Below are 131,867 nucleotides of genomic sequence, written 5' to 3'. Positions count from 1 at the left end.
GGAATTGAGTGAAAAGCATAAAAAAAATAATCATAGGGATTTCAACTGCCCTGATGTTACATCTACAAAAAAATTAGATAAAGGTGGTAAAGGAATGGAATTACCGCAATTTGTGCAGAACTCCTTCCTAACTCAATATGTAAAAAGCCCACCAAGGGAAGATTTGCTATTGGATCCAGTGAAAGGGAATGAACCAGGGCAGACAAGAGACAAGAGAAGCATAAGTAAAGCAACATCTAGCACTTAGTGACCAAAATATAATACACTGTAAGTTGATAATAGAGACAGGCATAAATATGACTAAAAAAGTTAAAAGATTGGAGAAAAGCTGATTTTGAGGGGCTGAGAACAAAACTTGTGATAATAAAATGGGCAATTATATTGACAAACAACTACATAGAAGAACAGGAAACATTTAAAATGTTGTTCAACAGAGTGCAGGAAAATATATTCCACTAAAAGGAAAAAAACAAAGTAAACATCAGTGGGACTCCATGGATGAATAAAGAACATAAGGGAACAATTCAGGGTTAAAAAAGACAAATACAGAAAATACATAAACAGCAAGGGAATGCATGATAAGGAGGAATGTGAAGAAATTAGGAGAGGAGTCAAAAAAATTAGGAAGGCAAAGATGGAGTATGAAATTATTGAGGAACATTAAACAAAACAGTAAAATGTGTTACAGGAAGATCAATAAAAAGTAGGCTGTGGTGGGAATAAGGCCATTAAGGGATGGACAAGATAATACAACAGGTAATGGTAGAGAGATGGCAGAAGTATTATATAATTGCTTTGCTTTGGTATTAGCCAGGGAGATAGACCAGGTAGACCTGATATTGAATGGTGAGATGAGTAATGAGATAAATACATTTAAACTAAGAAAAAAGAGAATGTATTGAATTAACTTAACAAACTGAAAGGATAAAGCCTCCAGTCTGATTCAGTTGCATCCATGCATTTTTAGATAATCTAGGGAAGAGATAGGAGAGGCATTATGACTCATAATTAATAATTAATTTGAAAAAGATGTAGTGCCTGGCAGATAACTAATGTAATACCTATACTTAAGAAGGATATAATATGTCTGGGGAATTATAGAGCAATCAGCTTAATGGTAAGAAAATTAATGGAGCCCTTACTAAAGCAGAGAATAGAATAATGCCTAGAAATGAGAAATATAATAATGACCAGTCAGCCTGGATTTCAAAAGAGAAAATCTTGCTTGATCAACCGCAGCTATAAGTCAGGAAATGGAAGGTAGGGAGGAGCTTGGGAAAATTACAATCACCAGAGAAGTGGTATTGAGTAAATTGTTCGAGCTGTGGGCTGACAAATGCCTGGGTCCTGATGGACTTCATCCTAGAGTCTTAAAAGAAGTGGCTAGTGAGATAGTTGTGCATTGGTTTTAATTTTCCGAAACTCCCTTGATTCAGGGAAGGTCCCATTAGATTGGAAGATAGCAAATGTACCTCCATTATTCAAAAAGGAAGGGAGACAGAAAGCAGAAAACTACAGGCCAGTTAGTTTAGTATCTGTCATAAGGAAAATGTTAGAAGCTATTATTAAAGAAGCTATAGCAGGGGACTTGGATAAGTTCAAGATAATCAGGCAGAGTCAACATGGTTTTGTGAAAGGGAAATCATGTTTAATTAACTTATTGGAGTTCTTTGAGGAAGTAATATGTGCTGTGGATAAAGGGGGTCTGGTACTTAGATTTCCAGAAGGCATTTGATAAAGTGCCATATTAAATGTTATTGCATAAAATAAAAGTTCATGGAATAGGGGGTAACATATTGGCATGGATTGAAGATTGGCTGCCTAACAAGAAGCAGAGAGTATGCATAAATGGGTCTTTTTCAGGTTGGCAAGATGTAACAAGTGATGTGCCACTGAAATCAGTGCTGGGACCTCAACTGTTTACAATTTATATAAATGACTTGGATGATGAAGGGGTGGATGGGATGGTTGTCAAATTTGTTGATGACACAAAGATAGGTAAGAAAGTAAGTTGCGAAGAAGACAAAAAGAGGCTACAAAAATATATAGACAGGTTAAATGAGTGAGCAAAGACCTGGCAAATGGTGTATAATGTAGGAAATATGAAATTGTCCATTTTGGCAGGAAGAATAAAAGAGAAGCATATTATTTAAATGGTGAGACATTGCAGAGCTCTGAGATTCAGAGGAATCTGGCTGTCCTAGTGCATGAATCACAAAAGGCTAGTATGCAGGTACAGCAGGTAATTAGGAAAGCTAATAGAATGTTATCATTTATTGTGAAGGGCATTGAATACAAAATAGGGAGGTTATGCTTCAGTTATACAGAGCACTAGTAAGACCACATCTGGAATACTGTGTACACTAATGGTCACCTTATTTAAGGAAGGATGTAAATGTGTTGGAAGCAGTTCAGAGAAGTTTCACTAGACTAATACCTGGAATGGGCAGATTGTCTTATGAGGAAAGGTTGGACAGGCTAGGCTTGTATCCACTGGAGTTTCGAAGAGTAAGAGGTGACTTGATTGAAACATATAAGGTCATGAGGGGTCTTGACAAGGTGGATGTGAAGGGGATGTTTCCTCTTGTGGGAGAATCTAGAACTAGGTGTCACTGTTTAAAAATAAGGTGTTGCCCATTTAAAATGGAGATGAGGTAAAAAAAATTCTCTCTGAAGGTCATGAGTCTTTGGAACTCTCTTCCTGAAAAGGCAGTGGAAGCAGAGTCTTTGAATATTTTTAAGGCAGAGGTGGATAGATTCTTGGTAAGCAAGGGGGTGATAGATTATCGGGGGTAGGTGGGATGCAGATTTGAGGTAACTATCAGATCAGCCATGATCTTATTAAATGGCAGAGCAGGCTTGAGGGGCCAAATGGCCTACTCCTGCTCCTTGTTCGTATGCCCATATTGAATTTTTTGATGAGGTGACAAAGAGAGTAGACAACGGTCATGCAGTCGATGTAAATTATCTGGATCTTTGAAAGGCCTTCATAAGGGGCCCCATTAAAGACAAATGAATAGGGTCATAACTTGTGGAATCAGGAGACAAGTACCACAATGGATTGTTATTTCAAGACAGAAAGCTAAGAGTAGGAGTAAAGGGTAGTTATTCAAAGTGGCAAAAGGTGGGAAGTGGTTTTCCACAAGGATTGGTGCTGGGACCACTGTTGTTCATAATTTACATTAATGGTAATTACTTTAGAATGAAAAACGCAATTTCTAAATTTGCAAATGGCTCCAAATTGCCAAGGTTGGGTTGGGGGTGTGGGGGAAGGCAAGGTGGAGTGGGGGGAGGCAGAGGAGGGATACTCAATATTGAAAAGGACTGCAACAAATTACAGCAGGACATTAATAAACTTGTAGAATGGGCAAATAATTGGCAAATGAAGTTCAACAAAGATAAATATGAGGTAGTACATTTTGGTAGGAGGAATTAGGAAGCTACATAATACTTGGGATGTGCAAGTCTAGGTAGGGTGTACCATTAACACTGGAGACTGTCTGTGTGTGCTTGTAATACTGGAGACTGTGTACATCTGTAACACAGTGTATACCTCTAATACTGGAGTCTGTACCTATAACACCAAAAATTATCTAAAGTATACTTGTAAAGCTGGAGACAGCTAAGTGTACCTGTAACATTGCAGAATGTCTGTATACCTGTAAGACTGAAGACTGCAAGTATATACCTGCAATATTGGAGACTGCCTGAGTATCTGTAATCTGTATCTGTATCTAATAGCAGAGACTGAATATGTCGGTAATAGTGGGGACTGTATCTCTTTACAACATGTAATACCGAAAATTGCCTGAGTACACCAGTGGTACTGGGGATTGTCTGTGTATACCTGTAACATTGAATCTGTCTGAATGTACTTACTATCAGAGTAAATCTGGAGACTTGCAATACCTAAAACTAATTGGTGGGAATACTGCCGGTTCCCCTCTTGTCTCATACATTTTAGTTAATATATTAAAGTTCACTCGAGGACGTAAACTCAGACAAACCAGCTGGGGTTAGAAACTCGCTTATTCCACATATGTTACGTGTTTCTTGAATGCCGGTCAAAAGTATAATCTTCTGTAATTACTGTTAGTAATAATGACCCTCGCTAACTGTACTGAACAATTAGATGTTTAATATTTCATAAAAAGAAACACTTAAATAATTGCATCGGTAATTACATGCCCACGTTGCAAATTCTGTAAGATAAAGAGTTGATAATAATACTTTCTGGCCGTCCTGAGCTTTTTTTAAAATTAACTGGGACGGAGAAACGTGAATGTTCAGTGTAACAAAAGGAAACAAAACTGGTGAAATATCCCTGTTTAAACGTTTTCGTGATTGTTAATATTTAATATTCCAAGAACATGAGTATTAAAGGAACAAAACTGCATTGGTAAAACCGATATAAGCACCCAATTAGTGTTGTAAATAAAATCTCCTGATTACGATGGAAATTCATTAGCCGAGCCGCTTTCTAATGCTTCAGTCTCTCTCTATGATGTATTCCTTCTCATCAATCGAGAGATTCCGTTTACACTGATATAGGAAGCGTTTGTGTCCTTACAGGAACGTTTCCCATTAACTGCGTTCGTCACCGATCAAAGATGTAACGACCCTGTTGATCTGAGTGTTCCCATGAACCGACAAATGGGAAAATGCAGTTTTCCGCGGGGAATAAATTGGCGACCACTGTAAAAGGCTCTGCAATCAAAAATAAAGAATCGGAAGCACTATCGATAATTAGTTATTGTATCTGCAAACATAAGCATGGATTGGGCTTTCGAAGTTTGTTTCATTTGTAAAATACTAATTGGTGGAGCATGGGAAGTTAGAGCCCATCGCTGTAAAAAAAGAAACTCGGTTGAATTCACGAAGAGTATTCTAAAACACATTTGTGGCATGTTTGTCTTGTAAATAATCTCTTTGATTCAGTTGTAGACTGATGAAAGTGTAACCCGTGTATGGTTTGGAATTGAAAACACGCGAGAAAGTGCATGAAGAAAGGATCTGTTAGTCCGATTTATGCATTTCTGATGTTGGTCCAGAACACGGTGTATGTCCGAGCAGGCATCTTTAGAAAAGATTCCTTAATGATTTTATTCCTAGAGTCAGATGCCGTATCACAATTCCTGAGTTGAGGATGCAGCCAGGGTCTGTAAGGATTACCCCAATGTGATATACGGCGACGCAAATCCTAACCAGTTATGCCGCGCATTCACTTTGAAACTCTGCCTGTGCATATACTAAGTATCTCGGGTCGATATTGGATCAAGATCGAGGTTCCTATTCAACCTGAGGTGAAGTTGTTTCAGCCAAAGAAAGCCTGATTTTTTTTTTTCTCTGAATGAAGGACCTCTGACTTCCTGGCATATTTCTTTAACCCGGGGCTAGAAATATCTACATGTTCAGTGTGGCCTGAGCTTTAGCAAGGCGAAGATTTCGTGGCCCAGCTACTACCCAGACAGGGGGGAAACACTGCAGTTAGTTTCATTCAGTTCCAAATAAACCTGCTGAAACTCTGGTCATTTTGACCTGAGGCAGGACACTTTAAACCCCTTGATCTGATAGGACAGACTACATAACCAGGCCAAAAGAAAAAAACCCTGCACAACTCTTGGTTTCATCGATTCCACTTTTTTTTAACCCCCCTGAAAGCCTAAATTATAAGAGCAATCGTTCACTCACGGTTCTTCACAAGTTTTGAACTTCAATCAGGCGGGTAGCTTCACTCTCCCGCTGCTCCGCGTTAAAGGCGACCAACAGAAAGAGAAATCAGAGCTGTGTCTGCTAGGGCCGGCGTTTCAACAGACCCGCAGCTGCAATAAACCATTTATGAACTTACAACAGGAAAACACGCGACCAGGAAGCGATTATTAGAAAACGCCGGGAAGAGGTGACTTTTATATGGGATGCATTTTGATTGACGTCTTCAAGGGCCTAGGAAAACTGGCATCTTGGCCATTGTTGATGTTCGGCAAGTAGATTTGACAGAAATGCAGTTGAAATTTGTTCTGCTAATGCTTCTTTCAGTTACTAAAGTTGGACTGCAGCTTCACTCCCGAATTCTTAAATGCTGATTTGACAATCTCCTTCCTAAGATTAGAAGTACCCAGCGCGTAGAATAAAAGGCTTCTGAGAGAAAAAAAAGGTTTTAAGGCTGGAGTCGGACTCAAGGTTCCTAACGTCAGAATAATAAGGGAGCAGAGCTGAAACTCTCCTTGGTGCAGGGCCTCAGTAACATTGGGTTGGTTTAGAGCTCAAGAGAAATTTTTAAGCTCTTGGTAACTTGTTTAGATTGTATGAACAGAGATAACTGGGTAACTGGCAGGATTCGAAGGGTACATAGTTCTCCAAGGGTCCAGGCCAACATTGCCCCTTCAACCAACAGCAACAAAAACGAGTTGGTTGGATCGTGCACTGTTTGGATGAGCCCTTCTGTGCCCAAATTAACGGAGCCGTTTACAATGTAGCAGTGACTACAAAAAGTGCTGGTGAAGGTCTTTGGGACGTCCCTAGGCATTACACAGACGTAGATTCTTTCTTTATCTTTCTTTATAGATACAAGTAGAATGTGATAAAATATTTCACCAAAGCATTGAGTACCAGGCAGAGCTGGTTGAAAGCTGACATGATGCTGTGGGCACGGCAGAGCCCCTGTATCATACCTTCAGCGATGGCACTTTTGATTCAACTTTGCCCGGGGCCCAACACTACGCTCGGTAATCGCCCTTGTGCCCAGTGCCACACCATGTCAATGGCACACCTGTGAATATGAATTTCCTGTAGCTCTGTCTGGTGAAAGCGAGGGACCTAGATGCATGCTAGATCATTAATAACTGGCATCGTCAGATGTGACGCCACCATCACAGAAAACGTCTCCACTTGTATTTTAAATGTATATTTTAAGATGACGACAATCGCAATATTTTTGAAATTAAACAAAGTCAGGAGACCGTGGGAACGAGAATTACCCAACGACTGTCAGGTCATTATGAACCCTGCCGACAATTTCATCGTTCTTGAATTCTGTGGCATTTTCACTATTTTCACTACCCCATAATTTCCGGACCATTATCTACTCTGTAGTGTTTAGACACGAAGAGAACTGGTATTGACTTGACGTCAGTGAAAATAAAACGTCCTATAAAACTTCTGTATTAAAGATCGTAATGTCATAGCACCGAAAGCGAGTAACCACCAACCTGTAAAATAAAATTACATGTCTTAGGGACAGACAGATATCGGATCTCACCCGCCACCAAACTTTATCCAAATTCTGCTCTTTGTGATAAGATTCTGGAATTCTTTAGACATGCTTATGGGTGATTTTCTCTCTGATAACGGCTAACAACGAAAATAGAGCTAATTCTTATTACAACTATACAACAATAAAAGGATAGTTAACTACATACGCATTAATATGCATGTATTAATAGAGCAATACATTAAGAATACATCTATCGCTGCTTATAGTGTGCACATATCGAGCCGCACATATAGAATCCAGTTTTATACAGCATGTCTATATATTAGATATAAACACTTATACATTCCCTCAGCCTCGGAATGTGAAGCGCTGAATTGTAAAACTATCTGAAACATTTCCAATGATTTAATGAAAAGAATTTTCAGATCTAGGCACTAACGCACTCATGTAACCATAACATCAGACATAACACAACCCTGGCGCAGACCACTGTAATCACGGCTGCTGTGTTTTTACAATAACTAATCTCACACCTTCAGATCCTTGGGCTGTGCTGTATTTCTGTTCGGATTACTTGCCCATGTGAATACTGTCAGATATGTTTGTCTCTTATAGATGCATTTCATACGAAATTTCGCAGAGCTTGTGAACTTTATCAGAATTCTAATTCCTGAATTAGACTCAGGAATTAATTCTCATTTTTAGGCGCGCCTGTGTTTGTGTGTGTGTGTGTGTGTGCGCGCGCGCGCGCGCGCGCGCTGGTGCGTGCGTGAGAAAGGATCATTTTTGGAATTGTTTAGTCTCCTGGTCTGTACAATTATTCTAAAGACACACTCAAAGAAAGAGAGGCAAAACAGCATGTTTATGAACTCTTCTGGCTATCGATGCAGCTCTTCAATTGCAAGAAATTCAAGCATAGTTGGCTCTCTTAGCCCTTGAACTCAATTTTAAAACAAAAAAAAATGAAAAAATAAACAAATATTTTCACGTTTGTAGGCCATTTGGCAAAGCGTAACGTCGGTTGAAATGCAGTATATTGAAGTATGAAAGTTAGTGGTATTGGAAGTAGATTTCGGGGCACTTTATATATTTATATATGCATCCTCCCTATCCTGAGGATTTTAATTCCCTTCCGTTGCTTCTGGACTTTGTCTTTTTCTTTATCTTTACTGCCCGGTAAGATTTTTAACAGAGTGACACCAACGTTTTCCGGCGGAGTGGGGAGGGAAGAGCCCTGGTAAGGTGTTTGATGAGAGACCAGTAAAACATTAATGGAACAATCTAACCTGCTGGTGAAGAGTAGAATAAGATTATGGGTTAGACAAATATTTATTAAGTGGAATTCGAAACGTGCTAAACATTAATTGTAATTTACAAAAAGGTAACGGACAGAGCTGAAATAAATTGTCCCTGTTGCATACTAATATTTTCTGTTGGGCTTTATTCAATGGTTTATTATTACACGATATGTACATATATGCAACATATGCATACGTCTGTTACACATACTGATGTTACATACGATATTCGCTATCGGTATTTATTAGTTCCCCTCTAGTCTTGATTTAAATTGCTGTTTTGAATGATGAAGAACTTGGTTTATGAGCTTATTCAGGATTATTTCCGAATTAAAGTGGTCTAATTAAATAACAGCAGAAGTGAATATGATTTATTGATTAATTTATGAAGACATCAATAATATTACAAAAGGCAAGAGGCCATATTACGCTTCACTCTCAGGAGCAGGTCTTCAAAAAAAATGCAAGTTTGAAAACAAACAGAAAATTCAGTAAATACACAGTGTGTGTATATATGTGTGTGTGAGTGCGTGTGCGCAGGGTGGGAAGGGTAATAAATAAAGGTTTACACCCGAACCGTTAACCTGGCAATGTACGGATTCTGATGGAGCTGGCGCGTATTTCCAGCCTTTCTCATTTCATTTCGCTTTTTTTCTCGGTGTCAAGATCAGCCAGCGATTTGTGAGCTGATTTGTACACCTTGCAAAGCATCCCTAGCGAGGATTAGTTTGAAACGGTTTTCTTTTTGTTGCTGTTTACAGATTTTTGAATCAGAATATTTGTTTCAAATTCATTCTCGTTAGCGCGTGGAGCCAGCAGCATGGTGCTAAACGCACGGGTTTTAAATCCCGCTAGACTCACATTGATATATATTTAAACACCCACCCCGTGTCCCAAAAGCAAATTTAATTTCATTAATGCGATATACATTCATAATGCTGAATAGTAAAATAACCACGACACACAGCATCCAACAATAGTTTCCCTGAAGAAAATCTAAATTGCAAATTTCCAACAGGGTGCAATGCTCAAGGGAGCCATGAAAGAGTGGCACATATCGATGTGATTGTTTCACGCTCTGTTAATCTGCTAAGATTAATATTTAATGTTGTTTGATATATATATAATACAGGAATCTGAAGCTAGAGTAGTGCTTCAATACTTCTGGAACTTTAAAGCGTTCCTGCTTTATTTCTGAAACAGTATTTTGCAGTGGTTGTCTCTAGTTCGCTCTCCTGTTCCATCGCAATACGGCGAGGGAAAGTGAACCAGAGTTGGAAGTTAACCACTTAGTAGCTGGAAGAGAATGATCGAATCTGCAGAAAATTCGTGTTTCTTCAACTGTTGCGCTGGCATGAAATCGCTCCTAAGGTATTCATTATCACGAGGCACCGGGGTCAGAGCTACACGAGGAAATTTAAGAAAACGCGCTCTAATTTTGTTGGTAATAGAATTTACAGCACCCAACATAACGGGTTCAGCAGCCGCCAAATGGTTAATCCTAAATACCTCTTATCCATTTTAAAACAGTACACTGAGCATGTGGGAGGAAAATAGCAGCGTTTCTAAAGCAGTTGGCCACAAACGTGGTAGAAGGGGCGCCTTACGGTCCCCAAACGGTTAAAGCTGAGCACTTTCTCAGTGGCTGCGAACATCAAGGTGTCTGGTGGGGACGAAGTGTCCAAATTTGCGGTTGGGATTCTGCTGGCGCGTCATTGGATAACTGGCTGCTGGCTGTGTATCTATTGGACGAGAGAGTTTGACAGGCATTGAAACCTCTCCCCTGCAGTAAAATGCAGCAGAAGTTTGCATCAATCAGCCAGGGGGGGAGATGACAGAGTAGAGGCAGAAAGTGGACTAAGTTCAATTACTGCTCTCACTCAGTCAGCAACATGCTAACTGGGACTGTGAGAGATGTGATCAGCTCTGGACTGCTGTAGTTCTTGCCTGCATGAAGTCCTGAGCTTGCAGCCGTTATTTTGATTCTGTTTCTAAAATTTGGAATCTGCTGCTGTTTACGCTGCCGGCTTGCAACTTCTCACATTGGTGTGTTTGAAGGAAGGTTTGGTATTCGCTCATTCTTGGACGATCCTTGTGCGGGCGATGAGTGAGAGGAGGAGGTCTGCAGCTGCCCTCAGTTCAAGGGCTCACGCATTCTCCGTAGAATCACTGATCGGGACAAATAAAAAGAGGAAAATCCAGGAATGGGGCGAGAAGACCATGGAACTGAGTGTGGACAGTATAAGCCCGGAGTCGGAGCTTGCAGACAACGTGGATTCAAGCCAGTGCATGGAGGTCAACTCCGGTTAGTCTAAAAAAGCACACCCGGTTTTGTCCAGCACATCTTCCTGACTGCAACTTCACTTTGCAGGCGGTAGAGGTGAAAAAAAGGAAGACTGGCGGTCGATCATTTCTTGAGAAAATCATCTTTCCTTTTTGTTTCCCTTTGTTTAAAAAAACCCCCTCTTCGATTTACTTTTCCGGAACCCTTTTGCAAACTTCCCCTCTCCCGTTTTAAGGATCGCATGCTAATTCCTGGTAGAAGGATCAAATCCCGCGTGTGCCCCAATCAACAAAAAACAATTTTTTACTTATTATTTTATCGCTTCAAAAGCAAACTCAACTCATTCGCTGGTCCGCAGTGCACGTGTTGCCCGCCTTTTGCTTTTTTTAATAAGCGGCATGAGTGCCGTTTAGCGGAGTCTCTCTGCCCGGTAACACTGGCCCACTAATCGGCCCGTGAAGTTTGTTTGCCGTTTTATTGGGTCGCGTTAAGTTTTTTTTAATGAGAAAGTTAAGATCTTAAACTCGCAATAAGAGGTTGCTCACTTTCCCCTATGTCTGACTTTAATATGAGTGAAGTTGCGCCTTTCTGCCCAGCACCATGAGCACATGCCCCGCTGTTTGACAGATTGTTCAGCGAGTCACCCAGGGCTGGCTGACTGATATGTCCTCTGTTGCTTTTGGTCCGTGTGGATGAACCCAAGTATTCCTTCACTGCCCGGTCCTGAGTCATCGGCACAAACATTGTAACAGCTCAGAGTGATATTTAAACAGAATAATCAAAATAAATAGCAGGGCGCTGTTTACATCACAATTATCGCGCAATTTATTCCTAATCCTGGTGACAGATTTTGTTCTGTTACGTGATAGTGCCACACTGCCAAAAAACTTCCACTTCGCAATCCGCAGTGATAGTTGCTCACTAACTCCAACACGTTTAAAACGTGACATTTATTTTTGAGAAGTTACCAATTTCATTTGATTCTATTTGTTGTGTTTAGCCTACACCCTGGAAAACTGATTTCTAGTTTATGCTGTATCATTAAGCTATCTTTGTAGTCTTCAATAGCTGTAAAGGATGATAAAATAGTCTTGGTGTAACTCATTTCAATTTAGGGGAATTTAAAGTTCACACAAGCCCTGACAATCTGCTTAATGTAATTGTGAGACTGTTCAAGGTCTGCCTGTGCCCTGAGTTTAGTCGCCCACTCCACACACCTTTCATTCAACACCGGCTCCCGTTTAACTTTTCAGTGCGAGAAGCACTTCACAATTCCCCAAAATAAGATTTGCTTGTCTTGCCTTAAACGCGAGAGTTAGAAACGGGCTGACATTAGAAGATGTAGGGCTTCGATAAAAAAAAAGTCGCGTGGCTCCAATCGTGTTGGTAAGAGGAAGAAGAGTTAGTGCGGCGGGCGTGCACATAAAATGCCACTGCAGCTCTTTCACTCATTCCCGGTGCCCACTTTTTAAATTGGATTTGAATACGAATTGGAAAAAGGGTTTATTTTTACAATTATACTTGGTGATACGCAGGCCCGTTCAAAACAGTAATGGTTCTGTCAGCTCATGTGTAACTCTCGGTCCTTCTCCTTGGATAAGGGAGAAAATGGGAAGCTGTAGTGTAGAGGGAACGCGTGTTTCCAGGTAGTTTGTAATGTGCAGGATGAACATAATGCCAATGGATTATTTAAGTGACAGGTGCCTATAGGAGCGGCTGCTTCAGTCGGCTCTTGTTTGCGTTTGCGGTGGACACTTGGACGTTTCCTCTGGGCTGCTCATTGCAGGGGAATGAAAAAAACAGGCGCTAGTATTTTCATATATTCGAGATATAGTATGGAAACAAATCAAACCTCGCACAACACTCCTCTATTGTGGAAGGAAGACAAATAGAGCTGAGTTCGTCTCCCCAGCACCAACCGGCTGGGTTCTTACCCCTTTCACCTGGTGGTTGAGGAATCTCCAACACGCACTCGGCGCATTTGGTCAGCACTTCGTGTTAACTTCAATATGAACCGGGCTTTCTTTCAAAGCCATGTTAATATTCTCTGGTTCATCCTTTATTGAGGGGAATTCAATCTGTGCGTTTTGACAATCGCTTGTGTTTTTTTTAAATTAAAACTAAATCCCACTGCAGCCCCAAAATAGAGGTCCCATTGCAGAGTATTCCAGTAAATGGGGAAAAAAGGCCGTCATCTGCAATTAGCGGGTGGGGGAATGTTAGCTTTTTTTAGCTCGAGTCCCTGTTGAGAGTTTATATTTCAATGTTGCGGCATTGATTATCAGGAGAGAAGCTCAAATCCTTTCAGTTCCAGCCTGGAAAGTGAAATCAGAAAGGGTTCGTTTTTAAACTGCAATGGTGTATATTATTCAGATTCTCTCTATTATTCACCCCACCACATTTACCCCACGCTCCCCATAACTGCAAATAGGAAATTGTGGTTGGATCAAATGATTTCGGTCCGTTTTCCAAACGTGATTCCAGAAAGGTTATTTGCCAGTCCTGGAACAGACTCTGCGAAAGAAACGCAGATGTGCACACGAGCGAACCTCTCTTATTTATCGCCCATCAGTTTCCTGTATTTGAAATCATTTATTCATTAGTTTCTACTTATGGACCGTTTGTTTTGTCTGTTTAATCCAGATACAGTTTTTGAAGTTTTGCACAAAGCATAAGGTTAAAAAACAGGATTAAAAAAAAAGATCTGGCGTCGTTGCTCACTGTTTCCATTCCGAATGATGCTGAAACAACATTGCCCGAGTTCTGTAAATGACCGGGCTCTGTCCCACTTGCACAGCAACTGAGTCCTTTGCTAGGCTGCGTTTCTCTTTCAGGACATCCGCATTAGTTCTGAAGAAGCCAACAGCTGATCTGGAGCTGGGCGAATGATTTATTAGTTACATCAGGGAAGCTTGTACAAGGGAAGCTGACATCTCGCAGCTTCTTTAGCACGGGCAAATAAATAAAAAAAAAGATAAAAGCACAGGGGTAGAAACATTCGAAAAGCCTGCGGAGGTTATTTAAAATTTACTTTAGAACAGATAGTGTTCGGCATTCTGCCGATTGTTCTAGAAGGGGCTGTGTTGGGCGGCGGTAATCTTTTGGAAGGTGCATTCTGCACTCCGCCAAGTGTACTGAAAGGCGAGTCGTTGCAGCGCGTGGAATACTTTGAAGATGCATTCTGTGTTTTGCCTTTAATTCTAGAAGGGACGGCGTCGGATGCTGTTTAATACTTCAGTAGACAGAAAATTGGAATTTTGATTCGACGCGTGAGTTCAGGCAATTGCAAAACTTAAGTTTAATGATTTTTGGATGCCCTGTTCCCCACCCCTAATTACATAAAGGATAATTTCGGTTAATGCTTCAGCCCTGCTGCAATTTAAATTTAATGATTCAAAAGCAGAATTTGTTTTTTTAATACTTTAACAAGCACAGAATTTCTATGTAATATTTCTATATGGAAGCAATGTAGACATAAGCTTTATAATGCGTTCAATCTGCTAGTATTTGGATCGCATCTTTGTTTAATACCTTAGAACAGCCAATGCCATGTTCTTTAAAAAAAATTCGGGTCTTGTAGTTCGGACGAGAAAAAACTGTTATAAGCTCTGACAGAATATTTGTGAAGAAAACATTCTGGAATTGCAGTGCAATATTTTTAGAAAAGCAAGTTGGCCATTTCAGAATGGTTCTTTAGTAGAAGGGTTGGCGTATTTTCTGGATAATACTTTCTGTGTAAAAACAGAACTGCGAATTCAATGCGATATTTTAGAAGAGGCAACACTATTTCAGCACAACTGAATGGAGCACTTCAGAAGACGGAGTGTTGTTATTTGAATGTGACAGAAAAAGACCGTGTTGTCCTTTCAGTGTAGTTCTGCAGAAAAGGCATTGTTTTAATTTGGCTGCTGCGTTTCAGCTGCGGAAAAGATGTAGTTTCAGTGTAATATTTAAAGTTATTATTATGTACTTAGAATGGTATTTTAGCAGATATACTGTGATTTCAGTGTAATATTTTAGAGATTGAAGTCCTATAATTTGGCAGTAATACTTCAGAAGTATTTCAGTGCAATAATTTTGACGCGGCAGTGGTGTAATTTCAGTGTCCTATGAATGGATGAATGTTGTAATTTGGGTGAAGTTTTTTACACGATGCAGGTTTGTAATTTTTAAACAATATACTAGAAATATATATTTAATATATTGGAAGAGTGTTGTATTTTGGTTGCAATGTTTTTAAAGTTTTGTAGTTTCACTATATCATCAGAGAGGTGTAAGTGCAAAATTAGAAGCAGCCGTGATGTCGTTGTAATTTAATACATTTGAAAAGGCAGTGTGGTAATTGCAATGTAATGTCACGGAACAAGCAGCTTTGTAATCTGAATTCAATAGTTTGGATGAAACACTTTTGTAATCTCAGTGTAATATTTTGAAAGTGACAATGTTATAATGTATGTTAAATATTTTCAATGGAACAGTACTGTAAATATAATGACAAGTTAGAAGAGGAACAGTTGTAATTTAAGTGTAATGTGTTGGAGTAGGTAATGTTTTAATTTCACTGCAATATTTTAAAAGTGACTGTAATGTACCTCCAGTGTGATAATCTAGAAAATATATTATAGTAATTTAACTGGAATGGATCTGCTGTGATTCAGTAAAAGTGTTTTACAAGAGGTTAAGTTTCACTGTGGTTTGTTAAAAGACAGAGTGTTGGAAGTTAAGTTTAATATTTTAGAACTGGTAGTATCTTAATTGTGGTGAAGAATTTTTGAAGATTCAGTGTTGCAACATCAGTGCAATATTTAAGCCGTGATGGTGTTCTAATATCAGTGCAACATTTTAGAAAAGTCTGTATGGAGAAGGTTGGTTCCAGGAAAGAGAAGAACAACAGTCATGCAATTACTGGGATTGAATCTCATGGAATTTTAGGAACCAGAACTTCTCTCTCTCTCCATTTATGCCTCAGCTTAATACACTTTCTGAAGTTTATGGAAAGCACAAAACTAAACTACAATATTGTGCAATCAGTATTTTCCCTCTCACACTTTATCACTGCCCCCAACACACACAGACAGCTTCTCTTTTTTTTTAAAAAAAGTATCAATTTTATCCCAATAAAGCTTTTGAAAATTGTCTTCCTACTTTTTGAAATTATTATTTGAACCTACTGAGTGGATAGAATCCGAAGAAAAATGTTCCATTGACTGATGCTTATGCTCCCTAAGAAATTTTACACACATGTTCAGATTGCAGAGTCCAAATTCAGCTTAGAGAATCATAGCTATAGGCAAAACTATTGTGTCAAAACACAGGCTTTGGTAAGAGTGTCGCCTTCAAATAAAAGTTTTGCTGCAGGCATTAAAAGACACAAGAGAAAATATAAAAGCTAATATTACCAATTTTATATTTAGTTTTTAAAAAATCTTCATATTTGTATTTAAACCTTACTTAGGACATTAGGAATTTCAGTTACTGAGAAAAGAAATCACCAAAAATATTAGAAAGCCTTTTGATCAATTTGTGTGGACCTAATTGCACAATCAAATGTGATGTAAATCCTTACTATAAGATAGCAGCTATTGTGTTGTGCAGGTACTTTAACATCAAAAAGGCACATTGCAGAATCACCAATAGGAGTAACTAGGAACTTTTAACCAAATGTATGTCCATGTACTGAATTTACTATATTAGAGATTTTAAATGTTGCCGTATTGAAATTTCATTTTAACAGTCAAGAAGACACAGTGTTGCTATTTTAGTGTAGCATCTAAGAAACAGAAATGCTGTAATTGCATGAATTATCAATACTTTGGAACTGGCAGTTTTGTATTTAGTATTGCACAAAATAATAGAAATGCTGGTATCATAGTTTTGGTGTAATATTTTTGAAGTGTTGTAAATTCTGTATGATGCTCGAATGATGGAAATGTTGTCATTTCAGTGCAATGTTCTAGGAAAAGAAGTGTTGCTTGATAAAAGTACTTAAACAAAGGTTTTGTTGTCATTTTAGTGTAATATTTTGGCAGATGCATTGTTATACTTTGTTGCAATATTTTACAAGAGGCAGTGGTGTACTTTAAGTACAATACTTTAAGAAATGGCCGTCCAACAAATCCAAAAAAACCCAACAACTATCGATTTCCCAGATCTTCTATAATCTATCTGATTCTTCCTTAAACCTTTCTATAAAATCTGTCTCATGGGCTCCCTGAGCAATTTGTTAGACATATTCACCACCGTCTGTGTGGTTGCATTTAAATTGTGCACCTTCCCTTTTCTAAGCAGGAACACGTGATTTGTTCTAGAGTGGAAAACATGAACATAATATCAAATCCAATCTATACACAGCCTTTGAATTTTTAACACTTGAACACTTTTCTCCATTGTATGCAATTCAGGATTTGCATATCTCATATGCTTTAAGGTAAGTGTGAGTTTTGTATCCCTTTTCTCCACGATCTCCAATGCTCAGATATCCTTGCTGTAGTAGTGACCAGAATTATCTAGTGTATCAAAAGAAAGAGATTACATTTAGTGCCTGTCATCGCATTAGGATGTCCCAAAATGCTTTACAGCCAATGACTTAGTCTTAAAGTAGAATCACTGTTGCAATTCATGAACGCCAAGCAGCAATAAGACCAGATAATCTGTTATTAGATGTTGGTTGTGGGAATAACATTAACTAGGACACTGGGTGATTGGGGGAGATGGAGAGGGTGTCTGCTTCAAACCATGTCATTAGATCTTTTACATCTGCCCGAGAGGGCAGACAGGGCCTGAGTTTAATGCCTTCAACAACGCAGCATTCCCTTAGCATTGCACAGGAGTGTCAGCTTTGATTTTCTGCTCTGACGTGGGAATTGAACCCACAGCTCTCCAACTCAAGGCTGTGCCAAATAAGCCATGGCTTACATAAGGTTCCTTTTGCAGGCTTATTGTCAACTCTGGGCTCTGTGCTTTATCCCTCTTCTATGTATCTCAAGATTTGGATAATCTTCTCCACCACTTCCACGCACTGTGCTGCAGGTTTCATTTCATTTCCATCAATACTCCCAGGCAAATCCCTGTGCTGCATCCTGTAGCCTAATTCAATTCAGTTATTATTTAATTCCTGTCCCTGGAATTATTATTGTGCATTTGTCCATGATGAATGGCATTTTCCGCTCATCATCTCAACTTTTCAAACTAATCAGACCTTTTGAATTTAGTCTACTTATTCTGTATTGTTTGAATGCCCACCATCACTCAAATGCCTTTGCAAATTCCTAAATGCAAATCATATATATGCACTGAATACATCAGTCACTTCAGCACTTAGGGGCATCCTGCCAGTGATCCCTTGCCATATTGGCACACCTCTATTCAGAACAACACCACCTTCCCTCACCCTAGTTTGTTTTATCTAACTTTGCCAAATTCCTATCCAGCTCACGAGCATTTTTCCTATTCCATGCTATCCTACTTGTGGTGAATCATTTAGTTTATTGTTTAATTCCCTTCCCTATAATCATTATCCAGCATTTGTCCATGATGAATGGACAGCTGTGGAATATAAATTCAGCTGATTAAATAAAATTTGGAATAAAGAGGTAATAGCAGTTATGGTGACCATGAAACTATCAAGCTGTTGTAAAAACCCATCTGGTTCCCTGATGCCCTTAAAGGAAGTATGGCCCATACATGATGCCAGACTGTCAGCAACGTGTTTGATTTTTAGTTGGTCTCTGAAACAGCCTAGCAAGCCATCAGCTGTATAGCAGTGGTCTTGCCAGCAGAGCCCACATCACATGAACAAATGAAAGAAAACATTTGTATCATACAAAGTATCAAAGGTTTTCATGAAATCTGAACATAAAACAGAATTTCTGTTGCCATTTTCTCTGAGAACTCCATTAAATTTTGGCAGACCTCCCATCACATAAATCGATGCTCACACTCACTTACCATGTCATCACCATCTATGTATTTAGCTATCCTCTCTTTCAGGATGCCTTCTAACACTTCACCCACAATGAATGTTAGTTTCATGAGCCTTTAGCTTCCTGACTTACCCTTGACAAAAAACATTCATATTTTTTGTAAAAATTATGCATCTATAACTTAGCTTGGTATAAGCTTTTTTAATTCTGGCAGTGTGTAATGAGTTAAAAACCAGCTTCACTCACAGAAGAGTACTCCAGTTCATTTTTGATACATTTATTGTAGTTCTTTGTTTTCTTTATCGAAAGGAAGGTGTCCAGGAGAGGGGCCAAGTCACTTAACTCAGAAAGCATTCTTAGTGGTTTGTTGAAGGACATTTTTGAACCATTAGTTAAATTCTGTTAAGTTTTAACCAGAAGTTATTTATTAGCTTGTCTTTTTGAAATGGATTATTCTGCCTAGAGTCTCTGAAGAAAGATTGTCTGGAGCTTTCAAAGGGAGTTAATGAGGACTATCTGCTTCTGCAACTGATAAGAAAAAGAATTGCTCTGTAAAACTAAAATGTATAACTTAGGTTCACATAGTATTTGTAAACAATATATTGTTTTCTATTATGAAGAAGAACCAACTAAGATTATGGAAATGCTGGGAGGGAAAAACTTGGCAAGAACTGTTTATGCCATTTCTATGACATTTTTTCAGCTCTTCCACCAAAGTTACTGCAAGTTGGGAACCATGACAGGAATTCACCATCATTCTCTGTTTTTATCGGTATTTGCTACATTAGTTCTGTTATTGCTTAAATTGATCTTTACCCTCAGTTACCTAATAATACACATCCTATCTCTATTTTACTAAACAATGATCTAATTCATTTTCATTCTAACAGTGCCCTTAATTCCTTTCTCAGCCCCTCAGAATCTGCCTAATTTACTAACTGTCAAATTGTTATCAGTAGAGATCAGTCATCAAATCCAACAGAAGAGTATTTCTATTGCACCTATTTTCTTTTCTTAACTTTAAAATTCACCTTGCTGTAATCAATGTTCTCAAAGTGTTTGCTGACCTGACTTTGTTCCCAGCTCTTGGATTTAGTTCAAGAGTCAGTCCAAACTTTGTGACTTTCTCAACCAACTGTTCCATGTGACTATCCAATATTGTACCAAGGATTTTGATTTCAACCCTATTGTACCTTTCATAGATTTCCCAAACTATCCCTGTTAAATTAAAATCACTCCTAACAACTGCATCTGTTCATGTGCATTGTTCTTTCTTATATAAAAAGTCCTTGGTCCAATCCTTCCCAGTAGTGGTCTACATCTGATGACCATTTTTAATTTCCAATCCTTTTATGTCTCTCATCACTATGCACAGTGTTTGCAGATTATCCACATGCAGGCTAGATAGTTATGTTTACATTATAATACAGTTTTCTTTCATATAATGATACATGACATCCTATGAGATTATGTTCGTGTTAAACAATCCTTTTGCATACTCCTTGACCCATCTACAGCCTTTGACACAGTTAACTGCACCACCAACATGTTTTCTCCATTGTCCAGCTGAGTGGTACTGTCTTGTTTGATTCCATTCCTATCTATCCAGTCGTATTCAGAGAATCAGCTGCAATCAACTTTACTTCACTTTTGCACCATTATCTCCAAGATCCCGCAAGGATCTATCTTTGTTTTTTTTTGTCTACGTGTTGTCATTTGGAAACACAGCATAGTGTTCCACATGTACGCTGGTGATACCTGGCTCTATCCCACATCACCTCTATTGAATCCTCCATTGGTGCTGATTTGTCATGCTGCTTAGTGAACATCCAGTATTGGATGAGCAGAAATGTCCTCAGTAAAATATTGTCCCAGACTCCAGCATAAACTCTGTTTCCGAGCCATCAACTCCATCCCTCTTCCTGACTACTGTCTGAAGTTCAACCAGACTTTTTGCAACTTTGGAGTCCTATTTGTCCACAGCTGAGCTTCAGGGCCCATATTCTCTCCATGCTTGCCCATTTCCACATCCATAACAGACCCACCTCTGCCTTTGCCTCAGTTTATTCGTGCCTTTGTTACATTTAGACTTGACTATTCCAATGCTCTTCTGGCTGACCTCCCACCTGGCACATTCCATAAACTTAAGCTCATCTAAAATTCTCTTAACTTGCACCAAGTCCTATTCACCCATCACCTTCAGCAACACATCAATTTTAAGACTCTCATCCTTATTTTCAAAAACCATCATGGCCTTATCCCTCCCTATCCCTGTAACCTCTTCCACCCTTTCAACCTTCTAAGACCTCTGTGCTCTTCCAATTCTGGCCTCCTGCATGTCTCCAATTTTAATCGCTCCATTGTCAGCCATGCCTTCAGCTGTTAAGAACCTAAGTTCTGGGATTTCTCCTCGTCCCCCACCCAACAATCCCAGACCTTTCTACCGTTCTCTCCTCCTTTAAAACGCACCTTAAAACTTACCCCACTACTTGTACTAATATCTCATTATGTGGTTTGTGGCAAAGTTTCTTTGAACTAGCTCTTGTGAAGCACTCTGGGACTTTTTACTACATTAGCAGCAGTGTAGCTGTAGTCATAGGACCCATCCATGCTGGTTTGGCATCTGTAACCCTGTAAAGTCATTTATATCTGTGCACATCTACTTATCCGTTGCAATTTTAAAAAATATTATTTTTGATGTGGACAACATTCATAAGGCAATATTTATTGTCCATTCTTGGCTGCTCAGAGATCATTACAAGTCAACAATAAAGTATGGGACTGGAGTCCGATGTAGGTCTGGGGTGACAGGTTCCCTTGACAAGGACATTAGTGAACCCATGGGTTTTTATAGCACTCAACAGTTTCTATTGTATTTTTTGGGGAGAGGTTAGCAAACAAATTTATCAGATTTATTGAATTCAGTTTTTGAACTTGCCCACAAAGCCCAAGGTCAGCATTGACATGGGTTGAGTGAACATACAACCCAGTAACACAGCTTCCTTCACACAGTATATTGAGATATAAAACCAAGGTGGGTGTTATAACTTCATAGTAACATTTTAAAAGTCCTAGTTATGTCATTTGGATGAAGTACGTTTGAAGAGATACAGTTGAAATTGCGATGTAATATGGGATAGCCTAAAAGCAGATCTAGCAGCACAAGGCTGAGCATCCATTTGGAGCCTTGGGCCATTAAAGCAGCAGTATTGTATTCCACCATAATCTGTAACCTTATAGCCCAGCACACCCCTAACTCCTCCATTAGCTTCAAGCCAGGTGAACTACCCCATGAAAGAACATAAAATACTCAGCACTGTGCATTTTATAAGATGATGTATGAACCTAGTGAAGCTAGTACATTGGGTTACCTGCATGCTGAACAACAAACATGTCAAACTATAGACACAGCCAAGTAACCCCACAAAAGAAAACAGATCAGAGCAAAGATTTCTAGCCTTATCACATCCATTTAATAATGATGATGGAAAATCAGGAAACTAACTGGCCTCAAAGTTTTCATGAACATTCCTGTCCAGAATCATGGTAGAGCATGGAACTAGAGTAAAGTTCTAAAAGTGCAGAGTATACCTATATCACTTCCTGAGACCTTCAACACTATATAACCCAACCTTATCCCAATCATCAATAAAGTGGTGAAAGGCCCATCAACAGTATCATCAACTGATACTTTCACTCTTGCTTTCTTCAGCGGGCTAGTCTGCCCGAATTATAGAATTAGCATATTATAATGCAAATAGATGAATGTTCATTCTCGTTTTGAAAAAAAAAGTTAAAATGAAGCAGAAACGTTTTATGTGACATGAACGTGGCTATTAGAAGCATTGTGTGGTGAAGAGAGAGGGGCACTCACCGTTTAGCCAAAAAAAAAGGTTCCCTTTCTAAACACAGTTTGAAGAAATCTCCAAGGCATCCTACTTTATCTAAAAATGAGTATTTTTTAAAAAAATGTATTAAGTTTAGTATTTCCGAGAAACCCTTTACAATATCTGTATTAGGCTTTGATCATCCTCGCAATAAACAGACAGTACTGTCTTTATTTTAGCGGCCGGTAATGAGACCCAGGGTATTGAAAATTTTTAAGCTTAGCGCAACTGGAAAATGAATGAGGTAATACCGGGTAGAAATATTAGAACATGTCTCGTTTCTATGAATAAATTTGAAAGGTGACCTGGAGGCCTCTGCCTGGTCTGGAAGATCATACAAATTCTTTGTCGTAAGAATAACGTAGACTTCCCTAATCCGGAGATACGTTTAACCCCGACGATTCCTCTCTGTCTCTCCTTACATTTCATTTCAGACCGAGTGAAATCCAGTTTTAAAAATGATAAATGCAGCGAAAACGAGGATAGAGATCTAATAGGTGCTGCAGGGTTGCAGGAGGATGGTTAGACCCAGATGGTTCGAGTGTTGTAATCTTGTAGGGTTGCCTAGAAATTGGGTGAAAATAATTATTAAATTAGTGTTGGTTTTGTTTTTTTTTGTTAGCGGCTTGGTGAAATCTGCAGGTGACAAGATTTCTTTAATGTCCGAAACGAATTAAATCGCCAGTCCGATTCTTTCGCATGAGAAATGTGTTTATATTGAATCCTCTGAATCCTCCCAGGAACGCTCCTCATGCCGTTTTCATCAATAAGGACCCTGCACTAAGCCAAAGTAATTTTAAACTATTTAGATGGGTGTGTTATTTATTAGAAAGAAAGGAAACGACACAAAGCGAGTCGAGGTTTAGCAAGTGGGTAGATTTTAGCAGTACCGAAGCTTGTTCATGTTTTTTTCTTCCAAAGTTGAATAATTATTTCAAGAAACCCATTAACTAAACAGGAGAGATTCCAGGCACAATATTAAAGATAAATGATCAGTTTAAGACAATAACAGCCTTCACAATAAATAATCTTTCCGTTCAACAGTACTGTATATCGAATGAAAGTTGCACTTTTATTATTCAGCCGAACAGACTGGAACAATATAGCAGTTGTATGGACTATTTGCGCAGTTAGAGATTTTTGTTGATCTCAGAATATTGCAGTTGTTAGGTATAGTTACGGTACACTGGTGTAAATATCCTCCAATCCTGGCACACTATTGAGTCATTGTAAAGGGAACCATTTGTTTAATGCTTTATTTCAAACATCTTGCTTGCTACATCGACTATTAGAACGAACTAACAAACCAAAAAAATCATTCAACCGCATCGCCCTACCAGAGAGAAAAAGTCAATGTTTCGATTCCCTAAAGCATTAGACGCCGGAATTGAGTTAATAGTCATGTAACTAACCCGAAATGAGGAAAAAGAATCCTTGAAACGACAGCACGAATGAATATACCTGTATTATAACATCTAGTTTGAAAAATTAAACAGCATCGAAAGGGATCAACTTCAACAGGAGTCTCCAAAGTTATCAATACTTCAGTAGTCATCCAACACTGTTACACACCTTACAGTATTTCTATATTTTGTTTTCTACAGCCCAATAGTATCTCATTAAACAGAAGGCAGCATTCCGACAACCTGTTTGGTTAAAAAAAATGGACAAAATGGGTAGGTGATAGAATTCACAGCAACTTGCAGGGCCCCATCAGGGCAAAGATCCAAGACTGTTGGGTAGGCTATGTGCCCAGTACACTCCCGATGCACTGAGTTTACATGAACAGTATTAAAGGGTAACGGCTGTACATGGGTGGAAGTCCTCCCCTTGTGTGTTGAGCAAGCCTTGTGAATACAGTTTGTCCACTTGGAGCCCTGGGTTTGGTCGGTCGCCTGGTTTCTTTGCTCTGCTTCACTGAGTGCTACTGACTTACTGCACCGAATTTCAGATCGCGAAGAGTATTCAGAAACATTTTTTTAAATTACGCTAAACCTATTTACATATCTGTATTCTGCTTTTAGAAGACGCCGTTTAGTGATATTTATATCCAAACCCAAGGCGGATATGTGGAAGAGATATTACCGTATACTTGGAAAAACATACTCGTTTCCTCATGCCTGATTATTCTGATAGCCTTCAAACCTGAACAGAATCATAGAATAATGCAATGCAGGAGGCCATTTGGCTAAGGGGGTTTAGGCCGGCTTTTTTTAATGGGTTGTGGGCATCGCCGGCTAGGCCCATATTTGTTGCCCATCCCTAATTGCCCTTGAGAAGGTGGTGGTGTGCCATGTTCTTGAATCACTGCAGTTCATGTGGTATGTACCCCCGCAGTGCTGTTGGGAAGGGATTTCCAGGATTTTGACCCAATAATGTATTTCCAAGTCAGGATGGTGAGCGACTTGGAGGGAAGCTTCCAGGTGGTGGTGTTCCCATATATCTGATGTCCTTGTCCTTCTAGGTGGTAGAGATTGTGGGTTTGGTAGGTGCTGTTGAAGGAGCCTTGATGAGTTGCTGCAGTGCATCTTGCATGTGGTGCTCACTGCTGCTACTGTGCGTCGGTGGTGGAGGGAGTGAATGTGGATGTGATGCCAATCAAGCAGGCTACTTTGTCCTGGATGGTGTTCAGCTTCTTGAGCGTCGTGGGAGCTGCACTCATCCAGGCAAGTGGAGAATATTCCAACACACTCTTGACTTGGCCCTTGTAGATTAGGGACAGGCTTTAGGCGGTCAGGAGGTGAATTACTCACCTCAGAATTCCCAGTCTCTGACCTGCTCCTGTAGGCACAGGGCAGAATCTTCATGTCGGTGTGTGGGGCCTGGGTGAAATGACGCGCGGTGATATCGGGTATGCGTCCTGACGTCACTGCGCACCATTCCGATCTTCAGATCGGTGGGCATGCACTGGAGTCGGCTGCACACCCACCAAACTGTCAAGGGCCTGTTAAGGCCATTTATCAACTGGTTGAAGTACTTGTCAGGGCTGCCTGTCCAACCTTAATGTTGATGGGCAGGCGAAGAGCCCAGGCGACCTTCACATTTTTCATGGAACCTCATCCATGGGCAGGATGAGATTTCAAGAAGGGTTTATAATTTTAATTAAAAATTTTATTAAAATTCATAGATATGTCCCAGCTCATATGATACTGTCACATGAGGGGGCATGTCTGATAATTTTTTCCCTTTTTAAAACATTTTTCACAAACAAATTAATCTCCCTGAGGCATGGAGCTGCCTCAGGGAGGTTTCTGCGCTCTTTCGTGCACATGCGCGAAAGAGCCCAGGCCCCGGCTTTCCCTCCTCCCCCGCCCACATAGATAGCGCTGAGCACTTCTGGCTGCAAGTCACACTGGGCGACCTTAATTAGCCTGCCCACTTAAAATGGCAGCACACAGCCAATTGCGGGCAGCGATCGGCCACGTGTCCGCTCGCATGCAATCCTACCCAGCCCGCCCGACAGGGAGAAAATTCTCCCTACAGTATTTATATGCCTGGTCCAGTTCTGTTTCTGGTCAATGGTAACCCCCAGGATGTTGATACTGAGGGGGGAGGGGGGGCGTTGTTGTTTCAGCAATAGTAATGCCATTGGATGTCAAGAGGAGATGGTTAGATTCTCTCTTGCTGGAGATGGTCATTGCCTGGCAGCTGTGTGGTGCAAATGTCATTTGTCACTTATCAGCCCAAGCCTGAGTGCTTTCCAGGTATTTCTGCATATGGATACCAACTGTTTCAGTATCTGAGGAGTCGCAAATAGTACTGCACACTGCGCAATTATCAGCATATACCCCTACTTCTGACCTGATGATGGAAAGAAGGGTGAGGCAGCTGAAGATAGTCAGGCCTAGAACACTACCCTGAGGATATCCTGGGAATGAGATGATTGCCCCCCAACATTCCTCTGCAGTCATTTTGACTCCAATCAGTGGAGAGTTTTTCCCCCTGATTCCCATTAACTTCAGTTTCACTAAGGTTCTTTAATGCCATATTTGCTCAAATGCTGCCTGGATGTCAAGGACACTCATTCCTTCCTCACCCCTTGAGCTCAGCTCTTTTGTCCATGTTTGAACCAAGGTTGTAATAAGCTCAGGAGCGAGTGACCCAGCTGGAACCCAAACTGAGCATCAATGAGCAGGATATTGCTGAGTAAGTACCCCTTGATAGCATTGTCAAAGACACCCTCCATCGCTTCACTGACGATTGAGAATAGAATATGGCGCAGTAATTGGTTGGATTGGATTCTCCTGGTTTTTGTGGACAGGGCATACCTGCGCATTTTCCACATTGTCGGTTAGGTGGCAGTGTTGTAGCTGTACTGGAAAATCGTAGTTGGGGGCACAGGTAGATCTGGATAACAAATCTTCAGTACTATTGCCTGGATGGTGTGTGAGCCCATAGCTTTTGCAGTATCCAGTGCCTTTAGCCATTTCTTGATATTACTGGGAGTGAATCTAATTAGCTGAAAATTGGCATCTGTGATGCTGGGGACTTCAGACGGCAGCCAATATGGATGATCCACTTAATACTTCTCGCTAAAAATGGTTGCAAACGTTTCAGCCTTGCCTTTGCACTGATATGCTGGGCTCCCCCATTATTGAGGATGGGGATATATGTGGACTTTACAAGACCAATCCAGAGTCCCTCCCACCCCTCTCCTCCCCTAGATTCCTGCATCTTTTTTCCTTCAAATATTTTAGAACAAAGAACCAAAGAAAAGTACAGCACAGGAACTGGCCCTTCGGCCCTTCAAGTCTGCACTGATCATATTGCCCGTCAACTAAAACATTTTGCACTTCCGGGGTCTGTATTGCTCTATTCCCATCCTATTCATGTATTTGTCAAGCTGCCTCTTAAACATCACTATCGTACCTGTTTCCACCACCTTCTCTGGCAGCGAATTCCAGACACTCACTACCCTCTGCATAAAAAACTTGCCTCGCACATCTCCTCTATAGTTTTCTCCTCTCACCTTAAATCTATGTCCCCTAGTAATTAAAATATTTTAGATTCAACATACAATATTTATATACCACTTTGTCTGATTATGATGAATTAGAGTTATATTGAAGACTTTTAGATTAAGAATACAAGTATATTGGCACTTTGCTTCACTGCAAAGTGCAAAAGATGACCTAAAAGTCATCCAACTCTGGAATCAGATACTGATCAGACTCCAGAATAGTGTTTGGGCTTTTTCCCACTCTGACTTATATTGAATTTGACATCAGCTGGGGTATAACTCAATCACACAATCAGGACAAGTTTACAAAGCAATTAGACTTCCTCAACCTTTTCTAAACTTAAACAGAGGTTCGGTGAAATATTTTGGAAAAACGGGTATAAGACTGGTGCTGTCTAGTAGCTGTTAGAACATGACTGACAACCTGCAGCATAACTCTGTTGCTGGCAGTTGCAAATCACGCTTTGCCGATACCTCAGACCAGCCCACTAAAGCACTAGTATAATAGTATAAATTGAAGTATAATAAGTATTCAACCCACACACACACACACACACACATACACACACACACTCTCACTCTGAGTCAAATTTCAATTTTTATTAACTACTGAAAAAATATAACTCAAAGGTGTTATCACTTATTCCCTATATCAAATATACAGCAAGCAAGGATTAGAAGGAGTCTTTATGCTATTATCAGTTATATTTAATAGATTGTTATGTTATTATTGGCAAAGCCAATGGTCCCACTGTAGGCGGACATTAGAGAGACTTGGCTTGATCTGTAATTCCATACTGAACACTGATTAGACTTGTGTTTGATAGATGGATAAAAGTCAATGAAGTATGAAACCATATATACAATTCTAATTGTCTGGACAAGAAAAAGGTTGTAATTCACTGCAATTTTCTTTAGGAATCAGAGAACACTTAAATCGCAATGAAAACAGGTTCCCTTATGAAATATTATGAATTCTAGATTAGAATGGAATCTTGTCCTCGTAGTTTACCATATGGATTTTTTTTATTCCCTAGACTGCATTGTCAGAAAGATTTAAACAGTGAAAGTAGGTCTCAATTTACTTCGAGACTTATAAAATCAGTTGCAAAATATTATCATATAACTCAAGGACAAACATAATAAACAGATAATTTGTTGTTCTACAGACGAATTATTATGTATTAACTGGAGGATAACTTCTTCAGGTAATTACTATCAATGATATTCACAGAGCACCTCACTAGTTTTAGTTTTATTTAAATTACATTTTAGTCTTTTGAATATTCCTATTTATACAGCTCCTCATTGATCTCAATATGTACACATATAAACATTTGGGGCAATACCAAACAATTTAAAAATATTAATAGAAAACTGAAAAAACAATTGTCAGTCCACAACCATTAAAGAGCTGAGGACAGTGGTGGTAAACATCCTCTGCAGACTTGTTGCATTTCCCTAACAGGCCCACTTGCTTAAAAAATTGTACCTAGGACACTATTAAAGAGATTTGTAAATTGAGCTATTTAAATCTGTGAAGTGCTCTCTCCATGATCTCTTGTTGGTCATACCTATCTCACTCCACAAAGAGTCTGGTTAATGTAATATAATGGATAGTGCACAATGGTTGTGGCAGCAGCGAGGTCCAAAGATGGAAGAGTGATGTCTGAGAGACTTACGAATCTCAAAAGTAGCTCAGTAGTGTCTTAAACAATTTGGCGGCTATCTATTATTATTTTTGGACTGCAGCTTTGAGTAAGGGAATAATCTGCTTTTTCTTTTTTAGATTGTTATCAAATCAATGTGCAAAGACTCAAGGTTCAAAGAATTTCAGTAATATTTATGCTTAGCATCTCTGTGAAGCAGCTTCTGCTTCAAAGTGGCATAATAGTGCTAGTGTGCCTGGATAGCAATCGGAGATCATCTGGAGGGGGCTATCTCATAAGTGTCGTGTCAAGGTCATTTAAAAATGTGCTCAGTTCCATTGAACCTGCTCTTTGATAGTAAAGCTGAATTTATTGCTCATCCTTGGTTGCCTCAAGGGTATTAAATGTCAACTATGTAGTGCAGAATGATAGGCCAGTCCAGGAAGAAATGGAAACTTTCCCTCCCTGAAGTACATTAATGATGCAGTTAGGTTTTTACAACAGCCCAGCAGCTTGCAATCTCAGTTGACGGGCATAGTTTACCAAATTTACTGAATTCAATGCCACAACTGACCATGGTGGGATAGGAACTCACAAGCTCTGGATTATTGGTCCACTACCATACCATATCCATTATAAACTGAAATCAAACTAATTTTACTAACTTGAGTTTGAGAACACTCTGCCTTTTGCCTCAATACATTCAACATTTTCTGGTTAAGAGCAGAGGTCCGCATGTGTCAGGACACACTTATGCACAGAGATCTATCCTGGGTCTTTCAAAATTACCCTGGCTGACAGCATCAAATTTGCAGTCAGATGGTATAAACAGGGAGGTGCTGGCTGCGAATGGATACCATATGTATCAATCTGAGATCATCACTACAATATAATTACAGTTTAAGAGTGAAAACAGTACTGGCAAAGAACCAGGATGTGCGTAGCGGAACATGATAGGTGCTATAGAACAACTTAGGTTTTGATCTGGCAGTGGACTATGAGAATTTAATCTACAATGCATGATATTGTACAGAATAGTTTTGTTGTCAGCTACACCTTGAGACTAGATTCCAGATTCTAAATCATTCCCTGATGTCATAAATTTATTACAACACATATATTTATAAATTCTTATATTGTAGATTAGTAGCATCTTTGTTAGGTTGTAGTGTCATCATTTGTAAGATTTTCCCTTGGCTTAGCTGATCTCCTGTGAGTAAACTGGGGACCATAATGTTCAACTGCTAGCCTGGTTTGCCCCTGTAAGACCATGTGTCAGGCACTTTCTCTGGGGAATGTACTCTAAGTAGTCCCTAAGGTCAATTAGAAGCTAATTACTGTTGTTGTTGGAAGTTTTTGTAAAACAGCAGCCGCTTGGAGCAGAAAATAACTAGATTTCTTTTCCATTTTGTATACCTTCTTAAGATTACTCTTTTGTGATTTTGTTCATATATGTTAATTCTAGAGTATTAAATTAGAAAAAAAGACTGTCTCAAAACCTTTATATAAAATTTGATAGATTTGAAGAAGGAACTGAGCGGCAGATACGGAAGAGCCTTGGGGAGGTCTTATATGAATGAGTCAGTGGATAAAATAATAGAAAAAGATCAGAGAAGTCTAGTATCTCACTGCAGTGATAGAAAATGTTCACTCGCATATCATTGGATCAGTACACTGTTGGGGAATGTTCCTTGTAGAAATCAGAGCAGCTGCACAATTCTTGTTTGCTGCAACCTCATTAAGCATAAAGCTTCTGTGTGAAGTTTTTTTAAAATGGATGACTTGACGTCCATTATGTAGCTGTTGTGTCAACATCTGGTGTACTGGATCTTCAGCAAAAATCATTTACTTATTTTCAATGGCAGTAACAAATACAGAAATCTGAGTTATTTAAATAATCAGTCAGGCTTCCAACTCTTGTTGTGCAGCACACAGATATGGATGTGAAGTGAAGCTCGAAAGGGGCATGTTAAGTGCCTTTCATCATTGTATAGGCAACTAATACAGATATATTCAAAGTGGTTTTCCTGATCACTACTCCCTTATGAAAGTATTTGGTATATACTTTCTATTTCCTAACTGTAAGCTCTTTTTAAATGTTTCCTTGTGACAAGAGGAAGCAAGTTTTTATTGTGTCAGTGTTTGTACGAATGAATTTGGCCAATTACTTCCTGTGCTGGACCAGTAGATGACCCTGCAACTATAGGCACTGTGGGTACTGATGCAACGGCTGCCTGTGTCAATATGTTAGCTGATATTTATAGTTATTTTAGTGGGGCAACTGGGTATGATGGACATGGCTCCATCATGAGAAACATCCCCATAATCTTTGCAAGTCCCACAATTCACCTGAAACTGGATACTTCCTCAGAGATCTGTGTGAGATTTATGGGGTTGTTGAAGACACATGTTATGACCATCACAACTTGATTGCTAAATATGTTGAAATTGGAATCAAAGGTCTGTAGATCCTCATTCATAGTATTCAGTAAGGAACCTATGGCTGCACTTGGAAGATCAGGCAAATGTGCTATGGTCAGAGTGGTCACATTTTCCATAGGTGTTGCACAACTTTGTTACTTGGAGATACATCACTGTATGGAGGCAAGTTCTGCATTCCTCAATGGATGGTCTCAAATTGTACTGGTTTCTTGTTCACTCTCAAATAGCTACACTTGTCAGCTGCAGTCCTTGGTCCTTCAGCCAGCATGTTGCAATTCTTCCAAGTGTACCTGTACTTTCTTTGTGTTTTGTGCTTCCCCAAGTGCTCCCTGCTGAAACCACCATAGCATGAAAATATCTGGATATATTGCCATTGAAAGAGTTAGTGCTGAGAAATGCTTGGTTAAGACTGCATGTTGTATTCTGACACTTTCTAGATGAACAGAAGAATATATTTTGGAATGCTGGCAGTAAGACGCCCTCTGGAACAGAGTTTGAAGTGGCCTTTATAATGTGGCTGTGTAGGAGTGAATGAGTGAATAAATCAGGAGACAAAACATGATATTCCATGAATGATATCCATGGTTATCCATGGTTTGGGGATGGCTTGCAAACGCTTCCTACCATTTTCTAGCTATTGTCAAAATTTCAGCATCTGCAGTGTGCTCTCCTATGAGTAATCAATGGTGGCAGTATCAGTGACCTTCTTCCCATCTGTTTTTCGTAATGCCAAAAATGTATTGGAAAAAGCAATATGAGAGATATGTGTGATCTAAGGGCCCAAATGAGAAGTATCCTTAAGCAATTGCAGCAGCTTTGTGGCTACATGCTTGGTCTTTATTGTTTGCCACATTTCTTGGGCTATATCTTCCTGGCTGCAAAGTGAAATGATTTGGTTTAACATGAGTTTTCTTGTACATTTGGAAAGTACATGAACTACATAGAGCTGTACATTGGACATTACAACAGCGACTTCAAAAGTGCACTCCAAAATCTGGTTGTGAAGTGCTTTGGGATGTCCTGAGGTGGTAAAATATAAATACAAACCTTTTATTTTTAAATATTTGGTACTGCAGTAGACTTACTTTACTGTGTTGTTATGATACATTGTAAGAAAAAACTATTGAACCTTGTAAACCATGAGAAAACTTACCTTGACAATTTGGAATAGACCAGTACATTTATCCTTCTCCTGCTCTTAAGCCTTGAACACAGATGAGGCAGGATTCACTCTACCTATCACATCTAGAGTCTTTTGGCAGTATCCTTGACTGCAGTGTGCCCTTCCATTTCAAAATATTCACCCTTCTCTGCAACACTTCCTACAGGAACACCTCCAAAGTTGTCTCTTGGAATGGTGCTGCTTAGTGTTTGTGCCTTGCTTCAGCATTTTATTACCTTTTCAATTAGTTCTATTTTAAGACCTGGTCTTGGAAAATAACACACACTCACAGTCAAACTTCCAGTACCTCATGTTCTATATCTAAAAATGTATTTAAATGAAGCCGCCTTGCATTAGAACCTGATAACAGCTCAGCAGAGGTGGACTCTGTGCATGGAGAGCAGCAATTCCTGTACTGTTGCAACCTGATCACATAATCATCCCATGGTATCAGCCTGTTTGATAACTTTAAGCATGAAGAAGCTATTCCTTAAAATTGTATTTAACTTGTGACTTCTCTAGCCTTAAATGTTCTGTTTTTGGTCCCTGATCACAGTTTACACAGTACATCTCTCTGCAACCAACTTATGAATTTTCTTCATTATCATCAAAATAAGATTTTGTACGGTTCCATAGTTTTTTCTTCAGTGTGTATATTGCTATTCTGGCATGATAGCCCTGACGGCTTGGGGAGTCCCTCCTAATTGGGCATGCTATGGCTTGGTGTCAATGGCCTTCCCAGTGGCAACACCCCATCCTGCCCTCACCAACCAAACCACCCCTCTCGCCAGGGCCTGCCCAACTGGCCCTGTTGACCACCAACCCCACTCACTCTGCTGGGAGGGTGACATTCATTGGGTGTACTCCCATCTGTGGCTTCCGTTCTTAGTGGGGCTGCTGGGAATGAAGTGCTGCTGTACCTCTGATAGTCAGCAGCTCTTGAAGGCAGGCTTTCACCCCTTAAATGGATGGGAGCCCCAACAGCAGCTCATTAGCATAGAATTGACATAGAATCCAGCTTGGGCTCCCCCTAAAGGCTGAGGTGTGATTGCCCCCAGTTTTGTAGCCCATTGATGGGGCCACCACCACCCTGACAAAATTCAATCTCATGGGTGCAAATTCCACAGAGCAGTTTGAAATCTTTTATTTAGTTTTTAAAAATTTATCAAGCCGTCAGATTGTTATAAAAACCCCAATGATTCACTAATGTTCTTTAGGGATGGAAACCTTGTTCTTACCTTGCCTAGTCCAGTTGACTCCTAATTCCCTTCTCAAGTGACCTAGCAAGTAATTTATAGCAAATCACTACCAGCAGTTCAAAAATGTGGCCCACCATGAGCATTTCAGGGAAATAGGGATCTGCAAAAACAGGTAACCTTAGGAACATCACAACCAGACCCATTTCTGCCCTAACTTCATGTCTCAGCGCAAGTAACTGGATAACAATTAGGAGTGAATCTTTCATTGGTTCTTTTCACCTCTTTAGCCCAGGAGTAAAAGTATTGCTTCCTGCGCCAGTTTAGGTTACATTAGTTAATATCTTGTGGTGCAGGAATTAAACCTGAGACCATCCCTATCTATTGAACTCAATACTACAGGAACCAGTGCTCTTATTCACTGTGCTTTTAATGTGCAGGCACATTGATTTTAAAAAATGCATATTCTTGAAGATAGACTTTCAATATTTTTGTGATACTGTGCTGCAGCATGTGATACATGGACTCTATATAATTTATTTTAATGTTACAATCCAGTTAGGGGCTTTTAATATCTAAAGAAAAATCCAAACACCCTGTGAGTAACCAACAGAACTACACCACATTTGTAAACAAAACCAAACTTTATTGTATATAAAGAGAAGTTAAACAAAGCAAGCACAGTAACAACATTATAGTTTATAAAGACTTAAGCCATAAACTCAGTTCTACTTTTTACTTTCCCCAAGATTTTTGTTATCTTACAAAATCTTAAAGGTGTATTCACTTTTCCCAGACCTTTGGAATTCAATTTAATTCTCCTCAGTGTCCAGCTATGCTCTGAGGTAAGATTCTACAGAGTCCTTCCATTAGTTGTGTGGCTACATGGCCCTTTACGTTTTGTTTACCGAGCTCAGGACTGTCGATGCCTCAGCTCCTTGATCAAGTTGCCAGCACATACTCAGATGCCTTCCCAAGCTAACTCTGCTGATTGCTTTCTGCCTCAATGCTCTATGAGGACCTCTGTAGGTTTCTTCCACTAGCTACAAGCTAGAGCAAAAATCATCCAGCTGCTTTTCCCTCACGCAATCCAACCTGAGATATAGCCTACCCACACTCCACTCGGTGAACAACAAAGTTAGTATTTTCTCTACTTAAGGGTTGGCCTGGCTAACATTAATTTCCTTCATCTCTCCCCACTTAGTGAATTGCAGCCTACACATGACCAAATCTGAAACTGCCCCTGTATGTTCTCAAACTGAACTATTTGCTTCTGTCAGCAAAAACACAGATAAATTAAACAAAAGAACCTTCTAACCAAAGCTCCACCCTGAATCACTATCTCTATGGCAACGTGGCATGTTTTGGAATAATTCAAACTAAAACGCAAATGAATCATATTACCTGCAACACAGCTCTTGATTCTGCAACCCATATGAGCTTTTAACTTTTTTCATGAAGGTAACAATAAACAAACTGGCTCTACCAAGAAATCCAGAAATGGGTCACCTATTGTTTAAATTTTTTTTCACAATCAACTCTGACCCCAAGAGATAAACCTTTTAAGTATAATTAACTCCAAGCTTGTTTGAATTGCATTTATTTCAGGGTTGCTTATCAGTTTCTTAACCAGGCTTTTCCATTTATATTACATCGAACATTTTAATCTCCAACCTACAAGTTATGTTGCTAAAACCAGAAGTTATATTCTAAAACATATGATTCATGAACCAGATTTTTGCAACATTAGCAATACATACTTATAATATACATTGTAATTGTAAATACACATCTATTAACTTTCTTGACATTTAAGATTCTGATGAAGTATACAACACATAATTTTACAACACACATACGATTTATTTGAGTTTTATTTACAAAGAATCATAAATATAACAAAGACTTTAGATGTTTTGTTTTGCAAAGCTTTTGGACTGGACAACTGCATTTTTTAAGCACAAGATCTCGTAAAATTAGAATATATATGAAAGAGCTGGAAATAAGGCAGAATTCAGGTGGTAGTGCAATTAAAAAACACCCTTACCCTCTAAGATTAAAATGAAGAATAATAAAACAGGAATTTTTATTAAAATCACATTTCTGATTTTTTTCCTATTTTTTCCATTCAAATGTTACTTCTGCCAGATGGAATTTCCAGTGTAAGTGTTCACACATGTCGTTCTGAATGACAAGCAGGAATCAAAATGTGAGCAATGCCTTTAACGTATACTGCTACCATTGAGTTTGAAAGTAAAATAATTTAAAAATAAACATTTTTTTCTCTAAGCTGTATAGCCAACTGATTTTCAGATGTTACTGAATTTATTTCATAAATCACTTTTTAATTGCAGGTAATGAATTCTCACAACCTGATTATACATTATAAAATGGCTATACCAACTATGAGGAGAAATTATCATTGATATGTATAGCACATGCAAACCTCTTTGTACTATTGAATATTTGCTGTATATTGAACTAATAACTTGATGCTAGAATAATTCATTCGGAGGAGAGTAAACATCACATGAACTGATTGCTTAGCAATTACTAATGTCCATTGACCCTGGGCTGATAAAAGGAAAATCAGCAGTGGTTTTTGCCCCCAATCATTATCCAATGGTTCCCACTGAAAGGACCATATTTGTGGATGTCAAGGGCACACAAGGCTTAGATGCAATGCCCCCTCCCCGCCTATGCCACAGTTATTAAACAGCCTGTTGCCATTCACTAATTAGATTCACCCATGAAAATGTCCACTCTAACAAGGTACTAGAGAGCAGTAGAACTATTCCAAGACTGACTTGTTACATTCAGGAAAGGGTGAGAAAAATGCTAGAAAATTGCAGGAAAAGTTCATAATAGAAACATTAAGCTTGTTTGCTCATCAAAAGGTCTCCAAGCAAATTTCTGACATCTTAACATTTTAGAAGACACTTTAAAGTAGTTATCTTCATTTTAATCTCTTGGTTCCCTTGCGTGTATTATAAAATGGATTAACCGATGCCTCTAAATTCTATAACAGGTACAGAATATAGAGAATGTATATTCAAAATGGAGGCAGATACAATCAACTAATCTCACAAGTTAAATGTGGCTTGCTAAGTCTGGTTAATTTAGTTTTCTTTTGCTCAATGTCCTTAGGCAAAATATTGTTCACATTGGAAATTGCTTCCATTACATCCTGGGGTCACACTGTTGTTCAGCCTAAAGATGATTGTTAAGTATATGAAATGTGAACAGAACTTCCATCAGTTTTTTTTTACCCTTAAGGCAAGCTTCTTTGCTTCCCACCTGGCAGCTGGAATGAGAACTGATGAAATTGCAAAAGTATTTTTCAGTATCAGAGGGATTTGGGCTGAAAAGCCATATGTCGCAGAAATCTGTGACTTAAACCACTCAACTTGAAACGCCTTTTCCATCTATTCAAATTATTATGTAGTTTAAGAAAGCTAATGTAGTTGCATGATTTTATATATTGCATGACTTTTTAGTTGTAACATTTGATTAATTTATCCATATCAAGGGAAATCACAGATGTAGAGTGAGAACTTTAATGTTGGCACCAGTACTTTGAATCTACTTCTTTGTGTTGTGTTTTCCTTTTACTCAATTGGACATTCATACCCCATGAGCATTTCACAACCAAAAAGCCTTACAAGAAAATGCTGCATCAACCCAGAGGGACAAAAGAGTGGCTGGCTTAGAAACCTGTTCCACTTTAATTTTCCCTGCCTCCTTCCCTGTGAGGGAACTACTGGCCTCTATTCTATACTTCACACAGTGATGTGGATAAACATTTCAACTTCATGGTGGAGGAGATCGTTGAAATTAATACACATCCCACTCTTTTGTGGCAACACAAAATTTTTGTCACTCCACAGTGCCTTATCTTGAATCTACATCTAAACTCAAGTGATTTAATATCTTTTAAGATATGTACTTTTAAAGTGGAAAGTTACATGTATTGACAACATACATGGAGGGATCAGATGCATGTGGAGCAATAGACAAATGACAATGAGTTATAAGATTGTAATTCAATTGAGTATTTCTGAGAACCTGATTAACAATGAGAGAGCCCCAGGCATTTTACATATCCCAGTAGGATTGTAATTCTTAATTAATACTTTTCGATCCACCAGATGTTTGATATTCTATACATAATGTAGTCTGTAATTTTTTTTTCAAGTTACATTTCTCCACCATTAAATGATTGCTGCATTGCCTATAGTTAAAGCAACATGTTAAGGTGAATGTGTAACAAGAGTAATAATGACTCGGATCTAAATGCATAAGTAATGTATTTTCAGCTCCTACATCACAACATCATATAACAAGGAAGGGAGGTCAGCAGTGAATTAATGGGAAATGCACTGCACACTATAAGGGAATAATTCAAGATAATGTAATGTACTTCCTCTAAATTGCTGTGTTTGTATATTGACATTATTCAATACCTTAGATACAATATTTCTAAATATTGTATTGCTCAGTAATGTAAAATGCCCTGCTTCTAATCTATCAATTATACTTTGTGTGCCATTGTGGCTGGCCTTATGAGCTGCTAAATTTAGATTGTTTGAGAGCTGCTGCTTAAATTACTAATTCTGGTAAGAATGGTGACTGCATATAAACTAAAGCAGCTTTCTGAGCAAGAAATGTTAAACGCTGGTGCTTTGCAACATCAAAATTTTATTGCTTAGCAAATTATTTTTATAATTTTTTTATAGGATTGGGAAACCCTATGACATGTACAAGCAATATTTCAAGTCTGGAGCTGTGACATTGTAGTATATATTAAACTTATCTTGTGTTAAAATGTTTCTTTTTAATTTTCAACAACATAATCTGTAAAATTCTTCCCGCCTTTACCTATATTATTTCATCAAAATCAAGGTAAATAGAAAGCAACTTCAAATACAATTCTAGTACAGCACAGAATCCTATTGTGCCTATCCACATCTTGTTTAGTCCCATCTTATTCAACTCCAATGTACCATTTCACTTCGCCTTCACACCCATCATACCAAATTTCTGTACTTATTCCATATATCCATTATCCCGTGGTGGAACATTGTTTGAATCTCACATCTTGCTTGTATCATATGCATTCTTTTGTTCATATTCTCTATTTCTGCAATCATAAACTAAGCTAAATTACACACCTACATATGTATTATTCATTCCCCTCAGTATTTTAAAATATTCCAATATTCACGTTCATGTTCAACCTTTTTTTTAATAGTAAAAACAAATCAACTTCTGTAAGTTTCATGTCATAACTTGAAGCCACAATTCTTTGCATTATTCTCACTGCTATTCTCAGTATGTTCACCAATGAACAATGTTGCTTTGCAGATGGGAGCCTGAAATTTCCATTGAGCTTTTCTTGAATCTCCTGTTATAACTTTGGTAAAAGATCAATAGAATGGCCATTTCTGCCATTCCTCCCAATTTTCTAATAATTTTCCATGAAAGCTGTGACAGTAGGAGAACCTGATGTTGAACGTAGTGTGGACAGCCTGGGGGGAATTTCTGAAGGGTTTTTCAGATCGCCTGCCCTAACTTTGGTATAAAATCAGCAGAGAAGCCATTTCTGCTATTCCTTCCCCAGAGTGTCCAAAACGACGTACAATATTCTAATTCTAGCCTTACTGGTGAGTCATTGTAAACAGGTCAAATTATAATCAAATGTTTATGAGACGTACCTCAGTATTTGACAACTGTGTTGATAACACAGTTTTGACTTAAGTGAATGCTACACCAACCTAAAGTGAACCTATGTAATATACTCTCTATTTTATGGCTTTAATGATGTTCTGTGAGCTGTATATAAGATTCTTGCTGTTGTCTATCTAATGTTTTGTACAAATATGACTTTGCACTATGCCCTATTTATGAAGCAATTGTATTACCCAATCCCAATGGCAATAGTTCCAAAAAGCATTGAGAACTGCTGTTACCCAGCATTTGAAATTGAGGAACTTTATTTAGAATTCTTACAAAATGTAGTCTACTCTAGATATGAATTGCTACTCCATGCAGGGAATTCACACTGACAAAATCATTGGTGGTCATTCCTATTATATAAGAGTCCTCATTGAAGCCATCAATGGCTGATACCTGGTGGCACTCTTGCCTCTGACTCAGAGAGTTGGGGTTTACAGCCCTGACCCAGAGACTTAAGCACAAAAATCTACACCAGGGGTGACATTTTTTAGATGAGACATTAAGCCAAGGTCCCATCTGCTCTCTTAGATGGGCTTTAAAGATCTTATGATACTATTTTGAAGAACAAATGGGAAGTTAACCTTGTTGTCCCGGCCAATAGTTATCCCTTAATCAACATCACTAATGGCAGGTTATCTGGTCATTATAACTTTGCTGTTTGAGGCATCTTGCAGTGCACAGGTCAATATTTCCTACACAGTGGCTACATTTTGGAAGTATTTGTTGGCTGTTAAACACTTTGGGACATCCTGAAGTCATGAAAGTTGCTATATAAATGCAAGTCTTCCTTTCACTATGTTTAGCAACAAAGCTCTCCTTTGAGTCTTGCCCATAATCTGGAATCAAATTCAAATTCATTAATTATAGTTATAACTATATTATTGTTACAGACATGCACATAATCATAAGTGCAGACGTTTCATTGAAAGATATCAACATGCTTCAGAAATACAATTACTTTAATGCAAAATACATATTTTTGTTAAGTATTTTTTGTTGGTGTTGTTTAGATTGAATTATTTATTAGGCTGTGGTGCAAACAGCCTGCCAACTGGCTACATTTAACCTTTAATTTACAAAAATCCTTATCCAAGCATAACTTTCATCCAAGCATAAATGTTCTTGGCAGTCCAATGATACATTAATCAGGATTCAGCTGTACATTCACCATTCCCTCCGAACTAGAATTTTCAGTTTTCCTGGATGTGAAATTATTTTGGCTAAAAAATGATTAACTTAAGCTAAATGCAGCTTAAAAACAGTGGCCTACTGTTAACCATATCAGAGTCACTGATATGAGGTAACTGATCAGCATTGCCCTTCAAGAATCCAGAGCACCACTGTGAGTGGCATCAAGCCTCCTCTCACAGTCAATGTTGGATATGGTGGATTTTGTACTTAGTATATTTTCATTAGGTAAATTTAACCCAGAAGCATATTCTTTCTGATTTTGTACGTTTTTTTTTCCCCTATCTAAATAAACTTAAGATATGGTAACTATTAATGTCACGTTTTGGGGTTTTCAGACTATTTTTCCACAAACTTTTTTTGGAAGACAAGTTACTTTTCAAGCCCAATATTTCAAAGCATTATTTATTTGCACAAGTTTAAAAAGGCACTGAGTAGTAGGTGGTTAACATGATAACAGAAGTTATTTTTATTCCCCAAAGAGTATAAACAAAAGCAATTTGTTGATAAAAGCAAAATACTGCAGATGCTGGAAATCTGAAACAAAAACAGAAAACGCTGGAAAAACTCAGCAGGTCTAACAGCATCTGTGGAAGGAAAAAAAGTTAATGGCCAGAATTTTGACATTGGAGTGTAGGGGTGCTTGGTCTCTTCACCTGCCCGCCAACCTTAAGGTTGGACGGGCAGCGTTGATAACTACTTTGATTGGATTTTTAATGGCCTTAATAGGCCGTTGACGGTTTGGTGGGTGCACAGCTGTCACCGGCGCATGCCCACCGAACGTAATATCTAAATGACGCGTGCTGATGTCGGGATGCACGCCCGACATCACCACATGTGATGTTGGCATGCCGGGCTCGGCCCCGCATGCTGATGTCAAAATTCTGGCCATAGAATAGAATCATAGAATAGTTAGAGCACAGGAGACCATTTGGCCCATTATGTCCATGTCAGCTCTCTGCAAGAGCAACTCACCTAGTTCCATTCCCCCATCTTTCCCCATAGGCCTGCAAATGTTTTCTCTCCAATTAAGTATCCAACTGTCTTTTGAAGACCTCTATTAAATCCACCTTCACCACACTGTCAGGCAGTCCATTCCAGGCCCTAACCACTCACTGCATAAAAATGTTTCTCCTCATGTTGCCATTGCTTCTTTTGCCAATTCGCTTATTATTAATTACATTGGATGTAACTGTATTAAAATGCAATAAATGTTTATGATATAGTATTGCTGTAATATCTGTTGTGTTAACAGATGGTTCATTAATTGCTTGAATCTGATGTTTATCTACTATGTTTGCATTTATCTTGAGATAAATATTTATTGAGCTCAAATCATTTTATGTACTCAGCAGAGGTAATAGCAACACAAATCACCAGCAAAATGGGACCTGTTATGTTCACAGAGGAGAAAAAATAATTCATGTTAAGCATAACATACAAATTGGGCAGAGGGGTTTATACTGCTGTTAATTTGCTCATTGTGTTGAGATTTAAACTAGTACAGAACCAGGATCCAGATGAGCCACCTTTTTAGATCTTACACTGGAACTAGCTTAACAAGAGTTTACACTAAAGCCTTGAGAACTGGCAATGGACCTGTACAAGTGTCTTGTAATAAATAGGCTAAATTGTAATTAAAAAATACCAATGTCCCCAATTCACTTCTCTGCAGATCTGTTTCAACAACTTTGTAAATAGTTTGGCAATACTACCAGTTTAAACTGAGTAGCATGCTATAAAATTTCACAGGGTTCTGAGACGAATAGACTAGATTAGGCTGAATAATTTATCTGACAATTAATACAGAAAATGTAATTGTGATTCACAGGGTTAGCCGTGTTAATATAGTGCAAGTATGCTATCAATAGTGGTGTAAATTTCCAGCCTATCAGTAGAGTATGGCAAAGCTCAAGTCAAACCTGTTATTTGTCTAATGCACAGTTATATGTACAAGAATAGAACAATACGTGGATGCTGAGATAAATAAATTGCGTAAGCAGATCAATAATAAATGCCTCAAAAGACAAAAAGAGTCTTTACACTAGGACTCACATTTATTGACACCTTTAACTTCGCTAAACATATTAAAGCATTTTACATTTGGACGTGAGAAGTCAGCAAGAGTAGGAGGGGACTTATGGGAGGTAACTGAAGGTGCATTCAAAGAAGTATTTCAAGGTGGAGAATGATGCAACAAAGCAATGCAGCATTGTTAGTTCTAGACTTTGGAGATAAGATGGTTGAGGGCTCTCCCAGTGATGGTAAAGTGAAGAGCATGATCTTTAAAAATTATTAAATTAAGTGTTAGTAGGTGATCCTATTGTGGATAAGACTGAAATCTAATTCTAACACTTAATAATTATCAAGAACCATTAGATAGATAATTGGTTTATTGAAAAATCATCATGGTGGCAGGTACCAAATTGTCAAGATGATACAAATAAAACAAGTAATCATAACTCATAACATAAGCCTGAATTTTTTAGGCGGCAGGCGGGCTTGGTGGGAGTGGGCAGGGACGGTCGCATCTGCGGTTGGCTCCGCGCCGCCATTTTACGCAGGCGAGCCAATTAAGGCCAGCATAAGACGTATACATGCAAAAGAGCGCTTCAAACTCCCTGAGGCATGGACCTGCTTCAGGGAGATTGAAGGGCTTTTCAAATTATTAAATGAAAGGTTTAAAAATTTATTTAAACATTCCCCTCATGTGACTGTGTCTCATGGATGAGATTTCCTAAAAAACGCAAAGGCCGCTTGGGCTTTTCACCTGTCCACCAACCTTAAAGTTGGACAGGTAGTGCTAACAATTACAATAATTACTTTGTTAAAGCCTTAATAGGTCGTTTACATTTCGGCGGATGTGCAGCTGACTCCGGTGCGCGCCCGCCAAATGAAATATCACGGGACAGCACGATGATGTCAGGACAGACGCCCAACGTCATCATGTGTCATTTTAAGCATCAGTGTGCCCACACACATCAAATGAAAAATCCTACCCATTGTTGCAGACATAAGAATAAAGTAGAAAATAATAAAAGGATTGCACAATTATGAACATTTGAGTATACAAATAATTACAATGCGTTTCAAAATGCAGGTCTCCTTAATTTACAGAATAATGTCACCCCCTTGACCTCAATGGCATTACCATCGCTGAATTCCCCCACTATCAATGTCCTGGGGGTTACCATTGACCAGAAATTGAACTGGATGAGCCATATAAATACTGTGTCTACAAGAGCAGGTCAGAGGCAAGGAATCATGCGGTGAGTAACTCACCTGCTGACTACCCAAAGGCTGTCCACCATCTACAAGGAACAAGTCAGGAGTGTGATGGAATACTCTCCACTCGCCTGGATGAGTACAGCTCCAACAACACTCAAGGAGCTTGACACCATCCAGGACGAAGCATTCCACTTGATTTGCACCCCTTCCATAAACATTCACTCCCTCCACCACCAATGAACAGTGGCGGCAGTGTGTACCATCTACAAGATACACTGCAGAAAATCTCCAAGGCTCTTTATAGAGCACCTTCTAAACCCACAACCATGACCACCTGGAAGGACAAGGGCAACAGACAAATGGGAACCCCACCATCTGGAAATTCCCGTCCAAGCCGCTCGCCATCCTGACTTGGGATTATATCGCTGATCCTTCACTGCATCAAAATCCCTCCCTAACCTCTTTGGCAGAATTTTAGATTCGGCGTGCAGGGGCAGGCCTGACACATCTGAATGTAAAATGACACGCGATGATATTGGGTGTGCGCCCCGATGTCATCATGCTGTCTCGCGATATTTCATTCAGCGGGCACGCACTGGAGTCGGCTGCATGCCCACCAATAATTGATAGGCTTATTAAGGCCATTAAATAGGTAATTAACATGAGTTTTACACTGCCCAACCAACCTAATGGTTGGCGGGCAGGCGAAAAGGCCAAGCAGTCTTTTTGTTTTTTAGGAAACCTCATCCACGAGCGGGATGAAGTTTCCTAAAACTATTACAAATGAAATAAAAACGTTCTTTGAAAAAAAAATGTACCATTTCATGTGACACAATCACATGAGGGGACATGTTTCATTAAATTTCTCATGTCTTTATTTTTTTTTTATAAAGCACTTCAGTCTCCGTGAGGCAGCTCCATACCTCAGGGAGATTGAAGCGCTCTTTCACACGCATGCGTGAAAGAGCACTGGACCTGACTCTCCCTTCTCCTCCCCGCCCGCATGTGGGCCTTAATTGGTCTGCCCACGTGAAATCGTGGTGCCGAGCCAACCACGGGTGGCAGACAACTTCGCGACTGGCCACACCCGCTCCCGCTGAGCTTGCCCCTGCCGAGCCCGCCCGACGAATGGAAAATCCTGGCCCTTATGTTCCTATGTTCTAACAGCACTGTGGGTGTACCTGCACCACAGGGACTGCAGTGGTTCAAGAAGGCAGCTCACCACCACTTTCTCAAGGGAAGTTAGGGATGGGCAATAAACGCTGGCCCAGCCAGCGACGTTCACGTCCCATAAATTAATTTTTAAAAATTAAAGATCCACTACATTCTGCATTTCCTATTAACATCCATAAATCATATGTTATCAGATTGAGTTAATTAAATTCTCAATCATCTACATGCTACTTCTGAGATTTATATAGCTGGGCTATCTTCTAGTCTATTCGCTCTATATCTTAGGATGGTGGAATGGTGTCTTTTTCCTTAATTCCATTTCTCATTTACTTTTACGTGGTTGTGGCAAGAAATATTGGCAATGGGAAATGGGATTCAAGAGTTTTCTTGCCAACTCTCTTTTGGTAAGGGAACATACATTCAGTTGTTTAATTGTGTCAGAGTAGCTTTATAAGCATTTAAGATAATAAAGGAGACAATGATACGTAGGGTTTCTATTCTCTGTGTGGGGGGATAATGGCTTGCACTAGATGTCTGGTATCCTCTATTAACATTTTCTTTCTGCCTATATGGGTGGTAATGAAGCAACGCACATGAAGTGCTAACCTATCTGTCCCTTTCTGGTGCTGATTGACTTTATCTAATTTCCAAACTTGTATATTTTTACATCCTATTTTTTGTGTTCTTAGATTCTTTTATCCCTACCGTCTAATGAAATTTCTTATGTTGTGTTTACAGAGTCCCAGCTGAGCTCAGATCAGGAGCAGAGCCCGGGGGAAGAAGGCGAAAGCCCAACCCAACATACAGCCTGTTCATACAGCTCTCCCGCAGAACTCACTCCCAACTCCACCACATCTCTCCCAACTTCCTCCATGGATGAGATTCAGATGGAATTGCAATGTGTTGATCTTTGGAAAAGATTTCACGATATTGGCACCGAAATGATTATTACCAAAGCTGGAAGGTATCAGACAAGATTTCTTTTTGATCATTTGAATCTGTGCCATTTTAGTAGAACTCAGCCTGAAGCACTATTTAAAGGCTTATTTCTTTCCAATGATATTCATGCTAAACTACCAGTTCCTACAGTTTTTCTAGAATTGTCACTCAAAGCTTGCTATCATCACTAGCTCCCCAACCCACAGAGCATTGGTGCTAAAATTTTTTTTTTAATTAGTCCCTTCTTCATCATTCTTCACCAAGCTTTGCAGCCTTATCTTCTAACTTGCAGCCTTCGTTCTTCTGACTCTGGGCTGTTCTTTGTGCACCCCACCCCTCCACCTGCCTTCTTCTATTCCACTGTCAGTAGCAGAATCTTTGGTCACCATATCTCTACACTCTGAAATTCAGTCCCTAAACTCCTCCTAGTAACTTGTTTCTCTCCTTTCAAAAATCACCATTAAGTGTATCCTTTTGACTGTTCTTTTGATTAGTTCCTATAATTTCCGGTTGCTGAACCCCAATTTCCTGTAAAGTAATTTGGAATGTTGGTAGAAGTGCTACATAAATGTGCACTGTTGTTGAAACAAATAGCTTCAGCATCCCATGTAAGGGAGCTACAGTTCCCAACTATCCAGTCAGCCCTGTTGTAATTTCACATGTCTGGAAATAGGAAGTGAGGTTAGTATTAGGCTGGATTGCAATCTGCTCAACAATGGAATCACATACTAACACTGAATGTAAATGATGTTTATTGGGCAGGGTCACAGAAGGGTCCCAGTGCCTTTTGGGCTGAATCCCAGCAAAGAAACATTCTCATCAGAGCAGAAGGGAAGAAGAGAAAATTGATCAGAAAAAAAAAATCAAAGGCAAACAGTTAAAAATGTTCACCACTCGTTACACTTATTACATTTTTAAATTTATAGTAAATTATATATTTTTCAAGAAACACCCTTAATTCTCCGCACCCACTCTACATGGAAGATTTTGCAACATAGCCAAGAATTAACAAAACTTGGATTCATGAAACTTGAAGCTGCCAACAGCTGGCTTGGAATACAGGAATTGAAAAGGAAACTATTCAAATCACTGTTCCCATGAATTAAAAAGTTGAAATAATTTACTTAACCTTTTCCCTCAATATTTACATTTTTGGAGATGATTTATTAACAGAAATGTTGATTTGAGCTTTATGGATTTTTTTTGGCTTAAGCCTTTTAGAAGCTGTGATTTAAAAATACACAGTCTGAAATTCTGACTGTTATGCAGGGATGGCGCCTGCCTGTGCCCACCAACACTGATAGCACCATTGTTGGCAGGGTCTGCAGCAGCAAGTTTCATTTGAATTAGGTCAGTGGGTGTCCATGGCACAACGGGTGAAGCTTCAGTGCCCATGTGCACCTGAAAAATTATCTCTCCTGCCTTCCATTGGATGACAGGCCAAGTTTCCTTTCAGCTCTGCCCCAACAACCCGTGCAAGCTTTTGATACAGATTATTGGCAAAAAAATAGCAATTCTGGAGTTCAGTCTGTTTCCCTTGCCTAAACTGACAACCTCACCCTGCTGGGGCTACTTGCACTAATACCAAGTTCTTTGTGTCTCACTCAGCATACAGGTGTTCAGTACTAATTCCAACTAAGCTGCGGATGTGGGAACTTCAAGGGTAGGTAAGATCCTACCACAACACAGCACCCTTGTAAAGGGTGGGTGGAGGTTCTAACCCTTACAAGGCTAGCTGGAAAATTATAGAATTGGCAGGGGCCAAAGCACAACTGGGTGCCTTCCATTTTCTGGTAGGTTCTGCCAGAGTGATGCCAGCCAGGAATCTGGTGGAAATCCAGAGTCCGGGTGTATTTATTGTGGATTAGTTATAAGAATCTCCCAAGTATTGCCCTTTTCAGTATTTTCCTCAGCAAAACTTATACGATTAAACCTAGTCCAAACAAGGCATTGTACTGATTTAACAAGTGTGCACTGTAGTACACGTATCTGCATTCTGATATAAACCTGTTGCCTATTTGAACCCGTTCACCATTTCCATTGATTATATATCATTTTATTTTTCATTCTAGAACTTGTTTTTTCATAAAGTGAACTCCCTCTCTCAAGCCACACTCTGTCCTTCTCCTCTATAGAATGTCATCTTCACCAACATGATGCACTGTTCCAAAACAGAAACATTTGTTTATGGCGCACTTCATGCAGCTGCTAAGAAAAGTATCAGGGAACTTTGAGTTGACTTGGCCCATGATTTTACTGCCCTGTCCAGAGTGTTAACTGAAATTAGGAATAAATAAGGAATCATTGATACAAGACTGATACCATTCTGTATAATATCATAGTGCTGCTGCTCCAAAAAAAATCTCTGAACCTGATGAAACTTTCATCTTGCAAGTAAACAGCTTGAGCAGGGCATTACTCTGAAAATGTTTTCAAATGAGTCATTGAAAATATAATGTGAATAGGATTGGGAAATAACCACACAGATACTGCTGACTATTTCAAGGAATTGTTTTCAGAATCTTACCCTGCACTGATTTCATTCAGAACTAAATATAAGTGTATAACATTGAAAAGTTTAAAGAGGAAGGAAATCCCTGAGGCAGTCAAAGTTAATAAAAATAGGCCTTTAATTCCCTTCTCTAAAATGTTTCTGCCATACAATTTCACTTTCAGTTATTCCCTTGTTGAAATTTTTTTGAGTGAGGGCAAAGGCGAAAATGCAAAGTGGCATTAAATTTCATTGCAATGAATTCTGAGCACACAACTCTCTTGCATTATGCATACATGTCACCACTTATTCTGTGCTCAACAGGCCATATGTAAAATGACTGGTACTCAAAATCCCTTTGAAAAGTAAATTTGAATCTGTACAAGAATGGGCAGCTTGCAAATCAGGTTCAAATAGAATTAACCCTTCTTGGACTCGCCAACTTTCAATTATGTGGAAACAAGTTTCCCTTTGTTTACTTTCCTAGGGTGCAGAAATTGGCTATTATGGAATACAATGAAATTCCAAATAATTCTGACTTTCCTATTATATGATCTGGAGCAAATTAAAATTTGCTCTTCATTTTTGATGTTGTTTTATCCCTGATTCCTGCCCATTCTTTCTCTCCCAGGATCTGTTGTCACATATAGCTTCCTTCATCCAGAATACACTGTGTTTATGTTGTTGATTATGTTGTTACTTACAGAGGTCAAATGGGGTAATAAAAGGGATGCATACTAAAACACTGGGGCCATTTTCAACTTTCCAAGGCCCTGGTGTCAAGTCGGAACAAATCAAAACAAAACGTTCAGAACCAAGACAAGTTGACTCATTGAAGTGGAAATATTAATTTTTCTTAGGAATAATTAGCAAAGTTGACTGCCTCCTATTTTGATCAAGCATCATAAAACTTCAAAATGTGCTGTTCCAATGGTGTGGAACTGATCAAGAATTTATTAATAGAATTCAAACCTTTATGGTGTTCAGAGCTTTGAATAACAGCTGATGAGCATTGACTAAACATCATCATTTTATTTTTTATTCTGAAACTTGCTTTTTCATAAGGTGAACTCCCTCTCTCAATCCACACTCTGTCTTTCTCCTAGAATGTCATCCTAACCAACTTGATGCACTATTCCAGGACAGAAACATTTGTTCACTGTTTATGGAGCTCTTCGTCCAGCTGCTAGGAAAAGTATCAGGGAACTTTGAGTTGCCTTGGCCTGTGATTTTACTGCCCTGTCCTGACTGCTAACTGAAGTTAGGAATAAATAAGGAATCATTGACACAAGACTGATATATACATTCTGTATAATATCAAAGTGGTGCTTCTCCAAAAAAAATCTCAGTGACCCTGATGAAAGAACTTTGAAATTGTGTGGTGATGGCATGTAATTTTGATGTTTACTGAATGTTCCACCTCAGGTTATGTATAATAGCCAAACTCCATAAATTATAAACTAGAGGATGAGCTAACATTTAAAATGTTCCCATGTTTTAAAATCTAAGAATGTGATGAAGGAAACTAAAAGATATTTCTCTCCTGCCAGAGAGGAAACTATGTGTGAAGGTTTGGCGGGGACATTGAGCATTTTTAAGATTTGAGTAGGGGAAGAGGGAAATATAATATATACCAAAAAATGATGTTTCCTCTCAGCAGAATGTTGAGGCCTAAAGAAAAGAAGGAAAACTGGAGGGGGAATCAATTCCCAGACTGCTCTTCAGCACTCACTGCTCTGCTAGTTAACAATCTGTTTGTACTCTGTCAGGGAATGATAATGGCTTGTGGAGTGGAGGGAAATATAAAACCTATGAACTAACTCATTATAATTAGAAAACATGGTTAATTTTATTCACAGGCGAATGTTTCCGGCAATTAGAGTGAAGATCACAGGGCTGGATCCTCATCAGCAATATTACATAGCAATGGATATCATCCCTGTGGACAACAAGAGATACCGGTATGTTCCACAGCAATTGGGCCACTTTTGTTTAGCTGTGTGTATATATTTAATTTCAGCCCAAAAATATGAGCTCCAATCTGATTATTCCATTATCATTTAATAACATAGATACCAACTTTGCGAGAGAAGGTGTACTTTGGAAGAAGAACTACAACAAGATCATTATCTAAGTCAAATTAACATCCACATATCTTAATGAAGCATTTCTGTTTGATAGGGTTGTTTCTCTTTGTTTGCTTCTCAAAGATGTTTCCAAATGATCGTCAAATTAAAATATGTCTAATATGTGCATAGTCATTGAATAATTCATTGTAACAGTTAAAATGAAGCATCACATCAAATGTATCTGATCTGCTGTAAATTTTCAATTGATTTTGTTATTAGTTTAACATTTTTTATATAACTAACTTTAGCTTGGCTTATTTAACTAAGTTTAGCTCGGTTTCTTATGGGGTAGGATTTTCCACTCTGTGTAGGCACGCGCCCAACTCGCCCAAGCGTGAAATAGTACACGATGATGTCAGGCAAGCATCCCGACGTCATTGCGCACTCGTGCTATATTTTGGTTGGCAGGCATGCACGGGAGTTAGCAGCATGTCTGCCGACAATTAAAAGACCTATTAAGGCCATTAAAGTATTAATTAAGTGCTATTTTTCACTGTCCGTCAACCTTACGGTTGGTGGATGGGTGAATCTGCCAGCCGGCCTTTGGATTTTTTAGGAAACCTCATCCACAGGTGGGGTGATGTTTCTGTAGTTAAATTTTAAAAAAATCTTGGTGTGGAATTTTTCAAATATGCATGTAAAAGTGAGTGAATCAGCTGTGTGTACATTTTTTCCGTATTTTTGAAAACCTTATTCAGTGGTTTAAAAACATTCAGTTCCCTGAGGCAGCTTGCTGCCTTCAGGGAACTTTCTGCGAGTGCTCCCCTGTGCATGCACAGACTTTTGTGCTCGCATTCCTCCTGCCCCCACCCTGGCAGTGCTGATCTTCTCTGGCCGTTAATTGGCCAGCCAGAGTGAAATCACGGTCAGGGGCCGATCGCGGGAAGTGGGCCATTCCCAGCCGCTCCCAGGCCCGCCCAACGACCTGAAAATCCTGCCCATGATGTACTTGAGGTTTACTATCACACACATAGTTAACAAAGAATATTGCTCAGCAGCTCTGACTTTTGGCCAGGGAGATCCTATTTATATTGTCTAGCTGAAACCTCTCTATTGTTCTTCGCATTAGGGTCTGCATATATGTGCACTGCTCCTCTTCTAGCAATGTAAGGTGAAATATTTATAATATGTGTTCAGCAGCATCAGCATTTTTTAAATACTTAAGCTAATTCAAATGCCCATGAAAACATTTTACACATGGTTCAACAACTTACAGTTCAGCCCCAATTTTACAAGCTGTCAATGGCAGCCAGAGCCTTGCTTCTGGATTGCGCAAGTTGTAACATCATGCACCTGATCAGCTCTGCACTGTATTTTATGACTGGGAAGTTTTGGGGTAGAAAGAAGTCAGCACAGCAAACAAGCACAGACTCCATTTAAATCAGAAAAGTGGTCAGCTGAAGTCCCAATCTGAATTTTACAGCAGTCGACGAGGCACTGCCTTAGCTTGCATCTTGTCCGTATAAAATAGGTACCTATCTGCATGACCTACTTCAGCATAATGCTTAGAGCAAGACTTCTAGTCTTTTGGTTAATGTGGAGTATAGCTTTCTTCAGTAGTGAACGTTTATTTACTTTTACGTTTGGAGTTCTTGCTGCCTTTATTCTCCTTATGCATTTGTGTCTTTTTATTGAAGGCATCAGCTTGCTAAGTAAAATTTTCCTGAAGTACTGACAATTGCAATACAAATTACGTACAACAAACCTGAAAGAATGGAAACAACTTTGGCTATTTTCATACTGCTGCATGATTGGATGGAAACAATTCACAAGGAAAAAATATTCAACATCAACATTGGCTGTTGCTAATACCCAATGGCCATCTTTATGGACAGTATGACTCCTATTCAGTGTATCAAAGGAGACCTGTTTTCACCACCTGCATGTTTCAGCCATGAAACTTTTGTTATGCAATAGTCCATAATCTCAACCTTACTTGAAGGTCCATAGGAATGAATGGATGCTGTTTGGAGAATCAGGGCTGTCCAGTGACTCATGACCCTAATTAGAAACCCCCATTATGCAGATGAGCTCAGTAAATTGAGGCTCATGCTATCACCCAAATTACTGTCAAGTGAACGAGAGGAATTTCAAGCAACAATCATAAAATTTTAAATGTTCACCCTTGCCTTCAAGTTTTTCCAGTATCACACCCCTCCCAATCCCTGTAAACTCCTCCATCTCTATAACACAGTGTGAACTCTGTGTTCCTTAGTCTCTAGCCTCTTTATGCATGGCCCACTCCCTTGACTGCACCATTAGTGGATTTATCTTAAGTAGTCTAGACAATAAGCTTTGGAATTCCTCTCATAGACCTCGCCACCTCGCTGTCATCCTTTAACAGCCTTCTTGAATTCTACCTCCTTGACAAAGTCACCCTTCCTAATATCTCTCTCTTTGGCTCAGTGTCAAATGTTGATAGATTATGCTTCTGTGAAACACCTTGGGACATCTTCATACATTAAAGGCACTATAAAAATGCAAGTTTTTGTTGCTGAGAGGAGTGTAAAAGTGAAAAAATAATAAATGGAGAATATTTATTAGACAGTGGCACCATGTCTCCAAACTCACTCTTGCCAAACCTTTCCATGACTCAAAGGGTCATCTCCTTATCATGGGTGAACCGTGCCAGCATACTTTGTTCTTTGTCTGTTCTGGTCATTTTTTTGTGTTCCAGCCTGATTGGTAAGCAAAGCACATTTAGGAAGAAATTAGCAACTGTGTGATCACTCCAAACAGCATTCCAAACTATCTGCTTACCTATCCTAGACTGTTGCTCAATGGTGTTGCTGCTGTGACTCTTTGCAAGCTAAATGTCAATGTGCATCCCTGTCCCCAGGATCATTATGCATTCATCCTGCCATAATCAATGGTCAACCCATGTTGCTAACTTCAATCACTGAGCATTCAGCAGTGCCATGGCTGCTGGGACACTAATGATGACCTCAGTGCTGGGCTAATATACCTGCCCGTGGCGCCCCAGCCTCACCGCCACTGGTGGACCTTGGTGCATGGCACCTCTCCGGATCGAGGGCCTCCTTCTCGAACCAGCTAATGATGGCCAGCTGGGCTGGCCCTCTGCCAGTCCTCAACCACTTGGCAGCATTATGAGCATTCTGCTCCTGAAAAGGAGAAAAGAGCATTGATTAGTGCAACTTGTGCCTGGAATCTCTTTGCTGCTGCCCCACTTCAGCCAGAGTGGAACATTGCAGGGCTCCAGTGCCTCCTCACCCCACAGCTGCTGCACACTCACACAAAGATGCCAGGCCTGTTCCCTCCCGCCACTTGGCCAAATGCAGCCTACATCACATTTGGCACCACACGGTCCAACCTTGCAAAGCAAGGAGGCGCAAGCATGTGGAACACAAAGTCCAGCAGATGGATTGGTGCCCTGCCACCTGGAAGCTCCCCTCCCAGCATGTCAGCACCCTGACTTTGACATGTTTCGCAGTTGCAGTACTGCACCTCGGTGCAGATCCCCCAGGTTGCCCCCAAAACAGTAATGTGGGTCTCAGTGTACTACTTGCTGCAGGTGCAGAACCCATCTCCTCACCAGCCTCTCAGGGTGACCTTAGCATGGGCAATACCTGCTGGCCCACCCAGTGAAGGACACATGCCATCAAAGATTCAATGTGGTTACCACACTCAGAGTTGTAGGGGGTACGCCCAGGGGGAAAGCCTACCCGTTGGGTTAAGTGACCAATGCCAACATGGTACTCACCCTTCCAGAGTGCAGAAGGTCACTGAAGCGCTTGCGGCACTGGATCCAGGTGCGCCGCACCATGTCACGGGAGCTCACCACCTCCGCCACCTCCTCCCAGGCACGTTTTGTCATGTGGGGGGCCTCCTCCTCCTGACCCTCGGAATGAGGACCTCCCGCCACGCTGCCACCTCCTCGAGGAGGACAGCAAGGCAATCATCTGAGAAACGAGGGGCACAGTGCCCCCTGCCCTACCCTCCTGCCTGGCCTGCTCACCACCAGCCCTCTGGGGAGCCCTTCCACTGGCCATGTTTGATAGCATTTGAAAGGCTGCAGGAGCACTTTTAAACAGGCCACAGGGTCACCATTGGACCCGGCGGTCATAGCAGTCCCGCCGCTGCCCACCCACTCTCGCTCTCCTTGGGAGCCACGTTTCACGCTGAACCTAATTGGTCCACCCGTGTAAAATGGCAGTGCGGACCCGATTGTGGGTGGCGATTGGGTCCGCGCCCACCTGCGCCTGCTCCCGCATGGCCCACCCAACAGGCAGAAAATTCTGCCCCAAGTGTTTGTAAGTAAAGGTGATTGCACTTACCGTGGCACTTCCTCTGATGTCACTGAAAATTTTTCACATTTTATCCTTGACATGCCAATCTCCAAAATTACATTCCCTCATTTCTCCAGCCTTGCATCTTGTTCTTCAAATTCAATATCTGGATGACGTTTGGTACCAAAGAATGCCACCATTCTTTCCTGTTTGTCCTATACAAGATCTCCAATGTGGGAGTCTTAAACATAACCTCCTTGGCAAAAGAAGTCTCCCCAAAGCTGTACTTTACACCTCCTTTCAATGCAAGGCAAAATAAATAAAACAATCTTCCCCTCAATGGCAAGTAGCAGCCTTTCTGAGGTGGTGGCCTGCTCTATATTGAGACCGACAGGTTTAGACAAATGCAGGCCTGTCTTTCTACACATTGAAATAAATGAAAAATAGATGGAGGATGAGTCTTTTGAAGTTGCTTCTTAATTAAATTTATTCATTCATTGTGCATGTTTGAAGTGCAGGAGAGTAGGACGACTTGAGGTAAAAAAAGAACAAATCAAAAAAATAGGGCATGTTGCTAATATGAGAATGTCACAATAAGTTTATTTCATATTGTACTACTGTATTTACTTTAATAGCCATAGAAGATTCTGATTATGAGTTTTTACATATATGACGAGTGAAAACCAACTATCAGAAACAATTTAACATGTAAATTACATAAATTTAAACCTCTTAGTTTGAATGTTCAACAAATAAAAAGTTGTCCACATTCTGACCTAGCTTTTAGTTTGTGCTCACTATCAAGTCACCACCAGTCACAGAGATCTTATTACTCTTTTGAGTTTCAGTTACTATTCCAATAACCCAAAAGTAAACGGGAGCAAGCTATTTTAGGAGGGTTTGCTGATTTTGTGATTTGTTTTCTTTCTGACTGCAGATATGTTTATCACAGTTCAAAATGGATGGTGGCTGGGAATGCCGATTCGCCGGTGCCTCCTCGGGTTTACATCCATCCAGATTCTCTAGCTTCTGGGGACACATGGATGCGACAAGTCATCAGCTTTGATAAACTCAAGCTTACAAACAATGAGCTGGATGATCAAGGACATGTATGTAGATAAAAATTTATATTTTAATGACTGGTCCTGAAATATCTCATTTCATATTAATGTTACAAACCTGCACAATGTTCAGCCATTGAGCAAATTTCCTCAGACTAATTGCCACTGCAATTAAGTAATGAGTTAATGAGCAGGTGCACAGCACCAAACTCTTTAGTGGATTACTTTTGTAATCGTGTACCTCTGAATTTAAAGTTCACTTATATTTTGACATTTTTGCATTTCAATTCCATGGTTCTCATCACTTTAGGATGGATGTCAAGGCTGTAAAGAGGGTGCAGAAAAGATTTATGAAATTGATTCCAAGAATGAAGAACTTAGTTATGTGGATAGATTGGAGAAGCTGAGGTTCTCCTTAGAAAAGTGAAGGCTGAGAGGAGATTTGATAGAGGTGCCTAGACAGAGGAGGTAGAGAGAAATTGTTTCTACAGGTGGAAAAGTCAAGAACCAGAGGATAGAAACAGAGGACACATGTTTAAGGACATGGGTAAGTAAAACAGAAAATGCTGGAAAAACTCAGCAAGCCTGACAGCATCTGTTGAGAGAGAAACAGAGCTAATGTTTAGACTTAGTATGCCTCTTTTTCAGAGAAATAGAAATGTGATGGAATTCATACTGTTTAAGGTGGGGTGGAGCAGGTAGAGCAGGATAAAAGTGATAGGTGGGGGCTAGGGAGAGATTGACCAAGATGACATGGGCACAAGACAAAGGGAGTGCTAATGGTAATGGTAAAGACTAAAGAAGGTGCTGATGGTGGCATAAAGGTGAGAAAGCAGAATGTGTTAATAGCAGAACAAGAGTCAAAGCTCTGTGAAAGAACAACATGGAACAAGTAACAGATGGCCCTTTTGAGGGGGTCTTGGGGGGGGCTGGGGAAAAAGGATTAAAAAAGGATAAAATAATGAATAAATTAATAAAAATGAAAACAATTAAATAAAAAATAAAAATAAATTTTTAAAAAGGGATTTAAAATGGGGTGAAGATAGAGGAGACAGCTCATGGTCTGAAGTTGCTGAACTCAATATTAATCCCAGAAGGCTGTAAAGTGCCTAATCGGAAGATGAGGTGCTGTTCTTCCAGTTTGCGGGAACATTGCAGCAGGCCAAGGGACGGATATGTGGGCGTTGAGAGCAGGATCATGTGTTTAAATGGCAAGACAGAAATGTCTGGTCATGCTTTAGGACAGACCAAAGGTGTTCTGCAAAGTGGTCACCCAGTCTGCATTTGTTCTCCCCAATGTAGAGGAGACCGCATTAGGAGCAGCAAATGCAGTAGACCAAGTTGAGGAAGTGCAAGTGAAGTGCTGCTTTATCTGAAAGGAGTGTTTGGGCCATTGGACAGTGAGAAGGGAGGAGGTAAAGGGGCAGGTGTTGCACCTTGAGTGATTGTATGGGAAGGTGCCATGGGAAGGGGATGAGGCGTGACAGGTGATGGAAGAGTGGACCAGGGGTCCCTACAGAATGCTGACAGGAGCGGGTGGTGAAGAAAAGATGTGTTTGGTGATGGCATCATGCTGGAGTTGGCAGAAATGGCGGAGGATGATCCTTTGAAGGCGGAGGCTGATGAGGTGAAAAGTGAGGACAAGGAGTACCCTATCATGGTTCTGGTTGGCAGGGGAAGGGGTAAGGGCAGATGGGTCGGACACGGCTGATGGCCCAGTCAACCACAGTGTGGGGGTGGGGAAGCTTTGGTTCAAGAAGAAGGAAGACATGTCAGAAGTGCCATTTTGGAAGGTGGCACCATTAGAACAGATGCAACAGAGGTGAAGGAACTGAGAGAATGTGATGGAGTCCTTTCAGGAAGCAGGGCCTGAGGAGCTGTAGTCGAGGTAGCTGCGTTAGTCGGTGGGCTTGTAATGAATGTTGGTGGACAGTCTATCACCAGAAACGGAGACAGAGAGGTCAAGGAAAGGAAGGGAAGTATCGGAGATGGACCATAAAAGTGATAGGGGGTGGACACTGGAAGCAAAACTTTTTCCAGGCCCCGATGAGAGCATGAAGTGGCACTAATACAGTCATTGATGTACCAAAAAAAGAGTTATGGAAGTGTTCCTGAGTAGGACTGAAACAAGGAATGTTCACCATACCCCGTAAAGAGGCAGGCATAACTGGGGCCCATGCTGGTACCCATTGCCACACCTTTTATGTGGAGGAAGTGAGATAAGTTTAAGGAGAAATTGTTCAGGGAGAGAACATGAGGAAGGACTCTTTTTATGCAGTGAGTGGTTAGGATCAGGAAGGTACTGCTGAGAGGGTGGTGGAGAAAGATTCAGTTGTGGCTTTCAAAGGGGAATTGAATAAGCAACTGAAGAGAAAAAAATCTGCAGTGCTATGGGAGAAAGGATGGGGAAGCAGGACCAGCTAAGATGTCCTTGCAGGGAGCCATTATGAACACTACAGGCTGAATGATCCCCTTCAGTGCTGTAATCATTCTATGATTCTGTTATCATCAGGTAATTCTGGACAGAATATCATTTTACAGATTTATTTTCCAGATATTGTCCTTTCTTACCTGATTTCGGATCAAAGTTTTCAAATCAGATTGTGAAAAATTAGACTTTAACTAAGAGACTAATAAATAGATTCAAACCTGAATCAGTGCAAACCTGACACAATGGGCAGCATTTTGTCCTTGGTGGGGGTGCTCGGCGGGGACAGACGGGGTGGTTGGGAGGCCATCTGCCGTCCGCTGCCCACGATTGGCAACACACCATGATTTCATGTTTGGCCCGCCCAGCGTGGAATGCGAGAGACAGCGCTCAGTGCTGCCTGTGTGGGTGGGGGGAGGAGGGCGAGCAGGCCTAGTACGAACTTCGCGCATGCGTGCGAAAGAGCGCTTCAATCTTCCTGAGGCCCAGAGCTGCCTCAGGGAGATGAAGCGCAGTTTAAAAAAACAATGAACAAAATAAAAATGTCATAAAGCATGACTCTGTCACATAAGCAGGGACATGTTTTTTAATCCAAGTGTAAAACTTTTATTTTATTTTTATTTGCTTTAGGAAACCTCATCCCAACGGTGGATGAGAGTTCCTAAAAAGTGTAATGGCCGCTTGGTGTTTTTGCCTCCCTGCCAACCCTGAGGTTGGATGGGCAACGTAAATTTGATTTTATTTCTATTGGCCTTATTAAGGCCTATTAAGCCTTTCAGTTGTCAGCGGGCGTGCTGCCAACTCTGGCATGCATCTGCCAAACGAAATATCACAGGACTATGTGATGACATTGGGACGCTTGCCCGACATCAGTGTGTCATTTTACGCTCGCCAGGTCGGGCACGTGTCCGCCTGCCAAGCTTAATATTCTGCCCAATATATATAAAAATCCTGCTCATTTGCATAATTTGTCCAAGATCTAATTGCTCCTAACTTGATAAATATATGTACAGCCAATCCTACGTTTTGCAAGTCTAGTTGCAAGAAACTTTTGGAAATGTCTGATTATTGCATAGGACTAAATTTCAGCAAATTACTTGGATGCAGTGTTTGATATTTGTGATTCAACTAATAGGAATAGTTTTCATGAAGCATAAATCAGTAATGATAAAATGTATGGGATATATTAATTTCAAAAACAGATGCACTGTTAATTGTTTTAGCATAAAACTATTTTTAAAATTAAAACTGACGGTCAAGGGATAATTGCAAACTTAAACTGCTCTGCACTCTATGATGGCATCATGCCCTCTAAGGTCAAAAGTAGCACAGACCAGATGTAATCCAAATCTTTCACTCCGAATCTGTGCCACAACTCCACTTCTGAAGAACACTCTGTACTGCTTCAGTGGTGCTTTCCATTCACCATACTTTCCATTCTTGTGTACTCCAAATTGGGGCTAACTCAATGAGAACTTGCATGCTGTGGATTTATGTCCAATAGGAACTGGATTGGCAGTCAAACCTCATTCCCTAGCAGTTTTTATAAAAAAGCCGCTACACCATGTGTGTCAGGTGCATTCCAATTCAACTTCCAGAAGTCAAAGGACAATGTCTAGCCTTCTGCACTGCCCAATCCACACATAATGTTTTTATTTAGCTTTTTTTTTAAAGCTACAGATTAACATGCTTGTGCGTGATATGCATGGTGATATACTGTTCTAGACCTTTGTTTATGTTAAGGAAAGGTATTCTTTGTAGTATGAATTAAAGTGTGCCCCTTCTTGTTCCTACTTTTTTGTCCGACAGTTACAATTCAAAGTAAAATTAGTTGTCATATCTTATTTGTAGAACACAAAGCACAGTTGGCAGATTCAGATTACACTGCTAGTTCAGCATTGTTGAAGTTTGTACAGAGCTTCTTGACAGCAGAGGTCTATGTTTGAGTGTTTGAGCACTTGCATAGATTCTACTCCTGGGTCTTGTTTAACAGAATGTTATGATAGCACATTCAGGATATCTCTCATTACATTAAAAATAATCAATGCAAGTTTATGAAGTTCCTAGGATAGCCATGCAATTTTAAAACATGGCTTTGCACTAGAATAGATTACACACTTGAGTGTCTGAATCTTTAAAATTAATTTTATTTCAGCTACAGCTATGTTAACATCAATGTGAGGTTAAAGTGGTAGTCTTATTACAGTTGCAAAAATCCAATTTTCACCATAGTTGTGCTATACATTTCACAATGACTCAAAAATAAAACCTGTTTGCATAAACACAAAATATATAACATACTATAGCTGCTTTACCAGTACTAAATGTGAGTATTACTTTGGACATGTGCCAACTTGGAGTTGGACTGTGACGTACCAATCTCAGTTCACAGGACTTTGATAAAACTCTTCGGAGTAATTTGTTTGTTTTTCCTTCAGAGAAAGGAAACCTTCATTCTCCCTTCAGTTTGGGCTGGACTGCATCCCCAGTTCTGAAGTCATGGAGGTTGTAGTTTTTTTTCAATGGTACCATCACTCCCTTCATGGTAGAAACTGTGTATTTGTCCACCTGGCATGATTTGACCTGAAATTGTGCCCCAGAGAACAGTGTTCCAATAAATCATACTGCCAGGTCCTTTGCACTGTCATACGGAGGAGAGCTTCACAATTTTTGGGCTGTACTAAATGTAGGTTCCTTAAGTGAAAGGATCATATTCCAATCAACTGTACACTAGATCCCTCAAGAAAAGTGAACAAACCTAATTTCTGTCTGGATTGAATTACAAACCAACTCATAGAGGTGGAACAGTAATGTTTTAAGGCACTTTGCCACCAAGCCATAAGAATAAATATTTACAGGGTCACTTAATAAATGAAATGAAATTCAAATATAAACTTCATGGTAGTTAAGTATGTCAGTACAATAATTTTGGCCAGACATTAGGTCATTATTTTGACACTCTGCAAATTATTTTAATAATTAACTGCATATGGACATATGCTTAATTTTCTCTGTTTATGTACAACAAGCTACAGATGGTCGCCATTTTCAACTAATTATGTTGTCCAATTAGAATATAACATTTTTCCTGATTCAAAATCTACTTTCAACTGATGATTGAGAATTATTTATTTGTATTTAATGATGGTTGCAATAGCCTCCACTGCTAATACATTGGCCTGAAAACAATATAATACCAACAACTGCTACAGCCAATGCCAGCCTGGCTTATTGCTGAATTGATAAGCCTCCGAGTTGAGTCTCAGTCCGAGCTCATTGGAAACGCTTCTCGTTTTCTGTTCTGCCGCAATGCTGCCTATTCAGGCGGCGTTTCTCCTTCTGATTTTAGTAGTGGTACTGATAGGAGGGTGGAAGAGGAAACACATTTTCAAGAGTCGCTGTTAAAAATAGAAAAACAAACATAAGAGGCAACAAGAATGACCTAAAAGAGGGACTGTGCCTTTTTTAAAAAAAAATTAAGTTGACTGTCATTTAATACTTGGACTCGCTACTAAATTGTTCGGTAATGAGCCATATGGTTTGTCAAGTAAACGAGTCTGCTCTTTGTTCTAAGAAAAAATGCAACGTGAATTTGGAACCTCAAGTTTTTTAGGCTAGTATTTATCAGTGAAACGAGTTAACTACAATTAAATAATAATTTCCAAAGGCATTTACAAGCACGTTTCATTTTGAATTCATACGAACATATATGGGAACATAACAAGATGACTAATTGGAAAAGAGCAGCTGGTAGAGTCTGCCACATACTCCCATGGCCCAACATCCACTAGCAGCCACGTATTCAACTAGTTATTCCAGGTCCTGTTAACTCAATGGAAATAATATCATGGCAGAGAAATGTTATTTTTACATCCAAATCAGTTTCATTGAATCACAGTCTAGCTGGGAACAAAGTTTATAACGTTATGATCTAACCAATTCACTAATATTCAGAGGTCCGAAGACCGAGAGTTATGGCTGTGCTCCGAATTGACCCTGTAAGTTTTTTTTCAGTCTGATTAAAAAAGATCGTTAATAACCTGGTACCGAATTTTTTGACCATTCGTTGAATAGACTCTGCTTAAACGCCGAATTGAGCAAATAACCGTTGAATTCAGGTAGCACTTGCTCAGTGATAAGGGGCTCGCCAGAACAGTAACAGATGTAAAATCAGGTCAAATTGGTTACTATCGGTTGCATCAATTAAAGTTTAGCAACTCATTAATTTCACATTCCGCCTTGTCCCCATTATATAAAGCATGGATGAGATTTGAGCGTCCCCGACCCACCAGATCCGCCGAGAAAGCGCATTTTATCTTGCTGTGTAATTTATATTGGTGCCCAGTTCAGTGAAGGAACTGGCAACCATAGGTACTAGTAAAAAACTGAACTGTTCCTGTTTACCCAAATTGAACCATATGGTTACCTAGATCCTGAGAGTTCTGATAAAAATATAGACCTTGACTTCATCCCTCTTCCTCCTCACGCTTTTAATAATAATCTATTTTGTTAGATTATCCTATTAATTTAATGGGAGAAAATGACTTTGTGAATTGCAGCCAAATGGTCGATATGCTATTTGCCCGTCGGTGAGAGATTTAATTTGAAACGGTAACACAGGTCTTGCTGTGATGTTTCAACGATCTTTCCCATGTTATGGTTTTTGTTGGCTGCACTTCTATCCCATTACAGTACAACTTAAACCATTTTTGTTTTTATTTTTATTTGGCTCGCCTATAACAAAATGGTTGTCTTTATTCTTTCTCACCCCTAATCCCAACCCCTAATTCCTACAGATAATTCTTCATTCTATGCACAAGTACCAGCCACGGGTACATGTGATCCGGAAAGACTTCAGCAGCGAGCTTTGCCCAACCAAACCAGTACCCGGGGGAGAGGGTGTGAAAACGTTCACTTTCCCGGAGACCGTCTTCACCACAGTAACAGCATATCAGAACCAGCAGGTAGGCTTCTTCTTATCAACTGCGGCGCAAAAAAATGTCTCATTTTAAATATTCGCTGCAAAAAATATTTATAGAAATCTATCGTTTGAAGTGCAGTGAAGCCGAATCGAAACCGACAGGTATGCATCCTGTCTGGTACTGAATTCTTTCGAAAAAGGAGAATGTGTGCGATTAATTTTTAACATATGTCTATCCTCAAAGTAAATGGCTGCAATTAATCATAACTGAACAATGGGGTGTGTTTCGTGTTTATATCAAAATAGGAAAATGATGATAGTTCGTCTCTATTTTTAAGGGTTTTTATTGGTAAACGCCCGTCTAGAAACAGCATGAAATTATCCAATTACTCAAACAAACAAACAAAGTCAACTATTAATGCTGTGGAATCATTGACTTTTTGGTGCATTGTTCTCACTGTAAGCAGGTTTAAATGTGTCTGAAAAGCGATTTTTCTTATGAGCATTTCGGTATTTTCACAATATACAAGGTTTACTCTATAGTAAATTTATAACTCTATAGCCATTTAATTCTTACAATTTAAGCTCTGAAATAATGGGAATAAATACGTTTCATAATCGACACAACCTTCATCACAGAGAGGGCTTTGACTGATAATCCAGACCAACTGGAACGTTACAAATGTAGCTGGAAAATGCTGTCTAGAAATCTTCAAATATTCCATTAGACTTAACTGGAACTGCAGGCTCTTTAAATAAATGACAGAGCGAGTAAACAAGTTTATACGTAAATATTTCCATGACGTATTTTTTAAACAAAAGATGTTTCTGCACGCCGTTCCATATCAAAATAAAACGTGTCATGGTAGATTTAGAAACAAAAACAGAATTATTTTGCATAATGTAAAAAAGATAACGGCTCCAATCTAGTTTCGCTTGCAGCAGCTTTACAGAGGCGCAATTCTCTCCAATCTCATTAGTTCTTTCACTGCGCAACTGGATTCCTTTCCCAATCCTTTGCAACTGTTTGTTATAGGCGAGATTTTTCTCGTCATTCTTGGTTTGCCTGTATCAGATAGCTGAACAAAGCTTAATATGACAGACCAACAAGTATCACGCCTTTATATCACCAACAGGTCTACGTTTAAGCAAACACAACATAGCTTGCCGCTAGAAAGGAAAGAATCTCTTTAATACCGAGAGCAGTAATTTCAAATTATTTCCCCAACCAATTAAGTCAATAGTGAAAACACACTTAGTGGCTCTGATAGAAGGGACAGGAGCCAGCGAGACCAAGTCTTTATTAGAAGGCCATTTCTAATGTCTGAAAATAAGCAAAATTCTTCATTATTTTGCTCGCTACATGAATAAGGAAAGCGTGTGGAAGTCAGTGTGTCAGATTTATACTGTTTCAGTATATTGGGAACTCCGCTATTGTAGATGGAAAGTCTTGATGCTCGCTTTGCAGTTCCAGCTTTAGAATAACCACCCGATTTTTAATTAATTCAAACATTTAATTTCTTCTTGGGGGGAAACCCGTTGGTAAAACATTTAAACTGAAAAGATGATTTCAAGCATTTTGAGTGATGTAAGGTTATTTACTTGGCATGGAATCGAGAAACTCCACAGGCTTTGCCGTTTCGATTACAGCTCTAACATCTGTAATATAGTTCCTGGCTTCGAAAGGATTTTTAAAAATATTCCCTTTAAAACAACATCGACAAGGATCATGAAACGGCGTAAATCCGTGTTCTCTGGATCGGTGAACGTTAGGAGTGATGGTAAAACAACGGATTGACCGGCGTCACTAATTTATTTAAGACCAACAGTGATTGCTATTTTGTTACGCTGTTTTTAGACTGCATTCATGCCAACTTGGCTAAACTCCCCTATAATTCCGGTATTCAAAACTAGCAGGAAGGTCCAATACCGAGGTCTTTTCATCTCCCCGTAAATGGCTTATATCTTTTAGCAGTAACCACTGGGGTGTTAGGTTCACAATATGTTAATATTGGAGGTCGAAGGGCGCTCTGGGCACTACTGAAAGCAAGTCTGACACCAGACTTCAATTATAGGTTGAACCGAATGGTGTGAGCTGCTTCTTCCAGGCTTCGCTTACATTGCTGGCCTCTGGGCCAGAATTAGGAGTTACTTTATTACTTATATGAAAACTTGCCACCCAGCAATGCAAACATGGCGATTTCTACAACAGAACATCCTGTGCGATCCTGGGTTGCAATAAATGACTATTTTACTATCCATAGCGCCCGTATTATTTCCCCGACACAGAGGCTCCATCTGACAGGAAGGCTCGGGCGCCCACGCTAGCCCAGCAATGTTGCTGAATGTGATGCGCTGCACTGGATGGTAGCGTTCATCTCCACAGTTTTGGAAAACTCTTAAAGCTGATAGACGGACTTTCTGTACAGTTTTATTTAATGTAAAGCAAAGTCCACAAAAGGTATCAATGTAACCATTAAAAATCTATTACGAAGACTTTAAGGACATATTTTTCAGACCACATCCTTTTCTTCAATGCGGCAGATCAGCCGCCGACCTGTGGAGAAGCTGAAACATTTCTGCGAGACTATTTCGAATCGTTTACGCGGGATAAGTGAAACAGAGAATGCTATTACTGCTATTAAGAAGAATAGTTTGATTGATGCGTATGAGTAAACTATTTTAACTATAATCACTTCCCAAAAAATCCCCTTTCTCTAAATTCACGTTCATTGTTGGGCTTTACTTAAACAAATTATTGACGGCGATTAATCCGTTGGCTTCGGCATTATTTTAATAAATGCATCATTTGTAACACACAACATCCTCATTTCCTTTGCTCCACTTGTGAATTGATGGGTTTTTGACTTTGTGAACTTATTTCATTTCCAAACCAGGTTCCAGTATAAAGGCGGTGTAAATACACTCACGCCGTGTCCCGATGTGTTCTAACACGGAGACCAATATTTTCCTCCACCTGCTCCCCAAACGTTTCTCATCTCGCCGCGCTTTTAAAAGGTGAATTCGTTTCTTTATTTCCCAGATTACCCGGCTGAAGATCGACAGAAATCCGTTCGCAAAAGGGTTCCGGGACTCGGGCAGAAACAGGTGAGGAGTCACCGCCTAAAAATCTTTCAAAAGCTGAATAATCCAAAATGTAACCGACGGGGCAAGCGCGTTGTGCTTGTAATCCGAACTATAAACGGCCTGTGCCGATGAGGGATGTCCATTTAGATATGGTCAGACATCTTTAATATTTAATCGTCAGCAGCTTGTTCAGTTTTGAAATAATCAGAATCAAAGTTTCTTTTTTCCACTGACTGAATGAGTCCAATTATCAATCCTCCCCAGTAATCGTCTCCTCCCAAATCGGAGCGGCGGTGTCTGCGGCTGACCATTCCTAGCACATCCTACCAGACTGTAATCACAGGGGGTTTGCAGAGGCACTGAGGAGAATTGAATGCGTGCAAAATAATTGCGAAAATAAAACATATAAAGTTACTTTTAAAACAACGTTGCAATATCTTTACCGATTTACCTGTAATACTGTAGTGATACTAGTTCCATTGGAGGTCAGTTTTAACAGCCCTATTTCAGGCTGCAGTTACATTGTCACATCCACATCAGGTGCACACAAAGGTGGAAATGGCAGCATAAATCCGGAGTCAAATCCTTGTCTAACAACACTCACCTTAATAAACTGAACCATCACTACGACAGGTATAGTATCAGCCCTGCTGTGATGTCACATTGAATCAGCAATCTCGCACCTCGAGAGAGATGCCGGACATTTTAATGTTAGAAGAAAGTTGCCTTTCCCCACCCCGCGCTGCTAACTGGGGCCGGGGATAAACACCGCTGCTATTCAGGCGCCGCACACGCACAAGAGCTCCTTTGTCACTGACTTCGGCGCAATCTCAGCAACTGGCAGCGAGCAATTTAAGCAGTAGCTGCGGAGTTGCAAAGCTCCATCAGTCGAGAGGAGTTGTTAGCTGCTGCACCGCGTGAATCGCCGTGAGGTCAGTCACAAATTCCATGTGTGCTTGCACACACACTCAGAGCTCTCTTCTTGGGCGGCTAATGTTTGGAGAGTGCAGATGGGAGCATTTACCGTCTAGGAAAATTATTTAAAAAATGGAAAGTGATCGTTTAAAAGACAACTTTGCACCAGTTTGGAGTTATACAGCAGCCAATCCAATTACAAACCAAAAAAAAACAGACTGCTGGCGAACTTGGTTTCAATACATTCGATCATCTACATTAGGCTTGTTCAACCTTTTCGCTGGAGGATGGTGGGAGGGGGAGCTGGGGAGGGGGGTGGGGGGGCACATTTCCATTTCCTTCTCATCGAAGGGGCCGATGTGCAAACTTAAGATAAGGCACAACACTAAATGTGAATTTCAAAATAAAGCTATGGCATGAACAACAGAAGCAACTTGCTGAGTAAAAATGGAGCAAAGTCAAAGCAATACATTGATGATTAAAGAGTGATTAATAAAGGTCACCATTAGATAGTGAGGGGGACAGAGTCTGTTCGTCTGGTTCAAGCCCAATCTCACAATGCTCACTCACTCACCCTCACCCACTGTACATGGTTGTAGGTATGTGGGGGTGAGGATGCATGGGAATCCTGCAAGTGAGCCACTGTTCCCAGACTGACTGACTCACTCTCCCCCAAACACTCACTGCCCCTCCCCCCATACACGCACACTCTCTCTTAATCTCTCCCATGGCTCGCGCACTCTCACCCACACATGCGCACTCACTCACTCTCTCTCCCACACATGCGCACTCACTCACTCTCTCTCCCACAAGCGTGCACTCACTCACTCTCTCTCTCCCACATGCACGCACTCACTCACTCTCTTTCCCACAAGCGCGCACTCACTCACTCTCTCCCACACGTGTGCACTCACTCTCTCTCTCTCTCCCACAAGCGCACACTCACTCACTGTCTCTCTCCCACATGAGCGCACGCACTCTCTCTCGCTCCCGCGTACGCACTCACTCTCTCTCTCCCGCGCACGCCCTCTCTCTCTCTCTCTCCTGTACACGCACTCCCTCTCTCTCTCTCCCGCACACGCACTCCCTCTCTCTCTCCCCCACACATGCATTCCCTCTCTCTCTCTCACCTGCACACGCACTCCCTCTCTCTCCCGCACACGCACTCCCTCTCTCTCCCGCACACGCACTCCCTCTCCCTCTCTCTCCCGCACATGCACTCCCTCTCTCTCTCTCCCGCACACACACTCCCTCTCCCTCTCTTTCCCGCACACGCACTGCCTCTCCCTCTCTCTCTCACACACGCACTGCCTCTCTCTCTCTCTTCCACACACGCACTCCCTCTCTCTCTCTCCCGCACACACACTCCCTCTCTCTCCCGCACACGTATTCCCTCTCCCTCTCTCTCCCGCACACACACTCCCTCTCCCTCTCCCGCACACGCACTCCCTCTCCCTCTCTCTCCCTCACACGCACTCCCTCTCCCTCTCCCACACACGCACTCCCTCTCCCTCTCTCTCCCGCACACGCACTCCCTCTCCCTCTCTCTCCCACACATGCACTCCCTCTCCCTCTCTCCCGCACACGCACTCCCTCTCTCTCTCATGCACACGCACTCCCTCTCTCTCTCTCCCGCACATACACTCACTCTGTCTCTGTCTCCCGTACACACACTCCCTCTCCCTCTCCCTCTCTCCCACAAATGCACTCCCTCTCTCCCGCACACGCACTCCCTCTCCCTCTCTCTCCCACACACGCACTCCCTCTCCCTCTCTCTCCTGCACACGCACTCCCTCTCTCTCTCTCTCTCCCGCACATGCACTCATTCTCTCTCTCTCCCGCACATGCACTCACTCTCTCTCTCCCGCACACGCACTCACTCTCTCTCTCTCCCGCACACATGCTCACTCTCTCTCTCCCGCACACATGCACTCAGTCTCTCTCTCTCTCCCGCACACGCACTCAGTCTCTCTCTCTCTCCCGCACACGCACTCACTCTCTCTCTCTCCCGCACACGCACTCACTCTCTCTCTCTCTCCCGCACACGCACTCACTCTCTCTCTCTCTCCTGCACACACACTCACTCTCTCTCTCTCCCGCACACGCACTCACTCTCTCCCTCTCTCCCGCACACGCACTCACTCTCTCTCTCCCGCACACGCACTCACTCTCTCTCTCCTGCACACGCACTCACTCTCTCTCTCCCGCACACGCACTCACTCATTTACTCATTCTAGACTTGTCGATCCCAGTGCACTCCTGGATGGCTTCAAATCTTCCACAATCTATAAACTTAAGCTCATCCAAAACTCTGCTGCCCTTTTCCTAACTCACACCAGTTCCTTTCATGCATCACCTTTGTGCTCACTGAATTATGCTGGTTCCTGGTTAAGCAACACCACAATTTTAAAATTTCCATCCTTGTTTTCAAATCCCTTCTTGGCCTTGCCCCTGCCTAGTTCTGTAACCTCATCTGGCACTACACTCCATCTGAGATATCTGCTCTCATCGAATTCTGGCCTCTTGTGCACCCCTATTTTAATTTTTCCAACACTGATGGCTGTTCCTTCAGCTCACAAAACTCTTCGATATAGAATTTCCCTCCTAAACCTGTCTCTCCATCTCTTTCTTCTTTTAAGATGCTCCTTAAAACCTACCTCTTTGACTAAGCTTTTGGTCATCTATCCTAATAAGGCTCAGTGTCAAATTTTGTTTGATAACGCTCCTCAGAAATGCCTTGAGACATTTTCCTACATTTAAAGCATGATATGAATACACGTCTTTAAAGTTATCCTCCTTCTTTGAAAGAATGCTCATCCAGAAATACTTTGCATTGACCTGAATGTGGCACCATAAACTTCTGGAACAGATTGCTAATTTGAGTTTGTTGCCTTTTTATAGCAACAATATTATAATTTTATTGACATTTTGCCTCTCAATCTATATTTTACATTAAATTGAAATCGAATATCATAAAGTCCTTAATTTCTCACAATAGGTCCAATTTTGCAGTCAGTGGTGATGCTACCCACCTCAGTGATAGCTGCCTACAAAGTTTGGAATGTTCTTAGAGGCACAGTCTACCTCAAATCAGTTGTTCCAGAGCAACGTCCTCTACAGGGCATTTGTAACATGTGTGTGCAGAAAAAGAAACACTGAAGCAAATCAGATTGACAAATCCCCACTGAGGCATGAGAGTCCAAACCTGGAAATATAAAGCAGAAAATATTTATTAGATTTCAATGATGTGCAGAAAGGGAAATGAAGTTTTGGAAATACAGATGGAACTGAAGGAAAGAACGAAAGAAACAGACAGAAAATTAAAACAAAATTAATTTTATATTTAATTTATTCATTCATGGGATGTGGGCTTTGCTGGCTGAGCCAACATTTATTGCCCATCCCTACTTGCCCTTGAGAAGGTGGTGGTGTTGAACTGCTGCAGCCACAGTGCTGTTAGGGAGGGAGTTCCAGGATTTTGACCCAGCATCAGTGAAGGATCGGCAATATGTTTGCAAGTCAGGGTGGTGAGTGATTTGGAGAGGAACTTCCAGATGCTGGTGTTCCCATCTATCTGCTCCCCAATATTAATTTTTTGATGGAATGAAACTCCCCATTTACAAAACAATTTTTTGAGGGTCAGGAAGGTTGGTCATCAGTCATTATGACTTATCACATTTTTAAAGTCTCAATTACCACTGAATGCTTTCAGACACTTTTAGTGCTGAACTTGTGGACAAGGACAGGGTGTTCACACCATTGTAGATAAGGACTGCAACAGCGCACCCTGCCAAGGAGCAGGGTATCTCTGACAGCAACTTCTGGATTTCTGCTTTTAACTGCACGTGTGGATGCCAGAAGTTGTTATCTAATTCACTGCATAATATCAGTGAGCACTGATGGGCTGGTTGTCATTATTACCACAAAATCTGGGGATTTTTTTGTTGCTTTCAGTGGACAGACTTTGAAGATGTTAGGTTGACTGAATTATCTTTCTGTAATGTTGAGAATTGATGAGTATGTGTTGATCCAGAGCCGACAAATAATTCAAGCTTCCTTCACTAACAAATCAATCTGAATAAGGACAGCTGGACCATCAAGCTCCACTTCCACTCAACTTTGCTCTGAGTCAGTTTGGATCCTGGTTCCACTTTTATACTGTCAGTTGAGTGTTGTTACAAAGCTGAAATTGTTTAGAAGGTATTGGATTTGCAGACAGTTAAAGTGAAGAACAGGGATCACCTGGAATCTCTATCTCAAATATTGAGAAGACGTGAAGATATTGTTTTTTGTCCCCTTTCCAAAATCTGGTCCCTAATTACTGACTCCATCCCTTTCCTTGGCAACAAGTCTGAGACAAAGCCAGTCTGTTCACAACCTTGGTATCATATTTGACCTCAAGATGAAATTCTGATCACATATTCACACTATCAGTAAGACCGCCTATTTCCACGTCCGCCACTTCACCCAACTATGTCCCAGTCTCAGCTCATCTGCTGCTGAAACCTTCATTCATGCCTTCGTTATTTGTAGTCAACTATTCCAACACACTCGTGACTGGTTTACCACAATCAACCCTCCATAAACTTGAGATCATCCAAAACTTTGCTACCTGTGTATTAACTTGCCAATTCACTAAACTCCCCTGTGCTCATTGACCTACTTTGGCTCCCGGTCAAGCAACGTCTTGATTTTTAAAATCTCATCCTTGTTTTCAAATCTTTCCATGGCCTCGAGTCTCTGTGATATCCTCAAGCCTCACAAACCTCTGAAATATCTGCACCCCTTCATCTCTGGCCTCTTGCACGTTCCGAATTGCCTAGGCCCTAAACTTTGGAATTCACCCCCTAAACCTCTCTGTCTCTCCACCTCATTTTCCTCCTTTAAGGCACCCCTTAAAACCTAACTATTCAACTACGCTTTTGGTCATTTGACCCAACATCATCTTACGTAGCTTGGTTTCATACTTTGTTTTATAATGCTCCTGTGTGATGCTTTGGGCATTTTATTATGTCAAATGTGCTGTATAAATATGTTATTGTTGTTAACTTTATAATGTTTTTAAATAGATGTCTGCACAACGGTTTCATTTATACTGCAACCAGTGTGAAACTAGGCAGTGTGAGAGCAGTTCCTCTAGGTGATTATACAAGCTCATCCAGAATTTGATGGCATCAGATTAACAGCTTTATTGCCTAGTTACATGGAAGATTTTTGCATGCAATGGGACAAAAGTTCTATGTTAACAGCAACTTCAGGGCCGTGTATGTTTGTACACATAAAGTTTCTGATTAAACATGGAATGGTAATGATATCAGCAAGGAAATGGCTTAGAGAAGTTAATGAACTCAATGGTATGGCAAAACAAAGAGTGGAATGAAACACAAAAAATGTAAAAGTTGGTCCCAGTTGACCTTAATTAGTTCATTTTTAAATCTTGGTGGTAATATTGCTTCTTCTAAGCACTACAATAACTGGGCTTTAAAAGTGAATCAATAGTTCCCTGCGGAAATTTTATTCTTTACGACTAGCTAAAAGTAACCCCCATCTTTTTAGCATTAATGGCATATTGAAAACACTATTAGATTTGTGCTTGTCCATAGCTAGTTGCTAACAACTGAGTTACAGTTACGAAATATAGGTCCAGATGTTCTACAGAACTCTACATGCATTTGAAGACTGTACAGATGCAGTTAAAAGAAAACTGTACAGCAGTTTTTAATAACTTTTTGAATTTGGAAACTTTCTGCTTATATAGTTCTGTCATAATAGATTGTGATAGAAACCTTTTTCTAATCTACTGTTCAGGGATGGATTCTAATGTGCTGAAAGCTATTTGAAATAACCAGCACCGAATGTACTGAAGTGTATTTCTAATGATATAGGGACATCTGAAAGAATGATTTAACAGTTTCATATCTTTAAATACCCAGTAATTGATGTGCAGTATACAGAATATTTCTGCAACACACAAGCTGGTTTTAATTTAGCACCGATTGGATGATGCCTATACCAGATAGTGCACTATGTTGCAAAGTGCGCTATGTTGCAAATTACAATGTGTCCACATCTTAAAAAGGGTAGGATTTCTCAAAACAGTTTGCAACTGAAATGAAACCTTAGAATTATTTTACTGTCATTGTGAGCTTCATGAATTGTTGGCTAGACTGCTGGATGGAATACAATTAGTCAACACTATCCCATTTCACTGGGTGGGGTGAGGCGGGGGGGGGGGGGGGGGCAGTTGTGAGTACTACTCTCTCCTCAAATATACATGGCTGTACTCTCAGACATGTTTGGATCCAGATTGATTATATGGGCACAACTACCCATTTTCCACCTCAGCCAGAAATTATAGTGACAGAAAGTAAATGGTGGATATTCAATAGGGTGAAACTGTGGGAGGAAATGCTCCCAATTAAAAAGGGCATGATAAATATCATTCATGGCAATTTGCTTTGAGCAGCCAAGTCAACAGTTGAGGTATTTAAGTCATGTCCAATACCTATAGTATTAATATGGAAAAATTCCATGAGATCTCTCTTTTTCAATTTTCTGCCCAGGAAAGAACAAATTTTGACTTTTATGTGCACATAATCGATAAACTTTGATTTACATTTGGGGAACCAGTGCTTTTGTGCATTCATTACTGTTGTCAGCCAGCATTTCATTATTGTATTCATTTAGAATTTCTATGTAGTGACATCATAGCATTGCTCTCTGCTACTTTATCCGGTTTCTTCAGTCCTTGGAAAACATTTGTTGATTGCACATTTTACTGATTGAAATATTGGGCAGCATCATATACTCAACTAAACCAGGAAGCTTTAAGCATAAAAAGTATCGCATAAAAGGGGAAAGCAACAATTTATGAAATATTTGAAATTTATTTGGTTCAAAAGTAAAAAGCAATTAATTTTCAAAATGTTACCCTGCCCACTCTGACAAACAAGTGGCTTAAAGATCTTTTAAAAATACGTTGCTTCCTAAATTTAGTCATCATTTTTTAAATAAAAAGTGTCTGTCTTCTTTTCAACTAAGCTGTCAGCGACAGTCAAGCAAGTGGCACTTATTCACCAGTAATGGGCTCCCAATGCTCAGTTTGGATTCTGCCACGACCACTCGCTCCTGACCTCATTACTGCTTTGGTCCAAACATAGACAAAGGAGCTGAATTCTAAAGTTGAGGTGAGACTGACTGCCATTGACTTCAAGGCAGCATTTGACCAAGTGTGGCATCGAGTAGCCCTTCTAAAATTGAAGCCAATGGGAGTCGGGGGAAAATTGTTCACTGGCTGAAGTTATGCCTAGCACAAAGTGAGATAGTTGGTTGTTGGAGGCTAATCGCCTGCTCTGCTCCATCATTAGCTCTTGTGTCCAAGAGGAAATCAGGGCTGTCACAAGGTCTGAAGCTGAATAGTTTTGGTGGAACCTGAACTGAGCATTGGTGAGCAGGCTATGGATGATTAGGTGCCACATATTGGCACTATTGACCATTCCTTCCATAGGTTCACTGCTGATAGGGCGGTAATTGGGTGGATCACAGTAAATCTACCAAACTATTTTATTCAAAAACTAAGAACAGACTTTCCAAAAGATAAAGGACTGGAGATGACCACATTTTTCTAATCACAAATATTGAAGAAAGGTGGGAAGAATTAAGGAAAAGTAAACCAGAATAAAATAAATCCTACAAGCTCATAGTAAACTCATGGATTATGATACTGCCAAAACATTTCATAAAATCATTTAAGAACCAAATAAAAAGAAAACGATATGTGGATTAACATCAAACAATAAGTTATGAAAGGATTTTACTTTTGTAATTTTATTTGGATATTTATTCTGGCTTTGCCCACTGGAACCACCATGCAACTTACCTCAGCCATGAATTTCATCAATATTGTTTGCAAATTCTTTAGTCTGAATTAATTGTGCTGTTGTGCAGTCTTGTAAAAGATGCAACAGGACCTTTACTTTCCATTCAGAGGGCTGAAGTGCAGTCTGAAGGCTGTTTTCTGTTAAGAATGAATTCCATTAGCTGTTAGTTAGTTTGGGCTGTTTTTGGTATACGGGTCTTCATTTCATTGGAAGGGAGCTGGTTCAATCATACAAGTCCACTTACTCTCAGCTGAATGAAATGGTATTGATGAAATTTACAACTGAGGTAAGTTGTAACTCTTTCGAGTACAAACACGTTTCCATCTGTTCCTATTCAGATGAAATTACATTGTTTCATAATTTGCCATGGTGAGATTTGAACTCTTGATCTTGGGATTACAAGCCCAGTACCATAACCACTTGGCTATTTAGGCCAAGCCCTGAGGTAAGTTGTATGTTGATTTACTGTGATCCACTCAATTATCAGCCCAATCAACAGTAAACCTATGGAACAAATCATCAATAGTGCCATCAAGAGGCACCGATTCACCCATAACCTGCTCACTGATGCTCAATTCGGGTTCCATTAGAACTGTTCAGCTTCAGACCTTATGACAACCATGATTCAGACATGGACACGAGCTAATGACAGAGGAGAGCAGGTGATTGGCCTCCAACCAACTATCTTCCTTTGTGCTAGGCATTAGTTCAACCAGTGGACAGTTTTCCCTGACTCCCATTGGCTTCAATTTTAGTAGGGCTACTCAATGCCACACGTGGTAAAATGCCACCTTGGAGCCAAGGCCAGTCACTCTCACCTCATCTCTAGAATTCAGCTCCTTTGTCTATATTTGGACCAAGTCACTAATAAGGTCGGGAGTGAGTGGTCATGGCAGAACCCAAACTGAGCATTGGGAGCACATTATTTGTGAAGAAGTGCCACTTGCTTGACTGCCGCTGACAGTTTCCAAGACTTTGCTGATGATTGAGAGTAGATTGATAGGACAGTAATTGGCTGGATTCGATTTGCCCTGCTTTTTGTGGACAGGACATACCAGACAATTTTCCACAATGCTGGTTAAATGCCAGTGTTAGCAGCATTCATGACTGGAGACAGGACTGCAGAGCTTTGACCTTATCCGTTGGTGTGTGAAATCACTGGTGGAACAGGACAATGGCAGTGCTGGTGGTGGAGGAGTCTAGGACTTTGGTTGTACAGTATGATGCAGTATAACTATGTCAGGCTATTGTTTGACTGGTCTGTGGGCCAACTTTCCCAATTTTTGCACAAGTTCCCAATTAGTGAGGAGGATTTTACAGGGTCAGCAGGGCAATGTCCTCATTGATGCTGGGTGATCCATCCAATTTTATTCCTTTCTACTATTCCGTAACAGTTTGGTATGAGTGGGTGGCTTGCTACGCCATTTCAGAGGGCAGTTAAGATTCAACCTTAGTGCTGCAGATCTGGAGTCACATGTAGGCCAGACTTGGTAAGAATGGCAGATTTCCTTCCATGAAAGACATTTTTATGACAATCTGATCATCATTGCTGAAATGAGTTTTTTATTCCAGATTTATTAATTAAATTTAAATCCCCCCAGCTACCATGGTGAGATTTGAACTCATGACTCTGGATCACTAGTCTAGTAACATTACCACTGTGCTACCACCACCTTGGTCAAATCACCTCTACTTCATTGATGCTGGGGCAAAATCAAGGGATTGCTTGCCTAACAGCATTTTGGGAGCAGCCTCTGACAAGAACGGTAGCACTTAAAGAGAACCCACCTTCTCATGTCAACTATGGATGGCAATGTGTGTTGTTATGATCTCTGTAGAGACCATTAGTATTGTAAAAGAGACTAATTTCCCATTGATCACCAAAAGTAACTGAAAGATAAGATTTCATGTTTTAAGACTTTTAACATAACAAACAAACTAAAATCAAAGTAAATTAAACATTACTTGACAGGGAACTAATAAACCAAACTAAATAAAGGATACTTTCGCATTAACTAACACAACTGAGAAGGTCCTGCAGCCCTTTAAACTGTGCACTGCACTTCTGGCATATCTATAGCATTACAAGGACTATAAGAACAAAGTTACTCCTGGCTCTCCAGGAGGTTCACTTCTCTCCGCTGTGCTAGGTCAAAACTTCCTTCCAGTGTCCTTCAAAAGTCATTCCAGTCTCCCAGATCTGACTTACACCAGCAAGCTTGTTCCTTAAATCACCAAAGTCCTGTCGGTTCTGCCCCCTTCCTTTTGAACAGAAAACTAACTCCCACAAGCATCCTACTTGGTTGTTAACACAAAACAGTCCTTCAGTGTTCTTCACAGCAGTAGCAGCTTTGCTTCTCCACTCAGCAGTGTGTTATCTGTGTCTCAAAAAGCAGTTGTCCACTTTCTGTGTGTTATTCCACAGGCATGAAAACTGTTACTTGATTGCAATAGGTTTTGGTCTAAGTTTCACTGCCATGGCAACTAGACCACATAGGCATGTCTCTGAGCTAGGATGCTCCCAAAATTCCCAATTTTGCCTTAAGTTAAAGGAGACATTTAAAACATAACTGTCTTGTAAAGTCCAGCATTTCTAACAATGTGACCTTATCAGCAACATCACAGGGCTGAATTTTACATGCCCCCAGTGGGCGTGTTTCCCATGGGGGGATATGTAAAATGGGGTGGGCACCCATCCCACCACCTTCCTGCCCACCCTCAAGCTCTCCTCTGTAATACGTGTGGTGGGTGGCCACCGAAATCAGCAGCCCGCCTGCCATTTATAAATGAATAACTAAGGGTCAATTAGGCTTCATTTCATGCCAATTAACCCTGATAAAAAGCTGCCCACGCCATACACCATTTGGTGTGGGCAGCAGGGTGGGAGTGGGAAGCCTGCTTTTTAAACTTAAATGTTTAAAGGGCAGAAAGGAAGGGGGCTGGGGTTGATCTAAGGGAGCTGCCTTTGGCCAATCGTTGGATGACCCGCCCTCAGGTCGAACATCCCTTTCCTTCCTACCTGCTCCCTCCGCCCCTCTACCTATCCTACCCAAACCCTCCCAGCCCAAGATCCATGGACATCGATCTTCCTCTTTTCTTGGCAACTGTTGCTGATGCCTTCCTGGTGCTGCTGGCCATTCAGATTAGCCAGCAGCACCCAAGGATGGGACGTCTGCCCCATTGAAGGGTGGAAGTCCCACTCGTCCCTTGTTAATTAATTCCAAAGCCCTTTATGGCTGCAGATCAGGTCAACATGGAGCATGTCGGCTGCATGCCAATGTGGATTCCAGCAGGGGTGTGTCACCTGGCCACCCCCTCTGTATTATTCTGCCCACACAGCAAGTATGTGTATAGGTGAACTGGGATGCTTTATGCTTTTGCCAATGAAATCCTCCAAACTTTCGGAGGGCAAAGGGAGCAGACATCCACTGCGGTTAATGCAGGAATGTAGTCCTGAGGACCTGGATGTAGTGCCACAAGAAGTTCAATGACCTCTCATGAGTGATCAGGTCAGTGCATTCACCTTCAAATACCATATCCTTAGACCTGAATCACTAGCCTCAGACAATACTTAATTCACCACAGACCCCCTCCCCCTCAAAACAAAACTTCACTCCCATTTTATCAAGCTCCATCAATCATGATGCCCACCTCATATTCATAGTTTCACATACTTAGCACTGCTACAAGCTTCACACCCACAATCACAACATGCACATAATGCCAGCTATTTAACCATGTCAGTCACATCATTCAAATGCATTGCATCAAACTCACTAGTACACTTCCCTTCTCTTGCAAGGCAAGGTGTCACATATCTACAAGCAACAACACCTAAACAAGTGAGGGACAGGCACAGATACATGTACCTACAACCATAGAGAAAGCAGTGTTCACCATCATTGGAGTGATCTCTCCTCCTCCTCTTCCTCCTTTGCCTATTCCTCATCTGCTAGCTGCATACCTGGTGACAAGGCCTTGAACTCATGATGGTGAGATTGTGCAGGATACAGGAGACCACGACAAATTGTGTGACCTGTACTCTTACTGTGGGGCTCCTTTGGCACAGCGGAAGTATTGCTTAAACATCTCAATGGTCTGCTTGATGATATTTCCTTTGGCTACATGGCTCTCATCGTATTCATGCTGTCTATGTGCACACTGCTTGTGCACCAACATCATGAGCCAAGATTTCAGCAGATAGCCCTTGCTGCCCTGTAGTCATCCTCTAATCTATCCTTGTGGGTTAAGTGCTTATGGCTAGTGACTGTTGCCAGGATATTAGGTGATGTACTGAGTATGGTCACACACCAGCTGGACATTAAGGGAATGGAACTTTTTGGGGTTGTAGTACATCTCTGAATTTAAATATGGCACTCTCAAATCAATGTGTGTGCAATCAGAAGCACCTGGCACCATGGGGAAGCAAGCTCTCCTGGCAAAAGCATAGGCTTACTCTTCCTGCTTTTACCTGGAAAGACAGAATGTAACATATTCTCTTCTCTTTGCATGGACTTCCCATATACGGCGGTGAAAATCAAACTGGGAAATGTTGAAGGTGTTCCCCTTCTGCAGCCTGAAAGAAGTCCAGTGTGAAGTAATTAAAGGACATAGTCACCTGCAAAGTCATTGGCAATGCCATTGCCCATCCTGCTCTGCAGTTGCAGGTCTGTCTGCAACAGATGGCAAACTTCAGGAAGCAGCTCTTTAGTGAAAATGAGATGGAGCGCACACTGTTCCTGGTGTAAGCTAGGGAGGAGAAATGTTCTCTGAAACTCTGGGTGGATATAGCCTCCTGCTGAGAGCCCTTCTTCAAGCATCTTGTCCTCTTCTGTGTCGCCTGTGTTTTTTCTCCCTGTCATGCTGCAGGCCAAGGGGGAAAGAATCTATAGCACCCATGACTGGGAGCAAGTGGTGTGAGTAGAGCCCTTGAAGTGAAAGCAAGGCCTTCTTCATGTGCCCCTCCATGTAGACCACTAACCCAGTAGTACAAACCACCAAGCACGTCCACTAACTAAGCAGTGCTTGTAGGGATCAGTTTGCAATCAACTTGAAAGTAGTTGATGATATCTTTAAATAGCACAGTGGTGTTTGTGGGGGTTGGGTTCTTCCAGCTGCTGAAACCATGTTGAGCTGTGCGAGGTTAAGATTGCGCATAAGCTGGAGCACTGAGTTTGAAAATGGCAATACTGGAATCAAATCAGCATGAAATGCTGACCCAACGTCACGCTCTGAAGAAGTCATACGGACTCGAACCGTTAACAGCTGTCGGACCTGCTAAGTTTTTCCAGCATTTTTTGTTTTTGTTTCACAGTCTCCTTAGTCTGCATTCTTCCGGTGCTAGCTCTCAGTTCCTGCGAGAACGACCTCAAGTGAGGTGCAGTGCGGCCTGCGACAGAGGTGTGCACACACATGTAGACGCTATTTTGAACCTGAAACAACACCAGTAGAAAATAGGGATGCAACACATCTGAATTTTGCAGCCCAATGTCTCAAAACATTAAAGTATTTACTCAGTCCTCAGATTATCCATTTTTAAAATGTTAGACAATGTCTACTTTGGGTTGCTGCAGTGAAAGTAAAAAATGAAGAAGAAATAATTTTGTGCAACGCAGTAAACCCTGAGAATCCTGGAGTAAACAGGAAGAGATAAGTGAAAAGAAGGGTTAGGATTTTTTTTAAAAACTGGATCATTGTTAAGTGGAAAAACTGGGTTGAAGTGGTTGAATCATAAAAACCCTGGAAAATTAGTCAGAATCTTCCTACCCGCATGGTTACAGATTTATACTGGGTGTCTCCCAAGCGCCCAGCTCATTTGTATCAATCCTAACTCTCTCCTTGAGCACAGACAGAAATAACATTCCACATGGGGAAAGCAAACAAAAAAAAATGAAAATGTCAGAGTCAGAATGAATGACATTAAAAAACACTTAATAAAACGTCTGTAGCTCTTCTCAGGTCCAAAATATTTGAGGATGGAAAAGGAAAGAGACATTACCCTAATACATAATACAGGATGCATGTGGAACCAATTAAACTGCCAATATTGAAGAAATCTTTTGTTGTTCTCATGAAACACTGTAAATGATTTACACCAAGCAGGATTTTTAAGGGAAAAGAACTAACACAGAGAGAGCAACATTGTTACAAAATGAAGACTTTATTGGACTGTATGAGTTAACTTCTTTTTGCTGAGCTTCAGTTGACACTCTGCAGCGCTGAAAATGGTTCTCTGTTTATAAAGATAAGTTGAAGTTAATCTAATTCTTAGGATGAAAAACTGTACTTGCCACGGAAACGTGCAGCAAGTTAACGGATCCGTCGCTTCAGACTGGTGCCGGGCCTCAAATGCATTTAGCCAACGAGATGCAGGCGCTGAATCAGCTTGCCAGTTTGGAGGTCATCAATCTGGGCTGCTGCCGACGCTGGCAACGGCCCTGTGGTAGGTCTTGGGGAAGCGGGTCAGTGGCATTGCGGGCTCCAGTAGGCAGCCGGCCACAGTGCTTCTGCGTTTTCTGTATAAAACTTTAAGAACCACTGGTTAGAGAAAACTGAGCCATGCATGCGCGGCACGGTTACGGCTCAGTTATTCCCCAATTTGGACCGTTGCCACTGTTGCAACCAGTCAAAATTGGTGACCTCAGGCAAGAGTTATGATTAGAATAATCAAGGCGCCTGTTCTAGGCGGTGCCCCGGGAATTCTGCAGTCACCGACTGACTGTATTTGGTGACCGACACACAGCGGGAGGGATTGGGCGCAGGAAATTGCAATCCAAAATTAGTCGCCTTAATTGTGATTTTGCACTCAGAAATCTGATGTACCAATTACTCTATCATCTTTTTATCGTCTCATTTTCTAACCAGATCCACCCTCCCCTCAGTTTTAATCCAATATACACGTCATTAAAAAATGGAGTGTAATGGTGCATGCTGAAATCCAGAACTCGCCTACGTCTCTGGCATTAATTTATATGAAAAAAATACAACTTTTGGTTCAGAATGTGTCATATTTTCCTTTTTTATTTTTTCATGAGATATGCACGTCACAGGCAAGGCCAGCAGTTGTTGCCTATCTCTAATTGCCCTTGAACTGAATGGCTTGCTATGCCAATTCAGAGGACATTGTGGTTACATGTAGGCCAGACTGGATAAGAAGGAAAAACAGAATTACCTGGAAAAACTCAGCAGGTCTGGCAGCATCGGCGGAGAAGAAAAGAGTTGACATTTCGAGTCCTCATGACCCTTCGACAGAACTTGAGTTCAAGTCCAAGAAAGAGTTGAAATATAAGCTGGTTTAAGGTGTGTGGTGGGGGGCGGAGAGAGAGAGAGAGAGAAGGGGGGGGTGGTTGTGGTTGTAGGGACAAACAAGCAGTGATAGAAGCAGATCATCAAAAGATGTCAACAACAATAGAACAAAAAAACACATAGGTGTTAAAGTTGGTGATATTATCTAAACGAATGTGCTAATTAAGAATGGATGGTAGGGCACTCAAGGTATAGCTCTAGTGGGGGTGGAGGGAGCATAAAAGATTTTAAAATATTTAAAAATAATGGAAAAGAAAAATCTATATAATTTATTGGAAAAAAAGGAAGGGGGAAACAGAAAGGTGGTGGGGATGGAGGAGGGAGCTCAAGACCTAAAGTTGTTGTATTCAATATTCAGTCTGGAAGGTTGTAAGTGCCTAGTCGGAAGATGAGCTGTTGTTCCTCCAGTTTGCGTTGGGCTTCACTGGAACAATGCAGCAAGCCAAGGACAGACATGTGGGCAAGAGAGCAGGGTGGAGTGTTAAAATGGCAAGCGACAGGGAGGTTTGGGTCATTCTTGCGGACAGACCGCAGGTGTTCTGTAAAGCGGTCGCCCAGTTTACGTTTGGTCTCTCCAATGTAGAGGAGACCACATTGGGAGCAACGAATGCAGTAGACTAAGTTGGGGGAAATGCAAGTGAAATGCTGCTTCACTTGAAAGGAGTGTTTGGGCCCTTGGACGGTGAGGAGAGAGGAAGTGAAGGGGCAGGTGTTGCATCTTTTGCGTGGGCATGGGGTGGTGCCACAGGAGGGGGTTGAGGAGTAGGAGGTGATGGAGGAGTGGACCAGAGTGTCCCGGAGGGAGCGATCCTTATGGAATGCTGATGGGGGGGGTGAAGGGAAGATGTGTTTGGTGGTGGCATCTTGCTGGAGTTGGCGGAAATGGCGGAGGATGATCCTTTGAATGCGGAGGCTGGTGGGGTGATAAGTGAGGACAAGGGGGACCATATCATATTTCTGGGAGGGAGGAGAAGGCGTGAGGGCGGATGCGCGGGGGATGGGCCGGACACGGTTGAGGGCCCTGTCAACGACCGTGGGTGGAAAACCTCGGTTACTGAAGAAGGAGGACATGTCAGAGGAACTGTTTTTGAAAGTCGCATCATCGGAACAGATGCGACGGAGGCGAAGGAACTGAGAGAATGGGATGGAGTCCTTACAGGAAGCGGGGTGTGAGGAGCTGTAGTCGAGGTAGCTGTGGGAGTCGGTGGGTTTGTAATGAATATTGGTGGACAGTCTATCACCAGAGATTGAGACAGAGAGGTCAAGGAAGGGAAGGGAAGTGTCAGAGATGGACCACGTGAAAATGATGGAGGGGTGGAGATTGGAAGCAAAATTAATAAATTTTTCCAAGTCCCGACAAGAACATGAAGCAGCACTGAAGTAATCATCGATGTACCAGAGAAAGTTGTGGAAGGGGGCCGGAGTAGGACTGGAACAAGGAACGTTCCACATACCCAATAAAGAGACAGGCATAGCTGGGGCCCATGCGGGTACCCATAGCCACACCTTTGATTTGGAGGAAGTGAGAGGAGTTGAAGGAGAAATTGTTCAGCGTGAGAACAAGTTCAGCCAGATGGAGGAGAGTAGTGGTGGATGGGGATTGTTCGGGCCTCTGTTCGAGGAAGAAGCTAAGGGCCCTCAGACCATCCTGGTGGGGGATGGAGGTGTAGAGGGATTGGACGTCCATGGTGAAGAGGAAGCGGTTGGGGCCAGGGAACTGGAAATTGTTGCTGTGACGTAAGGTGTCAGAGGAATCACGGATGTAGGTGGGAAGGGACTGGACAAGGGGAGAGAGAAGGGGGTCAAGATAACGAGAAATGAGTTCTGTGGGGCAGGAGCAAGCTGAGACGATCGGCCTACTGGGGCAGTTCTGTTTGTGGATTTTGGGTAGGAGATAGAAGCGGGCCGTCCGAGGTTGGGCGACTATCAGGTTGGAAGCTGTGGGAGGAAGATCCCCAGAATAAGGACATTTGTGAACTAAATTTGTTTATACAGCAATTGGTAATAGTTGTCATGGTTACTAAGACTAGCTTTCAATTCTAGATTTTTTATTAATTGAATTTAAATTCCACCAGCTGCTATTTTGGGATTTGAACCCACCCCCTCAAAGCATTAGCCTGGGCCTCAGGTTCCCAGTTTATGTTTAGAGTTGAAGAATGGAAGATCTGTGCACTTGAGTTTATGACAATGGCCATACATATGTGGACAGGAATCATTTTCTGTTGATGCATGATATGCAATGAATAAATGGAGCAAATGCAAGAACATTGGTTTCATTGCCAGCCCTTTGAGATTTGAGGAATTCTACCATATAGAAGAACCCCATTGCTTCTCAGTTTGAGATCTTTGATCAATGTAGAACCCAATGAAATCAAGAGTGTAAAAAAAATTCAGTTGAAATCATCTATCATCAGCAGACAAAACATACACAAAAATAATAATCAAAAACAAAGTCAAATAATTGCAATGCAAGGATTTGCTAGTGCTGACAATATATAAATCATCTTACAGATTAAAAGCAATTCTACCATTGTCCTACACCTCAGCAACAAAATACAACTGTTTATATTGGTGTCTCTTAGTTTTCAGTAAAGGTGTAATGATGAATAAAGCATACTGACAAATACTATGATATCATGGAGGCCTAGACTGAATACTTAACATGGCAATTCATTAGAAGGTAAATTCAACCTAGTAGTAATTGTGTTTGGAACTTGTTGCAATGTTCAACTCAATCATGCAATATTATGTAAGTAAACAGGAAGTTGGTAACGGAAACTGTTTCAAATCTGAAGGCTGTGGGATTTCTGCAATATTTATAAGAAAATGGGGTAAAATTTCTGATTTGGGCACAACTGGCAATACAGGGGAAAATTGTAATTGAAATTAAGCTTGTTTTCTGAAGTGAAATTATGATTCGAGTTTCTGCTCAAACTCATTTGCATAATCTTGCATGAACTAACTTGGGTTATTCCATTGTTAAAATGTATAACAGTATTAATAAAAGTATTACTTAATTTTCCAGTGGTTATTTAATGAAGTAATGGAAATACTTTATTTAATTTCAGCCACAATTAGGCAGTTTAATAGAACACAATTGTTTAATTTTATTCCTTGCATTGAAAAATATTTGTTGATGTATTTAAGAGTGGCAAGCTGGTGCAGTTCTATCAATACAGCTGAAAATGGGTTTATCACAAGGTGTAAGCATTTTTATGTGTCTGAGGGTAACCTAATTTTCAATCACTGAGAGTTTTATTCAAATAAATTATACTGAACCATTTACTAGTTTCATAAATTTTAAATATTTAGTAACTTTAAGAACCTTAGTGCATTAAAAATTAGTGGCTTTATGCTTTAAAAAAAACCCTTAATTTTAAGAGCCTTCTTGAACGGTTATGTGGTCAGTTTCATGGAGGGGATTGGGTGGGTGCAACTTTGGCCTGAAGTTTTCTTAAGCCAGTGTTAAAGAAAGCAGAAACTGGATTTATGCTCAATATAACTTGTGCTTAAAATTCCTAATCTTTTACACTGCTTTAGCCAATTTCCACCAAAACCACCACGGATTAGTGGAAGCTTTAGGGGTTTAGGCCATTGTTTTTCCACATCTTTGACTGAAGAGATTGCAACTCCGGTTGTTGAAATACTGTATATAGTAAAGTGACCTAGTGGAGTGGAAAGGTTCCTAAAATTCAAAACTACAGTAATTTGCGTTAAGGTCCCCCCAGAGGCTGATAACTTTTTAAAAGTTTTCTCAGTGACCAATGGAAATTACTGAAGGACAAAATCATATGTGTTTAAGACTTTTACTGTAACAAATAAAATAAATAAAGCTGAAACATTACTCAACAGGCAACTAATACACCAAACTAAAGAAAATGTACTTTTGCATTAACTAATTAACAACATTGAATATGTCTTACAACTCATCTTATCCTACAATGCACTTCTGGCAGATGTGTAGCATTATAAGAACCATCCCAGGTATCAGCTGAGTGAAACTTTTCTGAACTGCTAATGCATTTATATTCATTCTTAAATAAGGGGACCAAAACTTGACACAGTACTCTAGATGTGGTCTCAGCATTGCCCTGTACAACTGTGGCAAAACATTCCTACTTTTATATTTCACTCCCTTGCAATAAATGACAACATTCCATTTGCCTTTCTAATCACTTGCTGTACCTATATACTAACTTTTTGTGACTCATGTACCAGGACACCCAGATCCCTCTGTACCTCAGAGTTCAGCAATCTCTCTCTATTTAAATAATATGCTGCCTTTCCATTCTTCCTGCTAAAAAGGACAAGTTCACATTTTCCCACATTATACTCCATCTACCAAATTTTTGCCCACTCACTTAACCTATCTATGCCCCTTTATGCTCCTTATGTTCTCTTCACAACTTACTTTCCTACCTAACTTTGTGTCATCAGCAAATTTAGCAACCACACCTTCAGTCCTTTCATCCAAGTCATTGATACAAATTGTAAATAGTTGAGGCTTTATCTCTCTCTCTCTCTCCGTAGCCCCCCCACCTCTCCCGGTGTCTCCAAAGCATCTGTCCCTTCACTGTGAGTTATTGTGGAAAAGCGTGGAAACTATCATTTAATATTTCAGTAGGTTTCTGTTTGAGTTTCTTCTTCATGGTAGCCAGGTAGGCCAGTTTATGGGTGGAGATTTTTAGTATGACCTCACCATCCACCAATCCAGAACATTCTGTTTCACTTTAAGTTAAAGGAGGCATTTTAAAACATAACCGTCTTGCAAAGTCCAGTATTAGTAACCCTTGCCATGTTTCACAATTTTTTGCAGTATTGATGACTCCCATTTCTGCTATTTTGTGCAGTGATGATTAGCTGTAGGCTATTTATAATCTTTAACAAATAATAATTTCATTCCACTAAAACCATTGTAATTTCTTTGATACTATGCAACATCACACTGTAAAAGGGGTACATATAAATTTGGTTATCTCTTTCATGTTGTGTGATATAGTTGATTCATTATAATTGTATTCAATTTTTGATTTCTGTCATGTAATACTTCTTCAAAAACTTTACAGCCTGTGGAAATCAATTGTGATTGTTTATATTATTGGATATAGATAAATTAATTGTTGAGATGAAGTCTGCAGCTTAAACTTGGAGTTCTGAGTACGTCACCTGGATATCTGGAGTGTACAACAGCCATACTACTAGCCAACCCAACTACAATTCCATATGGCCTGAGGTGTTTGCAATAGCAATACACACATACTATAGGAACACAGTGATGGATGGCTTCTCTAATTAGACAGAGCTTCAGTAGGATAAATGGTGATGGAAGTAAAACTACTTGCTGAATGAGGACTTGCAAACATGTGAGACAGCAGAGGGAATACAGAAATCCTCTGAGACTGGTCTGGTGAAATACAAGAATTAGTGTGAGTTAGATTAAAGGCAGACTTGGTTAACGGTACAGATTAACAGGAATCAGGAATGCAACAGTTTTCTATCTGGACAGGCTTGAAATAACTTCATGTAGAAATTCAATGTTATATACAGCAGTTGACATTTTCAACTACATATAAGAAAAATATACAGCCTACACTTGGAGGCCTTACATTAACACACGCTATTATGCTTCTATTATACCTCACCGTTTCAGGTGGAAATCAGGTGAAAAGAGAGAGAGTGGGAAGGAGGACAAGTTACAGGATTGGGAGAAAGGTGTAAGAATGCATAGTGAGTATTCTGCAGAACCAGAGAGGTGTGAAGAATAATAAGCGGACAAACTGAAGTATGAGGACAGATGTAAAATATTTTAGTCTTTAAATTTGCTTATTCCCTCTCTTGTTTTGCTTGTTTGCTAAGAAATTGTTTTGCTACTACGCCTCCATGGAAACATATTTCCAGTACGTGCTTACTATTAGATACATTGCCTCAGAAAGAGTTATAACCGTAACGTGTTTCAGCTGGGTTTGATTATGTGGTTGAGGTGTACATGAAACAGATGCGACCGAATAATCACAAGCGTACGTTAGCAGTGGCACTTTCTTTTTCTGCCAGCATCAGGTTTACTTATAGCGTGAACCACATACCCATCCACTTGTGATTAGATATAGCCACACAGAATCCCATTGGTTGTCAGCCTGCTTCTTCAATACAAAATTAATCAAACTAAGCATTGCAAAGTCTTTCAAATGACTTATTTCTCTAGAGTCTTCTTTCAACCTCATTTAAAACTCTCCCACAAAATCATCTGGCCTCATCACCTGATTTATTTTGTGCTGAATAGTCTCCTATGTTTGCCTGTCCTCTTTTGTACCTCCCTCCAATGTAAAGCTTGTGACTCTCTTTTTACATCTGTCCTCTTACCTTAGTTTGCCTTCTTATTATCTTTTACACCTCCTTGCAATTTTACACCTCTATGCAATTTTACAACTTGCTCCCAATGCTTTATCTTGTGCTGCATCCCACCCTCCCTCTTTTCCTCACTCTCCCAGTTTCTGTAGCTGATTCACCCAGTTACCTTTCCTTTCAGAAGAAATGGAATTCAAACTCATGCCCCTCTTATTGGGCCACAGTCTTCTATACCTCATGTTGGTAAGCTACTTAGGAAAATAGCTCAGACAGGAGAAGATCTTTGGCCTAACTAACCCACCTGTTGACTGTATTCTCTTGGTACCTTTCTAATAATCCTAAATCCTGATCAGAATCTTGTGAGTTCTTTCTTGTAACTCATTAAGGTTTCTTCTTCCATCGCTTGTAATCTATTCTAAGTACTCAACACCCTTTTAATAGAAAAGTTACTTCTGCACTTAATATTTTCTTTTGTTGTAGGATCAGAGGTATACAAAAGAAATAGGAAGGCAGAAGTAATTCATGGACAGTAAATGTGTGAAAAGTTACATTGACATCAATTATCTTTCAGAACTTAATGACGTGGAACCATTAAACCAAAATCCTGTCTATTTTACAGTGCTGTGCCTTTGGATTAAACACCAGCTAATATCTTGATAAAACCTGCCTGTAAGCCATGTACATTTAAATAAATTATTTTAAGAAATTATTTTAAGAAATAAATGAGTGTTCTTAGAACATGTGTGTAATAATTATGGAAGACCAATTAGGGCCTTATAGGTAAAAATTGCAAAATTGAACAACACCTCTTCACAGCCTAAGAATTTAGAAGAGCTGAGACTCAAAATAAGGATTTCCCGCTCTATAAAGTGAGCAGGTTAAGGGGTTAAGATTAGATTTTGTGGAAAATGCTGGAACATAAATCTGACTGGAACAGTGTGAGAAAAAAATGCTCCAGCTGGAAACAGGACAATAGGGAGATTGATTTGTGTTGAAGCCATACACAGTTATATTTCCTCTTTGCTTTCTTTTGAGCAGAACTGGCTTAGAAGCCATCATGGAGACATATGCCTTCTGGAGACCTCCTGTTCGGACCCTCACCTTTGAGGATTTTACCAACATGCAGAAGCAACAAGGTAATGTTTACCTGTATTTTTAGTTTTTTTTCCGCCATACAGGCTACAGAATTTCAAATGGCCATTGTCACTCTTTGATTAGCAATAACAATAACAACTTGTAGTTATCTAGCACCATTAATGTAACTCAAGGTGCTTCACAAATTTTGTTTAAAAATTTGCCACTGAGCCATACAAGTAGATATTAGATGACCTAAAGCAGATGACCTAAAGCTTGGTTAAAGAGGTACGTTTTAAGGAACATCTTAAAGGAGGAATAAGAGGAAGAGGGATGCAGATGTTCGGGGAGGGAATTCCAGAGTTTAGGGTCTTGGCAGCTAAAAGAACAGCCGCCAATGGAGGAGCAGTTAAGATTGGGGATGCTCAAAGGACCAAAATTGGAGGGAAGAAGGTAGCACCCTCCATTGTGGGGATGTAGAAGGTTACGGGGATAGGGAGGGATGAGGTCGTGTAGGGATTTAAAAACAACAAAAAGAATTTTAAAATCAAGAAGTTACTTAACTGGGAGCCAACATAGTCAGTGAGAACCGGGGTGAAGGGTGAACAGTATTTGGTTGAGTTAGGATATGGGCAGCAGAGTTTTAGATGACCTCAAGTTTATGGAGGGAAGAATGTGGGAGGCCAGAAATGCATTAGAACAGTCAAGTCTACAGGTAAAGGTGCTGATGAGGATTTCAGCCAAAAATGAGCTGAGGAAGAGGTGGGATTAGACAATGTTATAAAGGTGGGAATATGTGGACTTAGCTGTGGCATGAGCATGCATTTGGAAGCACATCTCATGGTCAAGTACGACACTACGGTTGCAAACAGTCTGCTTCAGTCTCAGACAATTTCAAGGGAGAGGGATTGAGCTGGTACCTAGGGAATAAAATTTATTACAGGGATCAAAGGCAAAGGTTTTGATTTTCCCATGATGTGATTGGAGAAAATTTCTTCTCATCCATGGATGTCAGACAAGCAGTCTGACAATTTAGAGTGACCAAGAGAGGTGGTGCTGAGTTAGAGCTGGTTGCAGTCCGCTTACATGTGGAAACTGGCACTGTGTTTTTGGATGATGTTGGCAAGGAGAAGAACGTGGATGCAAACTAGGAAGGGGACCAAGATACCTGGTGGAAAACAGAAGTAACAGTGTGGGTGGAGGAAGAGGTAAAAAAGAATAGAGGGCAATTCTGCCCAGCTGGGTAATGGAGAAGAGGCTTTGGAGGAGGATGGTGTGGTCAAAAGTAGCAGATAGGTTGCGAAAGATGTGAGGAGAAGCTTTATCTTTGCCACAGTCACAAAGGATGACATTTGTGACTTTGGTAAAAAGTTTTCTGTCAGGATGTGTCTCCAGTTACTTTTCTATTGAAGACCTATTACCTCACAACAATTTTCACTGGTATCTCAATTGAAACAAAGATTCATAGAATTCTTACAGCACAGAAAGAGGCCATTTGATCTTTCATTTCCCTGCCAGCACATTGCAATAGCAATTTAGCTAGTCCCACTCCCCTGCCTTCCCTGGAGCCTGCAATTTTTTTTCTCTTCAGGTGGTTATCCAATTCCTTTTTGAAAGCCATAATTGAATCTGCTTCCAACAACCAGTCCATTCCAGAACCTAATCACTCGCTGCATAAAACACTTTTTCTCTCATATTGCCATTGGTTCTTTTGCCAATCATCTTAAATTGGCATCCTCTGGTTCTCAACTCTTCTACCAATGGGTACAGTTTCTTTCTGTCTACCCTCAAGATTTTGAACAAATCTTCTCTTAATCTTCTCTTCTCCAAGGAGAACAGCTCCAGCTCCTCCAATCTATCCACATAGTTGAAGTTTCTCATCCCTGGAACCATTCTTGTAAATCTTTTCTGCACTCTTCCTAAAGTTTTGTTATCCTTCCTAAAGTGTGGTACTCAGAATTGGATGCAGTACTCAGTTGAGACCAAACCAATGTTTTATAAAGATTCATCATAACTTCCTTGCTTTTGTAATCTATGCCTCTATTTATAAAGCCCAGGATCCCGTATACCTTTTTAACCACTTCCTCAATCTGCCTTGCTACCTTCAATGGTTTGTGCACATGCACCCTCAGGTCTCTCTGTTCCTGCCTCCTTTTTAGAATTGTACCCTTTCTATTGGGAAGTTGGTGGCTGAGTGGGAATATCCCTGGATTAATAATTCAAAGGCCTAGGCTAATGTTCTGGGGGACATGGATTCAAATCTTACCATGGTAGATGGCTACCATGGCAATCATGAAACTATCACCAATTGTTGTAAAAATCCATCTGGTTCACGAACATTCATTAGGGAAGGAAATCTGCCATCTTTACCTATACTGGCTTACATGTGATTCCAGACCCATAGCAATGTGGTTGACTCTTGACTGCCCTCTGTAATGGCCTAGTAAACCACTCAGTTCAAGGGAAATTAGGGATGGGCAACAAATGCTGGCCTTGCCAGTGATGCCCACATCCCATGAAAGAAGAAAATAGTGCCCTTCTCTGTTGTTTTTACCAAAATGTATCACTTCACACTTCCCTGGATTAAATTTCATCTGCCATGTGTCCATCTGTCCTTTTATCACTATCCTCTTCACTGTTCACAATACTTTAAACAATTGTGTGATCTGCAAATTTTAAATTTACCAACACTCACCAACCCTTTGTTATCTCATCAAAACATTCAATCAAGTTAGTTAAGCATGATTTGACTTTAGCAAATCCACGTTGGCTTTCCTTAATTAATCCTCAATTGTCCAAGTGACTGTTAATTCTGCCCCCCCCCCCCCCCCCGCCCCCCCCACCGGCCACCCTCACCCTCAGACTATTATTTCTAAAAGATTTCCCACCATGGAGGTCAAACTGACTGGCCTATAGTTGTTGGGTTTATCCTTCTTTGAATAAGAATATAACATTTGCAATTCTCCAGTCCTCTGGCACCTCCCCTGTATCTAAAGAATATTGGAAGATTATGACCATTGCCTCCGCAACTTCTATCCATAATTCACTCAGCATTGTTGGATGCACCCATCCGGCCCTGGCGACTCATTCACTTTAAATACAGCCAGCCTCTCTACAACTTGCTCTTTATCAATTTTTAGCCCATCCAGTATCTCACTGTGACTTCAGTAAAGATAGATGCATAATACTCATTTAAGGGAGGTGGTGGGATAGCGGTAATGTCCCTTGTTTCTGTCCTTCCAGACTGGAAGACAGTTCAAAATAGAAGCTGGAGTTTTCAAATATTAGATCGCCCTCGGCCTTGAATTCCAAATTCAGAAACTTGTCAAATGAGCATTGAAACTAGTGGACTGTGAAACACAACTGCAAGTTGGAATAAATAGCTTGTGACAAATTTAAGATAGAGTCTTCCAAGTGTACAAAGTGGTAAACAACAGCACTCAGTTTTATTAATCTCCACCACTTTAAAAAATCATTTCAGGTTGTACGTGTGTTTATTAGAAGGTGCCTCCCTCATTCTGAACTTCAGAAAAAGTACAAGTAAATTGTTGCTTCACCTGGAAGGAGGGTTTGAGGCCTTGAGCAGTGAGGAGAAAGGAGGTAAAAGGGCTGGTGTTACACCGCCTGCAAATACATGGGAAGGTGCCATAGGAAGGGGATGAGGCATGAAAAGGTGAAGCAGCAATTTACATGTACTTGTTCAATTTAGTATGCTGTATTTCCTGTTCACAATGCGGTCTCCTTTATAGTGGGTGGTCAAACTCAGACTGGGTGACCTCTTCTTGGAACATCTCTACTCAGTCTGCAAAGATGATACCAACCTTTTGGTCACTTACCATTTTAATTCACCATCTTGCCCACATGCTCACACTTCTGCCCTCGACTTGCTGCAATGTTCCAGTTTAGGCCGGCGCAAGCTGGAGGAGCAATATCTCATCTTCCTACAGCTTTCCGGACTCAACATTGAGTTCAGTAACTTGTGACATGAATTCTATCCTCCATTTTGATTTTTTATTTTGCCAGAAGGGCCAGTCTGAATCTTGCTATCATGTTTTTGCTTTCATATGGAGCTGCCCATTATTCTGCTATTAGCACGTACACTGGACCAATGATTTATTTCTTCGCTATAACCATTACCGCTCCCTTTGCCTTTTGTTCCATGACATCTTTGTTATAAAATCTCTCTTGCCCTTTAACCTATCCCAGACCTTTCCTTTTATTCTACCTCCCTCTCCCCTCTTCCAAGAGTACAAAACCCATCACATTTCTACCTCCCTTCAGTTCCGAAGGAGAGCCATATTCAACTCAAAATGTTAACTCTGTTTCTCTCCCCAGAAATTTTGCCAGACCTGCTGAGCTTTTCCAGCCATTTGTTTTTATGCTATATTTTCCTTACTCTGAGGTTCTTTGCCAAAATTTTAGAAAGATGCTGTGCAGTCAGTATGAAAATTAAATGCTCAATCTTATTGTGGCCAGCAAATTTGAGCGGCAGATTGAATAACTCAACATCTTGTCCATCTGACAGAGAAGTATGTATTGCAACTGCTAGGCTAGGCCGCTATGGTTGTATTCATGATCATACTAAGATGGATTTTAATGGTATAGACACTGAATGCATGCCATACAGTGTTATCTTGGCTTGTGTAGTTCGGAACTGGCCTATTCTAATTTGCAAAATTTATTTCAACATTTCTTTCATTGTAAATGTTAATTATATTTTTCCTTTTTACCTTGAAATTACTTTTCCTTTCTGAGCCACACACAATTTTCCAGCTGGGAGAGAAGGCAATAAATCTGCTTCTAGATCTGCATGAAGACGGTATTCTTCACTTGTTCATTCCTTTCCCTAGGAATGTGCTTCTCCCAGATAATACAACTCATTTTGATACTTTTAACCATTTGGAGAATAATGGTGGAGGAACTTCCATCTTACTATTAGATGCCGTGGTGCATTGTTAGTATTTTCTTTCCAATATTTATTTGCAGGTAGATAATTGTTGCGTATTGTATTTGAGATTCAGTGTAGATTATGGAATAAGCAAAATGTCTTTCTATGATATTCCGAACTTCTTAAATGTAGTGTTAAAACCAATTATATGTACTTTTGAATTGATTCAATATGAAATCATTGTATTAATGCAAAGAAATATGCAAGTCAAATAATGGATTATTTTGTTCTTTGGCCTAATTGGCAATGGATACGACTTATGTTTTCCTCTTATTTAAAACCAATTGAGTATTCTTGTGTATGCCAATTTCATACTGCCCAGAGCAACGCATGGTTTTACTTCTCTCACACTCTCCCATTGTTTTCAATTGGAGACACATTCTATATGTGTAATAAATCCTTGTTGCTTAAGACAGTCTTTTATGATGTCATAGAAAAGACAGAAAAAAAGTCACTGGGAAAATGTTGTACAAGTGCCAAAAGTTGAATAAAATGCAGTTTTCTTTTCAACCATGGATTGGAGTAGCTCCAAGTTTGGCAGATTGATTTATTTTTATATTTTGATTCATCTTACATAGTTACTTCATTCTGTTAGATGATGCTGTATTTTAGTAACAATCCATAATATTTGGTCTGGCCAAGAGTATTCTGTCTTTTCTCAATCTGGTCTCCTAGGTTCAAGCCCATAGCACAAAACTGCATTCACTGGCACTATATTACAAAAGAAAAGAAAGGCTTACATTTATGTAGCATTTTTCACTACAACAGGACATCCTATAGTGCTTTGCAGACATTGGAGTACTTTTGAAATGTAGTCATTATTGTAATGTAGGAAACACAGCAGCCAATATGTGCCCAGCAAGCTCCCACAAACAGCAATGGGGAAGGCGGTGGCATAGTGGTATTGTTGCTGGACAAGTAATCCAGAAACCCAGGATAATGCTCTGGGGACCTGGGTTCAAATTCCAACCACAGCAGATGGTGGAATTTGAATTCAATAAAACACCTGGAACTAAAAGTCTAATGATGACCATGAAACCATTGTCCATTGTTGTAAAAGAAACCCATCTGGTTCACTAATGTCCTTTAGGGAAGGAAATCTGCTGTCCTTACCTGGTCTGGCCTACATGTGACTCCATACCCACAGCCATGTGGTTGACCCTTAAATGCCCTCTGAAGGGCAATTAGGATGAGCAATAAATGTTGGCCTGGCCAGCGATGCCCACATCCAATGAATTTTTAAAAATATGATAATTACCATATAATCTGTTTTTGTGATGTTGATTGAGGGATGAATATTGGTCAGGTCACTGGCATAACTCCTATGCTGTTCAAAATAGCACCATAGGAATTTTATATCCACCTGAGAAGGCAGATGGTCCTCGGTCTATCATCTCAACATAAAGACCTCCAACTCTCTCAGTACTGCACTGGAATGTAACTTGTGATTTTTATGCTCAAGTCTTGGAGTAGGACTTGAACCTACAATCTTCTGAGTCAGCGGTGAGAGGAACAAATTCAAACATGGCTTTCAAATGGCAATTGGATCATTACCTGAAGAAAAGAAATTGCAGGGCTGGCACACGCACCGGGCTGAATGGCCTCCTGATGCTTGTAAGCATTCCATGATTCCATACAGGAGTGACACAAAGCGGACAGTAGCGAGTCAGCTGCAATATATAAACCCAGCCCAATTTTCCTTTCCATTGGCCAATACATTCAAATCAGCATCAAGTGATGCAATTACTCACCCATTCCATAGAATTTAATTCCATTTAACAACTTCACTGTTTGATTAACACCACCTCCTGCTCCGTCCCTTTAACCATGGGCATTACAGGTCATCAGGCAACCATTTCAAATGACCACTGTAGATTGTGGCATATAAGTTGACCGGTGTATAAGAAGGCCCCATTTTTCAGCTACAACATGCTATTATTATTTTATAATAACAATATCTATTACTATTAGGCATTAGTAATCAGCCTCAATTTTTTACCCCACAAATGGATGTTTTACTCACCGGTATCTTATAACCTGGCGCAAGAGGGATCAAGCAGGTGATATGGGCTGTGTTGCAAAGATGCAAGGAGTTTAAGACACACTCATATAGAGCAGACCCTATGTGGTGAACGACAAAGATGACAACCACCTACACCCACGCCAGCGGTTCACTTTTATACTTGGCATATAAATTGAGTACTGTTTTTGGAAGGATTTTTTGAGGCTTCAAAGGTTGACTTATATGCTGACATTAATGGTATTTCAAGGGGTCCACAGCTATTCTTAGGTACAACTATACAGGGTTTATGAGGACAATGTTTTTAAACAGCATTTTGTGTTCTTTTGACAAAAGATTTGCACGTCCTTGTAGTTGCTGCTAACTAGGGGTTTTTAGAACTGTAGTTGATTCTTCATGTAGGTCTATGTAGAAATCCCATTCTGAGAGGAAGAGGAGGAGGAGCAGGAGGGAGGAGTAAACAGCGAGAGGGAGAACGATAGCAGCGTACATGCCAAAACTATATATCTGCAGTTCTTTGAGTAATGGTACATCAGAAGGCTTTGATTCTCTAGAGAAGCAATGTGAGTTGTGTTCCATCTTGCAAAAAGACATACAGCTAACTGCAGCCAGCACAACAATGTTTACTGCAGGAGCAGGTGGAGGTGGTTAGGGAAGCAAATGAATGAGCTAAATCCAAGGCCAACACATGTTTTAGCACTGCTGAAGGAGGCTGAGGTGCAGAAATCACTTAAAAGGGACAAAAACAAAAATTGCTGGAAAAACTCAGCAGGTCTGACAGCATCTGTGGAGAGAAAGACAGAGTTAACGTTTCGAGTAAGGACCCAACATTAACTCTGTCTTTCACTCCACAAATGCTGTCAGACCTGCTGAGTTTTCTAACAATTTTTGTTTTTGTTTCAGATTTCCAGCATCCACAGTATTTTGCTTTTCACTTAAAAGGGAGTTGATTTCTGTGCACCAGTAGTTTGGACTGCCTGAGTCCCCACCGCATGATGGATAGTGTGGTGGAGTCTACTACCTACTTTGTGGGTCCAGTGTTATCCTCCTGGCTCCAAACAAATGCTTACAATATGTTGTTTTTAAAAAGTTCACTTTTTGTTGGTGGATATTGAAGAATCCTGAACAGAGCAGTCCTGTCTCCTACGTTGTTCATTTTGCAGACCAATTTCAACACTTAAAACAGACAATAGGCTCCTCATTTCCAGATGAATGGGACTGAATGCAGTGCATTGATCCCCGAAATTGGGCCTTGTTGCATTGGTATTATGCCAGTAAAAATGGCACATTGAGGTCCAACTTCTGCCCCTTTATTTCCTGCTTGCTCTGGCCCTGTTTTCAAGCAGAAACGGGGCTGTACCAAGAACAAAATGACACTGGATTTTTAAAAAGCTGGGAGGTATGAATGTATACGTAATGTTCAGCTATTAGACTTGGGCTCTGAGTATAGAACTAGAAGGTTAGTTAAAATTTTCAGATTCAACTGAGACGAGAAATCAGAAAAAAAATCTTTTCCACCATGGAATGAGCATATGGAACAATATCAGAAAGAACAGTTAATGGTGCGTTGATTAACTTCTGCAAACAAACTGAAAACAGATCTGATTGCAAAGAAGATTGAAAATTTATAGGTGTGATATGTTATGATGAATAATCTTTGGGATACAAATAGAATGGTTTATCAAATGTCCTTTGTTTGTTCTTGGTCTCTTATATCTTATGTTTTACGTTTCAACAATGAAATAAATAAATTTTACTTGTGAATAAAATTTTAATTAACCTTGCACATCAGTGACACTTTCCTATGGGGCTATGAAGTCATCCTTACTTGTGGGATAACTTGCAAAAGATTGGAAACTGTTTCAATATCTGGTGTTTTCTGTTTTGGTTTCAGGAGGGAGCACAGGAACATCTCCAACAACTTCTAGCCCAGGAACTCCATCCCCTTCAGCATCTTCCCATCTCCTGTCACCATCCTGCTCCCCGCCTACTTTCCATCTGGCCCCCAACACCTTTAATGTTGGCTGCAGGGAGAGCCAACTCTGCAATCTCAACCTCTCTGAATATCCAGCCTGTGCCCGTGGCAACATGGCTACCCTGCAGAGTTATCCTGCTCTAGCTGAGGGTGGCTACAATCGATTACAAGGTCCCAGTGCTTCTTCTCAACCACCATCAGAAACATTTGTTCCACAGAGGACTTCTTCATTAATCTCTGCAGTACCCACCCCTTCTTCTTTACAAGGAAACAACAAGATGGATGCTTACAGCAGTCAACTGCCACCATTTACTGCTTCCCAATTTCAATACGTCATGCAAACAGGAAGTCCTACCTCTAACACCTCTTCATCTCACATGTTTAGTGGTAGTCATGTCCAACAGAGCTCCTACAATGCCTTCTCATTACACAACCCATATAACCTTTATGGTTACAACTTCTCTGCCTCCCCCAGACTGGCAGCTGGCCCTGAGAAACTTAATGCCTCCCAAAGCACTTTACTCTGCTCCTCTTCTCCCAATGGGGCCTTCAGCGAGAGACAGTTCTTGTCCACGGGAATGGATGGGATGCATGTGATTGGCTCCACTCCTTCCCAGCAGCCTCAGAATGCGTGTGACACCAGACAATATGGGACTGTCCCAGGGAGTTCTTCACAAATGTCAGTGCACATGGTATAAAAGCAATATTTAACAAAAAATCTTTACCTGAGTTGTCCATACACATACAGCACTATGCACTGGGCACTCTACAGCAAATTGATGTCAGCACCAGCAACAGTAAAATTATGTCTCCAAAGCATATTATTACTAATCTTCCTAAGTTAACTGTCCTACAAGCAGCCATAAACCACTAATCTCTGAAATTGTAGTGATATTGGGATAAGCAAAAACTTAGCTAAACTATACAGAGCACAGAAGATAAAAATGAAATTGGGTCTCTATCATTGTCTAGAATTGCTGATATTTGCCCTTTTACACAGGTTACAGAGCAAATACATAATTCTGTTTTTTCCAGAAACTGAACAAATGCATTGCAGCAACAGACATAATTTGCAATGAATGTGGACAAAATATGTTGTCCAGTTTTGAGGAAAGATTGCTTACCTTTCTCAATACTTGGGAGTATTATGTCCCATTTTTGGACACTTACTGTGCTGAGTTCCATATTGATGTGTTCAGAATTGTCTCATCATGCAGTTGGAGATACTGTAGTATTTCAAGAATGGCCCATTCCAACATCGCTTTGTGTATAGGCCCTTAATAGACGAACTTTGTTTTAAGTTTCTGAGAAACAAGCTCATTTGTCTTTTTTTCCTTTTTCTTTTGCAATTTTGCAAAACTGTAATGTTGGCGATTACAATACCTAACTTGAACAAAGCGTAGAAAGTACAGTGTATCTATTTGAGTTCACTGTGAAGAAAATGCAAACATTTCTAATCAATGCTGAAGACAGATATACATTTAGGAGTAACCTTGTTACTTCTAAAAAGCTCCTCTCAACCAACTGTGCACTCATCCAGATGGGGACAATGCTGTGCAAGTGGCAAAGTACAAAAGTCATTAAATAACCCTTTTAGGTGATAAGTGTATTAGGCTGTCCCATTGGGTGTGCCATATGAAGTAGCAGAAAGGCACACAAAATTTGCTCAGTCGCTGGATGTATAGAACAACATACCTTCACCAAAAGAAGAATCGGCACTTATCAAGATGATCACAGAACTTGGCGAACTACATGCAAGGAAGCTCTTGACTCTTTTGTGCTGTTTGGATTTGCTAATCTAATATGGGAACTTTCTCTGGTTCAAATAATTGTGCCTGTAAAGAAGCAACCTCCTGTAAACTGATCTGTAAATCAAATTAAAAATGTGTGGGGAATGAAACAATGCTTGTGAAAATGTTCCTTATAAACAAATGCTCCCATACAATTGTGCTTATGAAGTGGCTTGTGGCGCATTGGAAAATAATGAAGGGTTAATGCATTTATGTTGGAAATAGGCAAAGTTCAAGACAACTTTCACTAATTGCCGGCAACAGACATAATTAAGACCTGCGCCATTCAGGCAGCGTTATGTCTGTTAATTGAAACAAGAGAGGTTGAAGCAATGCAATACACAGCTGCAGCAACTAACTGCGTGTTTGGGGACTGAAATCTGGCTAAATGTCTGACCCCATATGTTATCGGGCTGACTCCATTCAACTGCATCCCCTTTCTCTATTATTTAGATTGAACCCTTCTATTTGAAATTAGAATGAATTTTTAAAAAAATCAGATTTATTAAAAAGTTCTAAATGATAGTGAATTTGGGCCATTTTCTAAAATTCCTTCTTTGTGTGTTTAGATCATCTTATTTTTAGTCAATTAGTGAGCTCAGGTGCAGATGTATGTTTAAACATTCTATAAGAGTTTCCAAATTCCCTTTGGAATTTTCTGCAAAATTTCTGAAGGGAATAAACCTTTCCCTGCACAGCCACTTTTTTTCACCACTGCTCTACAATAATAACTAAACCAATCATAGCTTCCTGTATACTACATTCAATTATTCCTTGATTGCAAATATTGTCCTTTCACATCCCCAGAACATTTGTGAAGCTGTCTCTTTCCACAAGAGGGATAAGTGGATCAGTTATGGAACTGCTTTACAAATAATTATTATGCACTTTCTGGGAAAAGCCAAACTGTTCTGCAGAGCTTCCAACATCTACCTGAACAAATTTATAGGCTTTAGGATTAAATCCTATAAATTCTCAGAAAGAAATTTAAATTCTTCTTTCTACCGCAAAGAATTCCTTCCATTGTACACCTGAAAAAAAGTTGAAAATCCCTCAGATGGTCAAATTTAACAGCAAACTCACAGGAAAAGTTTTATAATGATAAACAACCTTGTGGACAGGCATCTGATTTTCCAACATATTTGTCCAGAAGTCTAATAGTTTCCTAAACAAATGTGAAAAATCCTTGTCAGAAAAGCCTTTGTCTTGGACAAACCAATGCTAACGAGTGGTCACTTATTATCTTGGTATAGATTTTTCTAGTACAGATTAGGCCTGCATCTATAAACAAGATCAAGATTTCTATTTTCCTTTTTATATGTGCCCATGAATAAGGTGTCCACCTTTCAACACTATCTTCAGATAAACATGATCTGCTTATTGCACTACATTAGGGAGATGGTCGAACTAAGCAATATTCATTAAGAGGAACTCTATGAATTGAATTGTGCATCTCAATGAGGCACTCTATGGTGGACAAGAGATTATACTGAGGATGAATCTGTATTATACAGCAACATTTATTGGATTAGACCTCTATATATTAAACAGCATTATGGTAAGTAGATCTTTAGATCAAATAATGTGCTGCAAAGGGGAGATCTGTGGACCCAACATCATTGTTATATGGAATATAAACAGCTATAGGAAAGTTCTTTTGATTGCATGGTACATTACACAGGAGAGCTTTATGGACTGGATAATATATTTTGTTGGGAAGAATAAGCTGAACAGTGCTTTACACATAGTCGTGAGCTCACCAGGTTTCAAAATACATAGTTATGAGTGTAATCTTTAATAAATAACTAAACATTTTTCATTGGTGGTTATAAGAACTTTAGTATTTTGTTAGTTTAATAGCCACTTGGTAGTACAAACTTGAGTATTGCTGAAAAAGGAACATGCTATCAAAATTTTTCATCTTGCACTCATCAGAAGAGGTCGCAAGATAAACCAACAGTAAAGGGAACAATTTATACTTCATGAGAGGAAAATGCTGATTGGTTGGCAAGTGGACTCTTTGTTAATTTACATTTATTCTTCCCCTTTCCCCACCATCACATTTTACCATATGTCCCCAAAAGACATTTTGCCAATAAGTAACCATTTTAATATGGTGATAAATGGTGGTCCAAACATCAGCTTCTGTACATTCAACTCCATTGTATATCCATCTTTGGTCGATGACTTACGTGGTTTGAAGATATCATTACTGCTCCTGAACTAAACCAACCCAAAATCATAGAATGCTCTGAATTTCACAATTTTCTGATAAAACAAACTGCCCCAACACTGGACTGGTCATTTCTTGCTTAGGTTCATTCAGCACCATGTCTCAGCCTCACATTTGCACAAACTCAGGAACAAGATACATTTGTATAGCCTCAGAATCTGAGTCAATTTAGTACCAAACCAGTTCAAAGCAAGCAATGTTAAAAACTTTATTCAGGCTGAGGTTTTGCTTTGCTCATATTATTTTCCTGTAAACCTTAGTTTTATTTCTGTAACTACATGAGACTACACATTCATTGGATGACTACATTTTACTTCAGGGCAAATTGAATGACCGCAACCAAAATTTTAAACTGTATCTACTCCAGATTGAAATTCTGCTGATTATGAAATTCAGTTAAATTTAACATTTAACCTATCTAAAGGCAACTTTTAAAATAACGAGCAACTCAAAAGATCTATCTTTCTAAATACTGGACACCATCTGACAGGTAATGTGCTAGTAAATACTGTTTATAATACATACCCACAAATGCTGCAGGGGTAAGATTCTGAATAAAAGCCCAGTAACATATTTCAAATTGTCTAACAATTATTTATTATATTGCTTAAACTGCTCACTTATGAAACCTTAAAAAAACTATTTTTTGACAATACTAGTATTATTTGCTAACAACAATCATGGTTTTGAACTGCAGAAGGAAAATAAGATATTTGAACCAGGCAGTTAGGTCATAGTCATGTTGTTAGGGCAATAGGTCATCATGTAAACATTGATAAACAGTTCAACTGCAACAAGTTCTGCATTGGTTGCAACCTGATCCTTATTACAGCAATTTGTCTTTTAAGTTTGAATATTTCATAATCTGCTGTCATTGACGATGACCCTCATGGAGCAGTTTTCTGGATAACAGTAATGATCAATGTTGATCTCCACAAAAGGAATGATAATCAGAATTTAGCATCTCACTGCTGGTTTTGGAACTTGTATGTAGGACATTCCCAATTTGGATACAAAGGAGACACCATTTTGCTTCGATTCAGTGTGGTGCTTCGAAAGTCACTGTGTATTGCTTCCATTGAATGGAAATGCGAGTGCAAGCAATTCCCCCCATGATTCTTATATGATGTATCATTTAGGAAATCATCCCGGAACAAAAAGCATGTCAAAAGGCAAACTACAGCTTTTAAATTGGTTGGCTACTCTTGAAGCAGAATTTGATATAGAGCAACAAGATTGAAGAAAAAGTGACATCTTCTTTGTATGCAAAATTCTAGCTGAGCTTCTTCCTGTGGCTGACACCTGCGGTTTGGCTCAACTGGACATGAAACAGGATAGTAGATATTCTGATATGTGTATTAAAATCAATTTTATTAACAGATTTTGGAAGTCATGTCAATTGTATAGTTTCACCGAAGTTAACATTGTCACCCTTAAGTAACAAAATCAGATTTTATTGATGATAGCAGTAAATAAATGTTTTGTGATGTGTTTATAAAGATACATATTTATATGATTAATGGTAAATCAGAAATATAGATACTTAAACATATCAATCAGATGTATGTAATATGTAAAAGGTGTTGGGAAGTAGCCTATACACAAAATTGTGTATATAGTGACAGAGCAATGTTTCAATAAATAATTCCGGAATGCTTACTTTGATTGTGAATCTGTTATGTAAATGCTTTCTTTTCATTTTCTTACACACAAACATCATTCTCTGTATAAACTATGTATTTGGGTGTCAATATTACATCTCTTGTAGACCACCATGTTCCAAATTTCCTTATCGGGTGCAGTAAATTGCAAAAAAAACCTTCCATTTTATCATTTGGAGTCTCCTAAAATTATGCACATTTTATATGTTGCAACAAATTATGCACAGAGTTTAAATCTGTTGCAGATGCACCACCAACAATGTCACATTTCTATGATAAGTGCTCCAGATGTGGTAAGGGTGACCACACTGTCCTAGGATCCCTTGTGTGATTTGGTTTGATCTTTATGTTGAATTGGAAATTAGATCTGAACCATTCCAATTGCTGGCCAACCAATACCGCAAGGCAGAGCTTACCATTGCCTGCTCCGAAATCTGGCTTGGGTTTGAGAGTCGAATCTGGTTCAAATCAATGATACTTCCCAAATTCATATTCTGTTGGATCTCCGACCCAGATATGGGCTTAATTAAATATATAGTCCTGATTGTATGCACATCAATTTTTTTTTAGCAGTGTTCAGATATGATGTGCAAAACTAATCTATTTCTAACAGGTTCAAATAGTCATTTTCTTATTCAAGATTTGTTACTTCCCTCACTACTCCAATGAATGCTGGTAGCATTTCTCATTACTCATAAAAATTAAGCAAAAATGATTTTTGTTAAACCTGATTTGAAACCAAACAAGATCCTTACATATATAATTAAATGCCTTTAATTTGAGTTTGTAATTTTAATGTTTACACAGAATATCAATTTAAATCAAACAGATAAATTACAATTAAGGCCAGAATCCCTCGTCGGGAGCAGTGTCTCCGCAAATCCGCCTCCTGAAAAAGTGCCCCGGATCTTCTAATTTTCACTCTAGGAGGAGGGTATAACATCAGTTGGGAAGTAGAGGAGAGGTGGAGGCAGGCCCAGCATGGGTTGGACGACTTAGTCATAAATAAAAAGCGGGCCAGTAAGGAAGTCCAGTTATGAGGCAGGAAGTCGATGGTGTTGCTACTGTGGTTTGGAGGAGATGTCGCTGAGTAGTTAGGTGAGTTCAAACTGTAATAGTTGTCCAAATGGTTGCTGACGTAGGAATTGGTGGCCCATCATGGACTTTCCATAGAAAAAAAAGTCATCGCTGCTACCTATTCAAATTGTAGTGAAGGAGTATACTCAAACACTTTAAGTATGGACAAGAGTCAGAAGATACAACTGTGGAGAAGGCAGCATCTTGGCACCACCAGCTGCTAACAATATTCTGCATTAACAAAGGTAATGCCTCAGGGGATGATTGATTCATACTACATTCGGCATGATCCTTTGCCTATCCATCTACCCTCTTGCCACCCATCTATCAGGGTGCACCCATTCAACTGACCTTTGACCAGGTCCCTCACAGCTGCACACTGTCATAACACAACAGTGAGACTCAGAGGGAGTAAGCCAGTAGGGTAGTTAGTGGTTGGGAGCACAGCGTGATGCCTGGAAGAGACAGCAACACCATTCATGCTACCATTTGTGCAGAACCATTTCCCCTCCCCCACCCCAACAGAATACTTTGATGACATGGAGAGCATGATTAATGTATGTAAGCACACAGATGTGTGTGAGACCATTCGAAGCTGGATGTCTTGAGCCTTTTCGATTTAAATTTTTAAAGGCAGAATGTATCACTGAGGAAAGAGTGATGAATGAATGGGAGCTTCTGTGCTCTATTTCAACAGCCAGGACCTCCATATAATGGTGGAGCAGGACCAGAGACAGAGAGAGACTGCAACCAGCTGGCCGTTGTAATCTGCCTGCAACCACAAAGAGGACATGGTAAGAAATAGCAGCTGCTGTGAGTGCAACAGGTGACCAAAGAAAATCATGGATACAGTGCAGAAAGAAGTTCCATGACCTCCTGTTTTAGGGCAAGGTGAGTTGTTTGGCATGAGGACGCAGAGGTCCAAGTGATGGTTTACATCTGCATGCTGCACCTAAGGAGGAAGAGTTGGCACATACCTCTGCTACAGCATGGATGCTTTGTATGTCCAAGCTACTCCTGTAGGTGCACACAGTAGAGATGTGAATGAATACACTGATGCACTTACACATTCAAGAGTTTTCTCCCTCGCAATGCTATCCATCAGGCTAACAGTTCTTCATGTTTTTGCAGTTTAAGAGGGTCCAGAATGCCAGGGAGATGGCCTGGACTGGGGGATGGGGCCGTGAGTCTATGGACGATTAGGAATGTTGAGGAGACAGCCATGGAGGTAGCCAGGGTGCCAGTCCGGCTAGCTGCCAGGGATGGAGCATTGCCCATAAACACACTTTGGAATATGGTACTAATGGTGCAGGTGATGCTGTTAATTTACTGAGCACAAGGGGACATTGACATGAGAGGGAGTGCAAGAATGGGGTTGCATGATAAGGGCAGTGCTAGCATTGTTAAAGGCAATGGTGTGCATCAGAGGGTGCTTTCATAGCGAGAAGGGTTATACCTAAATATGTCATTTTGTATTTCACACAAGTTCCAGCACTGCTCACTCATCCCCACCACCACCACCCTGCCCCCATCCCTCACCCAACCTCCATCCCTCACCCAACCCCCACTCCTCCCCAGCCCACCTCATCCCTTGGGCATCAATCAGAAGGAAGAAAAGATGTCTGAGGGGGCGGTGTTGCCTCGTACTAACCCACACAGATCCCAACACATCAGAGGGTGTAATGCGTGCATACAGGTTGGTGGCACAGGGTGAAAGTCACAGCACAAGAGTGCAGGAGGAGGTGTCAGAGACATCTGTGCACAGTCCCCCTCGGAGGAGGGAGGATGATGCTCCACTGGGCAGGAATCACCTTTTGGGGCATGGTATTTGGATAATCAGATGCAGATATATGGACATCTGGCAAAGTTCCCTGAGGCAATGCGAGCTCATGCACTTCAACTGGAGGAGTCCATTGCCCTGATGAACCTCACTTTGTCTCAGGGGCTCAAGCGCATGAGCTTCAACTATAAGAGAATGCTTGGTCACATGGAGTGACACATGCAGAAACAGTCAGAGTGGATGCAAGAACAATGTCTTGGTCTGCAAAGGGTGCACGGCTCACTCAGTAGCCTGGATCAGTCCACTCAGTGTATGAGCACTGACATCCAAGGAATACATGAGGAGTTCCATCCCCTTTACAGGACAATCACACTGTTGGCATAGCAGTTGCTTGAATGGGCAGCCCCAGCAACCCCACCTGAAGGTCAACCTAAGGCTGTGGAGGTTAGTAAGAAGGGTTGAAGGTAATCAAGAGCATCTCAGCACCCTCATCTTCTTCCAACTTCCAGTCCCTCAAAGTCAAAGGTATCTCTTTCTGCCTTTGTACTCTTAAAACCTCAATGATAATGTTAACAGAATGAAGGTCATTCTTACCAGTGACACTGAAGACTGTATGTTGAGGTCTTATCTCAACATGGGAGGCAGTGGCGTAGTGGTATTGTCACTAGCCTGGTAATTTGGAAGCCCAGGAGACCCAGGTTTGAATCTCACCATGCCAGATTCCAATGAAAGTCTGATGATGACCGTGAAACCGTTGCCAATTTTTATAAAAACCCATCCGGCTCACTAATGTCCACTGGGGAAGGAAATCTGCCATCCTTACTTTGTCTGGCCTACATGTGACTCCAGATCCACAGCAATGTGGTTGACTCTTAAAGTGCCCTCTGAACAAGGGTAATTGGGGATGGGTAATAAAAGCTGGCTAAGCCAGGGACACCCACATCCCATGAACGAATAAATAAAGAAATCTTGCAATGACATCATTAGGAGCAAGAGTGTGACCATATGTCGGACATTGGAAGGCTTCTTCCTTGTCCAGTCCTTTAGATAAAGTACACCAAGGGTTATGGATGGAGATGATCCTTGCATCGGTTATTGTCCATCAACAATTGATTTTAAAGCAGGCTCAATGATCTGACTCAATGATCAGATGGATTCTTCAGGTCTGTCATGAAACTAACATTTTTTTCATTATATTATTGTGGTTTATTGTAAATTGGGTTTTTTGGGTATGAATGTAGATGCTTCTGTCTGTGTGATTTAATTGAATTAGAGTCAGATAGACTGCAAGCTTGAAATTATCAAAAGAAGTTAGGGGTAAAAGGCATTTGAATTGCTAATGAGTAAACATGGATGAGTGCTTAGCATGTAGGGTGAGAAGGAAATTTGTGTTTTTAGATAAGCAAAGAGGTTATTTGGGTTTCAAAGGGATGAAAGGATGTTTGCAACTAACAAGATAACCAAGGCCAAGCAGTGTGTTTATCTTTACCAAAGGTACTGACCACATTGGCAAATTGAAATATTTTTATATTATGGGAAAAATAAATTTCCATTTACATATAGCACAATGGAATTTATAGTTTAAAGAAGGATGGAAGATTATGTTGTGGGGCCTTGGAGAAGCTTCCAGCCATTTGTGCACAAGTCTGCTGTGACCATTAGAATATTTTAAGGTGTTAGTGGACTCATTACTTCTGGATTCAGTGCACAAATCTTCTTGTAATAAATACAAATTGCAAAACTGTTGTGATAGCGTGGCCAAATTTCCCTTGTGGATTTGGTCTGCCTGGCACACATCACCTGCTACGTTATAACAGATGCATTTCATGCATGGATGCAAGGACGTCATCTGCACGTGAGTGCTATGCAGTCAACTAAGTGGATATTCCACAGGTCAAGGTGCCTTGTATGCTCAAGGGAAGAAGAGTATTTGGATGCTCTCTCCACTACATTGGAAGCCTTTGCCTTTTAGTTGGTAGCAGCTGTAGTTTATAAGGGTGCTGAGGTTTCTGGCAGCATTGTATGTTGCAGATATCGCACACTCCTAAAACTGGACCATGGAGGCACATGGATAATGCGGAAGTAAACTTTAGGAGGTAGGCTTGCACAGTTATGGCCTCACCCTGCACAAAGTACATTATCTGCAGTTCTGCTGGCACATAATCATACCTATTGGGTGTGAAGTCATGCTTCCTACCGGTGCTCTCAGCATAGTGGGCATGGTTTGAGTATGCAAAGGGTGTTGTCTTTGCTGTATCATTGGCAGCCATTGGCACAAATGTGAAGGGTCCATGTTGTGAAAAACGCCTTAAGCTGTGTTTGTGCAATATTTTGAGGCCAAGGTTTATGCTGGCAATAGTTTCAGCCACATCTATATAACTGACTGAAATTCTTTGATGTTGGCTTACTCCCTTGTTGGAAATGGACATATCCCTGAGGAACTGTAACTTCAATGTTAAAGGTTTATTATGAGGAAGCTGCTCACCAGGGACTGGCTGCTGCTAAGTGTCAGCTCTTTAGGTGGATCTATTTTGGATTAGAACGCTCCTGCAAAGGATCAGCCATAGCTAAATGGGCCTGCCCCTCAGCTGCTCTACCATTGCTGCCCTCTTTTATCCTCCTCTGTGTCATATTCCTGAGAATGGATAGGTGTTACCTCCTCCTCATCATCATCGTCGTCCTCCTCCTCAGATATTGTAGCTCTGGGTTCGGTTTCTTCCCCTTCTGGTTGTAGGCCCCTCCACTGCACAATATTGTGCAGCATGCAGCACAACACTACTATTTGGGACAATGTTGCAGGGGAATACTGTACATACGAACATACGAAATAGGAGCACAAGTAGGCCATTCGGCCCCTCAAGCCTGCTTTGCCATTCAATAAGATCATGACTGATCTGTATGTGTTTCGAATTCCACATTCCCATCTACTTTTGATTCCCTTGCCTAACAAGAATCTATCTACTTCCACCTCAAAAATATTCAGTGACCCTTCTGAGGCAGAGAATTCCAAAGTCGCACAACCCTCTGAGAGAAAAAGTTTCTCCTCATCTCTATCCTAAAAGGGTGACCCCTAATTTTAAAACAGTGCCCCCTAGTTCTGGACTCACCCACAAGAGGAAACATCATGATCAATTCCTCTCGTAGTAAAGGATAACATTCCACTAGCCTTCTTAATTACTTGCTGTAACTCCATACTAACTTTTTGTGACTCATGTTCTAGAACACCTAGATCCCTCTGCACCTCGGGATTCTGCAGCCATTCTCTGTTTAAGTAATACTCTGTCTTTTTACTCTGTCAAAGTGAACAACTTCAAATTCTCCCACATTATATTCCATCTGCCAGATTTTTGCCCACTTACTCAACCTATCTGTCTATTTGCAACCTCCTTATGTCCTCTTCACAACATTCTTTCCGCCCTATCTTTGTGTCATCTGCAAATTTTGCTACCATTCCTTCACTCCCCTCACCCAAGTCATTGATATAAACTGTAAAAATTTGGGGCCCCAGCACAGACCCCTGCAGGACTCCACTCATCACATCCTGCCAGTCATCAAAAGAACCATTTATGCATACTCTCTATTTTCTGCCAGCCAGCCAATCTTCTATCCAGGCTAATACATTACCCCCTACACCATTAGTTTTTATTTTCCGCAATAACCTTTGATGTGGCACCTTATCAAATGCCTTCTGGAAATCCAAGTACAGCATGTCTACAGGCTCTCCTTTATCCACTGCGCATGTTACTGCACCAAAGAATTCCAACAAATTGGTTCGACATGATTTCTCTGTCACAAAACCAGAACCCCTCCTGAGTGGACAAGGCACATAAAGCTCATTTTGAAAATGCCAGTAGCCTGTACTCCAGGTAACCACATGGCTGTTGTTATAGTTTCATTTGGGCTCCATTTGTGGCAAAGTAAAGAGGGCCGTTAGCTACCTCCTTAAGAGGGTACCTCTTGTCTCCCAGAAGCAAATCACGGACCTGTGTCAGTGCTTAAAAAAGCTGAGGCAGCAGGGAATTCCCCAGTGTGAATGAGTTGTGGCAGCTACCAGGGTAGCGTTCACAGACGTGCATGAACACCTTGGTGTGGTCACATACCACCTGCGCAGTCATGGAGTGGAAGTACCTCCTGTTCGTGAAGGTGTCAGGTAGATGAGTTGGGGCCCTTATGGTGGCATGGGTGCAGTTGATAATCCCTGCATCTGAGTAAAGCTTGATAATAATGAAAACGCCCTAGACCTCTGCATGTGAAGCCACATCTAGCGGGCAATGAATGTGCTCCCCCGACCCGAGCATACAGGATATCAGTGGCTGTCTTGATGCAGCTGTGATATTCTGTAGAGTTCTCCTGCTGACCCAGGGAAAGAGCCAGCTGCATAAACATTCAGAGCCACGGTAACCTTGAGAGCCACTGGCAGGGCATAAGGATCAGCAGATTGTCGTTCAAGATGTTGTTGTACCATTGTCTGAGCTGCCTTCTGCATTGGTTTTTAGTCATATCGAGATATGACTTGTGCTGTCAGTAAACCCTTACCTTAGAGTAAAACTTGGCTGTCCTCCTCCTCGTCCTTCTCCTCTCTTGTGCAAGTTGCACTGCCTCTACCTCCTGGCCTGGTGCCCTCTCTCTGGCCTCATGTTGGTCACATTCACTTTCCCCTATGGTGCCAATGTGTGAAGGTGTGATCTCCATTTTGGCTCCTCTTTGGCATGATGTGCAATCCTCCCTTCTCTGACACTTTCTTTCCTGCCAGTTGGGTGTCCAAGTCACTGGGGAAAGTGCTTTTGCCCTTCCAAGGTCACCAGCCCCACCCTCCAAATCCCTTGGGTGTCAGCCATACACTTGTGGCCAATTTTTTTCAACTTTTGTGGCAGTTGTTGCAAATTTTAAATGGGATCCAAAGGGGTCCCTGGACCTATCCAACAGGATACCCTACCCCTCCAAGGAACTCTGCAAACCTTAGATCTTCTCCTGAAAAGTGTAAAGTCGTATTTCACACTCCATACTGAGAAAAATTGCATTTGACTGAAAGTGGCTGCAGTTTTATATGTGCAGCTGCCTCTGTGAACCGTGCATGTTCAAAGTGCAATAAAAACAGAAAATGCTGGAAATATTCAGTAGGTCTGGCAGCATCTGTGGAGTGAGAAACAGAGCTAACAGTCCTCGGACTTGCACTCAAAACATTAACTCTGTTTCTCTCCTCACAGATGCTGCCTGACCTGCTGAGGTTTTCCAGCATTTTCTGTTTTTATTTCAGATTTCCAGTATCCACTCTACTTTGCCTTTATGTTCAAAGTGCAACCTGCTCTCAAATCCTCACCTTGTGCAAAAATAGAGGGACCTCTGGAATCGGGGCTCTGGCACATTTTGGCTGTGCCAGAGACCCTCTCCATCTTTGTGAAAATTCAGACTTAAGTCTTTATCCAATGGAATTTACAGATTTCCTAAACTTTAAAATCCCATCAAGTTTTTGACTGATGCATAGATCCATGGCTTAATGGAAGATTCAGATTTTGAAACTCACGTGCATTGTATTTCCTTCCTTGCTTACAAGTTCAAAAATAACATTAGTATTCTGTGTAATGCTTGTCAAGCACAGCATTAGTGATTCCTCTCCATCCTTTTAAAGGAGTCAGGTGGCTGGAAAAGGAATGTCTGCTGGGGAATGTTTCATAGGAGCAGTCTCTATTAAAACTGAAATTACAATGTTGTCTAATTCTGTTCATTAATTAATCAATAAATTCAAAACTAAGACGAGGCATGAAACTAGTTTTGTGATGGATAATAATAAGTAAGAAGTAGTAACATTGTCAGTAACTATGAATGTAACCATTGCAAAGAATGAAATTTTCAGTTAAGTGAGCAAAATGCACAATGTATTATTTCAACCATACAAGGGTGTGGTGTGCATTGGAGTGCTGCTTTGGGCTGCAGTAGAGTGCTTAAGTTGGGGGTTGGGTGACTGAGGGAATTTAAGGGTTAATTTCTATATAAAGTCTAGTCTTTCTTTAATTTAGTAATTAACCAAAAGTTGCTGTTTGGGTTGGAAGATGCTGAGTTTTAGGCCAGCTTTAAAACAGGGTTTATACAGGCTCTGCTTGCAGCTACAACTAGTTAATTAGATAACTGGCTTAAACAGGTTTTCAGAGGCTAGATTCGGAGAGTATAAGAACAGGTTATCTTACAATGTTGACTTTGTCTACAGTGGAGTGCTGCTTTGGGCTGCAGGAGAGCTCAAAGCCTTAGCAGGCTTAAATTGGAGATTGGTGATTGAGGGAATTCGGTGAGGAGGGAACGAGGTGATCCTTTGAGTATGGTGGGTACGGTCGGGTAAGTATTTACTACTTTTATCACTTATAGTTTTTAAGGACTTATTTTGTGGTTCATCATTTGCAAGGGCTATATTCTGCAACAACAAGGATCAGGGAAGAAGGGCCCTAGAGTAATTGATATTTGATATTAAGTATCTTCCAAAATGTTTAATTTAATTTAAAGGGGTAAGTCATGGCAGGAGAACTCAAAGCCTTAGCATTCTCCTCCTCTCTATGTGGGAAGCCGGGAACATTTCCAGTGCCCGGGGCCAGCATATGTGCAGGAAGTGTCTTCAGCTGCAGCTCCTGGATGCCCGGGTTTCGGAGCTGGAGTGGCGGCTGGGGACACTGTGGAGCATCTGCGAGGCGGAGAGTATCACAGAAAGCACATATAGAGAGGTGGTCACACTGCAGGCTAAGACTCCACAAGCAGAAAGGGAATGGGTGACTACCATGCAGAGCAAGAGGACCAGGCAAGCAGTGTAGGAATTTCCTGTGGCGATTCCCCTGTAAAACAAATATATCACTTTAGATACTGTTGAGGAGAATGATCTCTCAGGGGAAAGTAGCAACAGCACCACGGTTGCCTCTGCTACATAGGGGAGGAGTAAAAAGTGTGGGAAAACAATAGTTATAGGGGATTCAATTGTAAGGGGAATAGATAGGTGTTTTTGTGGCTGCAAACGAGACTCCAGGATGGTATGTTGCCTCCCTGGTGCTAGGGTCAAGGATGTCTCAGAGCAGCTACAGGACATTCTGAAGGGGGAGGGTGAACAGCTAGTGATCATGGTACACATTGGTACAAACGAAATAGGTAAAAACAGGGATGAGGCCCTAAAAGCAGAATATAGGAAGTTAGGAAGTAAGTTGAAAAGTAGGACCTCAAAGGTAGTGATCTCAGGATTACTACCAGTACCTCGTGCTAGTCGGTGTAGAAATAGCAGGATATATCGGATGAATACGTGGCTGAAGAGGTGGAGTCGGGGGCGGGTTTCAGATTCCTGGGACATTGGGACTGGTTCTGTAAGAGGTGGGATCAGTACAAATTGGTTGGATGACACCTGGGCAGGACCTGGACTGATGTCCTAGGGGGAGTATTTGCTAGAGTGGTTGGGGAGGGTTTAAACTAAAATGGCAGGGGGATAGGAACCTATGCAAGCAGTCAGAGGAGGGGGAATCAAGGACAAGAACAAAAGACAGAAAGGGGAATAAGAAAAGTGATAAGCAGAGAAATCAAGGGCAAGAATCAAACAGGTCCTCAGTGAAAAATAGTGGGAACAGGACAAGTAATGTTAAAAAGACAAGCCTTAAGGCTTTGTGCCTTAATGCGAGGAGCATTCACAATAAAGTGGATGAAATAACCGCGCAAGTAGGTGTAAACAGGTATGATATAGTTGGGATTACGGAGACATGATTGCAGGGTGACCAGGGATGGGAACTGAACATCGAGGGGTATTCAGTATTTAGGAAGGACAGACAAAAAGGAAAAGGTGGTGAAGTTGCATTGCTGGTTAAAGAGGAAATTAACGCAACAGTGAGGAAAGATATTATCTCCGACAATGTGGAATCTGTATGAGTAGAACTGAGAAACATTAAGGGGCAAAAAACATTAGTGGGGGTTGTATATAGATCCCCAAACTGGGGGATGTTGGGAATGGCATGAAACAGGAAATTAGAGATGCATGCAATAAAGAAACATCAGTAATTATGGGTGACTTTAATCTGCATATAGATTGGGCAAATCAAATTAGTAACAATACCGTAGAGGAAGAATTCCTGGAATGGATACGGGATGGTTTTCTGGACCATTACATTGAGGAACTAACTAGAGAACAGGCCATCCTAGGCCGGATATTGTGTAATGAGAAAGGAATAATTGGCAATCAAGTTGTGCGAGGCCCCTTGGGGATGAACGACCATAGTATGATAGAATTCTTCATCAAGATGGAGAGTGACATAGTTGATTCTGAGACTAGGGTCCTGAATCTTAATAAAGGAAATTACGATGGTATGAGGCGCGAGTTGGCTATGATGGATTGGGAAACGTTACTTAAAGGGATGACGGTGGATAGGCAATGGCAAATATTCAAAGAGCGCGTGGGTGAACTGCAACAATTGTTTATTCCTGTCTGGCGCAAAAGTAAAACAGGAAAGGTGGCCAAACTATGGCTTACAAGGGAAATTAGAGATAGCATTAGATCCAAGGAAGAGGCATACAAATTGGCCAGAAAAAAACAACAGGCCTGAGGATTGGGAGCAGTTTAGAATTCAGTGAAGGAGGACCAAGGGATTGATTAAGAAGGGGAAAATAGAGTATGAGAGTAAGCTTGCAGGGAACATAAAAACTGGCTGTAAAAGTTTCTATCGGTATGTGAAGAGAAAATGATTGGTGAAGACAAATCCCCAGGGCCTGATAATCTACATCCCAGAGTACTTAAGGAAGTGGCCCTAGAAATAGTGGATGCATTGGTGGTCTTCTTCCGAGATTCTATAGACTCTGAAACAGCTCCTACAGATTGGAGGGTAGCTAATGTAACCCTGCTATTTAAAAAGGGAGGTAGAGAGGAAACAGGGAATTATAGACCCATCAGCCTGATGTTGGTAGTGGGGAAAATTCTAGAGTCCATTATAAAAGATTTACTAACTGAGCACTTGGAAAACAGTGGCAGAATCGGACAGAGCCAGCATGGATTTATGAAAGGGAAATCATGCTTGACAAATCTACTAGAATTTTTCAAGGACGTAACTAGTAGAGTTGATGAGGGGGAGCCAGTGGATGTGGTTTATTTGGACTTTCAGAAAGCTTTCGACAAAGTCCCACATAAGAGATTAGCGTATAAAATTAAAGCGCTTGGGATTGGGGGTAGTGTATTGAGATGGATAGAAAACTGGTTGGCAGACAGGAAACAAAGAGTAGGAATAAAAGGGTCTTTTTCCGAATGGTAGGCAATGACTAGTGGGATACCACAGGGATCAGTGCTGGGAGCCCAGCTATTCACAATATATATTAATGATTTAGATGAGGGAACTAAATGAACAGAGGAGGTTCAGGAACAGAGGAGCCTCAGCTCTTGACCTTGTCCAACAAGTAAGAGGTACTTGCTCCCTGTGTGGATGAGGAACAGGGCTGTAGGAAGGATGAGCAGGAAAGACAGTGGAACAGCAATGGCAGGAGTTTCTGGGAGTAGTTTGGGAGACACAGCAAAAAAATCATCCCTAGGAAGAAGAAGCATACGAGGAAGAGGATGAGGCAACCATGGCTGACAAGGGAAGCCAGGGCAGTATAAAAGCTAAAGAGAAAGCATACAATGCGGCGAAGAGCAGTGGGAAACCAGGGGATTGGGAAGCCTACAAAGACCAACAGAGGACAACTAAAAAAGAAATAAGGAGGGAGAAGATTAAATTTGAGGGTAAACTAGCCAGTAATGTAAATGAAGATTGCAAGAGTTTTTTAAGATATATAAAGGGTAAGAGAGAGGCAAAAGTGGACATTGGGCCACTGGAAAATGACACTGGAGAAGTAGTAGTGGGGAACAAAGAAATGGTGGAGGATCTGAATAGGTACTTTGCGTCAGTCTTCATGGTGGAAGACATGAGTAACATCCCCAAAGTTCAAGAGAGTCGGGGAGCAGAGGTGAGTATGGTGGCCATTACAAAGGAGGAGGTGCTAGGAAAACTGAAAGGTCTGAAGGTGGATAAATCACCTGGACTAGATGGATTACACCCCAGAGTTCTGAAGGAGATAGCTGAAGAGATAGTGGAGGCATTAGTGGTGATCTTTCAGGAATCACTGGAGTCAGGGAGGGTCCCAGAGGACTGGAAAATCGCTAATGTAACCCCCCTGGTTAAGAAGGGAATGAGGCAAAACACGGGAAATTACAGGCCAATTGGCCTGACCTTGGTCGTTGGTAAGATTTTAGGGTCCATTACTAAGGATGAGATTTCAGAATACTTGGAAGTGCATGGTAAAATAGGGCAAAGTCAGCATGGTTTCATCAAGGAGAGGTCATGCCTGACAAATCTGTTAGAATTCTTTGAGGAGGTAATGAGTAGGTTAGACAAAGGAGAGCCAATGGATGGATGTTATCTACTTGGACTTCCAGAAGGCCTTTGACAAGGTGCCGCACAGGAGGCTGCTCAGTAAGATGGCACATGGTGTTAGAGGCAAGGTACTAGCATGGATAGAAGATTGGCTTTCTGGCAGGAGGCAGAGAGTGGGGGTAAGGGGGTCCTTCTCAGGATGGCTGTCAGTGACTAATGGAGTTCTGCATGGGGTCAGTGTTGGGACCACAACTTTTCACTTTATACATTAATGATCTAGATGAAGGAACTGAGAGCATTCTGGCTAAGTTTGCAGATGATACAAAGATAAGTGGAGGGACAGGTAGTATTGAAGAGGCAGGGAGGCTGCAGGAGGATTTGGACAGGTTATGAGAATGGGCAAAGAAGTGGCAGATGGAATACAGCATGGGGAAGTGTGAGGTCATGCACCTTGGAAGAAAGAATAGAGGCATAGACTATTTTCTATATGGGGAGAGAATTCAGAAATCTGGAGTGCAAAGGGACTTGTGAGTCCTAGTCCAGGATTCTCTTAAGGTTAACTTGCAGGTTGAGTCGGTAGTTAGGAAGGCAAATGCAATGTTGGCACTTACTTTGAGAGGACTAGAATATAAAAGTAGGGATGTGCTGCTGAGGCTTTATAAGGCTCTGGTCAGACCACATTTAGAATATTGTGAGCAATTTTGGGCCCCGTATCTCAGGAAGGATGTGCTGGCCCTGGAGAGGGTCCAGAGGAGGTTCACGAGAATGATCCCAGGAATGAAAGGCTTAACATATGAGGAACGTTTGAGGACTCTGGGTCTATACTCGATGGAGTTTAGAAGGATGAGGGGGGATCTGATTGAAAGTTACAGAATACTGAAAGGCCTGGATAGAGTGGATGTGGGGAAGATGTTTCCATTAGTAGGGGAGACTAGGACCTGAGGGCACAGCCTCAGAGTAAAGGAGGAGAGGAGGACAGAGATGAGGAGAAACTTCTTTAGCCAGAGACTGGTGAATCTATGGAATTCATTGCCACAGAAGGCTGTGGAGGCCAGGTCATTGAGTGTATTTAAGATTGAGATAGATAGGTTCTTGATTGGTAAGGGGATCAAAGGTTATGGGGAGAAGGTGGAAGAATGGGGTTGAGAAACTTAGCCATGTTTGAATGGTGGAGCAGACTCGATGGGCTGAATGGCCTAATTTCTGCTCCTATGTCTTATGGTCTTATATCTCCAAATTTGCAGATGACATAAAGCTGGGTGGGAGGGTGAGCTGTGAGGAGGATGCAGAGATGCTTCAGTGTGATTTGGACAAGCAGAGTGAGTGGGCAAATGCAGTATAATATGGATAAATGTGAGGTTATCCACTTTGGTAGCAAAAATAGGAAGGCAGATTATTATCTGAATGGCTATAAATTGAGAGCGGGGAATGTACAATGAGACCTGGGTGTCCTCGTACTCCAGTCGCTGAAGGTAAGCATGCAGGTACAACAGGCGGTAAAGAAGGCAAATGGTATGTTGGCCTTCATAGCGAGAGGATTCGAGTACAGGAGCAGGGATGTCTTGCTGCAATTATATTTTTGGTCTATATAGTTTGGTCAATTATAGTTTTGGTCTCCTTATCTGTGGATGGATGTTGTTGCTATAGAGGGGGTGCAGTGAAGGTTTATCAGTCTGATTCCTGGGATATGAGGAAAGATTGAGTCGGTTAGTACTATATTCGCTGGGGTTCAGAAGAATGAGGGGGGTCTCATAGAAACTTATAGAATACAGGACTAGACAGGGTGGATGCAGGAAGGATGTTCCTGATGGTGGGGGAGTCCAGAATTAGGGGTCACAGTCTGAGGATATGGGGTAGGCCATTTAGGACTGAGATGAGAAATTTCTTCACCCAGAGAGGTGAGCCTGCGGAATTTGCTGCCATAGAAAGTAGTTGAGGCCAAAACATTCAGGAAGGAGTTAGACAGAGCTCTTGGGATGAAAGGGATCAAAGGATATGGGGAGAAAGCGGGAGCGGGCTGTTGAGCTGAATGATCAGCCATGATCATGATGAATGGTGGAGCAAGCTTGAAGGGTCGAATGGCCTTACTCCTACTCCTATTTTCTATGTTTCTATGTTTCTATGTAAGGGTAGAGCATTTAAATTCAATCCATATTCTTTCCTTGGTTGGTTCATCTCATCCAGAGTGGCAATTACATATTACAGACAGCTTAATGTTCTTTGGTTGTAAAAATGCCAGGTACTGTGTTCTGATTACTGTTCAGAATCCTAACCCAAAGTGACTGTGTGTACATATCAGACACAAGGTTAGGTTTGTTTCTGATGTCCTTCATGGTCGAAATGCTCATGTAAATTTCTATCTTCAGGAGGAGGGGAGAAAATTGGAGGACTGGGGAACAGGTGAGAAAAAAACCCACAGTATCACAGTATCCCCAGTTTACAAGAATATAATGATATAATACATTTCAAGTATTTTCAGACTGGCTAGACTACCCCCACTTTTAGTGATTTGAAAATATTGAAATCATTATTATGATCATGAATGCCTGCTCTCATTATACTATGGTTGAAAAATACTCATAGTGTATGTATGTGCTTATCAGTCTGTTGCTCTTTTGCTTTCTGTGCTGAGACTGTAAAGCAGAAGTACCTGTAAATTGTTGGTTAACCAGGATTATTAAATCATCCATTAAGGAAAGCGTTTGCAGTTTGGTAACCAACACAATTCTTTTCATATGCCATGTGTCCCTGTCATGGTTCCCTTCAGCTGCACACTTAGTTATGTCACTGCAAATAGTAAAACAATTCCTAGGATATCTTCATGTGATAAGCATGCTGAAATATTAAGACATTAACTAAATGAAGATAGGTACTTCCATTAGAACTGAGCCATGCAGACCACGAAGATGCCAGGTTTGATCAGACCTAAGATATGATGATCTAACTGGGCCAAGGAAATGATAAGAGCAGTGCAATTGACCTTAGTGACCCTATGCTAGAGAACAACAATGCCTGTGATGATCACTATTCAACCTTGTGGAAAATGTGTAGGTAAATGGATATTGGGTGAGATTGGAATTCAACTTGCCTGTGTTTCTGTTAGCCTACTAACATAAAAAATGGCCACTTAAGAGGATCTCTGTGGACTGACAATGTCACTGCAGCCATTTTCAAGCTTGAGTAAGCTCTTTCAAGAGTGAAGAGCTGGCATAGCAGTGTAATTATTTTTCACAAGACTGCATGGGCTCATATGATTTGGACAACTGAAATAATTAGTAAAATGCAAAAAATAGGCAGCCCAATGATTACCAATGGAAACCTTAAATTTCTCCACTTGTTCTTTTATCACTCCACTTTATACACTGATGATTATGAGTGACATAGAAAAAATCCTGAACTTAAGTTATATCAGTGGAAATTCATTTGGCCTATTTTTAGGCCTGAAATAGGTCACCCATTGAGAGTGCGTGCCAGAAGCCAGATGCCTATGGTTCAGCTGCGATTGGGCTCAGGCATAATCAGCATATTGCTGCAGATGTCAATCAGGCATCCATAGGCAACTGCCTGACTCTACAAGGATGAACTTGGATCAACTGCCTCCCAGTAATAACCCTCAGGTGGGTACTGGGAATATATTCAAAAGAACAAGCATATGAGTCTTGTATGTATTAAGCATGTTAGTGAATGAACAACATTCATAAGATTGCAGATCACATGGTCTATCATGTGCATTGATTGACGTATAATTGCTTATTGGTTAGTGCATATGCTAGCTTGTCTGTAGGCATACCATAGAAATATCAGTATGTCTGTGTGTCATGCTGTTTTGTGTATGCGTTTGTAAAGGTAAGTATACATGTATAGTGTATTATTTAATGTGGAGATGTGTGTGTGTATTTAATTACTCTCAGTGTTACTGTGGCTCAGGTCAGCAGGTCAGCCCCTTTGACCCATTACAAATGTGGAGCACATACAGGCCACATTCAGGAGGAAATTTGTTATTGAAAAAAGTCATTTATCACATTAGAAAATTCTACACAAACCATATATGTTTTCCTTACTTTGCTCATTCTGTGCAGGTGAATTCAAATGAATGGAAAAATTATAATAAGGTCAATATTAAAAACCACATCTATTTTCAGAAACTGGATTGATTCACAAGTATTGGTATCTTAGTTATAATCTGTTGGCATACTTACATAATTATTTGAACATGTTTGTTTCTAATTTGGCTATGTAATTTTAGAATTTGCAGCCTGGTATCTAGTTCAGCTTTTCCCACCAAATTGAACACCTAGTAGGAGGCATGTTGTGATCATTTGATGGAGTATACTCGTACTTGAACATGAAAGACAATGAGCTCTTTTACTCAAAAGAAACATTAACTGAATATGGAACAAGCAATCTAAGATATATTTATATTTAAATGGCTAGCTCTGTCTCTCTTAATGATCCATACACGTCTGTTCCACATTTGTTTCTTGATTTTTTTTTGGTTACTGCCCATCTTTAATCTACTGGCTTGGCAGAAAAGATAATGCCACAAAATTGTCCACAGGCAGTGACTTAGGATATTTTATTTGAAGGAGGGAATGGCTAAATTTCCTCAGTTCACCACAAGACAATTTCCCACTGGCTAAATAAGGAACATCAGTTACAATATAGATTGTAGCATGAAATCCTTGCTTCAAATGCTAACAAGTCTAGTTGCAAAATGCTAATATTATATTCTTAAAAGAAATTGATTTAAATCCAGCTCAGACAGATAACACAATGCTTTTGTATGTGAATGACCACCAGAAGCTCTTCCAAGGGCTTGCTGGGCAGGTATTTGTTTAACTTAGTCAGAGCAGCTTACAAATTGTCTACATTTGTTTCTTCCTAAATAGTTTTGCTTTATTATATTACTTTATGTAAATAAATCTGAAAAATATTTAGCCTGTATGCAATGGTCTGGTGATATTTTTTGATCTCCTAAAATTATGAGAGAACGTGATAGGCATTATATCTATTCTTCAAAAGTAACTGTCAGAACTTGGTTGCGACAGGAGACTCCCAGGAGGACTTTGGGACCACTTTAGAAATGTCTCAAAGCATCCCTGAAGAGATCAAACATCCCTCTGACTCATGAGAGTCTCTGGCTTGTGACCGACTGAAATGAAGTAGGTTTATTTAGGAAGACGCTAAACACATCAAGAGACTTTGTTGGGGGCACACCGAGGTGAAGTCGAAGCATTAGAGATAGCATACAAACCTCCAAATACCCCATCTACTGGACCCTTCAAGTGCCACCTCCCCCGCATGTGGAAGAGTCTACAGATTGCTATTGGACTTATCAGCAATTTCAGAACCCATCAAACAGAGTGGAAGCTAGTCATCCTTGATCCCAAGGGACTGCCTAAGAAGATGATTTTTCAGTAAGCAATTTGCTATGATTTGGCATTCATTGTCAACTCTGGCCTTTGCCAGAGCGATGGGAGGCTCAATCTGCTGTAGAAACTGTAGCCCTGCAGGGAACTAGAGAGAATCCTGTGTTAGTAAAAGCCTGAACTGTGAAAATGGATAGTGGTAAAATTAAGATAGTTTTGGCCAAATTAATTGAAGACCTATGAATTTATTAAAAAATTTATAAAAAAAACACTCAAAAAAGAACATTTATGCACCTTTTAAAATAAAGGTCATTATAAACTGTTTTCACTCTGTTAAATACATTGAAATCTCTCCAACATGGGTTGGGGAGGCTTGCATTCTGAGTAGATTGACAACATCATTATATGCATAAGTTGACAGCTTGAGGTATTTTGTCGAGACAGGTATCATGAAAATAATGCAAGAAGAATGGACAGTTGAAGGGTTTAATTGGAAGTACTGCTGGATTGCCAATTAAACTCCCAATTTATATTGTGTTTGTGCTAGTAGTCTGTTGCTGAACTTTGAATCCAATCTGTACAGTAACTACAGTATTAAAAGAACAATCCTGTCAATTTATCAACACCTGTTACTGTAGAAATGTCACCTGCCACTTCATGCAGGAATCAGTTAAAGCAGAGAAATTTCTATATTAGAAATGGCAACATTGTAATTTATTTAATTTTATCCCACCTGAGTTATTTTTGCATTATCCCTGAGTAGAATTTCTTCCCCCACATACATCCTATTACCCTTCAATTATTAATATGTCTTATGAGAAGAACTTAAAAGAATTACACCTTTAAACAAGTCTGAAACCATAGGCCATTTCAGTCTCTGGATAGTAGATGTAACAAATGCTTTCCACCTGTTGAGGAAAAGAATGTTGTGTTAAATTTACGACAGCACTGTTTCAACCAATGAAACAGCACAGAAAGTATTCTAATTAAAAATCTATAATTGAACACATATTTTGTTGATAAAATAAATCAATATTTTAAGAAGGAAAGCTATAAACCCAAAACTACTAGTTATGCACTCAAAAAACCAAATCATTGAAATGTTTTTAACATCTTAGTACCTGGAGCTTCTCAGCATTTTTGCATTATATTGACTTAAGCTTTATGCATTTTGTCCAAAACTATTACCGAATATCAACAAGAACTTCCCTCTCCTGCCATCCACCCCTATCCCCTTACATACTTTGTCATGCCATATTGAGTTAATGCTTACAGTATGGTGGATTGTGTGACATAGTGGTTTAGTAAAATTTTCTTTTACCTCTGGTGCAATTTTCAAATTCAGACTAGATTTATGTGATGTAACTCTTGTCTTGGTGATGTAAGAGGGTAACAAGAAATTAAGTTGGATATTCTTAACCCTGTTTCTCATGGGATTGGGTCCATTTCACAAAAGTGCACAATTAGGAAATCTGACTCAATGAGATGGCTACAGGAATCAAAACATTTAGCTGGTTAATTTCAATTATTGACTGATACTCACTGGTAACAGGATACCAACTAACAAAACACAAGTGGGTTAGAATTCCTTAAACAGCCATGTCTTAAGTAATATCAATTAACCATTTAAAACTTGAGCTAGCCATGGCAGAGAGAAGCCTCTGCATTGTTTTTGACCCACATTTTAAGGGTGAAAGAGGAATGAATGTTCTGTGTGCCCGTCAGCCTTCAAAGTACAGTAACATATCTTTGTGAAAAATATGGCATCACATTCTGACAAATGCATTCAGATATTTAAAACTCACATTTGTTTATTTACAGCAACTTTGAAAAAAAGTTCTATGAAGCTTACTGGGCTGCACCTGCTTCAGGGTTCTTTTATTCACACCATTCTAAGTAGCTGTAATATTTGAAACTATCTCAATGGGGTGAGATAACTAGTAGTTTTGGGTTTATAGCTTTCCTTCTTAAAATATTGATTTATTTTATCAACAAAATATGTGTTCAATTATAGATTTTTATTAGAATACTTCCTGTGCTGTTTCATTGGCTGAAACAGTGCTGTGGTAAATTTAACACATTCTTTTCCTCAACAGGTGGAAATCCAACTGTTTCATAGAACTAATTCTTCATATTTCAAGTTTTAAATGCTTAACTGATATTACTTCTTAAGACAATGTCTAGAAAAAGAGGCATAGAAAAGTCATAAGAACATGAGAAATAGGAACAGGAGTAGACCATTCGGCCCCTCGAGCCTGCTCCGCCATTCAATAAGATCACGGCTGATCTTGTGTTTCGATTTCCACGCTACCAACTAACCCCAATAACCTTTGATTTCCTTGCCTAACAAGAATGCATCTACCTCTGCCTTAAAAATATTCAATGACCCCGCTTCCACTGGCTTCTGAGGCAGAGAGTTCCAAAGTCGCACAACCCTCTGAGAGAAAAAAATTCTCCTCATCTCTGTCCTAAAAGGGTGACGCCTAATTGTAAAACAGTGGCCCCTAGTTCTGGACTTACCCACAAGAGGAAACATCCTTTCGACGTCCACCTTGTCAAGGCTGTTCAGGATCTTGTATACTTCAATCAAATCACCCCTCACTCTTCTAAACTCCAGTGGAAACAAGCCCAGTCTGTTCAACCTTTCCTCGTAAGACAACCCGCTCATTCCAGGTATCAATCTAGTAAAACTCCTTTGAGCTGCCTCCAATAGATTTACATTCTTCCTTAAAAAAGGAAACCAAAACTGCACACAGTATTCGAGGTGCGGTCTCACCAATGCCCTATATAACTGAAGCATAGCATCCTTACCTTTATGTTCAATTTGTCTCATCTATTTAAGTAATTCTCTGCTTTTTTGTTCTTCCTGCCAAAGTGAACAACTTCACATTTTCCCACATTAAACACCATTTGCCAGATCTTTGCCCACTCACGTAACCTATCTATATCCATCTGCAACCTCCTCATTCCCTCTCCACAACATACCTTCCTACCTATCTTTGTGTCACCTGCAAATTTAGTTACCATGTCTTCACTCCCCTCATCGAAGTCATTGATATAAATCATAAAAAGTTGAGGCCCCATTACAGACCCCTGTGGGACTCCACTTGGCATATCCTGCCTATCAGAAAAAGACCCATTTATGCATGCTATCTGTTTTCTGCCAGCCAGCCAATCTTCTATCCATGCTAATATGTTACCCACTACACCATGCGCTTTTATTTTCTGTAATAATCTTTAATGTGGCACCTTATTAAATGCCTTCTGAAAATCCAAGTACAGTACATCTACAGGCTCCCCCTTATCCATAGCGCATGTTACTCCTTCAAAAAACTCCAATAAATTGGTTAAACATGATCTTCCTTTCACAGAACCATGCTGACTCTTCCCAATTGCCTTGAGCTCTTCTAAGTGCCCAGCTATAACCTCCTTAATGATCGATTCTAACACCTTCCCCACGACAGATGTCAAGCTAACTGGTCTATAGTTTCCTGTTTTCTGCCTCCCTCCCTTTTTGAATAGAGGGGTTATATTTGCTACTTTCCGATATGATGGAACCTTTCCAGAATCTAGCAACTTTTGGAAAATTAACACCGCATCAACCACCTCATTAGCCACCTCTTTTAAGACCCTAGGATGTAGTCCATCAGGACCCGGAGACTTGCCAGCCCGCAGCTCCATCAATTTGTTCAGTGCCATTTCCCTAGTGATTTCAATTTTACCAAGTTCCTTTCTCCTGTTCGCCTCCTGATTTGCAGCTATTACTGGAAGGTTTTTGGTATCCTCTGTAGTGAACACAGAAGAAAAATATTTGTTCATTTCTTCTGCCATTTCCTTATTATCTACTATTAACTCCCTACTGTCACTCTCTAGAGGACCAACAGTCACTTTACTTACTCTTTTTCTTTTTAAATACCTGTAGAAACTCTTGCTCTCTGTTTTTACATTTCTAGCTAGTTCCCTCTCACACTCTAATTTCTTTCTCCTGATTAACCTTTTAGTCATTCTCTGCCGTTCTTTATATTCTGTCCAATCATCTGTCCTGCCACTCATCTTTGCGGAGTTGTATGCTTTATCTTTAAGTTTGATGCTTTCCTTAACATCTTTAGTAGCCATGGATAGTGGATCCTCTTAGAATTTTTCTTTATAGTAGGAATGTACTTATTCTGAATACTCTGAAATATCCCCTCAACTGTCTGCCACTGCTTCTCTATTGATCTATCCTCTAACTTAATTTCCCAGCATCATGTCATGATGCTCATACTTTTTGTAAATCAGTGCTGGGGAATTGGGCACTTCTTACTACTTTTTTCACCCTGTTTTAGTACTAAGCACCGTAAGGGAGGTGTAGCATAACTAGATGGAAAGTAAAGCTTCATTTACCTTACTCTAAGAATTGACTTCAGTATCACCCTATGAATCTACTGTCATATGTGCAATTCTTGCCTTTGTATCCATTACACTGCAATTAATTCCTGCCTCTTTATTATTGCATATACAACATCCTGCTATCTATTATTTCACATATAGTCCTCTATGACCTTCTGATTATTCTATGTTTATCTCTCTTTACCTATTGTTCTAAATGTAACTGTCATTCCTCTCCAATATTCATATGTTACTGTTTACTATGCAACATTTTTCTACATACTAATTATTCTCCTTGAAATAACCAACATCAGGGTTCTAATAAATGTGAGAAAGCACTTCCCTTACATGTTACCACCACTCTTGTATGGCTGTGAAGCTTTGGAGATGTAATTTATGAAGCAGGTGGAAGAAAGGAAACAGCAAGATAGGAATAAAAGATATACATAAGTATGTCATTATATATAAGCTGTAAAATCTAATATGGCTCCCATATGTACACAGATGCAGCATAAGATTTTGATGTGGGAAAACACAAAATATACAAAAATGCCTAAGCTTTTTTTTTCAAAGAGGCTTAGTGTTTGAGAAATGCGCTTTAACCTTTCTGACCTCCTCTAAGTCTTGAGACTTAACTTTTTAAAATCCCAGCAAGAAATTGTGATTCCAGTAATTGTTGAGCAGCTGGTGGAATGTACCCTAACTGTGCTCAGCTGTTCTTCTGCATGGCTTCACATAAACGACACAGGATGAAGGGACTTAACATCACAGGCATCTGCTGACACTATGCAGCTCTCTCCTACAACACCAAGGTCACAGTCCTACCAGAAACAAAAATACTCCACCTCAACATAACAAGCCAGATAGGTTGTCTTTGAAAATATTAAAGTAGCAACTGACAGCAGATATTTATGCCTTTTCAATGAATGCCTGGTGTATTTATAGTGCAACCGAGGATTAATATCTGGTACACGAGTCTTTAGGTAGTGTGTTTTGACATTAACCCAAGTAGAAGAACCAGACATTTGGCGGCTAACATTAAACAAGATATTTACGCAATGCCACTGTTATTATTTTAATAAATGCCAAATGGAGTTTAGTTCTGAGCAAAAATAATTAAACTTAGGGCAACTGTTAGTGCGGTTCCTGTTTGGAATGTTCTTGTTACCTTATGATGGTAATTTTCACTGTGCAATAATATACAAAGGATGATAGTAAATTGATGCCCTGATTAATTTCTAATAATTGCATTTTCAAACACATCACCTGATTTTTACTTCCATTGACCTCAGTAGGAAGTAGTCTGGTGAACGTCTTCAAGGCTATGAAGAGTTGTGATTGGGTAAGTAGCAATATGTGGCTTCCATTGGTCAGCAGAATGGCAACAAGGGTTCAAAAGGATAAGATAATCACCAATAGAATTAATGAGGGGTTAGAAAAATATCAGACTGCAGTGAATAATGTCAAGCAATACTACTTCCTGGGATTTATTCTCTATCCCAACATCCCAAGAACAGGGTAGATTTTTTCTTTCTTCTGTGCATAATGTGCTATTGGTTTTGGTGTTCAGCCATTTCCTCTTTTATCTTGTGTCCTGTCGCCAAGAGTCATTTACTTTATATTCCAACCTTTTACTTCCCATCCCTGATCTCGTTTGTTAATATTAAATTCCATTTGCCATTTATAAACCCAATTTCCCAAATTATCTAACTTGTTTGCCTCTTCCAATTGTATGAAAGCCTGTCCCCAATCTGTTGATATCTTTGTTTCTGCCCCCCGACTACAAATTATTTATATACACTATAAACAGCAATAACCCAGCTCTGGATCCTGTGCCACTATGGTGTGTCTTTTTCTGGTTTAGCCAATTTTCAATCCACGTCAGAAGTTTTCATTCAATTCCATTCTTTCCCGTTTGTAGACTAATTGTGCTTAATTAGTGAGTGCAAAGTTTTGACAGGGAAGGGGTATAGCTTGACATTGTGGTTTTTACATGAAACAATGGCATTAGAAGACATAGAACTGAGATCCTGCAAAGGGAGTTTTAGAAATAAAAAGATAGATTAAAAAACAGTACCTAAAGGGCTGTAATGTCAGGATTATCCGATGCCAAGTGCTGGTTAGTATAGGATCAGAAAGATAAGGAAAGCAGGTGCTACAGATATGGTTTGGAGAGAAGGCTTTAGATTCTTGAGATGCGGGGTCCAGTTCAGTGCAGGTGCAGTGTTTACAGAATTATGGACTTCTTTGGAATTAGGATCAATGCCCCTGCAGGAAAGGGAAAAAATGACATATAGTAAAATGCAGATGTCACCATGCAGCCATTATCTCTGCACGAAAAAATGAAATTCTATGATAGGCTTGTAGTAGGCTGACTGCATGTAAGGTCGAGAGTGAAAGAATACTATCTGGCTAAGACTGATAGTGCAGTACCTCCCGGGCATTAATGGCTAACAATTCAACTACTTTAATAATATGATGGGAAATCATTGTAAGTGACAGGTCTGTTCAGAACAATGTACCCTTGGCAGGCGTGAAGATTTTTTTTTTGAGAGCTGTTCTTGAGATTTTCTTGAGGGGTACTTCTTAATTCTCAGGGCTACTTTTTCACTCATTCCACGGGCTTTTATCAAATATGCCCAAAAGCTAGATTTCAATCAGGCAGTTACTATACTTTCACTGTCTTAAGACAGAGAGGATACATAAAAGGTTATCTGAGACATATTGTTATGGGGCTATGATTTTTAAAGGTACAGTTTCTAGTTTTTCTTCTGGTTGAATTTTAAAATACTGGAACCCTCTGGAGACAATGACGAAACTGCCCACACTGCTATAATACACACAATATCACATTCCACCAATTAGGATGAAAAACAGACACTCAACTCCCTGGGGAGCACAAAAGACCCCATCTCTTGTTGACTTCACATCATCCTGAGACTTCAAATGTTTCCGAGATGAGATATCAAAATGTAATTATCTGTTCTGAAACAATAATTGCAGCAGACATGAACTAATAGAATTTCTCTAGAATATGCAGTCAGCGAGGTACTTTAAGGAGGCCTTACCAAGCAAGAGAGACAGAGAACAAAAGCCAATGCTGTACTGAACACAGGCTGCTGAAGCTGTCTGCCCTCTCTGCTTCTCTTTCTGTTGGAAGTGTTGTGACTGGTTTTGCAAAGTAACTATCCTGAGAAGAAAATCCTATTGTGAACTTTTTGGGAATAAAGCATGGAAATTTACTCCATACATTTACCCCTGGGAAGACAACTGAACAGAATGGCCGAAAAGTGGAATCACCTCATCAAGACCAGTCAAGGAACGGTTAACCGTACACTCCTCTTATTTTTCATGAACTGTAAAAATTCTATAAGCTTACTTTGCCATCTGTACTGGCGTGCATGTGATGTATAACTGGTGGATGCAATTTATCTTGTATTTTTAGTTTGTGCTTTGCTTAACATAAGAAAATCTGTCTGACTAATTCTTTACAACTTAAAAGGTGTAAATAGTGGGACACTTACAGAACTGGCTAAGAACATCCAGTGCTAAGCACAGAAAACACTGCTCTGGCCACACCTGGAGCGGGAGAACAGAGGAGTAATTTCACCCCTCCTCGTGTGGTTCTAACAATATCAAGGGCAGAATTTTCCATGCCTGCTGGTGTCGGCCATGTTCGGTGGCATAAGCGGACAATATGGCAAGAAGGCCAAAAACTGGTTTCACAATGTTGTGAAACCAGCTTGCGATCATCTGCTCTGCCTGTCAATGGCGGGCTGCGTTTCCAGCCGTCAGATGTTGGGAACCTCATTGTCATACATCTGCATATCATTTTAAGCCCATACAGCTGAAATCGTCCCCCCACGCTGGATCATCTGCCCACGTCAGCGGGTGCCGGACACGTCTTGACAAAGGGTGACACGCAGAAGCTGGGACTTACCGTCAGGGCCTTGCTCACATCGCGGACGTCCGAGGAGCATAAGATACTGGAGCCTGACAGCAATGGAATCCTGGAGGAACGTCCACCACATGCTGGGTGGATTCTCATGGACATGGCTCCACCGCAAAGCAGCTCACGGAAGATGGAAAGACAAGCTTGAAGGTCAGCTCAAAACAGATGGTCATCAAATGGAT

At 40.5% G+C, this 131,867-nt stretch overlaps 1 protein-coding gene across 1 annotated transcript; it reads left to right on the top strand.

Moving 5' to 3' along the window:
• The first annotated feature begins 10,603 nt into the window (after positions 1–10,603).
• On the top strand, positions 10,604–101,003 carry tbx15 (T-box transcription factor 15). The gene is made up of 8 exons (XM_041211509.1): positions 10,604–10,816; positions 46,077–46,302; positions 50,628–50,729; positions 56,082–56,253; positions 63,430–63,597; positions 66,598–66,662; positions 90,125–90,222; positions 99,023–101,003. Exons 1-8 carry the CDS (start codon positions 10,615–10,617, stop codon positions 99,799–99,801), a joined length of 1,812 nt encoding a protein of 603 aa, XP_041067443.1. The 5' UTR covers positions 10,604–10,614; the 3' UTR covers positions 99,802–101,003.
• The last annotated feature ends 30,864 nt before the right edge of the window (positions 101,004–131,867 follow it).

The sequence above is a fragment of the Carcharodon carcharias genome, chromosome 18, assembly GCF_017639515.1.
Source record: "Carcharodon carcharias isolate sCarCar2 chromosome 18, sCarCar2.pri, whole genome shotgun sequence".
NCBI classification, from domain to species: Eukaryota; Metazoa; Chordata; class Chondrichthyes; order Lamniformes; family Lamnidae; genus Carcharodon; species Carcharodon carcharias.
This window is presented reverse-complemented; position numbering and strand designations above follow the sequence as displayed.

Coding starts and splice junctions, on each gene's coding strand:
- tbx15 (XM_041211509.1), top strand. CDS start 10,615: ATGAGTGAGAGGAGGAGGTCTGCAGCTGCCCTCAGTTCAAGGGCTCAC. Junction 10,817..46,076: donor GTGCATGGAGGTCAACTCCG/GTTAGTCTAAAA, acceptor TTGTGTTTACAG/AGTCCCAGCTGAGCTCAGAT. Junction 66,663..90,124: donor CGGGACTCGGGCAGAAACAG/GTGAGGAGTCAC, acceptor TCTTTTGAGCAG/AACTGGCTTAGAAGCCATCA.